Genomic DNA, 144,179 nt, shown 5'->3' with positions numbered 1-144,179 from the left:
AAGGTGAAATACTTTGCATAAAACACAACCAGGTACACACCTGTGGCCTAAAGCTAAAAATAGTAAGACCATGACAAGATAGCCTACTTTGGTTGGCAAAGGTATATACTGTTGGTCCAGAAGGTACACAAGTTTGGTTAAGGGCACAAATCTTTCACACTCTGTCATCCTGCCAGTCTATTCTGCCTTGAGGTGACATAAAGTATAGTGCAAAATTGTCCCTCATTACTGAAACCGTCACAGAACTTCTAGTGGTAATGTCATGGTAATCTTGCAAGGTGGTTTCTTCAGAGGTGTCCTCAATGGAAATGGGTTCCTTGCAGATAACAAAATTGTGGAGTACCACGCAAGCTTTGATCACCTCGTCCACAGTTTCTGTCTTGAGGTTGATCGCAGTCAATAGGACCCGCCATTTGGCTGTCAGAATACCAAAGGTACATTCAACCATTCTTCTTGCTCTTGTGAGGCGGTAATTAAAAATGCGTTTTGTTCTTGTCAATCCTCTGCTAGAGTACGGTTTCAAAAGGTGTTCTGACAGCTGGAAGGCTTCATCCCCTACACAGACAAATGGCATAGGTGGACCAGATGTTTGCGGCAGCGGTCTAGGTGGTGGGAACTGGAAGGTGTTTCCATACAGTTTACGCCCCATGGCAGACAGTTTGAAAACTTGAGAGTCATTGGAGCGGCCATAGGCCCCAATATCAACCGCAATAAATTTGTATTCCGCGTCAGCGATGGCCATGAGGACAATTGAAAAATATTTCTTGTAATTAAAATATTCCGATCCCGATCCGGCTGGCTTTACAATGCGGATATGTTTCCCGTCCACAGCGCCCAAGCAGTTCGGAAACTGACATATCTGTTGAAACTTTTCTGAAATTTCAATCCACCTCTCTGTTGTGGGCTCTGGTAAAAACTCTAAGCTAAGGAGTCCCACAGTGCACGGCATGTGTACTTCACTATTCCAGATATGGTGGAAATCCCGAGTCTGTACTGGAAATGCAGTGACGAAAGGGATTCTCCAGTTGCAAGAAATCTGTGGGGAATTAAAAAACAATAAATTAGTTTTAAATCACAGCATTACATACCAAAACTGACCTATAACACTTGGAGATACAAATTACCACCAACAAGATTGCAGTGAAAGTGTGCTCTGATGTGATCACATCCAATAAATGTGGCTTACCTTAAAGTCACCATCAGACGCTCTGCGGGTGAAACAGAGAAGCGGCAATAGGTGTCCGCTTTTCTTATGAGGTGTGCAATGCGCTCCACCAAGTAATCAAAATTCTCCATTTTCATCCGAACATATCCAAAAAATTTATCCGGGTTTCGTCTAAGGTCCATGCAGAGTGTAGAATAGACCCCACGCGTCATTCTCTTGGCTGTGATGGGGTGGATCCACAAACGTCGTCTACGATGCCTGATGCGCTGCTGTCTCGCTCTCTCCTTCTCCAGAACAATCACCCTCAAACGATTCGCCTCCGCTGTAAAATCCGCCAAATTCTTCAAAATATTTCCAATCACAACATCCATCTTCGCCAGTAACTTGCTCTTCTCTCCAACCTGCACTTTCTCCTCTACAACCTGTCAAAGAAGGGCTGTAGGAACACGCTATATATAGTTTTTCAGTAGCCAATCCCGTTCGGAAGGCCACAAGGGGCGATTTTAAAAACCGGATCCGGCGTAATCCGTCGAAAAACGGAACAAAAACCGGATGAACCGGATGAGACGGATCCGGTTTTGTCTGTCAAGAACAAGACGGATTCGGCAGAAAAACGGATCCATCACATCCGGTTTTACGAAATATTTGCCGGATCCGGCGCTCCGGCACGACGCCGGATCGCGCCTGACGCCGAAAACCTGATGTGTGGAAGTAGCCTAAGGCTGTGTGCACATGATGCAGATTTGCAGCGGATCCGCAGCGGATTTTACCACGCAGAAACGTTGCATATCCGCTTTGTGATGTACAGTAGCCTTAAAACCAATGAAAAAAAATACCGCTGTGCAGACGCTGCAGATTTTTCCGCACGGTTTTCCTGCGGTTCAAAATCCGCAGCATGTTACTTCTTTTGTGCGGTTTTCCACCTCCCCTGTGTCCAAATCCGCAGGGGAGAATCCGCAGTGGAAAACCGCAGGAAAAATGGAAGAAATCCGCAGGAAAAATGCAGGTCATTTGACCTGCGGTTTTCTTCTATTCTGCGCGGAAAAATCTGCAGGGCTAAAAATTCCGTCTGCACTCAGCCTAACTGAAAAGATGGTATCAAATTGCAAGCTTTCAAGACTACACAGGTCTCTTCATCAGGCTAGACTAATACAAAATCTGAAGAAGGAGGAGTCAGGGGTCACATGATGGGAAGTAAAGGGGTTGGAATCAAAGAAGATATATTGCTCTTCCCCATATGACACATAGCTGTTTGCAGTGGATGGGGGGAATGCTGCCCCCATTGCGGTCCCTGGAAGAAGGCCATCATGCCCTAAACCAAGCTGGTATCCCAATTTTAGATGCTTCTCAACAAACTCTCGCCACGACAATCATGGCCAACAAGAGAGTGGAAGGAAGCTCTCAGGACAAGTAGCCAGCACACACGTATTACTTGACTTACCACTAGTTTAGCAGTCACCAATTGCTGTTCCAACCCAGAACCTACGTCCTTATGTTATAAGAACTATTAAGGTCTGACTATGGTGTGAGGGGATCGGACCTAGTGGTTATAAACTATCTTAGTAACACCCTCATCTCTGCTAGATGTGACAAGTCACACACTCATCTCTGCTACATGTGAGGAGCGACAGCCTCATCATTGCTAAAATTGTTAAATATTTAATACTATGAGATTCTCTCCCCTGACTTAGTATCCATCTTGACCAGTTTCTTTAACGAAGCTTTTCTTCAAGAAGCTTCTATCGACCAATTTACAGACTCACGTACAATAGTTCTCCCCAAATCTAATAGAGACCCATTACTGCCACAATCTTACCGCCCAATCTCACTCCTCAACCATGACTATAAACTCCTAGCGGAGATCTTGATGAACCATCTGCAGATGTTGCTGCCTGACCTCCTATGTGAGGCTCACACAGGATTTACTCAAGGTCGTAGTAGCGCAGCAAACATACTCATGGGGGTGACGGCCACAGTCCTGGCTCGAGACACATGGGGACCACCTGCAATGCTGATGAGTCTCGATGCTGAAAAGGCCTTTGACAAAGTGGCATGACCTTTCCTGTACAAGGTCTTGAGTAGGGGGAATCTTGGTCCAAAATTTCTGCAATCTGTCCAATGCCTTCACACAAACGCAAATACTCGGGTGTCGGTTAACGGATACGATGCGCCACCAATTGACCTTTTTCGGGGAGTTAAACAAGGATGCCCTCTGTCACCCCTCTTATTTAACCTCTCTATAGACCCTTTACTGCGTCATCTCTTGCAGACCCCTATTTTTGGGGGGCTTATGGCAGGTTCTAGAGAGCTGAGGGTCACGGCGTTTGCAGATGATATTCCCTAAAACGGTCTTACACCCTCTTATACAGGAGTTGGGGGATGTGGGAGGCTTCTTGGGATACGATATCAACAGGGATAAGACGGAGGTGATGAGGTTACATGGCTCCTTCAAACCTTTATGGGCATCAGGGTTCCCGTGTCAATTTACTAATGGCTCATTGAAATACTTGGGAGTGCTGGTAACAAAACACCCAGCCAAATTATACAAAACCAATATTAAATTATTCCTCAAAGACTTAGAATCTACTTTAGCCAAATGGAAAGATTTTAGCTTGTCATACCTGGGCAGAACCAACTTAATTAAAGTGGCGGAGTTTCCACGTCTCCTCTACCCCTTCCACAGTCTACCAATTTATTTAGCTCCTAAAGAGGAGAAGCCGATCAATAATTATCTATATCGCTCATTTATTTGGGAGGGTAAAAAACCTCGCATAGCTTGTAAACTTCTCCAGCAGCTGACGGGGAATGGAGGGATAATATTTCCCGATATTAGGCAGTATAACCTAGCATCCTTGTTCCGGGTGGTGGTGGATTGGCTGGAGGGAAGGCCGTATTATTATATCCAACATAATTTGGAGTGCTGTCTTGCCCCGGAGCTGGCGCTCCCTGTCCTCCTACATCTCCCTCATACTGAACTGCCGGTTGAGGTAAGAGCCAACCCACTGTTAATGTCTACATGGAGGGCATGGCAAAAGTTATGCCGACAGTCCCGGCTCTCTCCTCAGGTGTCTCTCCTCCTCCCACTAATTGGTAACCCCCACTTTCAGGATGGACACTCTCACCCTGTCTTCTACTAAGGCACTCTATTAAATAGTCCATATGGAGGAGCGGCTGATGTACTCAATGGAGGCGCTGCAATGTAAATATCCCAAAGCCATATTCCCTCCCTTCCAATACTCGCAAGGTAAAAGTTAAATAACAAAAGTTATAGCACGTCTCTCTGAACACGAATGGAGACCATCTCTGTTCAGATGGTTAAGTAAACCCAACTCTACGTCTGGCCAAATAGCCAGTAACTATAAATTCATTCACGTATCCCAGGATTATGAACAATTCCAATTTCCGTTAACAAAATGGCAGAATGAAAACTGTAACCTAACTGGCAGCACCATCTTAGGGTATGTGCACACATTGCAGATTTGCCTGCAGAATTTTCTGCGCAGAATCTGCACCTCTTGGCAGAAAACACAGGTAAAAATCTGCCCGTTTTTCATGCGTTTTTTCATGCAGATTGTATGCGTTTTTGTAAGTTAAATAAAGATATGTTATTTAACAAAAAAAAAGATTTGTGATGTCATTTCTGTCCAACCTCCTCTTTTTTTTACATTTGTCCAACCCACACTCCATTACACACACAGATAGATAGATAGAATGATAGATAGATAGATAGATAGATAGATAGATAGATAGATAGATAGATAGATAGATAGATATGGGATAGATAGATATGGGATAGATAGATATGGGATAGATAGATGGATCTATAGATAATATCTATTGATTTGTCTATAGATGTATCTATAGATAGATCTATCCATGTATAGATACTGTATATCGATAGATATATCTATCGATAGATATATCCATCAATAGACAGTGTGATGCAGTGACCCCTGTGACAGCTAGGGGGCGCTGTATGGGCTTCCCCGGACATGCATGCAGGCGTTTCCTTTATTGTGATGGGGAAATGGTGAACAACAGCATTGTAAATTGCCGATATGTATCACAGGGGTGGGTGCCGTGTGATGGAAGCCGGAACGTGTTTTGATCAGCAGATTTACTGCTGTTGTTTTTTGCTTTACATTGGGAGGCTTCCAGGTGACTTGGAGAGATGGGTGGGTCGAGTCACCTACACACCCACCCAAGGGCGTGTCTGAACACAAGATAAATCCTGTGTGTGCGTGTCTGTATGTAAAAGGACCTGCAGTGAGGTCATGACCATGTGATCCATACCTCACTTTTGGGTGTGGTCACTTACCATATAGTGTGACTGAGGTCTGGTCACAGGGGGAGAGTGCATGGACCTGATTGGTTCATGTGGAAGGTCCTGGAAGGCCTGTGTGTTGGAAGCTGCTACTTTCCTGAAGAGCACATGGTGGGGCCTTGGACCTGGAGGCCAGTGTGTTGGAAGATCCTGGGAGTAGGATCGGATCCCTGAATAGCACCTGGTGAGGCCTGTGTGATGGGAGATCCTGGGAGTAGGATCGGATCCCTGGGTGGCACCCGGTGAGGCCTGTGTGTTGGATGGTCCCAGGAGGGGACGGACGTCCTGAATAGCACCCGGTGTGACCTGTGTGTTGGACGGTACCAGGAGGGGACGGATATCTTGAATAGCACCCAGAGTGGCCATGTGTGAGCAGGGTCTGTGATGGCCTGCGTTGGGGAAGCTGCCAACCTTTTGTGGGTCTGGACTATCTGGAGTGCCCTGGTCACAAGGACAGTGATCCCAGTAAGGCAGCTTCCCCGGGAGAGAGGACTAACAAGGAGTCGGCATCTGGAGCAGGAGCTTCTGTAAGGTACCTCCACAGACTGTTGGTGCTTGTATTGTTCTATCAAAATTAATGAACTGTTTGGCGTGCGGTTGCCCACTGTCACTGGACAGAGAGGTCCAGCGTGTTTACGGATTGCAAGGAAAAGCCATACCCTGTAAGTTACTCTGGACTATGTATTAAGCATCTGAAGTGTAACATGGCCTACAGTTCGGTTTATGACTGCACAATAAACCGCATAGACTGTTTAAGTGGAAAGTGTTCCTGTGTGCCTCAATATCGCAGTCAAGTCCCCAAGTCCCCCAACACAAACAGTAAGCGCTATCTTACATATGGTAGAGAATGCGGGCGACAGTCCAGAAGGCACATGTGAAGTGTTTGCTGTGGCTCAGCGGGGTCACAAAGTTTTTTTTTCTCAAGTCAGCTTGTGGTTGCTCGGTGGGGTCACGAAGGTGACAAGCGTCTGGCTGTAACTTGTTGGGGTTACGAAGGTTGCTATGGATCGGCGGGTCCACGAAGATGGCACAGTGGAAGCGTGCACGGACTTGGGGCAGCGGGAGCTGCAGTTGCAAAAAAAGTTTCTGCAGCAGCAGGAGCTGAAATGACACCAGCACCTGCTTGTGAGCAGCAGCTGGAGCTGCAGGTGATTTGTGGCTACAGCAGGAGCTGTGGCAGTGCCAGTAGAAGCTGGTGAGGTGCCCTAAGGACATCAGAGATTCAGAGTGTGCAACCTCTTACAGTGCCAGTACCAGCCCCAGAAAGACATAAGGGGATGTGAGAACTCGGACCTGAGACTGCCGTGGGGAAGTCGACGTAGTGTACCCCAGAGAGGGGTGGTGTCCCAAAACGGGGTGGTGTTCCAAAAAGGGGGGTGGTAACCCAAACAGGGATGATTGCCCAAAAGGGGGTGGAGTCCCAAAAAGGGGTGGTAACCTATACAGGGATGATTGTCAAAAAAGGGGTGGTATTCCACAATTGAGTAGTTGCCCAAAAGGGGGCAGAGTCCCAAAAGGGGCGGCAACCCAAATTGGAGTGGTGGCAAAAAAAGATTCGGCAGCGAATGCGCCATTGGACTGTAGCCGAGAGCAGTGAAGTTCCTGCTATGCAGGCCCATGCTATACTGTGGATGGTTCGCTCAGTGAACTGACACTACAGTGCCCCTTCTGGCTGGATGGAGAATGGGTGATGGGATTGTTAGACCCGGGGAGTCAGGTGTCTGTGCTGAGGACCCCTCCTGGATGTTCTGTGTCGCCTGGGATGGGGACGAGAGTGAATGGCTTTGGTGGAGATGATAAGAGACCTTTGACAGCATACCTCTACATTGACATGACTGAGGGTTCCACGTACCATGAAATGATGGTAGTCCCGGACTTACTGTGTACTATGGTAATAGGGCGAGACTTGGAAGCCCTGTGGGACTGGTGGACAAAAGGAAAAGTGTCTGTAGAAATAATGTGTATGGGAGGTAATGGTGTGGAGAGTGTGCCCCCTAGAGTTGACAGTCCTAAGTTAGGCATGACCAAAGAGAAGGGTGCGTCTGCCCAACTTACGGACATGACTTCACCAGACATGTACCACAGGGTGACTGATAGTGGTGTGGTAATTAAAAATAGTGGAGCTGACACCAGAACAGAGAGCAACTTGAGGGTTTACCGTACTGTGGGGTGTGACACAGGCACCGGGGGTGACTGTGACATGTTATTGCCATTAGCAACCACTAGGGCTGAAGACAATGCTTGGCAGACAGAATCTCGGACGCAGTGGAATGACAGTACCCCACAAGATGAAATCAGGATGACGCTGGTAGCCATACCAGAACTTGTGACAGGAGGGAAGTGTGGGTCTGACAAACTCTAGGACCTGTCAGAGGGGGCCAAAGGTGTGACCGTTAAAGATGGGGAAGCTCCAGGAGTGGGGTCCGACACTGTTAGAAATGGGGACTGCTGGTTACAGGATGACCGATCGGGTGGTGGTGACTCCCATTCAGACGGTGACTACAGTGGAAAACAGTGCAGTAAGACTGACTCAGGTCTAAATGGCAAGTCTACCTCCCGTCACCAGAGACGTAAAGGGCGAAAAAGGGCTGAACAAATGGCACCCTCTGAGAAGATAGATAAGGAGGAGGCGGAGAAGATGTCCAATTTGACCGCTATCACCCGACAACTAGATGGTCAAACTGACAAACTGACCAAGGAAATGGACACATGGAAAGAGCAAGTTGACAGTTTTCACCAGGTAGAAGCGAACGTACGAAACTTGGAGAGAGAGCGCGAAGAGATCCGCCAACAGCTGGCGAAGGAATGTTTGAAGGTGGCGAGTGTGGAAGTCACCAACTTTGCGCAGTTGGAGCGGGTGCGCCACCTGGAGTCCAAGTTTGTGGCTGTCAAGGCCTAGTTTGGAGAGAAGGAAGCACAGAAGTTCCAGGGCCTCACTAAAAAGTGGTCTTGTGAGAAGCAAAAGTTGTCAGGTTTACAGGCCGAACTAAAGACAATTAAAGAGCATATCGTGCAAGAAAAGGCCCTGAGACAAACAACTGAGCACAGAGTGGATTAGTTGGAGAAGGAAGTCTCTGAGCTCAGAGGTCACCTGTCAATGTGGCAAAGTGTGAATAAGACCCTAAGGGAAGATGTGGAAGTGCTCAAAGAAGCAATAAGAGGTGTTTTGCATGAGGAGAAGTTGGTGGTCGAAGACTTACAGCGGCCGTGCCCGAGTGATAACAAGGCGGAGCTGCCAATGCCCATCTTGGCAAGGGGTCTTGAAGCGTGTAAATCTCAGGAAGATTTTGAGCTAAGAGCTGAACAGGACAGTCACCCGGTCGTGGCAGATGTCTTGAGGGAAGTGTCCGAGGTAAACCGGGAGCCATCTGTCCATGAAAAGAGTGAGGCTTCGCACTTTAAGTGCGTGATGAAGGTACCCGAAGACGTGCGAGAAGCATGTGCCAGTGAGGGAATGCATAAGGCCTTTAAAAAGGCAGTAAAAGTCTATGGTGTGAACTGGACACCAGAGACGAACCAGTTGGTGATACTGGCAGAAACAGAAGTCACAGAGAAGCGGGTGTCTATCCTGAACGAGATGCATCTGCAATGTCTCTGCATGAAACAGATGATCATGTTGCGTAATATGAAAGCCGCTCGATGCCTGGAGCTGGCGAGGGAAGCTCAAAGTCGGCTGGGCTTTGTGGAAGACATAATTCCGGTACCCAGAAATCTGGTGGGGAAAGTCATTGGAAGACTTGGAAAGGTGATGCAGGAGATGGTGAACAGATCCGGTGTGAAGAGAGAGAGGATCCCACCTGATGGTGAAGTCCACGTAGCTGGTGAAGATGGCATGATTCCATTAGTTGTTGGCTCAGTGGAAAGCCTTAGGAAGATCCAAATGCTCCTGGAATATCGAGTGACGTACCTTCGAGAGGTAGAGCAGCTGACCTGGGAAAAAATGCAGATTAAAGTACAGCTACAAGTTTTGGAAAGAAGAGGGCGACCGCTTCCAGCCTGAGAGATGGAGAAACGAGGGGCTTCTCTGGAGACTGGAGAGAGGACTAACAAGGAGTTGGCATCTGGAGCAGGAGTTCCTGTAAGGTACCTCCACAGACTGTTGGTGCTTGTATTGTTCTATGAACATTAATGAACTGTTTGGCGTGTGGCCGCCCACGGTCACTGGACAGAGAGGTCCAGCGTGTTTAGGGACTGCAAGGAAAAGCCATACTCTGTAAGTGACTCTGGACTATGTATTAAGCATGCGAAGTGTAACATGGCCTACGGCAGGGCCGGCGTCAGCACCCGGCATTCCTGGGCAACTGCCAGGGCCTTGAGCATCCTAGGGGGCCCACTCACCATCAGGGACACAGGCACGCTATGGGGGCCCAGTGCCTGTGCCAGCGGAGTGAGTGAGCACCCCCGCTTGCTCGGGGCCCCTGTACTTGCAATGCTTACCTGACTCCATTCTACCTCTGCGGCGTCTTCTGCATCTTCTGACTGTGACGTTTCAGGTCAGAGGGCATGATGACATGATTAGTGCGGGCTCTCTGCAGAGAGCTAGAAGACGACGACGCTGAGGAGTCCGAAGCAGAGCAGCGGCCAGCAAGGAGAGGTGAGTATTTCATTTTTTGTTTGGAGCAATATATGAGGACCATTATATATGGAGCATCATATAGGGCCCATCTTATACAGGAGCATCATATGGGACCCATCATATATGCAGCATTATATGGGTCCATCATTTACTGGAGTATCATATGGGGTCCATTATATATGGAGCATCTTATGGAGCCTATTCTGTATGGAGCATTATATGGTGCCAATTCTGTATGGTGCATTATATGGGGCCCATCATATACTGTATGGAGCATTATATGGGGCCTATTCTGTATGGAACATTATATGGGGCTCATTATACTGTGTGGAGCTTAATATGGGGTTCATTATACTGTATTGAGCAATATATGAGGCTCATTTTACTGTATGGGGCCCATAGTACACTGCATGGCGCATTATATGGGACACATTATATATGGAGCAATATATGGGGCCCAACATATACTGGAGCATTATATGAAGCCCATCATATAGTGTATGGAGCATTATATGGGGCCTATTCTGTATGGCGCAATATATAGGGTTCATTATTCTTTATGGAACTCTATGTGGTGCCAATAATACTGTATGGAGAAATATATGGGGCACATTATTCTGTATGGAGCAATATGTGTGCCCATAATACTGTATATAGGACTATACTGTCCAGTTTCTGGGCTATCGATATCACTCATGTAATGTAAGAAAATCTTTGTCATTGTACAATACCTATATTTCTCTGCCGTATCATGAATTGTGATAAGTGTTATCAGGGGCCCACTGAGACTCTTTCGCCCGGGGCTCACGAAATTCTCATTTGCACAAGGAAAGACTAGAAGCAATGGGATGAAACTGAATGGGAGGAGACACAGATTAGATATTAGAAAAAACTTTTTGACAGTTAGAGTGATCAATGAGTGGAACAAGCTGCCACGAGAAGTGGTGAGTTCTCCTTCTATGGAAGTCTTCAAACAGAGGCTGGACAGACATCTGACTGGGATGATTTAGCGAATCCTGCTTTGAGCAGGGGGTTGGACCAGATGGCCCAGGAGGTCCCTTCCAACTCTACGATTCTATGATTCTTCCACACTGGGAGGAACTAAGACTCTGTCATTTGCATACCATGGATTAAGTCTCCTGAGAGACCAACAAAAATTGCCAAAGCTGACTGTATTTAAAGTCATCATGGCGTGGTATTGTGATAAGTTTTCAATTAGCAATAATTACGCCTCGGTTAAACCTCATGGGCTACGGTTTTGCCACTGCGCAAAGTTGAAGGAACTGAGGTGACCAAGGCCTTCACGCTTCCAAGGCAAAGCTTGTTTAAGCCATGTTAAGTTCCAAATCACCACTAGCCCTCCCATGCTGCTTCAAAGCATCCTGGGCTTTCACATTCTAAGGGCTCAGGAAAGATGTAATTTTTGACAATTACAGGCTGATCGCCACACTCTCTCCTTCTGCTCCAGGAAACAAACATCAATCCATTGCTGTGGGAAGCAAAGGCTTCTCTTCCACACTGGAAGGAGCTAAGACTCTGTCATTTGCATACCATGGATTAAGTCTCCTGAGAGACCAACAAAAATTGTCAAAGCTGACTGTATTTCAAGTCATCATGGCGGGGTATTGGGAAAAGTTTTCAACTAGCAATAATCACACCTCGGTTAAACCTCATGGGCTACGATATTGCCACTGCGCAAAGTTGAAGGAACTGAGGTGACCAAGGCCTTCCAGCTTCCAAGGCAGAGCTTGTTTAAGCCATGTTAAGTTCCAAATCACCACTAGCCCTCCCACGCTGCTTCAAGGAATCCTGGGCTTCCACATTCTAAGGGCTCAGGAAAGACATAATTTTTGGCAATTACAGGCAGGTCTCCTCACTCTCTCCTTCTGCTCTAGGCAACAAACATCAATCCATTGTTGTGGGAAGCAAGGCTTCTCTTCCACAATGGAAAGAGCTAAGACTCTGTCATTTGCATACCACGGATTAAGTCTCCTGAAAGAATGGGAGGAATAGGGCTAAGCAACAGCACATGTGAAAAAGACTTGAGTATACTAATAGATCACAGACTGAATATGAGTCAACAGTGTGATGCAGCAGCAAAAAAGGCAAATGCAATTCTAGGATGTATTAACAGAAGCATACAGTCTAGATCACGTGAAGTCATTATTTCCCTCTACTCCTCTTTGGTCAGACCTCATCTGGAATATTGTGTCCAGTTTTGGGCACCACATTTTAAAAAAGACATCAACAAACTGGAGCAAGTTCAGAAAAGAGCGACCAGAATGGTGACCGGTCTGCAAACCCTGTCTTATTAGGAATGGTTGCAGGATTTGGGAATGTTTAGCTTGCAGAAGAGAAGACTGAGAGGAGACTTAATAGCTGTCTACAAATATCTAAAGGGCTGTCACATTGTTGAAGGATCAACTTTATTCTCATTTGCACAAGGAAAGACTAGAAGCAATGGGATGAAACTGAATGGGAGAGACACAGATTAGATATTAGAAAAAACTTTTTGACAGTTAGAGTGATCAATGAGTGGAACAGGCTGCCACGAGAAGTGGTGAGTTCTCCTTCAATGGAAGTCTTCAAACAGAGGCTGGACAGACATCTGACTGGGATGATTTAGCGAATCCTGCTTTGAGCAGGGGTTGGACCAGATGACCTCCCTTCCAACTCGACGATTCTATGATTCTATGAAAACCTGGAGCCGACCTTGGCCTATGGTACGGTTTATGACTTCCCAGTAAGCCGCATAGATTGTTTAAGTGGAAAGTGTTCCTGTGTGCCTCAATATCGCAGTCAAGTGTCCCCCAACACAGACAGTAAGCGCTATTTTACAACAGATATATCTATTGATAGAAAAAATATGTCTTAGGCCGGGGTCACACTTTAAGAGAAACTTGCACGAGTCTCGCACCTCAATACTCGGCCCTGTATTTTTGTCCATCCAGTGTTTTGCTGTTTTCCAGTTTCTGTATGGTCTACCTTATCTCCATATATTTATTTTTACTTTTTAATGAATAAAGTTCACTTCTTTGTACTGAGTCTTTGGAGGACCTTTCTTTTGTGACTTTTTGCATAGTAATACATGCAGCAGCAACACACTCCGTTCCCGAGTGCCAGCGGCAGTGCCGGGTAATGAGGTGCGAGACTTGTGTGACCCTGGCCTTAAATGCAATATGTTTAATTTTTAAAATAAAGGAAAAAAAAATTTTGTGGGCTCCTGCGCAATTTTCAAGTCTAGAGTAGGAAAGCCGGGGACTGGGGGGGGCGGTGTTTATAGCCTGGGAAGCGGGTAATACCCATGGATCTTCCCAGGCTATGAATATCAGCCCGCAGCTGTCTGTCTAGCCTTTACTGGCTATTAAAATTGGGGGGCCCTCCAAAAAAAATGACATGGGGTTCCCCTATAACTATTAGCCAGAAAGGCTACTCAGACAGTTGTGGGCTAATATTCATAGTTTAGGAAGGGGCCATGGATACTGACCCCCCCCAACCAGCCCGCAACCGCCCCAGAATTCTGGAACTTTGCCTCTCTTCCCACTGCCATGTAGGGGTGGCATATGGGGTAATAAGGGGTTAATGTCACCTTTGTATTGTAAGGTGACATTAAGCCCGGTTAATAATGGAGAGGCGTCAATAAGACGCCTATCCATTATTAATCTTATAGTATCAAAGGGTTAAAAAACCACACACATAAGAATAAAGTATTTTAATTAAACAAAACACAACACGGTTTGCCATCTTTATTGTACGCCTAAAATCCAAGCGACGCCCTCGTTCTCTTGTAATAAAAAGAAAAATATTAAACCAACCGTCTACTCCCTGGTGCAACATAGTCCAATTAATGAGTGTCCCATGACGATTTCCCTTATAGAACAGTAACATCAGGTGATGTCACTGCTCTAAAGGACTTCCCAGTGATGCACTGGGTTACCTGAGTTCTGACTCTCACTTTCCGGCAATGTTGCGTGGGAATTTTTTCACCCAGCATTGCCGGTGAGAGAATGAACTCAGGTGACCTCTGTCCTGGCGGCGGAGGATTACCTCCACTGTCAGTGCATCGCGGGGCCCCTGTAGAGCACTGACATGATCCGATGTCAGTGTTCTACACCGGAGATCGCCGTGGGACAATCGTTAATAACTGGACTGCATTGGAAAGGTAAGTATAGGTTGTTTTATTATTTTATTTTTATTAAAGGAGACGAGGGCGTTGAGAACGTGATTGGTAAATATGTACTCTATGTTATGTGTATATTCTGTATGTGTTTTTTTTTTACTACTGGTCACAGCCATTGTCTGATGGGACCATTGTCCCATCAGTGGCAATGCTGTCATTGTGAGCATTCATTGCCGGATGGGAACACTAGTCCTATCAGACAATGGATGCCCTACACAGCAGCACACACAGGAACACACACTCACTTGCACACACACACCCCCGCACACACACACCCCCGCACACAAAGTTACCGCCCACACTCCACTCACACTCTTCTTTCCTCCCGATCTGCAGCGTTTCTCACACCCACATCTGCAGAAAAACCGCAGATCTCTTTTACATCTGCGGTTTTGCTGCGGATGTGCCTGACTCAATGGAAGTCAATGGGTGCAGAAACGCTGCAGATCCGCAAAACAAATTGACATGCTGCAGAAAACAAATTTTTGTTTCCATAGTTTAACATTGTTTTGATACACACTTGCGGATTTATTGCGGATCCACAGTAGCAAATCCGCTGCGGACCCGCAAGAAATCCGCAACGTGTGCACACAGCCTTAATAGCTATGGACCAAGCCTATAAATTTCTACCTGACTAATGTACATGTCGCGGGAGCCAGTGCAGCCGAGAGAGCTTGGATGAGAGCCACAATGAAGGGAGAGGGATGGCAGACAGAAAATGTTGCTACAGGGACCCCCCAGATAGGAGAAATCATGGATTCAGGTATATTCAATACAAATGGCTCTAGAAGGAATAGAGAGAATGGTATTAATAATCAAATATACTTGGCTCAAATCCAGAATGGAATGGATGGTATTAATCATCATAACACAACAATGGTAAAAGTCATAAAGGTAACCAGATTAAGTGAGGCAAACACATGGAAGAGAGGTTATAATAAAGCTGATTAATAACATAATTGGAATAATAACAATCATGTAAAACCTGAGGCAAAAATATGTATTGCAGACAGGAGTATACTCAAAACATATGTCACACAATGTCGCCGACGTTTCGGCCAGTATGGCCTTTATCAAGGCAATTATCTGTGTGACTTTTGAAACGCTGCGTTTCACACAGCGGCTTTGTCCCCGACACTTCCATATGCGTATCAGCATCTAGTTCTCCTCATCAAAAGTCACACAGATAATTGCCTTGATATAAGCCATACTGGCCGAAACGATGTATCGCACGTAAAAAAAAAGTCATGGATTTTGTAGCTTTTCCCTGAATGTGGGTGGAAAACTTTGTTGCCCTTTAAAACTTTACTACATTGTGTACAGTGTAGACACGGAAATGTCCCCATTTTGGGTTTCTGTAAGAACCGTTGGCATGTCTTGGACTGCTGGCCCCAATATCTGCCTTAACTAAGGTAGATCCAGGGCCCATCTGAAGCAAGGTAGAAATGGCTGACCAAATTTTGGGATGTCTGGATGTGCAGTGGCTAGTAGATGCCAGTGTTTACGGATCGCTGTATATATGATGTATGAAAAAGGGTGAAAGGAATGCATGAAAGCAAATCGGTTGGCCGATCTCACACATGCAACGGTCTGTGATGCTCTAGATTCATTAAGTATGGTGGTTGGATATCCTCTTTCATTGAACTTCAAGGACATTTCATCAAGACGTGCACGGAGGTTATCATCAGAAACGATACGGGTGACTCTATGGAACTGAGATTTTGGAATGGAACGTTTCATGAAAGTAGGATGGAGACTCTGATAGTGTAAGAGGCTATTGCGATCTGTGGACTTTATGTGTAGGTCCGTAGATAAGGTACCATCGTGATCCTTAATTGCTACTGTATCCAGAAAGCTAATTCTGGAGGGGTCATAAGTCATGGTGAAGCTGAGCCCGGGCCAAGATATGTTAAGAAAGGTAAAGAAATTCTCCAAGGACTCAAGTGTGCCATCCCATATACAGAATATATCATGGATATATCTTCTCCAAAGGAGAATGTTGTTCAAATATAAGTGACTGTTGTAAATAACACTTTTTTGGCAGCCATGTAGCAGTTGATGTTGTGAGCTAATTTTCGGGTTTGCCTCTGGCTTCTGGTGAGGGTTATGGAGCTGGCTGTGCTGACAGAGGAGTAGTGAGTTCTCTATCTGGACTCCCTCTGTTGAAGAGAGGTAATGAAGCTGATCTAAATGGCAGAGACCGGCCACCTGAGGAAGAGGACTGCGATTGGACATCAGGAGTTTCTGATTGGATTTAAGGCAGTCAACTCCCTAGTTTATTACTGGTGATTTTTCCTGACTGTGGCTTCTGGTTTCCAGTTTGGTTCCTGCCTTCTTAAAGCTAAGTTTTCTCTGCTATTGTTCATATGAGTTTTTGTCTGGTTTACTTAGTTTTTGTGTTCAGCCAGCCCTGGCTGGGACTGGGCTGAATCCCCATTTTGTCTCTGATCAGTTGATCTCTTTTGCTCTGTCTTCAGAATATACCTGAGTGCTGATATAGTGATTTGAAGTCTAGCGACTTCAGGGCCTTTTTCTGTCAGACGTGTTGGACATTCTTTTTGGCAGGGTTTTTTGCGTGATTGCAGACTGCAGCTTTTCTTTCCTGTCCTTTCTAGTTAGCGAGGGCCCCATCGTTTGCTCAGCCTATCTTTCTACCTGTGTCTGTTTTCATCTTGTTTCACCGACAATACATGTTGGGGGCTGTCTATTGCTTTGGGGTCTGCTCTGGGGCAGTTTAGATTTTCCCTTTCTTTCTTTAGGCTTATTTAGTTCTCCAGCCGTGATGAGGCGTCTAGGACCACCGTAGGCACGCTCCACGGCTACTGCTAGTTGTGTGGATAGGATCAGGGGTCTGCAATCCGCTAGTTACCAACCTCTCCGGTTTTCTGGGCTTAGCTTGCTTTTTGTTTTTTCCTCCTCGGTGACTCATTCATAACAAGTTGGCATATGGAGGTGCTACATTTGAGCACATTGCTGTGCCACAAGTTGTAAATAGAAATTGTCCTGGAACATGAAATAATTAGAAGCAAGCACTAGTGTGAGTTCTGTGCAAAGACCAACTTGATCCGTGTCCATACCTGATGTAATAAGGAGTCGATGTACCAATATTATGCCCTCTGTGTGCGGAATCGAGGTTTATAGATCCTTGACGTCGAAGGATACTAGTAGTGCATCCTTAGGGATTGTGTTCAAGTCACTAATGATTTCCAGGAAAGACCCCATTGTAAAAAAGGAAAGACCTTGTGGAATTGATAATGGGATTGAGAAACTTTTCCAAATATATAGAGATAGGGGACAGTATAGACTCCATGGAGGCGACTTTGGGTCTGCCTGGTGGATACTCAATGTTTTTGTGAATTTTTGGTAATGTGTAGAATACAGGGATTACCGAATTATTCTTAGTAAGAAATTCACATATCTTTACATCCAGCACTCCCAGCTCAGTAAATCTATGAAGTATATCCGCAATTTCTCTATGTATGTTATCTGTGGGATCCCTCTTTAATTTAGAATAGATGGTAGCATCATTTAGTTGCCTGTAAATTTCAGACAAATAATCGGATTTATCCATGACCACTATAGCCCCTCCCTTATTTGCTCTTTTATAATTATGTTGGAATATCCTTGTAGCGTTTTTAGGGCCTGACGGTTTGGTGGATAAAGAAATTTACCTCTATCAATATCCCTACGTAAGTCTTGGAATGAATTTTGTATGAATCCAATGAAGGTCTCTAGGGCGTGATAGCCATGTGGCAGTCTAAAATTGCTTTTAGTCCGCAAACCGAGACTAGATGGTGACAACAATTTAATGCTGTCACCATCATTCGTCTCAGTTCTCTCAGTCACAGGTGATTGAGAGAAATGTGCTTTAAGTCTCAACAGGCGATAGAATCATTGTAGGTCCATCTCCATGTCAAAAGTTCTGCACCTACAGGTGGGGCAGAAATAGAGTCCCTTCTGCAGAACATTATATTCTGCTATGCCTAGAGTCCTGGAAGAGATATTGATTACCATGGGGCAGGTACCTAAGATCGAGTGATAGACCCTCTTTCTTGTTCCGAGCCCGATGTTGATAAATCTGTAGACAATCTGTAGCCAGATGTGTACACCTGATCCACATGACAGCAGTGCCCATATGCCTTTACAAGCATACTCACAGTAGTCTGGTATGTGAGACCTTAATACTATTATACCATACTCTCTGCCTAAAACCACTAGAGCGGTTAGAACAAAACGAACATTAAAATCTATATATTATACACCTGCATCCATACCTATACTGTACATTCTATTATTCTCCTGATTTCTTGTCCCACCTACCTACATGTCTATATGCGACTCTACAATGTATGTCGAGGTTTTTTGCTTATGATTGATACATAATCTATATTTGACCAATCTGTCAATCTATTTATTTGTATGTACTTTGTTTATCCTGGTTTTATTTGTTTCACTTTAATTTTTTTGAGTGACGGGTTTAAATTTATATTGCCTTATGGTGTGGGAACCTACCTTGGCACCGTCTACAGTAGTGCACACGGTGTTTGTTCTATGGACAGTACATGTGTCACGAGGCTTTGTTCTCGGACGAACCTAGCGTCAACCAAATTGAACCCCGCCCCCACTGTCCAAAAAGGCAGAAACGTCCACCTTTTTTCCATCCACTTGTATTATAGCTGGTAAGAAAAACTCTGTCCTACCCACCAAGGTGATAAGTACACCCGGGTTGCCAACCTCCCCGCAACCTGAGCCCTCTAGTTTTCCGGTGGTTGTTTATATAGAGATCAGGAAGGACATGTGTCCACAAAAATGGCCCTTTTTACCACAAAGGAAACACACATCCCCCTTACACAGGACTACAGACAATTTGCCCGAATGTGTCGCCGCACCCACCTGCATGGGTTTCTCAGCAGCTTCAGCATACCTCCCAACTTTTTAAAGGGAAAGAGGGACAAAGGCTGAGGTGCGCGCAGTGCGCCACGGCAAATTGTAGGCCATGCCCCGACCTCACCCATTTCACAACTAGCCACACCCATGTCCACACCCCAACCACACCCATTTAGCACTGCTGATCACACTGACTGGTACAGAGGGCACAGTGGCTGTCATTATGTGCACACTGACTGGTACTGAGGAAAAGAAAGAACAGAGAGAGAGAAAAGAAAACAGAAAAAGAAAGGAAGAACAGAGAGAAAGAGGGGAAATAAAGAAAGAAGAGAAAGAGGGGAAGAAAGAACAGAGAGAAAGAAGAAAGAAATGTAGAGAAAGAAAGAACAGAGAGAGATAGGACAGAAAAAAAGAACAGAGAGAGAGAGAGACAAAAAAAAAGAGAGTGGAAAGGGGAAAAAACAGAGAGGGAGAGAGAAAGAAAGATAGAAACAGAGAGAAAGAAAGATGGGAAAGAATGAACAGAGCAAAAGAAAAGAGAGAAAGAGAGAAGCAGAAAGATAGAAACAGAGAGAAAGAAAGAGGGGAAAGATAGAAAGAAGGGAAAGAAAGAACAGAGATAGAAAAAAAGAAAGATAGAACAGAAAGAACAAAGAAAGAAAGAGGGGAAAGAAAGAACAGAGAGATAGAGAGAAAGAAACATGGGAAAGAAAGAACAGAGAGAGAGAGAGAACAGAGAGAGAAAAAAAAGAATAGAGAGAAAGAAGGGAAAAAAGAAAACAGAGAGAAAGAACAGAGAAAGAACAGAGAGAGAAAGATTTGAGAAAGAAAGAGAGGAAAGAAAAAAAGAACAGAGTGAAAGAAAGCACAGAGAGAAAGAGGGGAAAGAAAGAACAGAGAGAAAGAAGGAGGGGAAAGAAAGAACAGAGAGGGAGTGGGAGGTGCGGATTAGTGCAGAAGTCAGTTGAAAGTCGTTTGCAGAACGCAGCCGTTGGTTAGGCCGATAGACAGAAATGAGGGAGGAGATGTGGGGGGTGCTGCACTGTGGAGGGCTTTGTGGGTGAGAACAAGTACTTTGAACTGGTTCCTCTAATTAATGAGCAGCAAGTGTAACGACTGGCGAAGAGCCGACGCATCTGAGTACTGATTAACCAGATGGACGACCCTGGCTGCTGCATTAAGGATGGACTGGAGAGGGGAAAGCCGAGTGAGGGGGAGGCTAATTAATAGAGCATTACAGTAGTCCAGGCGGGAATGGATCAGGGCGACAGTGAGGGTTTTTGATGCCTCCATAGTGAGAAAAGGGTGGATTCTAGAGATGTTCTTTATGTGTAAGCGGCAAGAGTGGGCAAGAGATTGTATATGGGAGGTGAAGGAGAGATTGGTGTCAAACACAACACCCAGACAGCTTGCCTTCTCCGAAAATCTCCATGTAGCCAGGTGAAAGGTGTGTGCCAATCCTGGCTTTCCCAAATGTAACCATGGGGCTCTGGTGACTGGTTGGTCCAAAATCCTGACTACCCCAAACATATCCATGGTTCAGTGATGGTCAATGGAGCAGATCTGTATTCTTTCAACTGGGGCTGTGGTCCCCTAAGGTTGCATCCTGTAAAATGTCAAATGTGTTTCCCTCATGATGGAGCCACAATCTGGCAGCTATGCTGTAGAGTGTTCCTGGTTGTGGTTTTGTAAAGAGTCTCTGGTTCTTTGGCTCTCTGGATGTCTTGGGTGTCTGGATGTATATTGTTAGAGGCATTGTTAAATAGTTCTTTGTTTGATGGCTTGCGAGTATCCATCTTCCTCTTGATTACATTCCAGAAGTTTTCAATGGGGTTCAGGTCTGGAGATCGGGCTGCCCTTGACAGGGGTTTGATGTGGTGGTCTCTTAATTTTTGCCAGAGCTGTATATGGTTAGAGGCATATTCCACTTACATAGCTCACAACTGTTGTCATTCAAGCCAGCATCCAGAGATCAAGAGGAAGATGTGATGAGGTTAACTCCCATTGTTGGACTACTTAATTAATTTGCATAGTTTTCAATCAAAGGACTCACACAATGGTCATTCAACACATTAAGTAAAAATCCATTGTTCAATTACCCTACATCACTGTCTTCTACAGATAGCAGACAATAATTTGTAGGAGATGATGTAAGAGGCAAACATTAGCTATTCAAAATAATCAAAAATCAACGTTTAAGACTAATATGACAACAGTGTATGGTTCTTGACCAACTGAAGAACAAACGCATAAATGCAAAACTCAACATATAGATAACAGTCTATTCCTCCTGGCTTACAGGAAATAGACGTGTGCATAATAAATGAAAAATGCTGTGTCGTCACACCAGATTTATATTTTTTTCATGTTTTACTGCTGTCACACACAGACGCTTTTTATTGCAAAACTGCATCGCCATATTTTGAGAGCTATAATTTTTCCATAGTTTTGCTGACAGACATGTGAGGGCTTGTTTTTTGCAGGATGAATTGATGTTTATTGGTATAATTTTCAGACACATGACATTATTTGATCGCTTTTTATTCCAATATTTGGAAGGCAGAACGAAGAAAAAAGCAGTAATTCATAAATTATTTTTTATGCCTTTCCGCATGTAGTAAAATTGATAAGGCAGTTTGATTCTTCGGGTCAGTACTATTACAGCAATACCTCATTTATATTTTATGTGTCAGTGCTTTTACACAATAAAAACTATTTTGTAGAAAAAAAGAATCGCTTTATTATGAGAGCTATAACTTTATTTTTCTGCTGACGGACCCGTATGGCGACTTGTTTTTTTGCAGGACAAGATGACATTTTCAGCTGTACAATTTTTATGTAGATTGTGTTTTTATCGTGTTGTTTTCCACTTTTTGCTCAGCAATATGATGATAAGACATAGTTTTGTGCCTTGTTTTTTTGTTTTTAAGGTGTTGACTGAAGGAGTTAACTAGTGGGACAGTTTTATAAGTCACGTCATTCCAGAAGGAGCAATATCAAATATTTGCACTTTTTTATTTTATTTTTTACATAAATATATTTATTGGATTAACTTTTTTTGTGTTCTTTATTTTGTGATTTTATTTTAAATTTTTTTTTTACATTTTATTGACTTTAATTTTACTCTTTTACATTGTCCCATTAACTGTATGACAGATCGCTGATCTACCTGATCACAGCGCCATATTTATAAGGCAGTTTACAGGAACACAGCTAACATCCCTCTAAAGCTGGAGTCACACATAGCAATCTCGCTAGCGATATTGCTGCTGAGTCACAACTTTTGTGACGTAACAGCGATCTCACCAGCGAGATCGCTGTGTGTGACAGCGATCAGAGAGTGGCCCCCCTGCCGGTATCGCTGATCGCTGGAAGAAACCTCTGGACATTTTTTTGGTCTCCCGCTGGCCAGCACGCATCGCTGCGTGTGACAGGCGGGAGACCAGTGATCAGCTGTAAAAAATAGAATTAAAATAAAAAATATTGTTATTCTCACCTTCCGACGTCCCGCGCAGCCTTCCTCTCTCCACGCTCCCGGTCCCAGTAATCCTTTGCGAGAATGACCGCAAGACTTCGCGCTCCCACGAGACTGTGACATCTCGCGGTCATTCTCGCAAAGGATTACTGGGATCGGAGCGTGGAGAGAGGCGGGATGGCTGAACGGGGCGTCGGAAGGTGAGAATAACAATATTTTTTATTTTAATTCTATTTTTTACAGGGATGGCCAGCGATGCGGGGAGCTCGGCATCGCTTTGCTGATCGCTGGTGAAGCTGTCTGCGTGACAGCTCACCAGCGATCACATAGCGACTTAACAGCGATCCTGACACCTTGATATCGGTGTCGGTATCGCTGGTAAGTCGCTATGTTTGACTCCAGCTTAAGCTGAGAATCCAGGAACTATAAGGTGCCAGGATTGACACCTACCTCCAGCAAATGCCCCTTTGTGCTTACAATACTGGTATATCCAGTTTCACCCTTTTGTCAACTAAATGGAACTCTACTGCCTGATTGGTTTCAATTATTGATTATTGATTTCCTTCACGCTTTACATGAGTTTTTAGATGATGAAGAAGATATGATTCCGAGGAATAACATTTCCCACATAAAAAATAGTTTCTACCCTGTATGAGTTCTCTGATGTGCAACAAGTATTGAACTTGTCCTATAACATTTCCCACATTCTGGACATGAATATGGCCTCTCTCCTGTGTGGATTCTTTGATGGTTAAGAACATCTGATCTCTGGATAAAACGCTTCTCACATTCTGGACATGAATACGGCTTCTCTCCTGTGTGAATTCTTTGATGGATACGAAGATACGATCTGTGGTTAAAATGTTTCCCACATTCTGGACATGAATACGGCTTCTCCCCTGTGTGAATTCTTTGATGGTCAAGAAGATAAGATCTCTGGCTAAAACGTTTCCTACATACTGGACATGAATATGGCTTCTCCCCTGTGTGAATTCTTTGATGGTTAAGAAGTTTATCTTTCTTGATAAAACATTTCCCACATTCTGGACATGAAAATGGCTTTTCTCCTGTGTGAATTCTCTCATGTGCAAGCAATCTAGATTTATACTGAAAATATTTCCCACATTCTGAACAGGAAAATGGTTTCTTCTCTGTGGGAATTATTTGACGTTCAACATCACTTTTGCGGCTTTCATTTTGCTTAACAGTCTGTGATGAATCCAAATAGGTGACTGATTGAAAAGGCTCCGATGACTGATTTTTGCTCTGAAAGGCTGGAGGTATAGCTGGAATAATGGCGTGCTTTTCATAGGTATCTGGTTTGACACCACAGTCACCTGCCAAGAATGAAACGGATTTTATTATTTTTCATTATCAATGCCTTATATTTTATATCATTTCTATATACATAATTCTATACAACTCAAAGTATAATGAAACTATGACTAAGACAGTGGTGAGCCACCTGTTCACAAATCCCATGGTACTGAACCTCTAAAGTACAATCGACAAACAAAATACACAAAAGCAGAAAGTTTGAAGCAATAAAGGGAGGAATAAAAATAAGCTTTATTACATTACAATCTATAGTAACAGATAAAAATATACACTATAAAAATATGTAAGATTCTTAAAGGGTATTCCCATCTCTGATCATCTATCCCAGTATGTAGTAGGTGTAATAATATTAGGAAATATGTAGTATAGTTCTTCTGACTCGCTATGTTGCTCACCCCACGTGCACAGCATTGCATTAGCTTAGGTATCCATTGTGACTGTTAGTTACCAATGGTCATAACAATGGATACCTAAGCTACTGCAAAGCCCTGGCCATGGGGTAAGCGACAGAGAATCAGGAAAACTATACCACTTTTCTAATTGGAGGTATTTACTATTATTATTATTACAACAACTATTTTTTGGGATTGGATACAGGAAATGGGAGCACCTCTTAAGGCCTCCTTCACACGTCAGTGTCTCCGGTATGTGATGTCAGTTGCCATCACATAAATGTCGGAGACACTTAAACACTTAGACCCATTCAAGTGAATGGATCTGCACACATGTCAGTGGGTTTCCAGGGATCGTGTGACTGTGGGCAAGACACGTTGACATGATGTTTTTAGCAGCAGCACGGGCCACAAAACGTCTCGAACACGTGCACACTGATGACACACGGATGACATCCGTGTGTCATCAGTGTGTCATGTACCGGCGCCTGGGAATCAGCGGTACTGTTCGCGATGATCCATGATGTCAGGTGTTGAAGACAGCTCACATCATTGTACCCTGATCTGCCTGTGATCAGCACAAACAGGGGACAATGCTGAGAGTTGTTTTCATCCCCTGTTGTCTGCATAGAGTAAAATTAAATTATAAAATTAAAAAAAAAAATCAGATTATATTCACTTTAACACCTAATTCCCTGAAGCCATTGTCCTCTGTAAAGAAACAAAAATGAAAAAACAACAAAATCACCTCACCTGTCCAATGTTGAAAGAATCCAAAGTGTCTCATGCCGTAGTCCATCTGTGTGACATTTGCTTATCAGCATAAGTGGAGACCTGAGGTAACCACTCATGTTGAAAAGCTGGGTAGAATGACTCATTGCAACATGATTTCTCACGGTGAACTGCGATGCTGTCACCGAGGTCAGCACAGTTCATGGGCCCGCTCTCGCTGCAGGTAGTCATTTTCCTCAGCTCTTCAGCGGGAGCGGTTACCTCATAACCCTCCACCAAAGTCCATTGCAACTAAAAACTCTACAAATATTGGCTGCTGACTAACTCATCCAACCTTTAACTACCTCCAATTCCTCAAGATGACTGGACCATCATTGTTAACAAGCCCCTGTTGTTTGTGTCACCCTCACCACATTGTAGATTGTAAGCTCTTACGGGCAGGGTCATCAATATCTTTGCATTATCCATTTATTTTGTTATGACTGTTGTACATGAACTGTTGAATTGTAAAGTGCTGCGGAATATGTTGTCGCTATATAAATAAAGATTATTATATTATTGTTATGAGCAAATGTCACACAAATATATAACAGCGGTGGAAACTCTGGTATAATGAACACTGTTGCAGACTTTAAACAGAAGTCTGCACACATGTTCCAGGGAAACCAGAAGGTCCTAAAGTGTGTGGGGAGAGAGGCAGTGAGCGTACCTGTCGGTGTGAAGGACCTGAAGCACGTGACCACTGGGGGAGTGGCCGGGGCCAGACGCCGAGTAGCGACGGTGACCAGCGAAGCCAGAGAGTAGTCAGGGTGTGCCGAAGTCAAACCAGGAGGTCGTAGTAGTGAAAAAGGATGAGACACAAAGAGTTGTCAGGAGGTAGCCAGAAGTCCAGAAAAGTAGGACTTGTGTCATGCAACTGTTATGCGATTTTCATGCGAGTACAATATGATTTTTCACACTTAGCAACGGATTGACATCTGAATGCCATGTGATTGCTATCCGATTGCAATGCGATTTTAATATGAGCCTTGACACAGAGTAATTCTGTCATTTACATATATTTTCCAAGGAAATATTCTTCAATACGCATCTATCTATCTATCTATAAATACTTACATACATATATAGATAGATTGATGAAAAGCCGGCAATTCATATACAGTAAAATCACAGCAGGACTCTACAGAATAGAACAGATAGATTACATAAAGTATATAAATATAGGATATAGATAAAGATATCAGTCTCATATATAATTAGTACAATGTGTGTGCAGTTTACTGTACATGTATTTAATTAAATGATTATTTTTCTGAAAAAACTGCGTGTACCTAATTTTCATAACCAGCAGAGGGAAAGCTGACAGCTGTGGGCTGATGTTTATAGCCTGGGAAGGGGGTAACACCAATAGAGCTTCCCAGGCTATTAATATCAGCTCTCAGTTGTATACTTAGCATTTACTGATTATTATAATGGGGACTCCTTTAAAAAAAATGACATAGTGTCACCCTATAATTAATAACCAGCAAAGGCTAGGCAGACAGCTGCTGGCTGATATTAATAGCCTGTGAAGGGGCCATGTATATTAAAGCAACTAAGAGCTGATATTAATAGCCTCGGAAGCTCTATGGCTATTACCCTCTTCCCAGGCTATAAACATCAGTCCACAGCTGTCAGTTTTCCCCCTGCTGGTTATGAAAATTAAGCCCATGCAATTTTTTTTAGAAAAATAATCATATAATTAAATACATGTACATTACACTGCACACGCATTGTACTAATTATATGTGACTGACATCTTTATATCTATCTATTCTATGTATGCATCTGTGAGCATATATTTGTAGGGTTCGAGCAGGCTCACAGGATGCAGTGATGAGACACGAGACTGAATGTGGGGTGAAATAAACTTTTATAAGTTTACAGCCGCAAGGGCTAAACTGCTTCGATCAAACAAAAGGGGAAACACCTATTTGTCCTCGCAGGGACTCGTAAAACAAACATTCAAACAAAAAGGGTCCTTATTCTCTATAATGCACTTAGCCTTCCGGGCATCGCTCGAGTTCACGACCACTCAGGGATTGCAGATGTGGCTGCCTTGTAATCCACGATTTCCCGGAAGGACTTGGGCTCGTCCGGCCCTGAAGAAACCAAAACGGTGGGGCGCAGCGGGCCCTGAAGGAACCGGAACGATGGGGCGCAACAGGCCCTGAAGAAACCGGGACGGTGGGGCGCAGCGGGCCCTGAAGAAACCAGAACGATGGGGCGCAACAGGCCCTGAAGAAACCGGAACGATGGGGCGCAACCGGCCCTGAAGAAACTGTACGGTGGGGCGCAACGGGCCCTGAAGAAACCAGAACGATGGGGCGCAACAGGCCCTGAAGAAACCGGAACGATGGGGCGCAACCGGCCCTGAAGAAACTGAACGGTGGGGCGCAACGGGCCCTGAAGAAACCAGAACGATGGGGCGCAACAGGCCCTGAAGAAACCGGAACGATGGGGCACAACCGGCCCTGAAGAAACTGAACGGTGGGGCGCAACGGGCCCTGAAGAAGCTGGAATGGTGGGGCGCAATAGGCCCTGAAGAAATGGGGACGGTGGGGCACAACAGGCCATGAAGAAACTGTTCGGGGGGATAAATCTCCCTGGCGTCCGTTTAAAGGCGCTCATCCCCCAGCCAGGTCATGACGCAGTCCAAAAACTTAAAATCTTAACAAACTCTGCTCAGTGTCCCCTCAGTAAGCGGGACAGGGGCTCTGCGGCCGCCTATAGCGAGGTGGCGTCCCCTGAGGTCGGTAATGACGGGATCGCAGCTGTGGGAGAAGACAGGGGGGCAGTGTCCTGGCCACTATACCGGATTGCTGTCTCGTCGCAGCGGTCGCCTGAGATCCCGGTCCTGTCACAGCACGGAGGGAATCAGCGGGCGTCAAATTATCTGTATGTATCCGGGGAGGGACTCCCGGGGAGAGTCTCTTATGCGTCGCTGTTCGGACAGTCTCAAATTTTCCTTTGACAGTCTCCTGCCTGTCTCTCTTCCCCACACCGTCAGTTGCCACAGTCCTCCCCCTGCCACACGGCTCTCTCTCTCCTGTCAGGCTCTCTTCCAACTGCCACCTCAGCGCGTCCCCTGCTCCTTTTACCCTCGCCCCGCCCCCTGTTGCCCTGACAACTTCAATCGCATGTCTCCCTTTGTAATCCCCCTGATGTGGTTTCTTCAATAACCGTGATGGCGGTCCCCCTGGTTCCAGCCCAATCACTGTATGGGGGTCCTCCTCCCCACATATTAATATCCTGGGAAGCTCTATAGGTATTACCCCCTTCCCATGTTATAAACATCTGCCTCCACCTGTCTGCTTTCCCTCTGCTGGTAATAAATTGTTGGGGGCCCCCACACCATTTTTTTTTTCAGAAAATAATTTAGTAAGCAATAAAATACATGTAGAGTAATCTGCACACACACTGTACAAAATCTATATGTGACTGACATCTTTATATCCATCTATTCTATTCTGCTGGGTCAGGCTGTGATTTTTACTGTACGCGGCAGATAAATTGCCGGTTTTTCAAAAGACATGGGTGTGTAAAAATAGGAAGACAGTCACATGGTCCGAGAGACATGTGATTTTTTTCCTCACACCCACTGACTTGCATTTACGAGTGTCGTCCGAGTTACAATGACAGTCGCAGCATGCTCATAGAATAACACTGATCAGAGTGCGGTCTGATTTTTTATCGGATTGCACTTGTCCATTTTCCTCACAGATGAGTATGAGCCCTTAATGTGACTATAATGTGATTTATTATTTTATTCTTAATTTTACACTTTATGTAGATAGTGGGGGTTGAATACAATGTCAATATTGTCCCCTGCTCCTGCTAATCACAGGCAGACCAGAGGACAATGATGTGAGCTGTCCTCAACAACCGGCGTTGGGGATCAGCCCAAACAGTATCTGTCAGGATTCGAACCTAGCAGCTCTTGTGAACCAGTTGGCAGCTCTTCCTTCTGAGGTATTCAGCTCTCCGGACAGTTCCGTGCTTATCCAAATACTAGAATCTATTTGTTGCTGATGTCTCCTCCCTGAGTTTCCTGTTTAGTACCACCCTGAGTTCCTGATGTGTGCAATCAGAATGAACCACTTATTTAAACCTGGCCTTGCTTGCAGTTCCTTGCGTGATTATTGAGCTACCTGACTTTAGTCAAGCTTCATTCCACCTGCTATTCCTTCACAGGTCACTTCTGCTCCTGGTAAACAACCTCTGGCTTATTTGACTACGATTCCTGCTTATTCCTTCAAACAACACTGCTGCTCCTGGTAAAGGACCCCTGGCTTCCTTGTCTACGACTCCTGCTTATTCCTTCAAACAACACTGCTGCTCCTGGTAAAGGACCCCTGGCTTCCTTGTCTACTATTCCTGCTTATTCCTTCATCTACATTGCTGTTTCTGTGTATCGACTCCTTGGCTATTCCAGACTATGCTATCTGCCCCTAGTGGTTGCAATATCACTACTCCAACCAGGTCAGTAACTTACAGTATCGCTGATTCCCAGGAGCCGATACGTGTGATACTGATGCGGCACATAGTTGCCACATAAAAGAAAAACATAGACACGGATATCTCCGAGCCAGACAAATTTTTTGCCACTTTGCCAAAATTTGCTTTCAGCCATGACTGTATCTATAATGCAGCGTTGAAAGCGTCCTTCTGTTCGAAGCCGGTATAGACTGCGCCTGCACAATGTGGCCGGAGTCAGAAGGACACATCCAGCATTAATAGAGGTGACAAGGAGGACGACGAGGATGGAGGAGGAGTGTGGCGCTGGAGATTGCGGTATGTGTAGGTGCTGACTGAATATGTGAGGACATACCGCGAGCTCCGGTGTGGCAGGAAAAGGATTGTCGAGCCGGAGTCAGCACCTCCACATGGCGGGATCTCTGGGGCTATTTTATTGAAGACAAATTCACACACAGTGTCGTCAACAAAAGTGAAATATTTAACGCAGACAGCGTGTACCAGGGAGCAGGGAAAGGTTTATTGTTTGTTTTTTTTGTTTGTTTGTGTGTATGTATGTATACAACAACAGCAATGTATGCAGGAACATATACCAGGTTGGGCGAGCATTTACAATGATGGGGGAGCATATACCAGGCTGGAGGGACATATACAAGGATAGGGGAGCATATACCAAACTGGAGGAGCATATACCAGGCTGGAGGAGCGTATACCAGGCTGGGGGGAGCATATACCAGGATGGGGGAGCATATACCAGGCTGGAGGAGCATACACCAGGATGGGGGGAGTATATACCAGGATGGGGGAGCATATACCAGGATGGGGGAGCATATACCAGGATGGGGGAGCATATACCAGGCTGGAGGAACATATACCAGGCTGGGGGGAGCATATACCAGGATGGGGGAGCATATACCAGGATGGGGGAGCATATACCAGGCTGGGGGAGCATAAACCAGGATGGGAAAGCATATACCAGGCTGGAGGAGCGTATACCAGGCTGGGGGGAGCATATACCAGGATGGGGGAGCATATACCAGGCTGGAGGAGCGTATACCAGGCTGGGGGGAGCATATACCAGGATGGGGGAGCATATACCAGGCTGGAGGAGCATACACCAGGATGGGGGGAGTATATACCAGGATGGGGGAGCATATACCAGGATGGGGGAGCATATACCAGGATGGGGGAGCATATACCAGGCTGGGGGAGCATATACCAGGCTGGGGGAGCATATACAAGGCTGGAGGAACATATACCAGGCTGGGGGGAGCATATACCAGGATGGGGGAGCATATACCAGGATGGGGGAGCATATACCAGGCTGGGGGAGCATATACCAGGCTGGGGGAGCATATACCAGGATGGGAAAGCATATACCAGGATGGGGGGAGCATATACCAGGATGGGGAGAGCATATACCAGGATGGGGGGAGCATATACCAGGATGGGGAGAGCATATACCAGGATGGGGAGAGCATATATCAGGATGGGGAGAGCATATACCAGGATGGGGAGAGCATATACCAGGATGGGGAAAGCATATAACAGGATGGAGGAGCATATACCAGGATGGGGAGAGCATATACCAGGCTGGGGGAGCATATACCAAACTGGAGGAGCATATACCAGGCTGGAGGAGCATACACCAGGCTGGGGGGAACATATACCAGGCTGGGGGGAACATATACCAGGCTGGGGGAGCATATACCAGGCTGGGGGAGCATATACCAGGCTGGGGGAGCATATACCAGGCTGGGGGAGCATATACCAGGATGCGGGAGCATATACCAGGATGGGGAGAGCATATACCAGGATGAGGGAGCATATACCAGGATGGGGGAGCATATACCAGGCTGGGGGAGCATATACCAGGCTGGGGCAGCATATACCAGGCTGGAAGAGCATATACCAGGCTGAAGGAGCATATACCAGGCTGGGGGAGCATATACCAGGATGGGGGAGCATATACCAGGCTGGGAGAGCATATACCAGGCTGAGAGAGCATATACCAGGCTGGGAGAGCATATACCAAGCTGGGGGAGCATATACCAAGCTGGAAAAGCATATACCAGGCTGCAGAAGCATATACCAGGCTGGGGGAAACATTTACCAGGCTGGGGGAGCATATAATAGGCTGGAGGACAAGGATGGGGGACAATTTACCAGGCTAGGGGAGCATATACCAGGCTGGGGGAGAATATAGCAGACTGGGGGAGCATATAATAGGATGGGGGATATATACAAGGCTGGAGGAGTGTATACAAGGATGTGGGACCATATATCAGGACTAGCTATTGAACCCATTCTACACCCGGGTGGTGAGCATTTTTATTGGTACATTTTTGTGCTATGTTAAAGGGAACCGGTCACCAAAAATAACGTTGTTAACCTGCAGATATGCAGTCAATCTGCATGTTAACGGTGTTATTATGCTGCCTGGTGCCCGCACGCAGCCAAATGCAGAGGGGGGAAATGATCTTTGTTCTTAGCAGTATGGTCATTTCAAAAAAGTTTGCTCATTTCTGCATCAAGATGTTTATTCTTCCCAAGTGAGCTCATCCAACAAACACATCACATAAAGTAGGGTATCAATAATCAATTGTGCACAGAAGGTATAGAGAAACACCTTTGTACATAGAAGAACTTCATATGCTGCCATGTCACGTCTCACCATGACTACTCTGTAATGTTCTTGTACTGGCATGCTCCTGCACTGTCACTTTTCTAACCAGCCTTCCCAATATAGTCCATGGCTGCGCTGGTGGAGATGCTGCACTAAATTCACAGGGTCACTTAGTTCATTGTGTAAGAGTCAAATTAGCCAATCTGTTATTACCAGAGCTAAGTTGTTACCGGGTTTTGAGCAGATTATTACCGGACCCTAATTCTATATCCTTTCCTGATCTGTCTACATATTTCTTGTTGACGTCAAAACGGTTTGGCTTCTCACTTGACTGTCCTTCCAGGACCGGTACGGCTGCTAGAGATTCAACATATAATTACAGTAGAATCTGTGACTTCTCTGCATTTAGTGGTCACTACTCACCTGGGTAGTCATATGTAGGAATCTCCTCTTTACACCGCTCATCACCTCTCACATATGTCTCTGTAGTATTAATATGGGTCAGATCTTCACCCTGAAACAAATATTGTAAAAGTCACAGACAGATGGAGAAGTCCCATCTATGATCAGCTCTAATCCTGCCATCTCCACCGCTCTCATTACACAAGTATAAAACATATAATACTGGTGGATAAAACAAGACTGAGCACAAGACCTTCACAGCCGTCTACACATCATAGGGGAGATCTCATGACACCTTCTCTCCATCTACCTGATGATCCTGAGGATCATGGGGATCTTCTTGTTTACAGTCCTGTGCAAGAAGAGGCCGGTGACATCTCTCTGGTGTTGTCTTCTTACTGAATAAATCTGGAGGAAACACATACAGGGACTGAATTCATTCTTTACATACAGATAATTATAGGCCGTGTGTATTTAGTCCTGACTATTACCTGGTGATGTGAGGGGCTGGGGAACCTCCATCATGACGTCCTTATAAAGATCTTTGTGTCCTTCTAAATACTCCCACTCCTCCATGGAGAAATAGACAGCGACATCCTGACACCTTATAGGAACCTGACACATACAAAGATACTGTCATACCCCAATCCCTTCATAGCGTTACTGTATAATGTCCCAGCATTCCCAGCAGTGTCACCTCTCCAGTCAGCAGCTCAGTCATCTTGTAGAGAAGTTCTAGGATCTTCTGCTCATTGAAGTCCTCATGTTTCAGGTAGTGAGATGTAGGCCCTGTGATTGGACTTAGGGGTCTTCCCCATCTTTCAGACACAGGGTCCTGACAGCGATCACTAGAGGTCTTCTTCACAACTGTGTAATCCTGGTTATGGAGAAACACATTAATAAATCTCTCTACAGACATTTCGAGAGTCCTCACCTCTCCAGCCATGAAATATCTGGAGAATTCTTGCATGAGGTGCCGTTGATGAGGAGAAACTGCCATCTGCGGCCCAGCCAAAATGAAGTGGAACCAAAGTATGCTGGAAGGTTTGCAAGGGGAGTGACCTTGTGTGCTTGAGTGGATCAGGTGACCCCAGAGGAAAGACTTCCCTGGTATAAAAGCTCTGCTTGCCCATCCACGAGGATATTTGGCACCAGGGAAGGGAGTGGGGCAGACAAGCTCCAGAGACACCGCTGAGACCAGCGTGGCAGGCCTCAGCGGGGAGTCTATGCCACCCAGATGTTGTTCACCATCTGGCAAGGTCTGAATTCCCCAGAAGATATCCCCAAAAACATCTTACACTTGTCAGAGAAAGAAGCTGCGTACTGTACTGGTCAAGTCTCCGAGGCCCGACTATGCGTGTCAAGAGCTGACACCCAGTCCTCTCCGCCTTGAACCTGAGAGACTTCCGCCCATGGTCAAGCCGAGAAGACCCATGCGGAGACTGCAAGAGGAGAGGCACGCCTGTGATTGAGGAGGAACGGTGCGAGTGAGCAGGTCCGTCACTTCTAGCTATCATCATTGGTACCGGGATGAGTTGGGATTAGGAGTACAGGTTGGGAGGGGGCCAGTTGGTGCATTAGAGGCTCAACAGGCTTTAATAACACTATTTTCAGGACTATTTCAGGAAGAGACTTGAGGGCCAAGCGGGAAAACCCGGTGAGCCCTGCTAGAACCAGAGGTTTGGGTGAAAACGCACTTGGTGACTCCCAAGACTTTTCACCTTTGTGAAAAGGACACTAACATTAAATAGTGAAAGGCTTTCTTGTTTATTCTAATACTGTTGTTATTCCCTCTACTGTTAAATTGCATAGCTACTAACACTAATTGTTTAAAAATTACTGTTGTATATAAATAGCATTATATCAACCCTTGGCTGTTTCCACCTCGTGATCTCTGCTCGTTGCATCCAGACACCAGCTTTACTTTTGGCGTATTCGGCAGGATGCAACATCAGACATAGAGATGGCGGACCAGTCTGTGAACTAAGCCAGGAAAGGGAAATATACACCTGGAGGCTATGCTCAGCAACCTTCCCAAGTTCACATGGAGCAGTGTGTCGCTGTGGGACTGGGCAGAGATGCTGAAAAGCATACTACGCATGTATCCCCTGACCCCTTCCATTCAGGCTGAGTTACCCTCCTGACCCTTAATGGGGAGGCCAGATGTACGGTTATGTACCACCCACCTAGGGATCATGACACTGTGGAAAAGGTGATAAAAATCTTGGTGGATATGCATGGTGACACCATGGACCTAAGGCACCTCAGCATGCGGTTTTCTAGCAGGTCCAAGGGAAAAGTGAGACCATAGCTCAATATGTTAATGCATAGCATGAAGTGATGGCCCATAGCGCCAAGAAAACCCAAGACAGGCATCGAGGACTGGGTCCCTTGGACGAAATGATACAAGACCAAATCGATGCTGGACTGAAGGATCCCTCTCTGAAGCATGCCTGAATCCCGGTCTGGGATTTCTTGAGGTCTGGGCCAAAGCTAGAGGCCCCTGTTTTCTCCGCCGCGGTCTGGAGTCATGAAGTGGTCACCTCTGAGTCAACACTTACTGAGTCCGACTGGGTGCAGGAGATACGTCAAGAGATTTGGGACAATTGAGGTGAGCTGTGCAGCATCAAGGGGATCCTTGCTGCCAATCCTCTAGCTGATCACCTGACCTCACGTGAGGGAGGGTCAGAGCGGGAAAGTCGCTCCTTCAAGACCACATCATGCCATGTACATAACCCATCAGCAGAACGCGAGCAAGAGTGCTGAACCCGTGGTGGAAGGGGACACATTTCAAGACACTGTCAGAATCGAGAAAGGAGAAGATGGGGAGCGCATTAAACTAATGCACCCCATGGTCGTGGAGTATACCGTGGGGTTTCCAGAGGGAGAAGAGAGAATTCTGAGAATATTGTTTCTGAGAGACCCATTACCTGGGCTGAATTCAATTGGCAACGCATTCACTGCTTGATGGACACGGGGTCTCAGGTGACAATAATGCCTGCTGCATGTTTCCAGAGTCATTTTCCCGAAGTTGCTTGCTCCAGAAAAGAACACACCATCCGACTGGTGGCGGCTAATCAACTGCCTAACCCAGGAGCAGGAGTAGTGTGAATGTTTGTCTCGATGTGCGGGAAGGATCTAGGCTGAAAAGGAAAAGTGCTGACAAAGGGGTCCTGAGGCGGATGACCCATTGTAACCCTGGGCATGAATGTGCTAAAAGAAGTGGGACTATTCTTAGCTGAGGGCCCCGATAAAAATAATTGGACCAGTGCAAGTAACAAGGTGTTCCAGCAACTAGTGCGGGTCAGCTAAATTCAGAAGTCACCCGCTGCCTCCCAGTATTTCAGCAAAGTATTGATGTCACCAGAAGCCACAGTGACACTGCCAGTGGGACAGACTGTACTCACTATGCCTACACTAGCCCATGTATCTTTAGAGGATGTGGACGTCCATATTGAGCCTATAGAGGGAGAAGAAGCTATCTCCGGATTATTGGTTGCCCTCACCCTGGCCAACGTGCGACAAGGACGAGTACCTGTGCGCTGTAAAAATGCAAGTGGAACAATTCTACAGTTGATGCCATGACAATAAGTGGCTCGGGTTTGTATAATGCTGGAAGATCTCCACAGTGCTGATGCTATAGGACTGACACCTGTGGGAAGAGACCCATGAACCTTAGTGGTTTCACTTGATAGTCAGGAAAACCGAAGCGAACCACTGGCTGGACTTCACCTGTTGCAACAGATGGAGGCCAACCTCATAGAGTTTTCCTCGAGGTAAGTTGTGCAGGTTGAACAGTTATTACAGCGATACTAAGAGGTGTTTGCACAGCATCAAGATGACTTTGGATGCATCCATACTATTCCTCATGAGATCCCTACAGTAACCACTGCTCCCATTAGAGAGAGGTATCGGCAGGTCCCACCTCAGATGTACCAGGAATTGAAAGAACTGTTGGGTCACATGCTGCGCAATGGTGTGGTCCGCGACCCCCATTGTGTTAGTTTAGAAAAAGGATGGTAGACTGTGTGAGTTTCTGTGTGGACTACTGGAGGCTGAAAGCGTGTCCTGTACGGGACTACTATCCCTTGCCCAGAATTGAGGAGTCCTGTCTGTGTTAGGAAAAGCCAAATATTTTTCCTCACTTGATTTAGCCAGTGGCTACTGGCAAGTCCCGGTGGCTGAGAAGGACAGCCAGAAACCAGCCTTTGTCCTCTGTATGGGCCTGTTTGAGTTCAACCTGATGACTTTCAGACTGACAAATGCACCATGAACCGGGACTGCGACCGGAGAGGCACGCCTGCGAATGCGGAGGAACGGTGCAACTAAGCAGGTCAGTCACTTCCAGTTATCATCAATGGTATTGGGATTAGGGTACAGGTTGGGAGAGGGCCGGTTGGTGCGTGGGAGGCTCAATGGGCTTTTATAGGCCATTTCAGGAAGAGACTGCGGCCTAGTGGGAAAACTGTTGTGAGTTCATTTTTCCCTTCACCAGTGAGGTCTGATGAACTCCCTCTTCTGGCGAAGGAAGGTAGTGAGGCTGATTACCAAACAGCTGAGCAGGTAGATGATGACTGGGTCACAGGAACTGATGACTGGATATAAGGCAGCCGACGCCCTGCTGCCTTGCCGGGGATTTTCCTGCTGGATTCTTGGAGACCAGTCTGATTTCTGCTTCTCAAAGCTAAGTTTTGCTCTGCCTTTTGTACACTTGAGTTCTGGTTTTGTTTGCCTTGTTTTTTGGAGTTCAGCCATCCCCGGCCGGGGGTGAGCTGAATTCCATTTTTGTCTCTGATCTGTTGATCTCTGGCTCTGTCTTCAGAATATACCTGAGTGCTGATATAGTCTTTTTGAAGCCTAGCGACTTCAGGGCCTGTTTTTCCTATCAGTCTGTTGGTTCATTTTTGGATAGGGTTTTTGCGGATTGCAGACAGCAGCTTTTCTATCCTATCCTATTTAGTTAGCTTGGGCCCCATCATTTGCTCAACCTATCTTTCTATCTGTGTTAGTGTTTTTTCATCTTGCTTCACAGTCATTATATGTTGGGGGCTGCCTATTGCTTTGGAGTCTGTTCTGGGGCAGTTTAGATTTCCCCTTTCTGTCTTTAGGCTAATTTAGTTCTCCGGCTGTGATCGAGGGGTCTAGGGCACCGTAGGAACCCCCCATGGCTACTGCTAGTTGTTGTGGATAGGTTCAGGGGTCTGCAATCCGATAGCTTCCAACTTCTCTGGTTTTCTGGACTTAGCTATTATTTTTGTTTTTTCCTCCTTCGGTGACTCATCCATAACAGAAAACCCGGTAACCACCACTAGGGCCAGAGCCTTGAGTGAGAACTCACGTGGTGACTCCCAAGACTGGGTTCACCACCTTTGTGAAAAGGACACCTACGTTAAATAGTGAATAACTTTCTTGTTTATTCTAATCCTGTTGCTATTCCCTCTACTGTAAGACTGCATAGCTACTAACACTAATTGATTAAAAGTTACTGTTGTATATAAATAGCATTATATCACCCCCTGACTGTTTCCACCTAGTGATCTCTGCTCGTTGCATCCAGACTCCTGCATTACAATGTAATGTGATGTCATCAGAATCTCTTACCTCTCCAGTAAGCCGGAAGAGGATCTCTAGGGTGAGCTGTAACATCCTCTCCGCCATCTTGTCTCTGTCCATATCCATCCTTGAGGGGTCAAGGCAGATTGTGTTGTAGATGTCAATGTGAAAGATAAAATTTATCAGGAACCTGAATGGAAAGAAGGTGAGATTATGTACAATCATACAAAATACTATGGAAAAATTACTGCGTTGGTGCTGCTAGCTGAGAGCAATAACCTGATATGTAAAGTTCAGACAGTAACACCATTACAGGCGCCTCTTCATGCTCTTCCCTCTCCCTCCATGCAGGGATGCCACCCAGGGCCAGCGTTAGCAGCAGGCAGACCAGGCAGCTGCCTAGGGCCCCCGCTCCCCCAAGGACCCACAGCCAGTGGCATGCCCCTAATCATTGCACATCACGCAGCCGCTATGGAGCCTGCGGGTCAGAGGGACCCGCCTGCAGCCAGCGCCGAGGACCTCCCCCCACCCCATAGAACTATACCGGCGTCATTGACTCCGGTACAGTTCAAAGCAATGATGGAGGAGAAAGTGTCACATGACGCTCCCTCTCCCATCATTCCCCTCTGCCTCTGAAACTGCGGGTGCGCATTGATGTCACTTCATTGCACACCCGCTGTGTGTGGAGCCCGGGCAGTGCAGCATCTGAGACCGGAGCCAAACCAGGAGCAGCGCGGGGCACGAGGAGAGGTGAGGATTGTGGGTTTTTTTTAATAATATATCAGTAAGTACTGGACTGTGGGGCAATTCTCGGGAATGGATGCCGTGTTCACACAGGTCCTGCTGCCACCCACCAACAAGACATTTGAAACTACAGCCAGCTGCTGTTCTTACAGCGTGAAATTGGGGTTTTCTATGAGTCACAGGATTTAACAATCCCACAAGTAATCCCCTTTGGGACAATTCCCTTCAGGCATAGCCATAGGATGTTTATGCCAACTTTTGGTGGGTGCAACCTTTGGAGCTTTTCAAAGTCACAGATCTAATAATCCTGTATATGATCTCGTTTGGAATATTTCTCTACTACCCCTTCTCATTGAAATCTACAGGTTTATATACCAGTTCTTACATGGTGGATGGTATCACCTCCAATAGCACCTAATTTACTATTGGTCATACAATATAATGTCCAGAAAATTATAGAGATAGGAGCAGTCTTGGTAGGTTTGATGTCTTTTCTTTTACTTTTAAGTGTATTTCTGTATCTTTTCCTTCCATGAGCCACATTTCCTATATACCTTGTTCCGTCCTCCCTACCACTTGTGCACATACCAATACTTGTTTCTTCTGTTATTGATATCTTCATGGATTGATTATCTGTAGTATCTGATTGTATATTGTATATACTTTTGTCGACTTTGCAGTTTACTGATGAAGGCTAGTCGATACAGCCGAAACGTCTATATTTGTGACTGCAAATAAAAATTCTTCATCTTTGCAACGAGTTGAGTGCCAAAAATTTTTTGATTATTCTCGGGAAAGGGGGGGCTCCATTATATTCTATGGGGGGTACATTATGCTCTAAGGGGAGATGGGCTGTATTATATTATATGGGGGGGCTACATTATATTCTATGGGGGGTTGTATTATATTCTATGAGGGAGGATTGCATCATACTCTTTGATGGGGCTACATTATATTCTCTGATGAGGTGGGCTGTATTATATTCTATGGGGAGGTGGGCTGTATTATATTCTATGGGGGATATATTATATTCTATGGGGAGGTGGGCTGTATTATATTCTATGGGGGCTACATTATTTTCTATGGGGGGCTGTATTATATTTACTATATTCTATAATGGGTGATTGCATCATACTCTATGAGGGGGCTACATTGTAATCTATGGGGGGCTGCATTATATTCTATGAGGGGGGCTAGATTATATTGTATGGGGGGCTTCATTATATTCTATGAGGGGGCAACATTATATTCTATGGAGGGGCTACATTATACTATATAAGGAGGCTGCATTATATTCTATGGAGGGGCTGCACTATATTCTATGGGGAGCTACCATATATTCTATGGAGGGGCTGCATTATACTATGAGGGGGCTGCATTATATTCTATGGGGGTAACGTTATACTTTATGGCAGGGCTGCATTATACTGTGAAGGGGCTACATTATATTCTGTGGGGTGGCTGCATTATACTGTATCGAGGACTATGGGGAATACATTATACTATATGAAAAACTGTGGGGTGCATTATACTATGGGAAGTGAATTTTACTACATGGATTACTATGGTGGTGCATTCTACTATATGGAGTACTATGAGGAGTGTATTATAAAATGTAAAGTGCTGCGGAATATGTCGGCGCTATATAAATAAAATTATTATTATTATACTATATGGAGGACTGAGCAGTGTATTTTATTATATGGAGGACTATGAGGAGTGTATTACACTATATGGTGGACTATGAGGAGTGTATTATACTATATGGAGGACTATGGGGTGTGCATTTTACAATATCGAGGACTGTGGGGCACATTATAATATATGGAGGACTATGGGGTGTATTATACTAAACAGGCAAAATGCTGCATATTCATCGAGTGATTAGATTGTTTATGCCGGAACAAAAATCATATTTCTCAGCAGCACATCACCGGTGTAACCTGCAGATATGCTGCTGATAACATGATACTGTATGGGGACAGATTGACCTAATAGGGATTGTTCTTTTCCCATCATTCTTTCTCAGTTGGTGTAAAGAGGCCGGGAAACAAGCATCGAAAGACTTCAATATTGTCGATTACACTCATTTAGCGGCCTGAGCTCAGCGCATGTAACTACAACCGTAATGGTTCTGTGTAATGTGCAATATGTTAGCATTTGGGGCCTCATTTTAAACTTTGCCTAGGGCCCCACTTTGCCTAAAAGTGGCCCTGACGCCGGCATATTCACCGCCCCAGCCATGCAGAGTGGTCCCCGGAATGTTCCCTGCTTCATGGCCTGTGTGTGCGCACCGCACCTCCCAGTGCGCGCTCCCGTGTGCTTAAGGGGGCAGCTTTTCCACATAGTAAAATGCCTCCAGACAAGAGCTGGGAGGCATTTATTTAGGAGTACACCTGCAAGATGGATCCCAGCCAATAGCTGTGAGTCATCTTGTTTAAAAGGCACCTTCCCCAATAGGGTGATGTCAAGCACTACAGTGAATTATTAGTAAGTGAGGCAGTCTCTGAATGAAATTGTGAGGTCACCTGGTACTGATATGGCCAATGTCCCGAACCCATAGTCTCTGGTCATTGTGCAGACAGTCCTGAATACGAAGTCCTTGGGCCTAGTGAGGCCAGTGTCTGAACCTTGTCCCCCAATCTGTAAGCGGCCAGTCCCTGAATCAGTGTCCGAGATCTGTGTGTCTGAATATCCGAGTACCCCGTATATCTGGACTGCTATAACCAGGCTCCGAATTAGTCTGTGTCAGTAACCGTTCTATAGCGGATCCAGAATTTAGTAATCTGAATGGAGACCAGTCCTATCTGTGTCTGCATACATGACGCCATCATCAGAAGCTCCAGTGAACACCTGGTATACCGCTACGCCCCTTCTAGTTAAGCCCGGCACAGTGGGTCCAGGAACCATGTGCACCACCTGCGTGTGTAACACAGACATCAAGTATCTTTCTTCAGTTGGGATCACAAAAAAAGTTAAAAATGAATATAGAGTAAGGAGATATTGAATAATATAATTCAATACACGGCCTATTGGTTTCCGCTATGAATCCAAAGAGAAAGAGGGACAAACTATGTATAGCCACCACGGCAAAATACCTGACATGCCCATAACTGCACCCATAGCTAGACCCATTTACCATTTATTCCTACCCTGCCAGGAGGAGATGTCAGAAGGGGGCATGACGACAGTCAGAGACATTCAGCAGACTGCCCGGGATGACAGGACATAGACCCAAATCTGGGACTGTTCTGCTGTACTCGGGATGGTTGGGACCTATGGATTTATTGCTCATTCCTTCACAGTTGGAGCAGCCAGAACTTTTTCATTTTTACATAAGGTTCACTATATGAGGTCTAGCTTTTGAGTGAGACGAGCTGTAGTTTATTTATGTAAAGGCCATTGTGCCAAACCCGTCTGTTAGGCTGTGTTCACACATAACCTGCAATGTTCAGGCTTTCACGCACTTCTTCTATACGGACGTGGGAAGGATGCCTAAGGGAAATGTTATTTTTTTTTACTATTTTGTGCTGCATGACTACCTGGATTAAAGGAATAATTATTCAAAGTTTGAAAATTGTCAGTTTTTTAAAAGTTGTCAAAACGTCTGATTTTTTTTAGAAATAAAAGCAAAACATATAAACCTAAATTTACCACTAACAAAATACAATGATTCATGAAAAAACAATCTTAAAATCACTGAAATTTGTGGAAACGTTTCAGCATCTTTGTCACATTCTGTAAATTCACATGGTAGATTTGAAAATTTTGGCTTGGACACTAAAGTGATTAAAAAACTGCAATAAATCATTATTCTAATTGTTTTTTATTATTTTATAGGAAGAAAAATCTCTGACTTGAATTTCAGCTCTAGAATGCAGGGACATAGGAATACACTGGTATATAGAAATGTATCTCTATGTACCAGTACAAGACGTGTTTGAATCACCAGGGCCCAGACTTTAAGAAAAGTGAAGAATGAGTTAATTACAGCACAGAGATGGAGGTATCCCCCAGAGTAAGAGAAGGAACAACTGAGCACTAACCACAGAGAGCTGGGAGGAGAGGAGGCGACTTACAGACACAAAGTGAGGCGGGATGTTACCATAAACGCCCGGGAAAGCTCCCCCAAATTGGGGCTGTCCTGCTAGATGGTTGGAAGCAACGAATAAAGGGGAATCTCCAGCACTGACCTCCACATAGAGAATAATGGAGCCTCCAGCACCGACCTCCACCCGCAGAGCCGCACTCCACATAGAGAATAATGGAGCCTCCAGCACCGACCTCCACCCGCAGAGCCGCACTCCACATAGAGAATAATGGAGCCTCCGGCACCGACCTCCGCCCGCAGAGCCGCACTCCACATAGAGAATAATGGAGTCTCCGGCACCGACCTCCACCCGCAGAGCCGCACTCCACATAGAGAATAATGGAGCCTCCGGCACCGACCTCCACCCGCAGAGCCGCACTCCACATAGAGAATAATGGAGTCTCCGGCACCGACCTCCACCCGGAGAACCGCACTCCACATAGAGAATAATGGGGCCTCCAGCACCGACCTCCACCCGCAGAGCCACACTCCACATAGAGAATAATGGAGCCTCCAGCACCGACCTCCACCCGCAGAGCCGCACTCCACATAGAGAATAATGGAGCCTCCAGCACCTACCTCCACCCGCAGAGCCGCACTCCACATAGAGAATAATGGAGCCTCCAGCACCGACCTCCACCCACAGAGCCGCACTCCACATAGAGAATAATGGAGCCTCCAGCACCGACCTCCACCCACAGAGCCGCACTCCACATAGAGAATAATGGAGCCTCCAGCACCTACCTCAACCCGCAGAGCCACACTCCACATAGAGAATAATGGGGCCTACGGCACCGACCTCCACCCGAAGAGCCGCACTCCACATAGAGAATAATGGAGCCTCCTGCACCTACCTCAACCCGCAGAGCCACACTCCACATAGAGAATAATGGGGCCTCCAGCACCGACCTCCACCCGCAGAGCCGCACTCCACATAGAGAATAATGGAGCCTCCAGCACCGACCTCCACCCGCAGAGCCGCACTCCACATAGAGAATAATGGAGCCTCCAGCACCGACCTCCACCCGCAGAGCCGCACTCCACATAGAGAATAATGGAGCCTCCGGCACCGACCTCCACCCGCAGAGCCGCACTCCACATAGAGAATAATGGAGCCTCCAGCACCGACCTCCACCCGCAGAGCCGCACTCCACATAGAGAATAATGGAGCCTCCGGCACCGACCTCCACCCGCAGAGCCGCACTCCACATAGAGAATAATGGAGCCTCCGGCAACGACCTCCACCCGCAGAGCCGCACTCCACATAGAGAATAATGGAGCCTCCAGCACCGACCTCCACCCGCAGAGCCGCACTCCACTTAGAGAATAATGGAGCCTCCGGCACCGACCTCCACCCGCAGAGCCGCACTCCACATAGAGAATAGTGGAGCCTCCAGCACCGACCTCCACCCGCAGAGCCGCACTCCACATAGAGAATAATGGAGCCTCCAGCACCGACCTCCACCCGCAGAGCCACACTCCACATAGAGAATAATGGAGCCTCCAGCACTGACCTCCACCCGCAGAGCCGCACTCCACATAGAGAATAATGGAGTCTCCGGCACCGACCTCCACCCACAGAGCCGCACTCCACATAGAGAATAATGGAGCCTCCAGCACCGACCTCCACCCACAGAGCCGCACTCCACATAGAGAATAATGGAGCCTCCAGCACCTACCTCAACCCGCAGAGCCACACTCCACATAGAGAATAATGGGGCCTACGGCACCGACCTCCACCCGAAGAGCCGCACTCCACATAGAGAATAATGGAGCCTCCAGCACCTACCTCAACCCGCAGAGCCACACTCCACAGAGAATAATGGGGCCTCCAGCACCGACCTCCACCCGCAGAGCCGCACTCCACATAGAGAATAATGGAGCCTCCAGCACCGACCTCCACCCGCAGAGCCGCACTCCACATAGAGAATAATGGAGCCTCCAGCACCGACCTCCACCCGCAGAGCCGCACTCCACATAGAGAATAATGGAGCCTCCGGCACCGACCTCCACCCGCAGAGCCGCACTCCACATAGAGAATAATGGAGCCTCTAGCACCGACCTCCACCCGCAGAGCTGCACTCCACATAGAGAATAATGGAGCCTCCAGCACCGACCTCCACCCGCAGAGCCGCACTCCACATAGAGAATAATGGAGCCTCCGGCACCGACCTCCACCCGCAGAGCCGCACTCCACATAGAGAATAATGGAGCCTCCGGCAACGACCTCCACCCGCAGAGTCGCACTCCACATAGAGAATAATGGAGCCTCCAGCACCGACCTCCACCCGCAGAGCCGCACTCCACATAGAGAATAATGGAGCCTCCGGCACCGACCTCCACCCGCAGAGCCGCACTCCACATAGAGAATAGTGGAGCCTCCAGCACCGACCTCCACCCGCAGAGCCGCACTCCACATAGAGAATAATGGAGCCTCCAGCACCGACCTCCACCCGCAGAGCCACACTCCACATAGAGAATAATGGAGCCTCCAGCAAAGACCTCCACCCGCAGAGCCGCACTCCACATAGAGAATAATGGAGTCTCCGGCACCGACCTCCACTCGCAGAGCCGCACTCCACATAGAGAATAATGGAGCCTCCAGCACCGACCTCCACCCGCAGAGCCGCTCTCCACATAGAGAATAATGGAGTCTCCGGCACCGACCTCCACTCGCAGAGCCACACTCCACATAGAGAATAATGGAGCCTCCAGCACCGACCTCCACCCGCAGAGCCGCACTCCACATAGAGAATAATGGAGCCTCCAGCACCGACCTCCACATAGAGAATAATGGAGCCTCCGGCACCGACCTCCACCCGCAGAGCCGCACTCCACATAGAGAATAGTGGAGCCTCCAGCACCGACCTCCACCCGCAGAGCCGCACTCCACATAGAGAATAATGGAGCCTCCAGCACCGACCTCCACCCGCAGAGCCACACTCCACATAGAGAATAATGGAGCCTCCAGCAAAGACCTCCACCCGCAGAGCCGCACTCCACATAGAGAATAATGGAGTCTCCGGCACCGACCTCCACTCGCAGAGCCGCACTCCACATAGAGAATAATGGAGCCTCCAGCACCGACCTCCACCCGCAGAGCCGCTCTCCACATAGAGAATAATGGAGTCTCCGGCACCGACCTCCACTCGCAGAGCCACACTCCACATAGAGAATAATGGAGCCTCCAGCACCGACCTCCACCCGCAGAGCCGCACTCCACATAGAGAATAATGGAGCCTCCAGCACCGACCTCCACATAGAGAATAATGGGGCCTCCGGCACCGACCTCCACATAGAGAATAATGGAGCCTCCAGCACCGACCTCCACATAGAGAATAATGGAGCCTCCGGCACCGACCTCCACCTGCAGAGCCGCACTCCACATAGAGAATAATGGAGCCTCCAGCACCGACCTCCACCCGCAGAGCCGCACTCCACATAGAGAATAATGGAGCCTCCAGCACTGACCTCCACCCGCAGAGCCGCACTCCACATAGAGAATAATGGAGGCTCCAGCACCGACCTCCACCCGCAGAGCCGCACTCCACATAGAGAATAGTGGAGCCTCCAGCACCGACCTCCACCCGCAGAGCTACACTCCACATAGAGAATAATGGGGCCTCCAGCACTGACCTCCACCCGCAGAGCCGCACTCCACATAGAGAATAATGGAGTCTCCGGCACCGACCTCCACTCGCAGAGCCGCACTCCACATAGAGAATAATGGAGCCTCCAGCACCGACCTCCACCAGCAGAGCCGCTCTCCACATAGAGAATAATGGAGCCTCCAGCACCGACCTCCACCCGCTGAGCCACACTCCACATAGAGAATAATGGAGTCTCCGGCACCGACCTCCACCCGCAGAGCCGCACTCCACATAGAGAATAATGGAGCCTCCAGCACCGACCTCCACCCGCAGAGCCTCACTCCACATAGAGAATAGTGGAGCCTCCAGCACCGACCTCCACCCGCAGAGCCGCACTCCACATAGAGAATAATGGAGCCTCCGGCACCGACCTCCACCCGCAGAGCCGCACTCCACATAGAGAATAGTGGAGCCTCCAGCACCGACCTCCACCCGCAGAGCCGCACTCCACATAGAGAATAATGGAGCCTCCAGCACCGACCTCCACCCGCAGAGCCGCACTCCACATAGAGAATAATGGAGCCTCCAGCACTTACCTCCACCCACAGAGCCACACTCCACATAGAGAATAATGGAGCCTCCGGCACCGACCTCCACCCGCAGAGCCGCACTCCACATAGAGAATAATGGAGCCTCCAGCACCGACCTCCACCCGCACAGCCGCACTCCACATAGAGAATAATGGAACCTCCGGCACCGACCTCCACCCGCAGAGCCACACTCCACATAGAGAATAATGGAGTCTCCGGCACCGACCTCCACCCGCAGAGCCACACTCCACATAGAGAATAATGGAGTCTCCGGCACCGACCTCCACCCGCAGAGCCGCACTCCACATAGAGAATAATGGGGCCTCCAGCACTTACCTCCACCCACAGAGCCGCACTCCACATAGAGAATAATGGAGCCTCCAGCACCGACCTCCACCCGCATAGCTGCACTCCACATAGAGAATAATGGAGCCTCCAACACTGACCTCCACCCGCAGAGCCGCACTCCACATAACTGTCCTCCCATCTCTCTTCTTGCTCCCTCTTCGACCTCTTACAATCTGGCTTCCGGTCACACCACTCCACTGAAACAGCCCTTACTAAGGTCACCAATGACCTCTTAACTGCCAAGAGCAAGCGACACTACTCTGTCCTCCTCCTCCTGGACCTGTCGGCTGCCTTTGACACAGTGGACCATTCCCTATTATTACAGACCCTCTCATCCCTCGGCATCACAGACTTGGCCCTCTCCTGGATCTCATCATACCTAACAGACCGGACATTCAGCGTCTCCCACTCACACACCACCTCCTCACCTCGCCCCCTATCTGTCGGAGTCCCACAAGGTTCAGTCCTTGGGCCCCTGCTGTTCTCTATTTACACCTTTGGCCTGGGACAGCTCATAGAATCTCATGGCTTTCAGTATCATCTTTATGCTGATGACACACAGATCTACATCTCTGGACCAGATATCACCTCCCTACTAACCAGAATCCCTCAATGTCTGTCCACTATTTCATCCTTCTTCTCCACTAGATATCTGAAACTCAACATGGACAAAACAGAATTCATCATCTTTCCCCCATCTCACGCGACCCCCCCTACGAACCTATCAATTACAGTAAATGACTGCCCACTCTCCCCAGTCCCACAAGCTCGCTGCCTCGGAGTAATCCTTGACGCTGATCTCTCCTTCAAACCACATATCCAAACCCTTTCCACTTCATGCCGACTTCAACTCAAAAATATTTCACGCATCCGTTCATTCCTCACCCAAGAATCTGCAAAAACCCTAGTCCATGCCCTCATCATCTCTCGCCTTGACTACTGCAACCTCATGCTCTGTGGCCTCCCCTCAAACACTCTCGCACCCCTCCAATCTATTCTAAACTCTGCTGCCCGACTAATCCACCTGTCCCCCCGCTATTCCCCAGCTTCTCCCCTCTGTCAATCCCTTCACTGGCTCCCAATTGCCCAGAGACTCCATTACAAAACCCTAACCATGACGTACAAAGCCATCCACAACTTGTCTCCTCCATACATCTGTGACCTCGTCTCCTGGTACTTTCCTGCACGCAACCTCCGATCCTCACAAGATCTCCTTCTCTACTCCCCTCTTATCTCCTCTTCCCACAATCGCATACAAGATTTCTCTCGCGCATCACCCCTACTCTGGAACTCTCTACCACATCATATCAGACTCTCACCTACCATCGAAACCTTCAAAAAGAGCCTGAAGACCCACCTCTTCCGACAAGCCTATAACCTGCAGTAACCACCGATCGACCAAACAGCTGCACGACCAGCTCTACCCTCGCCTACTGTATTACCACCCATCCCTTGAAGATTGTGAGCCCTCGCGGGCAGGGTCCTCTCTCCTCCTGTACCAGTTATGACTTGTATTGTTTAAGATTATTGTACTTGTTTTTATGTATACCCCTCCTCACATGTAAAGCGCCATGGAATAAATGGCGCTATAACAATAAATAATAATAATAATAATAATAATAGAGAATAATGGAGCCTCCGGCACCGACCTCCACCCGCAGAGCCGCACTCCACATAGAGAATAATGGAGCCTCCGGCACCGACCTCCACCCGCAGAGCCGCACTCCACATAGAGAATAATGGACCCTCCAGCACCTACCTCCACCCGCAGAGCCGCACTCCACATATATTGTTGTTCTGTGCGCACAGGACCTGTGATGAGGTCACAGGAGGGGAGGAGTCAGGGGTCACATGATTGGAGGAAAAGGGGTTGGAATAAGCGAAGATATATATAGATGTTCGCAGTGGATGGGGTGAATGCTGCCCCCATTGTGGTGCCCTGTTTTTGTAGATAATAGGAGCCATTAAAAGAAAAATAATTATTTTGGAGCAGGATATTAATGGCTATAACTAAAAATGTCTGCATTTCTGCTGAATAAGTGCGGTTGACCTGCAAGTGATACCTCAATAATGATGGTGGGGTAAAGACTAACTACATCGCAACAAAGTGTGTGGAGGAATAAGCGAATCTTTGCCGTTTGCTGTCTCACGTAGGGCAACTCCTTTACATGTGTCCCATTTTTCCACAAGTCCAGCACCCACTTCTGAGCCTGTTTGGTGGCCACTTAACATAGTAGCATAGTAACTAAGGCCAAAAAAAGCCATTAGTCCATCCAGTTCAGCATATATTCCATCAGAATAAATCCCCAGATCTCCGTCCTTCTAATAAACCTAACAATAACTGTAAGATACAATATTGTTACTCTCCAGGAAGACATCCAGGCCTCTCTTAAACCCTTCAACTGAGTTCGCCATCACCACCTCTTCAGGCAGGGAATTCCAGATTCTCAATGCCCTAACAGTAAAGAATCCTCTTCTATGTTGGTGGAAAAACCTTCACTCCTCCAGCCACAGAGAATGCCCCTTTGTGACCGTCACCTTCCTTGGTATAAACAGATCCTCAGAGAGATATTTGTATTGTCTCCTTATATACTTACACATGGTTATTAGATCGACCCTCAGTCATCTTTTTTCTAGACTAAATAATCCTAATTTTGCTAATCTCTGGGTATTGCAGTTCACCCATCCCCTTTATTGATTTTGTTGCTCTCCTTTGTACTTGCTCTAGTTCCATTATATCCTCCCTGAGCACTGGTGCACAAAACTGTACACAGTACTCCATGTGCAGACTAACCAGTGATTTGTACAGAGGCAGGATAATGCTCTCATTGTGTGTTTCCAGACTTCTTTTATTGCACATGGTCTGGATCACCACCCTCCGGGCAGGGCCGGTTTTAGGGGCCCTAGGCAAAGTTTAAAATGGGGCCCCAAATGCTAACATATTGCACATCACAAAGAAGCATTTCGGTTGTAGTTACATGCGCTGAGTTCAGGCCGCTAAATGAGTGTGATCTACAATATTGAAATCGTTCAACACTTGTTTCCCGGCCTCTTTCCACCATCTGAGAAAGAATGATGGAGACAGAGCAATCATTAATAGATCACTAACAGATCACCATACAGTATCATGTTATCAGCAGCACATCTACAGTTTACACCCAATAGTCCTCCATATAATATAATGTGCCCCATAGTCCTCCATATAGTATAATACACTACTCATAGTGCTCCATATAGTATAGTGCACCACCATAGTCATCCATGTAGTACAATTCACTTCCCATAGTATAATGCACCCCATAGTTCTTCATATAGTATAATGTATTCCCCATAGTCCTCGATACAGTATAATGCAGCCCACATATAGTATAATGCAGCCACCCCATACAGCATAATGCAGCCACCCCACAGAGTATAACGCAGCCTTGCCATACAATATAATGTAACCCCCATAGAATATAATGCAGCCCCCCTCTTATAGTATAATGCAGCCACCCCATAGAGCATAATGCAGCTATCCCACAGAGTATAATGCAGCCACTCCACAGAATATAATGTAACCCCCCATAGAATATAATGCAGCCCCTCTAATATAGTATAATGCAGCCCCTCCATAGAATATATGGCAGCCCCCTCAGAGTATATTGCAGCCCCCATAGAATATAATGCAGCCCCTTATATAGTATAATGTAGCCCCTCCATAGAATACAATGTAGCCCTCCTCATATAGTATAATGCAGCCCCATAAAATATAATGTAGCCCCTCATAAAGTATAATGAAGCCCCCATACAATATAATGCAGCCCCCCATAGAATACAATGTATCCCCTTCCTATAGTATAATGTAGCCCCCTCAGAGTATGATGCAATCACCCCCCCACAGAATATAATAAATATAATACAGCCCCCCATAGAATACAATGTAGCCCCAAATGGAATATAAGACAGCTCACCTCCCCACAGAATATAATGCAGCCCCCCATATTATATAACAGCAACAGCCTCCCCCATAGAATATAATGTAAAATGTACCCCCCATAGTATATAACACAGTCGCATAGTATATAGCCCAGCACCACATGGTATGTAGCCCAGCCCCACCATGGTATATAGCCCAGCCCCACATGGTGTACAGTCCAGCACCATGGTATATAGCCCAGCACCACATGGTATACAGCCCAGCCACACATGGTGTACAGCCCAGCACCATAGTATATAGCACCCAGCCACACATGGTATATATAGCCCAGCCCCACATGGTATATACAGCCCGTGCGGTATATGCAGCCCAGTCCCACATGGTATATATAGCTCAGCACCACATGGTATATACAGCCCAGCCCCACATGGTATATACAGCCCAGTCACACATGGTATATAAAGCCCAGCACCACATGGTATATACAGCCCAGCCGCACATGGTATATACAGCCCAGCCGCACATGGTATATACAGCCCAGCCACACATGGTATATACAGCCCAGCTCCACATGGTATATACAGACCAGCCCCACATGGTATATACAGCCCAGCCGCACATAGCATCCCCCCCCCCGAGAGTGGCCCCACAGTCCAGCACACACAGCGATGTATTAAGAAAAAAAAAAACACTCTCCTCACCTGTCCTTGGGCCCGCGCTGCTCCCGCCTGTCTCGTGCTCTGCCTTGCACAGTGCACACAGTGAGAGCACCCGCTGTGTCAGAGACAGAGCGGGGAATGATGGGAGAGGGAGCGTCAGCTGATGCTCTCTCCTCCATCATTGCTGCGGAGGTGGGGAAGTCGGCGCTGGGGGGGCAAACGGCGGCGGGGGAGTCGGCACCAGGGGCAGGCGGGCCCCCCTGCCTCACAGGGGTCCCATAGCGGTGGCACGATGTGCCGCTAGCTGGGGGCCCCTGGGGGAGCAGGGTCCCTAGGCAGATGCCTGGTCTGCCTGCCCCTAACGCCAGCCCTGCCTCCGGGAGATGCATGCCCCCTCTGTAATCATTCTTCATCCCAGGATATAGGATTAGATTCTGGGATTGCTACTGGAGTTTCTTTTACGCTCCGTATCTCTCCTCTAATTTCTCTTATCTCTTACTGTAAAAAACAAGCAGCAGTGGATGTTGCTTACTGAAAATTGCAAACTACCATTGTGGTGACAGTGCGTTGTAGTTCTCAGTACGCTGCAGTCACCAGAATGTGGTAGTGCCCAGCTCATGCTTCTGGAGACACACAACTGTAAATTAGGCGGGCTACAGAAATGCCAAACATGTAGACGCTATATGTGGTTTAGACACACTGTGGTGATCAGAAAGGAGGAGGCATTTGGATTTGGGAGTGCAGAATTTGCTGACTTTCTTTTGGGGGGCAAGGAGCCATAGCGCTTTTCCATAACCTTTGTGCTACCAGTAACATGGAAGCCACCATATTTCCATTGACAGCTGATGGACCTTAGTGGAGACTTGCTTTTTTTTGTGGATTGATTTGACACTTTTGTAGGGAACATTTTACATAACATTTGAGAACACATGTATCCTGCACACTATACTGAGCACTTACATTGGGATTTACATCTAAATCTCGGAGTGACAGGATTCAGATGAGACCCCAGTTATTCATTATAATGCAGCAGCAGAGTTACTCTGGACCGTTTATCCTCTGTTCAGCAATGTCCTTCTTTTCAGAGGTGCACAAAACTGTGGTTGACTGTACATTTATGCACGCCTATGGCTGTGTGCCCACGATGCCATTTTTAAGCGTTTTTGCCGCGATTTTCGGCGAGAAAACATTTAAAAAACTCGTACAGAACGCACCCCATGCATTCCAATGGCATTCCGCACATGCTGTGCTAATGCTGCAATTTTTTCCGCAGTGGAATCGCATGATTGGAATACAAGGCTAGAAGGATAAAACTTGATAAACGAGGCTAGACGGAAACAGACTTGATAAACGAGGAGGTGTCACACTATGTTAGAAGCGCGTATATCTGCACAGAGATTGAAGCTTCAGAGACTGGGAGTTCTGTGATAATGGCTTGGGTAAGAATACAAGGACAGAACAATGGAAAGGACACCACTGTAGGCATTTACTACTGGCCGCCTGTGTAAGCTGAAGATATGGATGAACTCTTTATACAAATGGCAAAGTTCTCCCAAAAATATGACAACGTGGTCATGGGAGAATTCAACTATCCAGACATTTGTTGGGAATCTCTCTCAGGCAAAACTACCAGGTCAAGGAAATTCTTATTCTCTCTTGCTGACAACTTTATCTTCCAAAAGGTAGGGGAGAAAACAAGGGGAACTGCTACCTTTGACCTAATCCTTATAAACAGGGAGGAAATGGTTGAGGAGGGAAGAGTGGATGGGACCCTAGGAGGTAGCGACCATGCTATTTTAGAATTTTGGATACCTAGAGGAGGAAGACCTGTGAAGACTCAGACATCAAGGTTAGATTTCAGAAAGGCAGATTTTAAGAGACTCAGAAACAGAATTGGAGGGATCCATTGGCTGGATATCCTAAAGAACAAAAATGTCCAGAAAGGATGGCAAATCTTGAAAAATGAGATTCTCAAAGCACAATCGTTAACAATTCTGAAAAGAGGGAAGAATAGGAAGCATTTAACGAAACCAGGATGGTTGAAAACAGAACATAAACACATGCTAAAAAGGAAGCAATGTTTATCAAATGAAAAGAGGGAGGCAAAGCTAAAGAAGAATATAATGCTACCTGCAGGGAACGAATCAGATTACTAAAGCTGACAATGAATTAAGGCTTGCAAGAGACATCATAAGCAATAAAAAAAAAAAGGATTTTGGGGATATGTCAAAAGTAAAAGACAAGTCAAAGATTCTATAGGATTTTTACAGGATGACAATGATCAAATGGTAAGACAGGATGTTGAGAAGGCCGAACTTTTAAATTTCTATTTTGCATCTGTTTTCTCTCAGAAAGGAAATGTAACATCAACTAATCTTCACTGTCCTATTAATGGAATAGAAGAATCCAGGATATCTATAAACAAAAAGGTAGTGAGGAAACACTTAGCTAACCTAAATGAATTCAATTCTCCAGGTCCAGATTAATTACTCCACAGATTACTGAAGGAGGTAGCAGGAGAAATTTTTGAACCACTCTCCATAATCTTTGAAAATTCTTGGAGAACAGAAGTCCCAGATGACTGGAGAAGAGCAAATGTTTTTCATATCTTCATAAAGCGAAAGAAGGTGGACCCAGGGAACTATAGGCCGGTGAGTCTGACTTCTATACAGGAAAGATCTTTGAACAAATTATTAAACAACATGTAAGTACCTAGATAAGAATGAAGTGATTAAACAGAGTCAGCATGGGTTTGTAACTACCGGTAATAAATCATGTCAGACTAACTTAATTTCCTTCTATGACGGAATCACTGATTGGGTGGATCAGGAAAATGCTGTAGATATAGTATATCTTGACTTCAGCAAAGCATTTGACATAGTCATTTTTTCAATAAGGATTGTGTGAGATACTAAGTATGGAATGGACAAGGCAACTGTTAGGTGGATATATAACTGGCTTAGTGATCGGACCCAAAGATTGGTCGTAAATGGCTGCACATCCAGTTGGAAGAATATCTCAAGTGGGGTACCACAGGGGTATGTCCTGGGCCCTGTATTGTTCAACATCTTTATCAATGATTTAGATGAAGGAATTGAGGGTAAACTGATTAAATTTCCTGATGATACAAAAGATAGGAGGGATAGCTAATACTAGAGAAGAGAGAGAGAGAGGATTCAAAAAGATATAAATACACTGGAGCAGTGGGCAGCAACTAACAGAATGGTTTTTAACAGGGAAAAATGCCAAGTACTACATTGGGCAATAAAAAAGAAAAAATCATATACAGAATGGGAGGAATAAGCCTAAGCAACAGCACATGTGAAAAAGACTTGGGTATACTAATAGATCACAGACTGAATATGAGTCAACAGTGTGATGCTGCAGAAAAAAAGGCAAATGCAATTCTAGGATGTATTAACAGAAGCATACAGTCTAGATCATGTGAAATCATTATTTCCCTCTACTCCTCTATGGTCAGACCTCATCTGGAATATTGTGTCCAGTTTTGGGCACATTTTAAAAAAGACATCAACAAACTGGAGCAAGTTCAGAGAAGAGCGACCAGAATGGTGGCCGGTCTGCAAACCATGTCCTATGAGGAACGGTTGCAGGATTTGGGAATGTTTAGCTTGCAAAAGAGAAGACTGAGAGGAGACTTAATAGCTGTCTACAAATATCTCAAGGGCTGTCACATTGTAGAAGGATCAACTTTATTCTCATTTGCACAAGGAAAGACTAGAAGCAATGGGATGAAACTGAATGGGAGGAGACACAGATTAGATATTAGAAATCTTTTTGATAGTTAGGGTGATCAATGAGTGGAACAGGCTGCCTTGAGAGGTGGCGAGTTCTCCTTCAATAGAAGTCTTCAAACAGAGGCTGGACAGACATCTGTCTTGGATGATTTAGTGAATCCTGCTTTGAGCAGGTGGTTGGACCAGATGACCCAGGAGGTCCTTTCCAACTCAACCATTCTATGATTCTATGAATGAACAAATCAACAGCAGATGAATTAGTTTTATTTATTTTTACATTGTTCCTCATGTGGTATAAGTGATTTGGCGACTTTATTCTTCGGGTAAGTGTGATTACAGCGATACCAGATGTGGAGATACAGGGGTTAGTAGGTGCTCTAGTTCGCTAGCCAAAATTGCATGGATCAGGGATCATCCCACCAAATGCCCGCTCTCCTTTTACCATTGGCATAATACTACTCAGACAACAAAGAGTAATGGTAAAACAGTGTAGTAATACTTTATTGAACCACAAAACAGGCAAATAACATATTGAACAGTCCCAACAAAATACTCAAGATGGTGTAAAACTACAGAGTCTCACTTATGCTGACTTGCCGGGATAAGGGCAGCTGTGACTTCTGAGCTTCCAGGCCCAACTACCCCATCTGTGGAACGCACAGGAGGAAGTAGCAAGTCTAGGAAGCCGACAGTCTATTGAGGTCAGGTGACCAGAGGGTCACATCCTGGCTTCTCTGAATATCTCCATGGAGCCAGGTGACCGGTGGATTCCAATCCTGGCTTTCCCAAACATATCCATGGGGCTCTGGTGACCGGTGGGTCCAATATCCATGGTTCAGTGATTGTCAATGGAGCAGATCTGTATTCTTTCAGCCAGGGCCGTGGCTCCCTAACCTGGCATCCTATAAAATGTCAAATCTATTTCCCTTGTGATGAAGCCATGATCTGGCAGCTATTCTGTAGAGTGTTCCTGGCTGTGGTTTTGTAAACAGTCTCGGGTTCTTTGGACCTCTTGGCTCTCTGGATGTCTTGGCTGTTTGGATGTACAGCTCTGGCAAAAAAATAAAGAGACCACTGCAAAATTGTCTGATTTTTCTCTTTATAGACTAAGAGTACAGTTTACATTTTACTCAAAAATTTAACTATAAAGTACTAACAACATGTCTCTGAATTTTCAAGCAATACATTTTATATTTTTTTTTCTGAAAATGAGTAGTCAAAATAAAAAAAAAAAAAAAAAAAAAAGAAATGCAGTGCTTTCAGACCTCAAATAATGCAAAGAAAGCAAGTTCATAATCATTTAGAAACAACAATACTAATGTTTTAACTCAGGAAAAGTTCAGAAATCAATATTTTGTGGAATAACCATGATTTTTAATCACAGTTTTCATGCGTCTTGGCATGCTTTCCACCAGTCTTTCACACTGCTTTTGGGTGACCTTATGTCACTCCTGGCGCAAAAAATTAAATAGTTCTTTGTTTCATGGCTTGCGAGTATCCATCTTCCTCTTGATTACATTCCAGAAGTTTTCAATGGGGTTCAGGTCTGGAGATCGGGCTGCCCATGACAGGGGTTTGATGTGGTGGTCTCTTAATTTTTGCCAGAGCTGTATATGGTTAGAGGCATATTCCACTTACATAGCTCACAACTGTTGTCATTCAAGCCAGAATCCAGAGATCAAGAGGAAGATGTGATGAGGTTAACTCCCATTGTTGGAGTACTTAATGTGCATCATTTTAATCTTCTGTTTTGCAAGTCAACAAAAAGTCACAGGACAAACACAATGGTCATTCAACACATTAAAAAAAATCCATTGTTCAATTACCCTACATCACTGTCTTCTAAAGATAGCAGACAATAAGTTGTAGGAGCCGATATAAGTGGCAAACATCAGCTATTCAAAATGATCAAAAATCAACATTTAAGACTAATATGACAACAGTGTATGGTTCTTGACCAACTGAAGAACAAACGCATAAATGTAAAACTCAACATATAGGTAACAGTCTATTCCTCCTGGCTTACAGAAAATAGACGTGTGGATAATAAATGTAAAATGTTGTGTCGTCACATCAGATTTATATTTTTTTTATGTTTGGCTGCTGTCACACACACTAAGAGATGCTTTTTATTTCAAAAACTGCATCACTATATTTTGAGAGCTATAATATTTCCATAGTTTTGCTGACATGTGAGGGCTTGTTTTTTTGCAGGACGAGTTGACGTTTATTGGTGTAATTTTCGGACACATGACACTACTTGATCGCTTTTTATTCCGATTTTTGGGAGGCAGAATGAACAAAAAGCAGTAATTCATATATTTTTTGTTATGCCTTTCCGCATGTAGTAAAATTGATAAGGCAGTTCTATTCTTCGGGTCAGTACTATGACAGCAATACCTCATTTATATTTTTTATGTTTCTGTGCTTTTACACAAAAACTTTTGTAGAAAAAAATAATCGCTTTATTATGAGAGCTATAACTTTATTTTTCTGATGATGAACCCGTATGATGGCTTATTTTTCACAGGACAAGCTGTTTTCAGCTGTACAATTTTTATGTAGTTTTTTTTATTGTGTTGTTTTCCTCTTTTTGATCAGCAATATGATAATGCATAATTTTTACCCTTGTTTTTTTTATTTTTAAAGGTGGTCACTGAAGGGGTTAACTATTGGGACAATTTTATAGGTAGGGTCGTTCCAGAAGGGGCAATACCAAAAATGTGTACTTTTTTTATTTTATACATAAATATATTTATTGGATTAATTTTTTTGTGTTCTTTATTTTGTGATTTTTAATTCTTTTTTTTTTTTAACTTTTTTTACGTCGTCCCCAGATGGGGCATCAACTGTATAAATGACAAATCGCTGATCTAGCTGATCACAGAGCCATATCTATATGGCAGTTTACAGGAGCACAGCTCCTGCAGTGCCGTGTATATACAGCGCAAGTCGGAAAGGGGTTTAAAGATGCTGTTTATGAATGGATGGATGAGCCAAGTTGTGCCCTTTCAAATACCTGTGCCTTCCTATACAGACAATAGGAGATATTCCTTCTACTACAGACCATTTGCTGACATCCTTCTAACCTGAGAATCCAGGAGCTAAGGTGCCATGATCGACACCTACCTCCAGCAAAAGCCCCTTTGTGCTTACAATCTATAATATAATGGGCTAAGCGTCACTCCAGACAGTGACGCATCCCCCCACAGAGTGACGCAGACCCCCAAGAGATCGCGGTATGCGTAAGCACTAAACGCATACCGCGATCTCTGCAACACCTTACCGTGCCGGTGTTGCTGAAGGGGCTTGCGCCTTCACATGACGTCAGGAGAGGGCGGGTTATGGCGCCTCTGCGCCTGCGCAGTCCGCGCATACCGCCGCCATTTTGTAGAAGACACTGCAGTGTATCTTCAAGAAAATGGCGGCGGAAAGCGAGGACTGCACAGGCGCCGAGTCCGGCACCACAAGCAGCCCACTGCAGACATGAATCGGCGTCTGCGCAGTCCGCGCCTACCGCCGCCATTTTCTTGAAGACACACTGCAGTGTGTCTTCAAGAACATGGCAGCAGAAAGCGAGGACTGCGCAGGCGCCCAGTCCGACACCACAACACGCCCAGAACAGGACAGCGCTGGACACGGGGAAGAAAGGCGAGTATAAAATGTTTTTTTTTTTTAATGTGTGTGTAGTTTAATAGGGTTGAGTGGGACCATTCATATCAGGATTGGGGGGTGAGGGGACCATGCATACCAGGATTGGGGGGAGGGGCCATGCATACCAGGATGGGGGGGTGAGGGGACCATGCATACCAGGATTGGGGGGGTTAAGGGATCATGCATACCAGGATGGGGGGTGAGGGGACCATGCATACCAGGATTGGGGGGTGAGGGGCCATGCATACCAGGATGGGTGGTGAGGGGACCATGCATACCAGGATTGGGGGGGGTTAAGGGACCATGCATACCAGGATGGGGGGGGTGAGGGGGACCATGCATACCAGGATTGGGGGGGTGAGGGGGACCATGCATACCAGGATTGGGGGGGTGAGAGGACCATGCATGCCAGGATTGGATGGTGAGAGGACCATGCATACCAGGATTTGGGGGTGAGGGCACCATGCATACCAGGATTTGGGGGTGAGGGCACCATGCATACCAGGATTGGGGGGTGAGGGCACCATGCATACCAGGATTGGGGGGTGAGGGCACCATGCATACCAGGATTGGGGGAGGTGAGAGGACCGTGCATACCAGGATTGGGGGGTGAGGGGACCATGCATACCAGGATTGGGGGGTGAGGGCACCATGCAAACCAGGATTGGGGGGTGAGGGCACCATGCAAACCAGGATTGGGGGAGGTGAGAGGACCATGCATACCAGGATAGGGGGGTGAGGGGACCATGCATACCAGGATAGGGGGGTGAGGGGACCATGCATACCAGGATTGGGGGGTGATAGGACCATGCATACCAGGATTGGGGGGTGATAGGACCATGCATACCAGGATTGTGGGGTGAGGGCACCATGTATACCACGATAGGGATGAGGGGGGTGCCATGTATACCACGATAGGGATGAGGGGGGTGCCATGCATACCAGGATTGGGGGTGAGGGAACCATGAATATCAGTATATGGATAAGGGGGTACCATGCATACCAGGATTGGGGGGTGAGGGTACCATACATAACAGGACAGGGATGAGGGGTGCAGCACATACCAGGATGGGAGACCATATACCAATAAAAATGCCCGCCACCCGGGCGTAGAACGGGTTCATAGCTAGTACTGGTATATCCAGTTTCACCCTTTTGTCAACTAAATGTACCTCTACTGCCTGATAGATTTCCCTAATTATTTTTTTTCCTTCACACTCTACATGAGTTTTTAGATGATGAAGAAGATATGATTCCCAGGAATAACATTACCAAATAAAAAATAGTTTCTACCCTGTATGAGTTCTCTGATGTGCTACAAGTTTTGAACTCGTAATATAACATTTCCCACATTCTGGACATGAATATGGCTTCTCTCCTGTGTGAATTCTTTTATGGATAAGAAGATACGATTTCTGGATAAAATGTTTCCCACATTCTGGACATGAATATGGCTTCTCCCCTGTGTGAATTCTTTGATGGTTAAGAAGATCTGATCTCTGGATAAAACTTTTCCCACATTCTGGACATGAATATGGCTTCTCCCCTGTGTGAATTCTTTGATGGATAAGAAGAGTATCTTTCTTGGTAAAACATTTCCCACATTCTGAACATGAAAATGGCTTCTCTCCTGTGTGAATTCTCTCATGTGTAATCAATTTAGATTTATATTTAAAATATTTCCCACATTCTGAACAGGAAAATGGTTTCTTCTCTGTGGGAATTATTTGATGTTCAACATCACTTTTGCGGCTTTCATTTTGCTTAACAGTCTGTGATGAATCCAAATAGGTGACTGATTGAAAAGGCTCCGATGACTGATTTTTGCTCTGAAGGGCTGGAGGTATAGCTGGAATAATGGCATGCTTTTCATAGGTATCTGGTTTGACACCACAGTCATCTGCCAAAAATAAAACTGATTTTATTATTTTTCAAAATCAATGCCTTATATTTTATATAATTTCTATATACAAAATTCTATACAACTCAAAGTATAGTGAAACTATGACCTCAGACAGTGGTGAGCCACCTGTTCACAAATCCCATGGTACTGAACCTCTAAAGTACAATCGACAAACATACTACTGAAACGCAGAAAAGTTTGAAGCAATAAAGGGAGGAATAAAAATAAGCTTTATTACATTACAATCTATAGCAACAGATACAAATATACACCATGACAACATGTAAGATTCTTAAAGGGGTTTAATGATATGTCATATCTTACAGTCATGGCCAAAAGTTTAGAGAATGACAAATATTAATTTTTACAAAGTCTACTGCTTCATTTTTTCTAATGGCAATTTGCATATACTCCAGAAAGTTATAAAGAGTGATCAGCTTAACAGCAATTACTTGCAAAGTCAATATTTGCCTAGAAAATTAACTTTATCCCCCAAAACACATTTCAACATCATTGCAGCCCTGCCTTAAAAGGACCAGCTAACATCGTTTCAGTGATTGCTTCATTAACACAGGTGTGGGTGTTGATGAGGACAGGGCTGGAGATCAATCTGTCATGATTAAGTAAGAATGACACCACTGGACACTTTAAAAGGAGGCTGGTGCTTGGCATCATTGTTTCTCTTCTGTTAACCATGGTTATCTCGAAAGAAACACGTGCAGTCATCATTGCACTGCACAAAAAAGGCCTAACAGGGAAGAGTATCGCGGCTAGAAAGATTGCACCTCAGTCAACAATCTATCGCATCATCAAGAACTTCAAGGAGAGAGATTCCCTTGTTGCCAAAAAGGCTCCAGGGCGCACAAGAAAGACCAGCAAGTGCCAGGACCGTCTCTTAAAAGTGCTTCAGCTGTGGGATCAGGCTACCAGCAGTGCAGAGCTTGCTCAGGAATGGCAGCAGGCAGGTGTGAGTGCATCTGCACACACTGTGAGGCGGAGACTCTTGGAGCAAGGCCTGGTCTCAAGGAGGGAAGCAAAGAAGCCACTTCTCTCCAGAAAAAACATCATGGACAGACTGATATTCTGCAAGAGGTACAGGGAGTGGACTGCTGAGGCCTGGGGTAAAGTCATTTTCTCTGATGAATCCCCTTTTCGATTGTTTGGGACATCTGGAAACCGGCTTATTTGGAGAAGACCAGGTGAGCTCTACCACCAGTCTTGTCTCATGCCAACTGTCAAGCATCCTGAAACCATTCATGTGTGGGGTTGCTTCTCAGCCAAGGGAATGGGCTCTCTCTCAGTCTTGCCTAAAAGCACAGCCATGAATAAAGAATGGTACCAGAATGTCCTCCAAGAGCAACTTCTCCCAACCGTCCAAGAGCAGTTTGGCGATCAACAATGCCTTTTTCAACATGATGGAGCACCTTGCCATAAAGCAAAGGTGATAACTAAATGGCTCAGGGAACAAAACAGAGATTTTGGGACCATGGCCTGGAAACTCCCCAGATCTTAATCCCATTGAGAACTTGTGGTCAATCATAAAGAGACGGGTGGACAAACAAAAACCTTCAAATTCAGACAAAATAAAAGCATTGATTTTGCAAGAATGGACTGCTATCAGTCAGGATTTGATCCAGAAGTTGATTGAGAGCATGCCAGGGAGAATTGCTGAGGTCCTGAAGAAGAAGGGTCAACACTGCAAATATTGACTTGCTGCATTAACTCATTCTAACTGTCAATATAACCTTTTGTTACTCATAATATGATTGCAATTATATTTCTGTATGTGATAAAAATATCTGACAAACACACAAAAACCAGAGGGCAGCAGATCTTGTTAAAATATATTTGTGTCATTCTCTAAACTTTTGGCCATGACTGTACATTAAGATTCCCCTAATTATCACATTGCAGAATCTTCCATTCACCACACTGACTAGAACGATTCATGGCTGTCACACGCTGCAGATGTGACCCCCCCTTCCTCTTTAGCTTGTCACACAGCTGCAGCTGTATGTAATCGGAGATCTCAGTGACGAATTTTCCCTCCTCACCACAGGGGGTTTCTCTGTTCCAAATCGTGCAACTACTCTCATAGACAATAATGGGAATCTGGTCATTTAGCCATAGAGCGCCTCGAGATTAAGATATAAAGACGAAAGTTACATTTCTGCAATGTGCTCTGATCAGGCTTTACTACCGTGGTTCTTGCTAAGTTGCAGCCTCAACAGAATCTGAGAAATGGATTTCTCTTAAATGGAGTAAAATAACTACTCCATGTTTGGTTTTGGATGAATGCCAGCGACACGCTGGATAAGAGGATACCTTGTGCGTCTTTATACGAGGTACCCTCTGTGAAATATGAGTAATATAAGTTTTCAGAACCAAGTCTGTGCTCGAAGGGGAGAGCGGCCATAACTCAGCCCCTTTAGTGATATCACAAGCCCAGATGTATAAGTCTGCAACTGAGCCCCCCTAGTAATTCTAGCCTGGGATGCCATGCCAGTATGATCTCAAATGAACTATGACATGTGGCTCCGCCCACCAGCCTGGTTGCCTGGAATGATCTAAGTGCCATGTGTTTTCTTCTTTAACCCTGTTTTATTTTAAATTGCTTGTACATATTTGAATTATCTCAGGTTACATTTTTTACCTCGTAAACACTGCCCGTCTTTTGAGAATTAACTATAAAATTTATTAGCTCTGTCTCTATGCTCTAAGAACGAATGTAATTACTTCAGGCACATGTACGCTACTAATTTGGGTTTGCTACGGACCCTCTTAATAATTTAATTAAGAGAATCATTAGCTGGTGGCAACGAAGTGTGTTCTGCGTACCGCTGACAGTGACGGAAGGGGTTTTATAAGCCAATTGTGTGGCTGCGGCCAGAGCATTTATAATTCCCTCACTGCAGAGGCCTAAGAGGCAGTCCACAGTGAGCAGCCGTCCGGCGACCAATTATCCTAGGTGTAGTTCACCTTACCCTTAGGTCAGTCAGGGGGCGCTGGAGAGCTGCGAGTTCCAAAGTGCAAGTGGGATGTACATAAAACCCGGCAGTTCGTGAAGTGTTGTTGGCAGCGGTGGGATAACCAAAATAAACACCCCTGCGATAAATTGTTAGGGCAAGGCTAGCGTGCTGTTTTTCATCACATTGTGGCAGCGGTGGGATAACTAAGATAAGCCCTCCTGTACATTTGATAGCCGTGTGCGGCCGTAGGTCACGCACCCCCGTCGGTGACTTATCAGTGTCAGCGGTAGGATCGTGACAAGGGGTATTCCCATCTCTGATCAACTATCCCAATATGTAGTAGGGGTGTAATAATTATATTAGGAAATATGTAGTATAGTTCTTCTGACGCGCTATGTTGCTCACCCCATGTGCAGGGCATTGCATTAGCTTAGGTATCTATGGTCACTACCACTCAGAGTGACTGTTAGTTGCTAGTGGAAAAAGCTACTGCAAAGCCCTGGACATGGGGTAAGAGACTGAGAATCAGGAAAAATATACCATTGTTCTAATTGGAGGTATTTGCTATTATTACTACTACATCTACTATTTATTGGGCTAGGATACTGGAAATGGGAGCACCTCCTTAAGGCCTCCTTCACTCGTCAGTGTCTCCGGTATGTGATGTCAGTTTTCATACGTGCCAGAGACACTTAAACACGTAGACCCATTCAAGTGAATGGATCTGCACACGTCAGTGTGTTTCCACGGATCGTGTGACTGTGGGCAAGACATGCTGACTTTTTTTTTTTTTTTTTTTTTTTTTTTAACTGCAGCACGGGCCACAAAACGTCTCGAACACGTGCACACTGATGACACACGGATGACATCCGTGTGTCATCCGTGTGACACGTACTGGTGCCTGGGAATCTGCGGTACTGTTCGCAATGATCCGTGGTGTCGGGTGTTTAAAACAGCTCGCATCGTCCTCTGCTCTGCCTGTGATCAGCACAAGCAGGGGACAATGCTGAGAGTTGTATTCAGCCCCTGTTGTCAACATAGAGTAAAATTAATAAGATTAAAAAAAAAAAAAAAAAAAATCCGATTATACTATCCTTAACACCTAATCCCCTGAAGCCATTGTCCTCTACATAGAAACAAAAAATGAAAAAACAACAATATAACTCACCTGTCCAATGTTGAAAGAACCCAAAGTGTCTCACACCGTAATTCATCTGTGTGACATTTGCTTATCAGCATAAGCGGTGACCTGAGGTGACCACTCACGTTGAAAAGTTGGATAGAATGACTCGTTGCACCCTGATTTCTCATGGTGAACTGCAATGCTCTCACCGAGGTCAGCACAGTTCATGGTCTCGCTCTTGCTGTAGGTAGTCATTTTCCCCAGCTCTCCAGCGGGAGCGGTTTCCTCATAACCCTCCATCAAAGTCTATTGCAACTAAAAGCTCTACATATATTGGCTGCTGACTAGCTCATCCAACTTTTATCTACCTCCAACTCCTCAAGATGGCTGGACCATCATTGTAAACAAGCCCCTGTTCTTTGTGTCACTCCCACCATATTGCACATTGTAAGCTCTTATGGGAAGGGTCGTCAATATCTTTGCATTATCCATTTACTTTGTTATGACTGTTGTACATGAACTGTTGAACTGTAAAGTGCTGCGGAATGTTGGCACTATATAAAGATTATTGTATTATTATGATGAGCAAATGTCACACAAATATATTACAGTGGTGGAAACTCTAGATTCTTTCAACTTTATACAGGTGAGAGATATTGTTGTGTCTTTTATTTTTGTTTACAGGGGACAATGGCTTCAGGGGATTAGGTGTTAAGGGCTTGTACACATTACAGTGAAAAAAAAAAAAGTTCAGATTTCAGTCCAGAAAAGTAGGACTAGTGTCATGCAACTGTTATGCAATTTTCATGCGAGTACAATAAGATTTTTCACACTTAGAATCTGATTGACATCTGAATGCCATGTGATTGCTATCCGAATGCAATACGATTTTAATATGAGCCTTGACAGTAATTCTGTCATTTAAAAAGGAAATATTCTTCAATATACACACACATATATATATATATATATATATATATATATATATACACACACACACACATACACACACATATACATACACACACATACACATATAGATAGCTAGATGAAAAGTCGGCAATTCATCTGCCGCGTACAGTAAAATCACAGCAGGACCCTACAGAATAGAACAGATAGATTACATAAAGAATATAAATATAGGATTAATTGGCCTCCCACTACTCGACTATCCCCTCTCCAGTTCATACTTAATGCAGCAGCCAGGGTCATCTATCTGGCTCATCGGTACTCGGACGCGTCCGCTCTTCGCCAGTCCTTACACTGGCTGCCCATTCATTATAGGATCCAATTCAAAGTACTTGTTCTCACCCACAAAGCTCTCCACAGTGCAGCACCCCCCTATATCTCCTCCCTCATTTCTGTGTATCGGCCTAACCGACCGCTGCGTTCTGCAAACGACTTTCGACTAACCTCTGCACTAATCCGTACCTCCCACTCCCGACTCCAAGACTTCTCCCGCGCTGCGCCAATCTTCTGGAATGCTCTACCTCAAGAAATTAGGACTATCCCCATTTCACATAGTTTTAGGCGCTCCCTCAAAACACATTTGTTCAGAGCGGCCTATCACGTTCACTAATTAAAATCATTCTAAGTGTAAGTGTGCATGGTAGCCCATTCACTATCTCTATCCATTCCTCACTCCCTCAAGATGGCTGGACCATCATTGTAAATACACACCTGTACTCTATCTCCCCCACCTCATTGTAGATTGTAAGCCTTCACAAGCAGGGGCGGCTTATTTTGCTTTAATTATTGTATTGTTAAAGTTGCTACTTATGACTTGTGTTTTGAAACTGTTAAACTGTAAAGCGCTGCAGAATATGTTGGCAATATATAAAGATTATTATTATAGGATAGATATAAAAATATCTGTCACATATATAATTAGTACAATGTGTGTGCAGTTTACTGTACATGTATTTAATTAAATGATTACTTTTCTGAAAAAAAAATTGCATGAACTTATTTTTCATAACCAGCAGAGGGAAAGCTGACAGCAATGGGCTGATGTTTATAGCCTGGGAAGGGGGTAATACCAATAGAGCTTCCAAGGCTATTAAAATAAGCTCTAAGTTGTATACTTAGCCTTTAATGGATATTATAATGGAGACCCCTCCAAAAAATGACGTAGGGTCGCCCTATTCTTAATAACTAGAAAAGGCTAGGACGACAGCTGCAGGCTGATATTAATAACCTGGGAAGGGGCCATGTATAATGCAGCAACTAAGAGTTGATATTAATAGCCTCAGAAGCTCTATGGGTATTACCCTCTTCCCAGGCTATAAACATCAGCCCACAGCTGTTAGCTTTCCCCCTGCTGGTTATGAAAATTAAGCCCATGCAATTTTTTTCAGAAACATTTTCATATAATTAAATACATGTACAGTAAACTGCACACGCATTGTACTAATTATATATGTGATTGACATCTTTATATCTATTCTATTCTGCTTGGTCACATTGTGATTTTTACTGTATGCGGCAGATGAATTGCCGGTTTTTCAAAGGACATGGGTGTGTAAAAATCAGAAGACAGTTGTCAGGAACACCGCACTGAACTTGCTCACTGAGCCAGTGTGCATGTCCTGAGTAAAGCGAACTGTGCTCAAAGATACCTGTGGAGCGGGCAGCAGGCGAGTAGATGCGTACTTCAGAACAGCAAGACCTGAAGCACGTGACTGCTAGGGGCGTGGCCTAACCTCCAGAGAGCTAGGAGCTGCAAGAGAACTCCTAGCAGGGTAACTGCGAGACAAAGTTACCAAGGGGCATAGACAGGGAGGATGGTCAGGACGTAGCCAATGAGTCATACACAGAGATAGCTGCAAGGTACAAGAGGGGTGAGCAGAGAGTAGTCAGATCACAGGCAATGAGTCATACACAGAGAGGGCAGCGCAGTACAGAATCAACAGGCAAACTCACAACGGAAACAGAACCGGGTCAGAACCATATAAACAAGCTATAACAACAAACAGGCACACAGAGGTCAGCACACTCGGCCAAAGGCAAAAATATAACTGGCAGGGATTGGAGCTTCCCAAGGGTTTAAGAAGCTCTCCCAGAACCAAAAAGAGGCCACAATCATTAACCCCAGGTGTGCAGGTCAAAACCTGCACTGAGCTCCAGACATTAACCCCTGACGTGCAGCTCAAAAACCTGCACTGGGATCATGACAACAGTCACATGGTCCGAGTGACATGTGATTTCTTTCTTCACACCCATTGACTTGCATTGACGAGTGTCATCTGAGTTTCTAGGACAGTCGCAGTATGCTCATAGAATAACACTGATCAGAGTGCGGTCTGATTTTTTAGCCAATTGCACTCGTCCATTTTCCTCGCAGATGAGTATGAGCCCTTAATGTGACTATAATGTGATTTTTTTTATTTTATTCTTAATTTTACACTCTATGTAGGTAGTGGGGGTTGAATACAATCTCAATATTGTCCCCAGCTCCCACTGATTGCAGGCACAGCAGAGGACAATGATATTGTCTTAAACCCCCGGCGTCTGGGATCAGCGCAAACAGTACCTTTTAGGATTCTAACCTAGCCGCTCTTGTGAACCAGTTGGCTTTTCTTTCTTCTGAGCTATTCAGCTCACTGGACAGTTCCGTGCTTATCCAAATATTTGAACCTATGTTGTTGCTGATGTCTCCTCCCTGAGTTTCCTGTTGGTTCATTCTGATTGCATACCCTATTTAAACCGGCCTAACTCTCAGTTTCTAGCGTGATTATTGAGCTACCTGACTTTAGTCAAGCTTCCTTCCACCTGCTATTCCTTCACAGGTCACTTCTGTTCCTGGTCAACGACCTCTGGCTTAATTGACAATTCCTGCTTATTCCTTCAAACGTCACTGCTGCTCCTGGTAAATGACCCCTGGCTTCCTTGACTAGGATTCCTGCTTATTCCTTCAAACTACATTGCTGTTTCTGTGTATCGACTCCTTGGCTATTCCAGACTCTATCTGCCCGATGCTGCCCCTAGTGGTTGCAATATCACTACTCCAATCAGGTCAGTCCATTACAGTATTGCTGATTCCCAAGTGCCACGGTACATGTGATGCTGATGTGGCACATGGTTGCCACACGGATGAAAAACATGGACACGGATATCTCCGAGCCAGAAACAATTGTTGGCACTTTGCCAAAATTAGCTTTGGCCATGACTGTATCTATAATGTAGCGTTGAAAGCGTCCTTCTGTCCGAAGTTGGTATAGACTTCACCTGCACAGTGTGGCCGGAGTCAGAAGGATGCATCCAGCGTTAATAGAGGTGACAGGGAGGATGACGAAGATGGAGGAGGAGTGTGGTGCTGGAGATTGCGGTATATGTAGGTGCTGACTGAATATGTGAGGACATACCACGAGCTCCGGTGTGGCAGGAAGAGGAGTGTTGGGCCGGAGTCAGCACCTACACATGGCGTGATCGCTGGCGGTATTTTATTGAAGACAAATTCACACACAGTGTTGGCAACAAAATTTAAATATTTAACGCAGACAGCGCGTACTAGGGGAGCGGGGGGAAAGGTTTTTTTTTTTTATTGTTTGTATGCATGTATGGAACAACAGCAATGTATGTAGGAGCATATACCAGGCTGGGGGAGCATATACAAGGACGGGGGAGTATGTACCAGGCTGGAGGGACATATACAAGGATAGGGAATCATACCAAACTGGAGGAGCATATAGTAGGATAGGATAAATGAGCATATACCATGAAGCAGGAGCATATACCACACTGGGGGAGTATATAATAGGCTGGGGGACCAGGATGGGTGAGCATATGAAAGACTGGGGGACAATTTACCAGGCTAGGGGAATATATACCATGATAGGATAGAGGAGCATATACCAGGCTGGGGGAGCACATACAAGGATGTGGGACCATATATCAGGACTAGCTATTGAACCCAGGTTGTGAGCATTTTTATTGGTACATTTTGTGCTATGCTAAAGGGAACCCGTCACCAGAAATAATGTTGTTAACCTGCAGATATGCAGTCAATATGCAGGTTAACAGCGTTATTATGCTGCCTGGTGCCCGTACGCAGCCAAATGCAGAGGGGGGAAATGATCTTTATTCTTAGCAGTATGGTCATTTCAAAAAAGTTTGCTCATTTCTGCATCAAGATGTTTATTCTTCCCAAGTGATCTCATCCAACAAACACATCACGTAAAGTAGGGTATCAATAATCAATTGTGTACAGAAGGTATAGAGAAACACCTTTGTACATAGAAGAACTTCATATGCTGCCATGTCACGTCTCACCATGACTACTCTGTAATGTTCTTGTACTGGCATGCTCCTGCACTGTCACTTTTCTAACCAGCCTTCACAATATAGTCCATGGCTGCGCTGGTGGAGATGCTGCAGTAAATTCACAGGGTCACTTAGTTCATTGTGTAAGAGTCAAATTAGCCAATCTATTACCAGAGCTAAGTTGTTACCCGGTTTTGAGTAGATTATTACCGGACCCTTCTTCTATATCCTTTCCTGATCTGTCTACATATTTCTTGTTGACCTCAAAACGGTTTGGCTTCTCACTTGACTGTCCTTCCAGGACCGGTACGGCTGCTAGAAATTCAACATATAGGGTGTGTGGCTTGAGCTCTGCCCATGTGAGCAGCAAGAGCTTAGGGCTCCTGCATGGACCCAAACAAAAGCGACTAAAAGCTTACTAGAGGAATTTTATTTTTGGCCATAACTCGCTGGATTACCTCCCTGAAACTGGACTGAGCATTTTGACATCTGGATCGCTCATTTTGGGGTGAGGGAAGCCCATTTTATGAATATTTTACACTTTGTGACAGGGAAGGAACAAAGAGGAGGCGGCAGGATCTCTTACTCGCTTTGTTATACCTTAGTCCTGGCCTGGGAGCCTGCTATAGGATCCTATATCTGAAGGACACTATAGAAAAGCCCTGTGATTGATTTGGTGCCAGTACTGCTGTTGGGAGGTGAGGCACGCTGAAGATTTGCTGGAAGAAGCTGATGGTGCAGAGTGGGACATTGTGGAGCTTCTTTGAGGGAGGAGGTCCCGGCTGCTTTCTCTGCCCTGTACTGCTGCACTATTTTATTGGTGCTCCTGGTCTAACCAGGTGCTGTGAAGATGCCTGCACTGTTGATGCTGTCCCTGCTTGCCCTCTGAGAGCTGTGGTGCCTGAGTCAGGACACAGAGGTGAGACACCTTGAAGCTGCTGCCTACTCCAGCAATCTGAAGCATGTCTGGAGGAGCTTCCTTCAACTGCTGGAGGAAAGTGGTTCCGGCCTGCCCTGTGCCTGGCTCACAGCCAGGTTGCAAGTGCTGCCTGGGCAGAAGAGGGGAAACCCCAGTGACATAATGCCATCTCCTGCGCTGCTAGTTGGCTGTGGGAGAGCAACATAAGCTGCCTGAGTGGTTGACACCGCTTCTATTTGCTGTGTTGTGCAGTGCATGAGAATTCTTCTTGTGCTATCCTGCCTGGGAGGAAGGACTGAAAGACTTTCCCTGCATACTGTATCCTGGGAGAAGTGTCTGGAAATAACTTTCCCCTGCTTCACAACTTACCATTGAATTTACATTCCAAGACGTGTGTCAATCTGTCAAATAGATGTTCCTGTTGAGCCTGTTTTTTGAGGCTTGCTTTATAATTCTAGCATACTTTCTTTTACAAAACCTGCTGAATTGATAGGTGGAGATCTGTCTTTCTCCTGTTGCCTTCACAATTAATGCTGCAAGTCCAAAACCTTATTTGCTGGGCTACAACAGACTGATTTATTACTTGCTAAGGCTAGTTTCACACTAGTGTTTATTCGACGCAGCGCACGGCGCCACTAAGCCCCGCCCCCTGCCCGCCCCATCCGGTCATCGCCGCCTACGATCGCACATGGACGCTTGCGATCTGCGCACCCTATCTTTAGCATAGGGTGCGCAGATCGTGCGCTGGCCGTACGCTAGTAGGATTTAGGCTTGCGCTGCGCACTTTTGAAGGTGTGCCGTGTGCGCCGAAATGCAACATGCTGCGTTCGGTGCGCACGGGCGCACCTTCAAAAATGCGCAGCGCACGCCAAAATCCTACTAGCGCACCCTATGCTAAAGATAGGGTGTGCAGATTGCAAGCGTCCATGACCGGATGGGGCGGGCAGGGAGCCGGCAGGGGGCCAGGCTTAGCGGTGCCGTGCGCTGCGTCGAATAAACGCTAGTGTGAAACTAGCCTTAGTGAACAATTCTTTTCACAGGTGTAAGATTGCTGTAACCATAGACAGGTTGTGCAGTTTGCCATTTATATTAATCTATAGATCTTCTCCTTTTCATAGGCGTTGTTACATTTTGCTTACACGTAGATTTTATTCACCTGTATCTATTACATTTTACTAAACATAAGCCATGTCTTCAGAGAGAAAACCAAACTACATATCACAAAGAGATAGGCCCTCATCCCGATATAATTCAAAATCATGGGGGGGGTGTAACTAACTTAGTTAGCCCATTTAAGTCGAGGTCCCCTTTAAAGAAGGACCACCAACTCAAAGGTGACACTGCTAAAAAATCCCTTTCTACAACCTATGGCAACGTTGTGAAAGGGGGAGCCGTCTCCAAAGTTGCTCTGCCCTCCTCTCAGTCAGCTAGCAGTACCAGGAGAGTAACCTCAAGCAGAGTCTCTGGGGAAACCCCCAATGTGACTGAAGAAATGGACACCTCAAAGTCAGCTAAGAAGGGGGGCCCAAATAGTTAAGCTGATAAGACCCATTTGACTGCAGAGGACTCGGACTGTTCATCTGACTATTATTCTCCCAATGATAGTCCGGGAAGGCAAAAGGCTAAGAGAATACACACAGAGTATCCTCTTCCAACTGTAATTCCGCCCCCTAAGATAAATTTTGAGGAGTTTATGGGCTCCTCCAAGCAAACTATGGAGGGTTTTATGGCGAATCTCTTCAAAGCCTTTAATGACTCTCTGAGACTAGGCTTTGAAGCACAGAACAAAACTTTGCAAGAAACATGCAATGCCATGAATAAGAGATTTGAAAAAATAGAGGAAAGGTTGGAGGTAATGGAGAAGGATTCAAATTTTCTCTCCAAGCAAAATTCGTTGCTTCAGGCAGAAATTATTACTTTAAAATCAAAGCTGGCAGATTTGGAGGACCGCAGTAGGCGGAACAACTTGAAGATTAGGGGAATTCCAGAAAGTATATCTCAGAGTGACCTTTCAGGATATGCAAAAAATATGTTCAAGAAGGCCATTCCATCACTTTCAGATCTAGATCTTACCATTGATCGGATACATCGTCTTCCTCGCCCTAAGGGTTTACCTCAGGATAAACCAAGAGACGCTATCATGCGCATCCACTTTTTTGAAACCAAAGAGAAAATAGTGCAAACCATTAGAGAGGAGGGTTCCTTCCCAGAACCTTACAAAGAAATCAAGATCTTCTCTGACTTTTCAAGGGAGACGATGGAAGCTAGGAGATCCTTTATGGATATCACTGCTAAATTAAGAGATCTTGGAGTGCCTTATCGGTGGGGTTTCCCAACAAAATTGTTAATATGGTACAATAACAAAAACCATGTAATTAATACAGTTCAGGATGGTTCCAGGTTTTTAAAATTCCTTTTAAATGAACCAGAGTTCAGAGACAGAGACTAAATATCTATTCTCTATCAAGGTATGTTTGCTTACATACACAACTAGTGGGATCCATGGAGGACCTCTGCCACAGCTTATACCTTTTACCCCCACAAGTAGGTGAGACCCCAACTGTTGGGAGTCCGCCAGGAGGGCTCTTATAGTCCATTTTGATAGGTTTTGGGCCTTGTGAGGCCAACTATTCTTTTTTTTGGGGGTTTACATTTTCTACCGGTTATTTTTTCATTACTGTATTTAATGAAGATTTTATCATACAACGTTAGGGGCCTTAATAGCCCCAATAAAAGATATACCTTATTGAGAGAAATTACCCGTACACATGCTGATTTAGTTTGTTTGCAGGAGGTCAGGCTGGCGAAGGACAACCACCCGATTTTTAAACATAAAACCTTTCCTCACATGTTTAAAGCGCTCTCTCCATCAAAGAAAGCAGGAGTGATTACAATGATCAGTAGCGCTGTCCCATTTCATTTTGTTGACGAGGTAGTGGACCCGTTGGGAAGATTCCAAGTTCTCATCTGCACTTTAAATAACACGTCTTGCACAGTGGTGAACATCTACGCTCCAAACAAAAATCAGGTCTCCTTTTTGAATAAGCTACTCAAAATAGTTGACAGGGTTAAGTCGGGAGACGTGATTTTTTGGGGGGACTTTAACATTGTTCCCGACAGTGAATTAGATTCATCTTCCAAGGTTCGCCACAGAGCTCCTGTGCTGAATAATTGGTTAAAACAGAACGAACTGTTTGACATTTTCAGATGTTTAAACACTTCCTCCAGAGAATACTCTCACTACTCAGACGTTCACGGCACAGCCTTTCGTATTGACCCAATTCTTACGAATGTTTTCTCATTGAGTAAATTCAAAAGTTTTACATTTCTAAGAAAGACACTGTCAGACCACTCACGGGTTCTGGCAGAGTTTTTATTAGGCCCTGTCTCTGAAAATAAATATCTTTGGAAAAGAAACCCAACTTTGTTTAAAATACCGGAATATAGACAGGAGATTGAGAATTTGATAAATATGGTAATTATTTTAGGGAAAACACTTCTCCTGAGATAGACGCATTTACACTGTGGAATGCGCATAAAGCAGTTGTTAGGGGTGGCCTTATCCAGATTGCTTCCAGGCACAAGAAAAAGAATAGAGAAAATATCTTGAATCTACAGGCTCAAATTTATAATAAGGAGGAACAACAGTGCAGACTACCAACTCCATCTTCTGCGATTCAGGTGGAAATTATGAGACTCAGACAAAAGACTGAGATCAGAAATTTTTCTTGAATACGATTCTATCACTAGGGCTTCCAAATTTAAGTCTTATACGTCTATTAATAAACCAACAAGATATATGATGACGAGACTTAAAAAGGATTGAATCAACAGGAGAATCAATAAAATTATTACACCTGCAGGCAAATCTCTTGTTCACCCTAAGGACATAGTTGGTTCCTCTGCAGATTTTTTCCGGAATCTATATAACTTTAAAGAAGACCCTAACATTGATTCAGGCTCCATCAATGCAGTTTTATCTAGCATTAATCTCCCTAAAATTACCCCCGCAGATTTAGATTTTATTAATGGCTCTTTTGGCGAGAAGGAGATAGTCGACACCACACAAACTCAAAAATCCCAAGGTCCTGATGGTTTTTCCAATGAATACTTCAGGTCATTTGCGGAAATTCTCTCTACCCACTTGGTTTCGGTCTTTGGTGCTGTTTCCTCTCGGGGCTCGTTCCCGAAAGAAATGTTGAAGGCGACAATAATTATGATCCAAAAAGGGGGGGGGGGGGACCCCCGAGAGGATTCAGAGCTATAGGCCAATATCGTTGATTAACAGTGACATAAAAATTTATTCCAAAATTTTAGCAGATCGACTAAAAGGTATTTTGCCATCATTGCTTTTGGACGATCAGATCGGTTTTATGGAGGGGCGTCAGGCATCGGACGGAACAAGGAGAGTAATAAATCTAATGAACAAGATTGAGCTTTCTGGTTCACAAGCGGTTTTTCTGACACTGGACGCCGAAAAAGCTTTTTTGATAGGTTGAACTGGGCCTATCTCAAGGCTGCTCTTGAGAAATTTGGTTTCGATCAGAGATTCCTGTCTAAAATATTTGCATTATATTCGGCACCCAGTGCAAGAATATACGCTAACAACTCCCCATCAGAGAAATTCTCCATCTCTAATGGAACAAGCCAGGGATGCCCCCTGTCACCTCTCTTGTTTGTCCCTGCTATTGAGCCTTTGGCCGAGAGAATAAGATCTAACTCTGATATAAAAGGGATTTGCCACCTCACTTCGAGAATATAAACTTGGACTGTTTGCAGATGACCTGTTTCAGACGCTACTCGATCCTAATAAATCTATGGCTGCATTGTCCTTGGAACTGGAGCTCTTTACTAAGGCCTCCTACTTCAAAATTAACAATCACAAATCTAAATATCTGACTTTTAATATTAGCAGCATGGAGATTGAGGAACTAAAGAAACAGTAAGAGTTTACCTGGGAAGAAAGGGGGATAACCATCTCAAACAATACATCGCATACTGTCAAAACCAACTTGAAAGATATTTTTGAGTCTCTCTCTCTCTCTCTCGCCGTTTCCTTCTACACTAAAATAGACCTCTCCTTGGAAGAATATTAACGGTGAAAACTACTATTTCGCCGAAGGTTCTTTACGTTTATAGGGCTCTTCCTTTGATTATCCCTTATAAATTCATTGGCAAGATTCAGAACCTGATTAATTCATTTATCTGGGGTGGAAAAAAAGCTAGAATCTCACTAGATTTGCTGTACAAAAATAAGAGCGATGGAGGTGCCGGCCTTCCAAATCTATTTGCATATTACCAAGCATTGGTGAAGCAAAGCTGGTTTTGGTTCAGCGGAAATATTTGGCCTGCCTGGCTTAACTTGGAAAACGAAGTGGGTAAACAGGTTACAGCAAGAGAACATTTTTTCAAGTTTATGTTCCACAATCCAAGAATGATTCCCTCCCATCCAATCTTCCACTCTATTGTACATGCCTGGAGAGCACTTTCAAAACCCACAAAATCCTTTAATTAGAAAACGCAGTTCGGGAAATTCCCCTTCCATCTCCTAGCGTTAGTTAACAATATTCCTTTGTCTGAGTCCTGGTTAAATTCAAACATCAAAAGAATTGGAAATCTCTTTGAGGGAGATGAATGTTTCAGTAGGATTAGGTCTCACTACAACTTGCCATAGTTTGAGTTCATACCCTTTATTATCTTAAAGGAGAGTGTGCAGAAATTCATGCGCAATAAAACTATGAACCTGGAGATGTTGATCTCATTGCTAGGCAACACAAACAACAAAACTGCCTGGAGTCTGAGAAATATATACAACTATTTTAATGGAGATGTGGTCAGCCCGAAAAACGTGTACATGAGGAGATGGGAGTCTGACTTGAATATAGTTATGGCGGATGAACAGTGGGACAACGCTATTAGGTCAACTTACCGATCTGGTATCTCAATGGCGCTTCACGAGTCATATTTTAAGATCTTAACCAGGTGGTATCTCACTCCTATTAGATTGGCCCATATAAATAAGGAACATTCCCCTCTTTGTTGGAGAAAATGTGGACAACAAGGAAACTTGTTTCACTTATTTTGGGGTTGTACAAAGACCAAAGACCTCTGGAAGAAAGTGTCACTCCATATAAATTCTTTTTCCCAAAACTTTAGAATCATAGAATCGTAGAGTTGGAAGGGACCTCCTGGGCCAACCCCCTGCTCAAAGCAGGATTCGCTAAATCATCCCAGTCAGATGTCTGTCCAGCCTCTGTTTGAAGACTTCCATTGAAGGAGAACTCACCACTTCTCGTGGCAGCTTGTTCCACTCATTGATCACTCTGTCAAAAAGTTTTTTCTAATATCTAATCTGTGTCTCCTCCCATTCAGTTTCATCCCATTGCTTCTAGTCTTTCCTTGTGCGAATGAGAATAAAGTTGATCCTTCTACAATGTGACAGCCCTTTAGATATTTGTAGACTGCTATTGAGTCTCCTCTCAGTCTTCTCTTTTGCAAACTAAACATTCCCAAATCCTGCAACCTTTCCTCATAAGACAGGGTTTGCAGACCGGTCACCATTCTGGTCGCTCTTTTCTGAACTTGCTCCAGTTTGTTGATGTCTTTTTTAAAATGTGGTGCCCAAAACTGGACACAATATTCCAGATGAGGTCTGACCAAAGAGTAGAGGGAAATAATGACTTCACGTGATCTAGACTGTATGCTTCTGTTAATACATCCTAGAATTGCATTTGCCTTTTTTGCTGCTGCATCACACTGTTGACTCATATTGAGTCTGTGATCTATTAGTATGCCCAAGTCTTTTTCACATGTGCTGTTGCTTAGCCCTATTCCTCCCATTCTGTATATGCTTTTTTCATTTTTATTGCCCAGATGTAGTACTTTGCATTTTTCCCTGTTAAAAACCATTCTGTTTGTTGCTGCCCACTTCTCCAGTTTATTTATATCTTTTTGAATCCTCTCTCTCTCTCTCTCTTCTCTAGTATTAGCTATCCCTCCTAGCTTTGTGTCATCAGCAAATTTAATCAGTTTACCCTCAATTCCTTCATCTAAATCGTTGATAAAGATGTTGAACAATACAGAGCCCAGGACAGAGCCCTGTGGTACCCCACTTGAGACATTCTTCCAACTGGATGTGCAGCCATTTACGACCACTCTTTGGGTCCGATCACTAAGCCAATTATGAATCCACCTAACAGTTGCCTTGTCCATTCCATACTTAGACATTTTTTCAATAAGGATTGTATGAGATACTTTGTCAAATGCTTTGCTGAAGTCAAGATATACTATATCTACAGCATTTCCTTGATCCACCCAATCAGTGATTCCATCATAGAAGGAAATTAAGTTAGTCTGACATGACTTATTAGTTACAAACCCATGCTGACTCTGTTTAATCACTTCATTCTTATCCAGGTACTGACATACATGTTGTTTAATAATTTGTTCAAAGATCTTTCCTGGTATAGAAGTCAGACTCACCGGCCTATAGTTGCCTGGGTCCACCTTCTTCCCCTTTTTGAAGATTGGAGAAGAGCAAATGTTGTTCCTGTCTTCTGGGACTTCTCCTGTTCTACAAGAATTTTTAAAGATTATGGAGAGGGGTTCAGAAATTTCTTCTGCTATCTCCTTCAGTACTCTGGGGTGTAATTCATCTGGACCTGGTGACTTGAATTCATTTAGGTTAGTTAAGTGTTTCCTCACTATCTTTCTGTTTATAGATATCCTGGATTCTTCTATTCCCTTAATAGGACAGTGAATAACAGTTGATGTTACATTTCCTTTCTGAGAGAAAACAGATGCAAAATAGGAATTTAAAAGTTCGGCCTTCTCAACATCCTGTCTTACCATTTCATCATTTTCATCCTGTAAAAATCCTATAGCATCTTTGACTTTTCTTTTACTTTTGACATATCCCCAAAATCCTTTATTATTGCTTTTGACATCTCTTGCAAGCCTCAATTCATTGTCAGCTTTAGGTAATCTGATTTGTTCCCTGCAGGTTCTGCAGACAGCATTATATTCTTCTTTAGATATGCCTCCCTCTTTCCATTTTATAAACATTTTTTTCTTCCTTTTTAGCATGTGCTTAAGGTCTGTGTTCATCCATCCTGGCCTCCTTAAATGCTTCCTATTCTTCCCTCTTTTTGGAATTGTTAACAATTGTGCTTTGAGAATTTCATTTTTCAAGATTTCCCATCCTTCCTGGACATTTTTGTCTTTAAGGATATCCAGCCATTGGATCCCTCCAATTCTCTTTCTGAATCCCTTAAAATCTGCCTTTCTGAAATCTAACCTTGACGTCTGAGTCTTCACATGTCTTCCTCCTCTAGTTATCCAAAATTCTAAAATAGCATGGTCGCTACCTCCTAGGGTCCCAGCCACTTTTACCTCCTCAACCATTTCCTCCCTGTTTATAAGGATTAGATCCAAGGTAGCAGTTCCCCTTGTTTTCTCCCCTACCTTTTGGAAGATAAAGTTGTCAGCAAGAGAGGATAAGAATTTCCTTGACCTGTTAGTTTTGCCTGAGAGAGATTCCCAACAAATGTCTGGATAGTTGAAATCTCCCATGACAACTATGTCATATTTTTTGGAGAACTTGGCCATTTGATGCATAAAGAGTTCATCCATATCTTCAGCTTGCACAGGCGGCCTGTAGTAAATGCCTACAATGGTGTCCTTTCCATTGTTCTGTCCTTGTATTCTTACCCAAACAGTTTCCACAGTACTCCCAGTCTCTGAAGCTTCAATCTCTGTGCAGATATACGCGTTTCTAACATACAATGCGACACCTCCTCCTCGTTTATCAAGTCTGTTTCTTGCAAATAAGTTGTATCCTTCTAGTCTTGTATTCCAATCATGTGTATTGTCCCACCAAGTTTCAGTGATTCCAATGACATCATATTTCTTTTCCTGTGTTAGTAGTTCCAATTCTCCTTGTTTGTTGCCCATGCTTTGTGCATTAGTATAGAAACATTTTAGTTTGTGATTGGTTTCTCTTTCTCCAATATTTTTATTAATTAGATTCTTTTGTCTTTGTTCTTCCTTTCCACTTCTAATAGCAGAGTTCTCAATAGCATTTTTCAGATGTATGGCTTTTTCTGGTCTTTTGCTTCCCTTCCCATGTTGTTCTAGTTTAAAGCTCTCCTTACAAGTGTAGCAAGGCGACTTCCAAATACATGTTTTCCAGTCTTCGTAAGGTGCACCCCATCTCTAGCAAGTAGTCCATCGTAAAAGTAATTCACTCAGTGATCCATAAATCCAAATCGTTGCTGACGGCACCATCGACGTAGCCAGTTGTTCACCTGCAGAATCTTATTCCACCTCCTTGTTCCATGGCCATCCACTGGGTGGATGGAAGAGAAGACCACCTGCGCTCCCAGTTCTTTCACTTTCTTGCCTAAGTCTTCAAAGTCTCTGCAGATGGTTTCCAGGTCGTTTCTTGCAGTGTCATTTGTCCCCACATGTAGTAGCAGGAATGGGTAGTCATGTGTAGGTCTGAGGAGTCCTGATATCCTGTCAGTCACATCTTTAATTTTTGCACCTGGAAGACAGCACACCCCAAAGAGCCTTACTATCTCTGGATTTGAAACTTGTTGACCCTTCAGTTAAATTTATCATTATTCATATCTTTTTAATGGTCAAAAACGCAAGAGCATACTGGTGGAAGAAAACAGATCCCCCCCTCTTTTCTCAGAAATTCTAGATAAGGTTCACCAGCATAGTTCCCTACAAAAGAGGTTTGCTCTGATTAATGATGGTATGACTAGATACACTGTGAAATGGAAAGTGTGGAATGCTAAATTTTGTAATACTTAGCTATTTTTTTTTATATTGGTTTGAGTTTACTAGCTTGGCTTCGTCTGCACGAACATTGCATGATGTCTTGTTATTCTATTTAATTGATTAGCTGTGTATTTGTAAGGTATTTCAACATGGACTTGAGTTCTCCAGTTTTTATTCCCTTCTCTTTCCTTTCCCATCCCTTTCCCTTAATGTTAATTCCCTTCCTCTCCCCTATATTATTACTATAATTCAATAAAAATGTTTGAAAGAAATTCAACATATAATTACAATAGAATCTGTGACTTCTCTGCATTTAGTGGTCACTACTCACCTGGGTAGTCATATGTGGGAATCTCCTCTTTGCACAGCTCATCACCCCTCACATATGTCTCTGTAGTATTAATATGGGTCAGCTCTTCACCCTGAAACAAATATTATAAAAGTCACAGACAGATGGAGAAGTCCCATCTATGATCAGCTCTAATCCTGCCATCTCCACATGTCTAAAACATACACTCACTGGCCACTTTATTAGGTACACCTGTCCAACTGTGTGTTAAGACTTAATTTCTAATCAGCCAATCACATGGCGGCAACTCAGTGCATTTAGGCATGTAGACATGGTCAAGACAATCTCCTGCAGTTCAAACCGAGCATCAGTATGGGGAAGAAAGGTGATTTGAGTGCCTTTGAACGTGGCATGATTGTTGGTGCCAGAAGGGCTGGTCTGAGTATTTCAGAAACTGCTGATCTACTGGGATTTTCACGCACAACCATCTCTAGGGTTTACAGAGAATGGTCCGAAAAAGAAAAAAAATCCAGTGAGCGGCAGTTCTGTGGCCGGAAATGCCTTGTTGATGCCAGAGGTCAGAGGAGAATGGGCATACTGGTTCGAGCTGATAGAAAGGCAACAGTGACTCAAATTGCCACCCGTTACAACCAAGGTAGGCAGAAGAGCATCTCTGAACGCACAGTGCGTCGAACTTTGAGGCAGATGGGCTACAGCAGCAGAAGACCACACTGGGTACCACTCCTCTCAGCTAAGAACAGGCATCTGATGGCTACTTTCAGCAGGATAATGCGCCATGTCATAAAGCTCGATTCATCTCAGATTGGTTTCTTGAACATGACAATGAGTTCACTGTACTCAAATGGCCTCCTCAGTCACCAGATCTCAATCCAATAGAGCATCTTTGGGATGTGGTGGAACGGGAGATTCGCATCAGGGATGTGCAGCCGACAAATCTGCGCCAACTTTGTGATGCCATCATGTCAATATGGTCCAAAATCTCTGAGGAATGCTTCCAGCACCTTGTTGAATCTCTGCCACGAAGAATTGAGGCAGTTCTGAAGGCAAAAGGGGGTCCAACCCGTTACTAGCATGGTGTACCTAATAAAGTGGCCAGTGAGTGTATAATACTGGTGGATAAAACAAGACTGAGCACAAGACCTTCACAGCCATCTACACATCATAGGGGAGATCTCATGACACCTTCTCTCCATCTACCTGATGATCCTGAGGAACATTGGGATCTCGTTTACAGTCCTGTGGAAGAAGAGGATGGGGACATCTCTCTGGTGTTGTCCTCTTACTGGATAGATCTGGAGGAAACACATACAGGGACTGAATTCATTCCTTACATACAGATAATTATAGGCCGTGTGTATTTAGTCATGACTATTACCTGGTGATGTGAGGGACTGGGGAACCTCCATCATGACGTCCTTGTACAGATCTTTGTGTCCTTCTAAATACTCCCACTCCTCCATGGAGAAATAGACGGAGACATCCTGACACCGTATAGGAACCTGACACATACAACGAACCCGTCATCCCCCCATCCCTTCATAGCGTTACTGTATAATGTCCCAGCAGTGTCACCTCTCCAGTCAGCAGCTCAATCATCTTGTAGGTCAGTTCTAGGATCTTCTGGTCATAGATGTCCTCATGTTTCAGGGGGTGAGGTGGTAGCCCCATGATTGGGCTCAGCGGTCTTCCCCATCCCTCAGACAAATCCTCACATCGTTCACTAGAGGTCTTCTTCACTACTGTGTAATCCTGGTTATGGAGAGACATTAATAAATCTCACTACAGACATTTCCAGAGTCCTCACCTCTCTAGCCATGACATATCTGGAGAACTCTTGCAGGAGGTGCTATTGAGGAGAGGTTGCCATCTGCTGCCCAAGCAAAATCAAGTGGAACCAAAGTATGCTGGAAGGTTTGCAGGGGGAGTGACCTTGTGTGCTTGACTGGATCAGGTGAACCACAGGAAAGACTTCCCTGATATAAAAGCCCTGCGCACCCATCCATGAACATATTTGGCACCAGGGAAGGGAGCGGGGCCGACATGCTCCAGAGACACCGCTCAAACCAGCATGGCAGGCATCAGCGGGGAGTCTACACCACCCAGATGCTGGTCACCATCTGGCAAGATGTAGATCCCCCCCAGAAGATATCCCCAAGAATGGCTTACACTCATCAGAGCCAGAAGCTGTGCACTGCGCTGGTCAAGTCTATGAGGCCCGACAATGTGGTCTCAGTCGCCACAGGGGACTGCACTTCATTCAGAGGTGTGGTACTCTGCTCTCAGGTATGGAAGGGGCATTGCCAGGACTCACATACTTACATCCAACACCAGACCTCTCAGGGCCCGGGAGGGATTAGGTAGAGGGTGTGGGAGGAGGAAGTTAGAGGTGGAGGAGTCAGTGTGGTAAGCAGGGAGCTATTTGACTAGAGGGACAGTTCTCTGCCCAGGCACTTTATTGTATAGCTGGCAGGGTACATTGGGGATTTTTTCCTTCAGTCCATCCTTTTTGTATCTTTTATCATCTTTATATGCACTTTATTGTTATTGCTATAGTCTTTTGATATGATACGAATAGAAATTTGCATTTTATATACATGTACTCCTTTTCCTCCTTTGTTCACATTTTGTATGCAGTGTTTTTTCCAGTTTCTGGATTGTTTTGCACTATTTAGTGCTTTAGCCTCTGTAACATGCTACCTGGTACTAGAGGGACAGTGAAGAAGGACAAAAGAGAAAGACTTCAGAGGAGGAGAGGAAGAAGAGGTCCTAGGGGCACGGATAGTGAGGAATCCATCCATGGGGCACGTATCCACCGGCGTAGTCGGTGGAGGGACCAGGTCGCAGTTAGGGGGCCAGCCCCAAAACTAGTAGATAAACTAAGGACTCAGCTAGGAAACCTAGAGGTGGTAGGCATTGCAGGTGCTACATCCACATCCATACATATTCACTGAAAAGGCAGACATAGGATCCAGGGGCCTGACCAACGTCGTCCGACAAGATCAGAGTCTGTTGGCTTGGGACACTGTGTGAAGACGCAGGGCAGGAGAGGCGGTAGCCAGCGTAGTGAAAAGTTCAGGAAAAGAACATCTAAGGGAGCCCTGGCAACGTGCACCCCAAGCTACCTGAGATTGGTCTGGACCACTGACCCTGAGGACACAGCACCCCCAGATGGGGATTGTACATCAGAACTGCGAGTAAAACTTGTGAAGACTGCACTTTGCTGTGTCCTCTATTTATTGCTGAGTCATCTGCCCTGCACTACAACCTGTACCACCTTCACTATCTATCATATTACCATTGCTGGGGATTGCTCTGCCTGTGGAGAACTGAACCAACTCTGCTGCATTAACAACTGCCCCAGCGGACTGAATCTGCAGCATCAGCTAACACCTCAGTTGCCAAATACCACAGGTGCCATCACGAACTCTCTCTTATAAACTTTAATTCCCATTTTCATTGGATGCCCAGGGCCACGGACCGGGTCACTGCTGCTGTGACACATCCCTTTAAGAACTGACCGACCCACTACCGAGTAATCCCCCAGCCTTGGCGGGTACTCCAAATGCTTGTCAAGAGCTGATGCCCAGTCCTCTCCACCTTGAGCCTGAGATACTTCTGCCGATGATCAAGCCGAGAAGACCCATGCGGACACTGACAGGAGATGTACGCCTGCGATTGAGAAGGAACGGTGCGAGTGAGCACAGCCGTCACTTCCAGCTATCATCAATGGTACTGGGATTAGCTGGGATTAGAAGTACAGGTTGGGATGGGCCGGTTGGTGTGTTAGAGGCTCAACAGGCTTTAATACACTATTTCAGGAAGAGACTTGTGGCCTAGCGGGAAAACCCGGTGACCCCTGCTAGAACGAGAGCCTTGGGTGAGAACTCAAGTGGTGACTCCCAAGACTGGATGCACCACTTTTGTGAAAAGGACACTAACATTAAATGGTGAAAGACTTGCTTGTTTATTCTAATACTGTTGTTATTCCCTCTACTGTAAAATTGCATAGCTACTAGCACTAATTGTTTAAAAGTTACTGTTGTATATAAATAGCATTATATCAACCCTTGGCTGTTTCCACCTCATGATCTCTGCTCGTTGCATCCAGACACCTGCATTACTTTTGGCATATTCGGCAGGATGCAACATCAGACAGAGATGGTGGACCAGTCTGTGAACCAAGCCCGGCAAGGGAAATACACACTTGGTGGCTATGCTCAGCAACCTTCCCAAGTTTACATGGAGCAGTGTGTCGCTGTGTGACTGGGCAGCGATGTTGAAAAGCATGCTACGCATGTATCCCCTAACCCCTTCCATGCAGGCCAAATTAACCCTCCTGACCCTTGATCGGGATGCCCGGCAGGCGGTTATGTACCACCCACCTAGGGATCATAACCCTGTGGAAAATGTGATACAGATCTTGGAAAATATGCCTGGTGATACCACAGACCTAAAGCACCTCAGCATGTGGTTGTTCTAGTGGGTCCAAGGGGAAGTGAGACCATAGCTCAGTATGTTAGGCACTGCAGGAAGTGATGGCCCATATCACCAAGAAGACCCAAGATGGAAACCGAGGGCTGGGTCCCTTGGACGAAGGGATGCGGGACCAACTCGTTGCTGGACTGAAGGATCTCTTTCTGAAGTATATCTTATTGGAGCGGCCATGCCTGAATCCCAGACTGGGCTTCTTTGAAGTCTGGGCCGAAGTTAGAAAATGAGGATGAGTGACCTCATGGAGATCAACATCCAACACTGCGGAGACACCATCACATGTTTCTCAACGCAGTGATTCTAGAGCAATGCCCCCATCCCTTATGGGAAATATGCAAAAACACGTAATCAATCAGCCGCGGAGACACCATCACATGTTTCTCAACGCAAGCAATGACTAGCCAGGTCTTTCATCCTCATTTTCATAGTCTTTTACTAGGCATTGCTCCTACTAGCCAGTTTCCTACTCCACACTGATGAGGGGCAATACCCCGAAACAGCTGTCTGTGGATGGATACCATGTTTTGGCATAGGTGGTTTCCTTCATTGGAGACTGCCCTTCCCGTGGTTGTTCCTTCCCGGTGAAAGACCTGGCTAGTCATTGCTTGCGTTGAGAAACATGTGATGGTGTCTCCGCGGCTGATTGATTTACATGGGCCGAAGTTAGAGTCTCGGAGAGAGAGCCCCCTGTTCTCACCACCGCGTTCCGGAATCATGAAGTGGTCACCCCTGAGTCAACACTTACTCATTCCAACTGGGTGCAGGAGATACGTCAAGAGATTTGGGACATTTAAGGTGAGCTGTGCAGCATCAAGGGGACCCTTGCCGCCAATCCTCTAGCTGATCACCCGACCTCAGGTGAGAGGAGAAAGTCGGTCCTTTCAAACCACATCATGCTGCGTACGTAGCCCATCAGCGGAACACGAGTGAGCGTTGAACCTGCGGTGGAAGGGGGCACATTTCAAGAGACTGAATCGAGAAAGGAGGAGACGGGATGCCCTTTAAACTCATGCGCCCCACGGTCGTGGAGTATACCAAGGGGTTTCGAGCCTCAGAGAGAAAAGAGAGAATTATGAGGATATTGTCTCCAAGAGACCCATTACCTGTCCTGAATTCAATCGGCAACACATTCACTGCTTGATGGACACGGGTTCTCACAGTGCCTGAAGCATATTTCCAGAGTCATTTTCCCAAAGTTGCTTGCTCCAGAAAAGAACACAGCACCCGACTTGTGGTGGCTAATCAACTGCCTATTCCAGTAGCCGGAGTAGAGTGGATGTCTGTCTGGGTGTGCGGAAAGGATCTGAGCCAAAAAGAAATCGTGCTGACAAAGGGGTCCAGAGGCGGAGGACCCACTGTAACCCTGGGCATGAATGTGCTAAAAGAAGTGGGACAATTCTTAGCTGAGGACCCCAATAAAAACAACTGGACCAGTGCCGCCCGTGATCGGGCAAGTAAGAAGGTGTTCTTAACGCGAGTGAGCGAAATTTAGTTACCCGCTGCCTCACAATATCTCAGCAGAGTATTGATACCACCCAAAGCCACAATGACACTGCCTGTGGGACAGACTGTACTGACTAGGCTTGTTCTGGCCCATGTATCCTTAGAGGGTGTGGACGTCCATACTAAGCCTATAGAGGGACAAGAAGTGATCTCCTGATTATTAGTTGCCTGCACCCTGGCCACTTTGCAACAGGAACAAGTACCTGTGCACTGTAAAAACATAAGTGGAACAATTCTACAGTTGATGCCTGGACAAAAAGTGATTCAAATTTGTATAATGTCGGACAGCTGATGCTATAGGACTGACACCTGTGGGAAGAGACCTATGGACCTTAGCAGTGTCGCTTGATAGTCAGGAAAAATGAAGCGAACCAATAGCTGGACTTCACCTCTTGGAACAGATGGAGCTCAGCCTCAGTTTTTCTTGAGGTAAGATGGGCAGGTTTAACAGTTATAACAGAGATATTGAGAGGTGTTTGCATAGAATGAAGATGACTTTGGTTGCAACCATGCTATTCCTCACGAGATCCCTACAGTAACCACTGCTGCCATTCGTGAGAGGTATCGACAGGTCCCACTTCAGATGTCCCAGGAAGTAAAAGAACTGTTGCCCATATGCTGCACAATGGCGTGATCCATGAGAGCCAGAATCCCTGAGCAGCCCCCATCATATTAGTTGGGAAACACCAAGGTTACTTACCGGTAGCCGGTTTTTCCGGAGCCCATTACGGCACACATGAGAGAGGGGATCCGCCCAGTCAGCACAGGAACCCTACTGAAGATAAATGGGGCAGTACCTCTCCCTCGCTTCAGTTGATTTACAGAGCATGATAGGCCCCCCGGGTTAGTACACATGGTAAAACTATCACCACATTATATCTAACTGAAAAAAAAAAAAAAAAGCACCCAAACTATAGTGCACACCAAAGGAGTGAAAGGGGGGGGGGGGGGGGGGGAGATATACAGGTGCCGTCATGGGCACCGGTAAAACCGGCTACCGGTAAGTGACCTTGGTGTTTTCCCGTCTCCCATGACGGCACACATGAGGGACTTTTGTAGAACAAGACACCTTAGGGAGGGACCACCGCTTGAAGCACACTTCTACCAAAGGTTAGGTCAGTAGAGGAAGATAGATCAAGTCGGTAGTGCTTAAAAAAGGTTGAAGGTGAGGACCGAGTAGCGGCTTTACAAATCTGCTCAATCGATACCTCAGCCTTCTCTGCCCAGGAGGTAGCCACGGCTCTGGTGGAGTGAGCCTTGATGCCTTCTGGAACCGGAGCGCCACTTGCGGAGTAGGATAACATAATGGCCTCCCTGATCCATCTGGCAATGGTACTCTTAGCTACCCCGTGCCCTTTTCTACTACCCTGAAAGGCTACAAAAAGGGACTGATCTTTCCTCCACTGAGTAGTTACTGACATATATTGTACTATGGCTCTTCTTACATCTAATGTATGGAACTTTTGCTCCCCAGGGTTTCTAGAATTGTTACAGAAAGATGGCAAGGAGATCTCCTGAGTCCTACGAAACTTTTGGACTACCTTGGGGAGATAGGCCGGGTTTGGTCTTAGAACCACTCGGTCATCCAAGATCTGTGTATATGGAGGACATATAGATAGAGCTTGTAGGTCGCTCACTCTTCGGGCTGATGTTAATGCTACCAGTAAGACAGTTTTAAGTGTAAGTAGCTTTGGTGACAGCTCTAGTAGTGGTTCAAAGGGATCTTTGGTTAAGGCCTCTAAGACTAAGTTGAGGTCCCAGGGTGGTATCTTTGGGATAATGACCGGCCTTGACCTGCCACAGCACTTTATGAATCGGGACACCCACCTATTGGCTGCTAAGTTGCAGTTACAGTGGGGCAAAAAAGTATTTAGTCAGTCAGCAATAGTGCAAGTTCCACCACTTAAAAAGATGAGAGGCGTCTGTAATTTACATCATAGGTAGACCTCAACTATGGGAGACAAACTGAGAAAAAAAAAAATCCAGAAAATCACATTGTCTGTTTTTTTTTCATTTTATTTGCATATTATGGTGGAAAATAAGTATTTGGTCAGAAACAAAATTTCATCTCAATACTTTGTGATATATCCTTTGTTGGCAATGACAGAGGTCAAACGTTTTCTGTAAGTCTTCAAAAGGTTGCCACACACTGTTGTTGGTATGTTGGCCCATTCCTCCATGCAGATCTCCTCTAGAGCAGTGATGTTTTTGGCTTTTCGCTTGGCAACACGGACTTTCAACTCCCTCCAAAGGTTTTCTATAGGGTTGAGATCTGGAGACTGGCTAGGCCACTCCAGGACCTTGAAATGCTTCTTACGAAGCCACTCCTTCGTTGCCCTGGCGGTGTGCTTTGGATCATTGTCATGTTGAAAGACCCAGCCACGTTTCATCATCAATGCCCTTGCTGATGGAAGGAGGTTTGCACTCAAAATCTCACGATACATGGCCCCATTCATTCTTTCATGTACCCGGATCAGTCGTCCTGGCCCCTTTGCAGAGAAACAGCCCCAAAGCATGATGTTTCCACCACCATGCTTTACAGTAGGTATGGTGTTTGATGGATGCAACTCAGTATTCTTTTTCCTCCAAACACGACAAGTTGTGTTTCTACCAAACAGTTCCAGTTTGGTTTCATCAGACCATAGGACATTCTCCCAAAACTCCTCTGGATCATCCAAATGCTCTCTAGCAAACTTCAGACGGGCCCGGACATGTACAGGCTTAAGCAGTGGGACACGTCTGGCACTGCAGGATCTGAGTCCATGGTGGCGTAGTGTGTTACTTATGGTAGGCCTTGTTACATTGGTCCCAGCTCTCTGCAGTTCATTCACTAGGTCCCCCCGCGTGGTTCTGGGATTTTTGCTCACCGTTCTTGTGATCATTCTGACCCCACGGGGTGGGATTTTGCGTGGAGCACCAGATCGAGGGAGATTATCAGTGGTCTTGTATGTCTTCCATTTTCTAATTATTGCTCCCACAGTTGATTTCTTCACTCCAAGCTGGTTGGCTATTGCAGATTCAGTCTTCCCAGCCTGGTGCAGGGCTACAATTTTGTTTCTGGTGTCCTTTGACAGCTCTTTGGTCTTCACCATAGTGGAGTTTGGAGTCAGACTGTTTGAGGGTGTGCACAGGTGTCTTTTTATACTGATAACAAGTTTAAACAGGTGCCATTACTACAGGTAATGAGTGGAGGAAAGAGGAGACTCTTAAAGAAGAAGTTACAGGTCTGTGAGAGCCAGAAATCTTGATTGCTTGTTTCTGACCAAATACTTATTTTCCACCATAATATGCAAATAAAATGAAAAAAAAAAACAGACAATGTGATTTTCTGGATTTTTTTTTCTCAGCTTGTCTCCCATAGTTGAGGTCTACCTATGATGTAAATTACAGACGCTTCTCATCTTTTTAAGTGGTGGAACTTGCACTATTGCTGACTGACTAAATACTTTTTTGCCCCACTGTATATAGGGCCCCCAAAGCTGAGACTTGGACTTTGAGTGTTAGTGGCCAACCCCAGTTGCAGTCTCGACTGTAAGAATTCTAGGATAGGTCCCACTGGCGCTACATCCCCCAAGGGTTCCCCCAGGAAGTCTAGGAACTTTTTCCACGTTCTACCGTAGATTTGGGATGTTATAGGTTTCCTACTTTTCAACAGGGTGGAGACTAACCCTGGAGAGAATCCCTGGCGACTCAGTAGCACCCTCTCAAATTCCAGGCTGCTTGATGGAAGCCTTTCACCTGAGAGTGGACCACTGGTCCCTGGGAAAGCAGGTCTGGAATCTCCGGTAATATCCATGGATCTGTCACCGACATGAGTCTCAGAAGGGAGAACCAAGGCCTCCTCGGCCAAAACGGAGCTATAAGAATTATTCTCGCTCGATCCTCCCTGACTTTCCTGACCACTACTGGGATCATTGTTATCGGGGGAAATGCATAGGCCAGGATGAACTTCCAGGGTATTTGTAGGGCATCTACTGCGAAGGGGTTTTCCCTTGGATTTAGTGAGCAGAACTTCCTGACCTTCCGGTTGTGTGCGGTAGCGAACAGGTCTATTTCTGGTTTTCCCCAGGCCTGAACTATTTGTTGGAAGACTTGGGGGTTTAGGGACCATTCCCTTTGTCTTAGGTGCCTGCGACTCAGGAAGTCTGCCTGTATATTTTCTACTCCCTTTATGTGCAGTGCTGTGATGGATAACAGATGTTGTTCTGTTAGCTGGAAGAGTAGATCCGATATTTGCATGAGGCCCCGAGATCTCGTTCCCCCCTGGTGATTGATGTAGGCTACTACTGCCTGATTGTCCGTCATGACTCGGGTGTGGCGGCCCCAAAGTAAAGGAAGGAAAGGTTTCACGTTTTTTTCCACTGCCCATAGTTCTTTTACATTTGAACCGTGATCCTTTTCTAGCGAGGACCAGGTCCCCTGTATTGAGTGGGATCTCAGGTGTGCTCCCCATCCTGTGGCACTCGCGTCTGTTGTAATGATGTCCTCGACTGGTTTTTGCCATGGGACACCAGCTGTTAGATTCTTTTCTACAGTCCACAAGAGCAGGGAATCTCTTACAGCCACTGAGAGACATAGTTTGCCTTCTAAATGTCCTTTTAATTGTTTCTGTGCTGACAGAACTTCCCACTGTAGTTGCCTTAAGTGGTACTGCGCCCATGCTACTGCGGGTATGCATGATGCCAACGAGCCTAAAAGGGACATTGCGTTCCTCAGTGTCATATTTGGCCTTTGTATTGCTGTGCGAGCTAGGCCTCTTATCTTGGTCACTTTGCTCTCTGGTAGGAGGCAGCATTGTTGCTCGGAGTCCAATATCAACCCTAGGAAGGATTGCTCTTTTACTGGGGTTATCCTTGATTTGGGCATATTTACTATCCATCCTAGTCCTACTAGAATTGCTATCACTTCCTTCACTTGATGTGCGCAGTGGGACTCCGACCGCCCTATTACCAGAAAGTCGTCTAGGTATGGGACGATCACTATGTCCCTGGAACGAAGAAAAGACATCACTTCAGCCATCACTTTGGTGAATACTCTGGGGGCTGTAGACAGGCCTAACGGAAGGGCTGCGTATTGGTAGTGTTTCACCTGCCCCTGGACAGAGCGCTACTCTCAAATATTTTTGATACTCCCGATGAATTGGGATGTGATAGTAGGCATCTTTTAAGTCTATCACTGCCATGAGGCAATGCTGGAACAGGATCTTTGTGGCCGTGTTGATTGACTCCATTTTGAAGGAGCAATTGTCTACCCACTGAGTCTCCTCAGGTTGACAATGGTTCTCCAAGAGCCATCTGGTTTTTGTATTAAGAAGAGGGGGGAGTAGAACCCCCTTCTTTCTTCCTGCAAGTGGGACTGTAACAACCCTGCTGGCATCACTGAATGGCCTCCCATCCCCCGCGCACCAACTTACTTTCTCCTTCAAACCATGCTGTGAAATCTGTCTGTTGCCAGCCCTGAGCTCCATGTGCTATGCCTCTTGTTTTCCTGCTTGCTCTCCATGTTTCCTGACTGTGTGTATAGGGGGGCGGCGCCTGAACTCTCTGGTTCTTATGCAGTCTGGGTGCACCTGGGTAATCTGTCCCTGACCAACCACCTGGAGCCCTTGACTATTTAGTTTCGCCACTCCCACTGAAACATTGCCTGAGCAATGTCTATACTCAGTTAGTATCTCGCTGCTGAGGAAGCCAGGCCCTGTTTTGTGTGTCTCCTTCTCTGGAGGATTACTCTAGTCTTGCTTTGTACCCTGTCTGCCTGCCAGGAGGCTGAATATCCTGGCCCTTGAGTCTTGTTCCCTGTACCTTGTCCGTACTCTGTCTGCCTGCCAGGAGGCAGAACATCCTGGTCCTTGTGTCTTTGTCCCTGTGCCTCTGTCTGAACTCAGTCTTACCTCTGTCTGTCAGTCTCCTTGTTTCTGGTTCCTTCCCTGCCGTGTCTTTCCTTGTGTCCTCTTTATCTGTGCATCTGCACGCTCGCAGCTCTGTCTGCACGGCTCCCTAGCCGCTCTGCCTGCTCCGCACTCCTGCGGCTCTGCCTACCTGCACGTCCTGTGAGAACAGGCCCAAACCTGTTCCTTCATATTCCATTCCTTCCTGCCTATATCCATACCTGTACCTCCTGCGTGAACAGGCCCAGATCCTGTTCCAGCATACACCACTCCCTCCTGCCTACACCTCCTGTGAGAACAGGCCCAAACCTGTTCCTTCATACTCCATTCCTTCCTGCCTATATCCATACCTGTACCTCCTGTGTGAACAGGTCCAGATCCTGTTCCAGCATACACCACTCCCTCCTGCCTACACCTGATGTGTGAACAGGTCCCTACCTGCTCCTTCTCATACCACGCCAAGCCGTGCCCGCCTGTCCGGTGTCTCCAAGCCGTGCCCGCCTGTCCGGTGTCTCCAAGCCGTGCCCGCCTGTCCGGTGTCTCCAAGCCGTGCCCACCTGCCCGGTGTCTCCAAGCCGTGCCTGTCGTGTCCACCTGCCTGCCTGTCTATAGCCTCTGTCAAGGTGTCCTGTTCCCGAGTGGGATCAGCAGCCACAGCCAGACACCACCCTGGAGTGGCACCCGGCAGCTACCTGCCGCACAAGCCTGACCTCACCATCAGAGGCTCCAGTGAAGACCAAGGAAGCTGCCGTAGTTACGCCCCTTCCAGGGTAGTCTGGTTTGTGGCACAGTGGGGCCACAACCCCCCAGCTCGCGCCATTCAGCCAAGGCGCGAGCGTGACAGGGACTTCCTGTAGGACTTGTTTTTCACTAGTCCCAAGACTTCCCTCTCCAGGGTCAGCTGTTGCTCCTGGGCTTTCCTTTTGGGTGTCATTATGAAGGTATGTCTGGGCGGACGGATGAATTTTATTTTTAAACCGTCCTTAATTTTGTTTAGGACCCATGTACTGGGGGAGATATTTGCCCAGGCGGAAAGGAAGAGAGAAAGCCTTCCCCCTACCTCCGGCCAGATATCATTGGGGAGATTTTTTGGAGGAAGTGGAGGGCCCTTTAAACATATAGCCTGAACCTCTTCTTTCTTTAAAGTCCCAGCTTTTTCTATCTCCCGGGGGACGACCCCTGTTAAATCTCCTCCTCCGAAAGGGCTGCTTTTTAGGTTCTCCCGGAAAAATCGGGGAAAGCTTTTCTTCCTATCCCCCGCATGTTCCAAAATTTCTTCTAGTTTTTTTCCGAAGAGGAATTAGCCATCGCATGGAATGGAACATAACCTATGGTTTTGATGGTAAATCTCCGGGACACCCTTTAAGCCACATGGCTCGTCTTGCTGCATTTAACAGGCTTACTGCTTTAGCTGTCAATCTTGCGGAATTTGCAGAGGAATCCGCTTGGGAAGCCGCTGCTCCGTGTACCAGTGTCAGATTAGACAGAATTTCGTCCCTAGGAACTCTATCCCTGATCTGGTCTTCTATTTGCTTTTTTATCAAGCGGGTTTTTCAACATGCCCGAGTCCGCTAATGGTAGAGATACCTTTTTTGAGGATTTGGCTACGGCCCCATCAATTTTTGGGACTTTCCCAGGTCTCTGAATCCTTTTGTTCAAAAGGGTACCTTCTTTTTCATGTAGAAGGCAAGCCCCCTGACCTCTCAGGTTTTTTCCATTCCCTGTCAATTAGGGCCTTTATTTTATCATTTACAGGGAAGGTGCGTTTTTTCCATTCCTCCAAACATCATATCCTCCAATGATTTAGGAGTCTTTTCCTCCTTAAGGCCCATTGTAGCCCTAATAGCATTGACCAGCTTTTCCACATCCTCTGTTGGGAAACATGGACGGCCGCCTATATCACTGTCCGAGGAGTATTCTGAGGACTGAATAGAGGAAGAGGAGGGGGACAAGGATCTTTGCCGCCCCTTCCGCCCTGGCAAGGCCTCTGAATCAGAATCCCTTCTATGACCTCTTTTATTCTTTTTAAGGGCTGCCTTTAGGGAACCTTTCACCTCATGCTGTATTAACGCCTTAAGGGTGGTTACCAAATCAGGGGTTTCCTCCTGTATTGTTTTATTTATACAGTCAGCGCAGAGGTCTTTCTGCCACTGATCTGCCACCGGGTGTTTGCATAGGGCGCATTCTCTATTTTTGGTTTTGCTGCTGGCCTTCCTTGACCCCTAGTGATCAAACAGAGAAAAAAGGAACCCCATTGCCATAAGGGTGACATTCACGGAGATCACTCCCCACCGCTGTCAATCAGGGGTACGATCTCGGAGGCTCCTCAGATGCACTCATGACGTTTCTTCTGGACGTCTCAGAGTCATGCCAGTCGCGTTTACGACTGCCGCTCCCACCACTCGAGCGGCTGCTCCTGGTATGCTGGTGGCCCAGCCTGGCATCTGGCGAGAGCTCTTGCTGCTGCTGCTCATCTTGCCCCACTTCCATCATGAAGCCTTGGGCATGAGTGAGTCTTCTGTGGTCATCCGTAAGTCATCCCGTAAGGGAGATCCACTGCACTCTCCGCCTCCTCCAGTTACCCCCACAGCCCCCCCCTGCCATGCCGCCAGGATCTTATCTTGCCGGCCGGCGTTTTTCCCTATGGGCGCCGCCATCTTGGATCCTGGCGCCGCCTCCCGACGTCACCCGGGCACGCCCCTTCCCAGCGTGCCCTGCGTGTGACGTCAGAGGGGCGCGACCTGGAAGCGGCCGCTCCTGACGCTGCTTTCTCCGTGCTCCAGGATGCGGCAGAGTGGGGAGAGGGCGGCGCGGCAGCCACGGCAGAGCCCCATGCCATTCTGCTTCTGCGCCCGCTCAGACGCTGAGCCCTCGGGGGACCCGCGGGCGGCGCTTCCCTCTCCTGACGCACGGCGCCCAGGACCCTGCCTGTTCTTCCACACCGGCACGAGAGAGGGGCAGGTACGTGATCTTCAGTACACGGGTCCCTGTCAGGACAGGAAACCCAACTGAAGCGAGGGAGAGGTACCGCCCCTTTTATCTTCAGTAGGGTTCCTGTCCTGACTGGGCGGATCCCCTCTCTCATGTGTGCTGTCATGGGAGACGGGAAAAAAGGATGGTACCCTGCATGAGTTTCTGTGTGGACTACCGAAGGCTGAACGCGTGAATTATACAGGACTTCTATCCCTTGCCGAGAACTGAGGAGTCCCTATCTGCATTGGGAAAAGCCAAATATTTTTCCTCTCTTGATTTAGTCAGTGGCCACTGGCAAGTCCTGGTAGCTGAGGAGGACGGCCAGAACACAGCTTTTGTCCTCCCTGTGGGCCAGTTTGAGTTAAACCAAATGCCTTTTTGGACTGACGAATGCACCAGGAACCTTACAGCGGTTTATGGAAAAATGCTTTGAACTTTGAAGCCTCTTTAATGTATCTGGATGACATAATGATTTATTCTGCCATGTTTGAAGAGCATCTTCATCAGTTGGAGCGGCTTCAAAGACAAGGATTAAAAATAAAAAAAAAGCCCTAGAAGTGTCACCTATTCAAGCGTAAAATTTAATACTTGAGACACACCGTGTCTAGTGAGGGAGTTTACCCCACCGCAGAATAGGTAGCTGCAGTAATAAAGTAGCCCATGTCTACCGACCTGAGAGAACTGTGAGCTTTCCTAGTGCTAGCCGGATACTACCGCACGTTCATAAGGGACTTTGCCAAGATTGCGGTACCACTGAACGAGTTGTTGCGGGGCATGGCTGGGGGAACGAAATGTCAATCCATTTAATGGGGTACATGACAAAATAAAGCATTTCAGGCCTTGACAGATGCCCCAATCTTGGCGTACCCTGACTTCTCACAGCCCTTGGTGCTGTACACCGATGGAAGCCTATAAGGACTTGGGGCAATATTGTCATAGGTATAATAAGGAAGAGAGCGGGTGATTATGCCAGAAGGTCACAGAGAGACAGAAGAATCCGGACAATTACAGTTAGTTCAAACTGAAGTTGCTGGCGCTGGGCTTGGCTATGTAGCTGTGGAGTGAGGATGTGCCTGAGGAGAGCTCCTGGAATCCTGCATTAATCCTGCCATATAAACCCATTTACCAAGGCATACTCACCAGCTTTGGGACCCCCTGGACTCCGAGATGTCTTTGGGCCCCTGCGGGAGGACGCTGAGAGGCTCTCGTGTGCTGGGAGTTGAGGAGGCCTGGGTGGATGGCAGGGAATACATAAGGGGGCGGCCATCTTCTAAGGCTCTCACTCTGTCAGTAAGAGACGCGGCACAAGCCCCCATCACTGCAGCGCTGCTCGGGAGGTGAGCGCATATCCTGGGGATCTGATGGGGACACGCGGCAAGTGCTCTGGAAAAATTGGGTCACGCGCTCCCCCACTGATAGGACACTAAACCTGTCAGTCCCATTACTTTAGGGACCTCTGGACCCCCCCATCTGCTGCTGTCCTTGCTGGTGCTGCGAGTCCCACCCTGGCTACATGAAATCCTGGCAATGACTCAGTACCTGTTACAATTTCTACAATTTTACACAGTCCATCTGCTTTGAGTTGTTTTCGGGACATTTGTACTACATAATAGCCCTGCTGTGTTTATCACTGGGAGTGAGAAATTCCCAGAGCAGAGCATATAATTTCAATCATCTTGCTGTGCCATATTACTATTGATCATGAATCGCCCAAGGGACTCAGGAGCTTCCAAAGAATTAAGAGAATTTGCCAGAACTGATCCCTCTGACAGTGCACGATCCTTCAGAAATAATTCCTCACAGGCTCAGCGTAAAAACCGTACCTTTGAGGGTGAGGAGGGGAGTGAGCAGGAAGAATTGACCCTTAAACAGGCGTCCGAATAGTTAATGCATGCTATATCCTTAACCAAAACAACCCTGACCGGGAAAATAGAGGATGTGTACACTGAGGTGGTGTGTCTTCGGCAAGACATGCAGTCCATGAGGGGGCGCATTACAGAAGTGGAGGCAAGGGTGTCCCAGAAAGAGGATACCATTACACCTATGGAGGCAAAGCTAACAAAGGTGGCAGGCTCTATAAACGCCTGGAAGCAAAAAGCGGACGTCCTAGAGAATAGACTGCATCGGAATAATATCCGGATCATTGGTCTGCCAGAACGCTTGGAAGGTCAACAGCCTGAGCAATTTTTGGAAGACTGGCTTAAAGCTTCTCTGGGAGATGAATTCTCTCCAACGTTCTCCGTAGAAAGGGCTCACAGGGTCCCTACAAAACCCCTTCCTCCGGGAGCCCCACCTAGACCTTTCCTGGCACGTCTCCTCAACTGTAAGGACAGAGATGCTATTCTACATTTGGCATGGCAAAAAAGCCCCATTAAGTTCAACAATGCCACGATCTCGATCTTTCCGGATTTCTCTATGGAACTCCAGAAACAGCGGGCACAGTTCATGGAAATTAAGAAACAACTTAGAGGAAAGAATGTTATGTATTCAATGATTTATCCAGCTTGGCTCTGAGTTGTCCACAAAGGTTCTTCCATGTTTTTTACGGATCCAGCGGACGCTGCTGAATGGCTGCAGTCCCATAAGGGGTCTAATACAAAGGAATCCTGAAGTTGCTGGCGCTGGTATGGACCATGACTGAGAAATTCCCTGAGTATTTGTCAGGGTTAGAAATACACGTGGACGGACAAAAAAAAAAAAACCCTGGCCCGCCTAGAAAATATGAAGCTGGGAGCGCTATTACTGCCGTCAGCCACCTCTGTAAGGTTCTTAGTCTTTTTTTACATGTTTTTGAAATTCAGTTTTTTCCGTCGGCCATTTTGCTTTCTGCCCTGCTGCAGCTATCTTGCCCTCAGTTAGTATGGACTTTCCAGCTTTCATGTTCCCGCCCTGATTCTCTCCCTCTTGCCTCTTAAGCAGTCTCAGCTGAGCAATCAGTGCTTCAGAATCAAGTCTGCAGTTAGCCTGTGACCTGCTCCTGGAAGTCTTGGACTTGGTACTCCAGCCATCTCCTGCTGATGAACTTTTGAACACTTGTGGACACTGGAAACCTGCTGCCTGCTAAATCCACAGTTGCAAGGGAAGTAACAGAGAGAGACCATGAACCTGTTGTGGAAGTTCTGCTGTGTTTAAAGTTTACTCTTGCCTGCTGTGTCTCCTGCCTTTGTATCTGCAAACTGTGAACCCCTTTTGCTTACTTGTATGAAGTAATACAAGTCCTTTCTAATCACACCTGTGTGTCCTGTGTTTTTCCTCACACCCAAGCACAAGACGCCATATGAATCGTACACAGTACATGACAGCCTCACCACCACCAGAGCTGCTGCACCCCCGGACCTTCTGTCTCTTCCCCACTATCCCGTAGAATGCAAGTCCGCAAGGACAGGGTCCTCTCCCCTCTGTAACAGTCAGTCATTGTAAATTTGTTTACTGTAAACGATATCTATAACTTTGTGTTTAATTGCTTCTCATGTACAGCACCATGGAATTAATGGCGCTATATAAATAAATAATAAAAGAACAGCAGAGGGTCACAAGTATGTCTAAATTCCAGTACAAGATTTCCTATCAGCCCCAGGTTACACACACAGATCACTTATCCCGAGTCACCCAAGCAGGACCGAACACAGACATAGATGAAGAGCTTGTGGGTGATAAGATCTCGTATTTTAGGCAGTTCGCTGCGACTGTAGTAACCGCTCAGGAGTCTAGAGCAGAGCCCAGACCCACCCAAATTCTTGGCCATTCAAGGGACGAGTGGATAAACCTGCAACAGTCCAATCCGGCAAGGCTGAGGAAGTGGGTCGCTCTGATGCAAAGGCCTGATCAGGAAGCTAGGACTGCTTCACCCCAAGTACCCTGCAGATCTTGGGCCAGTGGAGAAGGCTCTTCCTGAAAGATGGCCTGCTGTGCCGAAAGATTCAACTACCTTGAGATTTCGATGTTACCTGGCAAGTAGTGGCTCCAGAAGCGCTAATAGAACAGCTGTCTAAAGAAGCTCATGAGAGGGGTGCCCGCTTCAGTGTAGAGAAAACCTTTAGGGCCCTGCAACGACTGGTGCACTGGCCTCAACTACAGCAGAAGGTCAAAGGAGTTTGACAAATATGTCACGGTTGTAAGCTGAACAAACTCTGAAACAGAGGGCTCCTATTCAGGCTATTCGAACCACTATGCCTTTAGAGGTCCTGATGATCGACTATCTGATGATCGGAACATCATACAATGGTATTGCTTGGTGATGACAGATCACTTCACCAAGTTCATGGTGGTGACTCCCACCCTGGATCAGACAGCCAAAGCTGCAGCCATAGCCATCTGTCAGGACTTAATTTGCATATATGGATACCTGAAGCAAGTTTATTCCGACCAAGGAGCCCGCTTCCAGGGACGAGTGATGGCTGAACTGTATTGTATCTAAGGAAACGACAAATCCATAACCTGGTTGAGCAGAAGTTTTGGGAAGTGGAATATTCAAATCCATTCCCACTGTCAGGACAAATTCAGCCAGGGAACCGTGTATTGGTGCAGGCCAATCGACCTGGGAACAAGTTGGATCATCGTTGGGAGGCTGTACCCTACCAAATGGTGAGGAAGATTCAACCGGAATAACTCAGTCTACAAGGTTGTTCCTGAGGGAGATGACATCGTAACATCTCAGTTGTTGCACAGGAATATGCTGCGACCCTGCTCTTTTGAAGCAGAAGACCGTAACGAGGCATGGCTCCCAACAGAAGTGGCTGAGGTGATGTAAAGCAGAGTCTTAGAGGAAGAGAAAGAATGGCTTGCAGGGCCGATTGTTATGAATGAGTCACTGAGGAGGAAAAAACAAAAAGCAAGCTAAGCCCAGAAAACCGGAGAGGTTGGTAACTAACGGATTGCAGACCCCTGATCCTATCCACAACAACTAGCAGTAGCCGTGGAGCGTGCCTTCGGTGGTCCTAGACGCCTCGTCACGGCCGGAGAACTAAATAAGCCTAAAGAAAGAAAGGGAAAAATCTAAACTGCCCCAGAGCAGACCCCAAAGCAACAGACAGCCCCCAACATGTATTGACGGTGAAACAAGATGAAAACACAGACACAGGTAGAAAGATAGGCTGAGCAAACGATGGGGCCCTCGCTAACTAGAAAGGACAGGAAAGAAAAGCTGCTGTCTGCAATCACGCAAAAAAACCCTGCCAAAAAGAATGTCCAACACGTCTGACAGAAAAAGGCCCTGAAGTCGCTAGACTTCAAATCACTATATCAGCACTCAGATATATTCTGAAGACAGAGCAAAAGAGATCAACTGATCAGAGACAAAATGGGGATTCAGCCCAGTCCCAGCCAGGGCTGGCTGAACACAAAAACTAAGTAAACCAGACAAAAACTCATATGAACAATAGCAGAGAAAACTTAGCTTTAGGAAGGCAGGAACCAAACTGGAAACCAGGAGCCAGGGTCAGGAAAAATCACCAGCAAGAAACTAGGGAGTCGGCTGCCTTAAATCCAATCAGAAACTCCTGATGTCCAATCGAAGTCCTCTTCCTCAGGTGGCCGGTCTCTGCCATTTAGATCAGCTTCATTACCTCCCTTCACCAACAGAGGGAGTCCAGATAGAGAACTCACCACTCCTCTGTCAGCACAGCCAGCTCCCTAACCCTCACCAGAAGCAAACCCGAAAATGAGCTCACAACAGCGGATGAGTTCACCAGAGATGCCGTTGCCGATCTCGAGTGGGAAAATAAACTATCTTGAAGTCAATTTACCACCTCCAGTGGCTGAGTCTCCAAGTACTCCAGACGCGCCTCTACAGGAAGAGCTCAGCAGGACTGAGCTGGCCAATGCCGGAATTCCCTCTTTCTGGTCCCACATACATCAGAGGACAAAGGAGTGTGTTCAACTGTTGACCGAACTCGGCCTACCTGTGGGGAAACTTCGAACTCAAAAGAATTACACTCACCCGAGAACTGGCGAACAAAAAGGTGGGAGAAATGTAACAAGAAGCCATGACATATCTGGAGGACTCCTGCAGGAGGTGCCATTGATGAGGAGAGGCTGCTATCTGCTGGTCATCTGAAATCAATTGGAACCAAAGTATGCTGGAAGATTTGCAAGGGGAGTGACCTCGTGTGGTGGACTGGATCAAGTGACCTACAGGAAAAACTTCCCTGCTACAAAAGCTCTGCGCACCCACACATAAGGAGATTTGACACCAGGGAAGGGAGCGGGGCAGACATGCTCCAGTGACACAGCTGAGACCAGCGTTGCTGGCCTCAAAGGGGAGTCTATGCCAGCCAGGTGTTGTTCACCACTTGGCAAGGTCTGGTTCCAGAAGCTGCGCCCTGTCCTGGTCAAGTCTCCGAGGCCCGATTATGCCTGTCAAGAGCTGAAGCCCAATTCTCTCCGCCTTGAGCCTGAGAGACTTCCGCTGATGGTCAAGCCGAGAAGACCCATACAGAGACTGTGACAGGAGAGGCACGCCTGCGATTGCGGAGGAACGGTGCAAGTAAGCAGATCTGTCACTTCCAGTTATCATCAATGGTACTGGCATCAACTGGAATTAGGAGTATAGGTTAGGAGTGGGCCAGCTGGTGCGTGGGAGGCTAAATGGGCTTTAATAGACTATTTCAGGAAGAGACTGCGGCCTAGTGGGAAAACCCGGGTACCACCGCTAGGGCCAGAGCTTTTAGTGAGAACTCACGTAGTGACTCACAAAACTGGGCGCACCACCTTTGTGAAAAGGACACTAACATTAAATAGTAAAAGACTATCTTGTTTATTCTAAAACTGTTGTTATTCCCTCTACTGTAGAATTGCATAGCTACTAACACTAAATGATTAAAAGTTACTGCTGTATATAAATAGCATTATATCAACCCCTGGCTGTTTCCACCTCATGATCTCTGCTCGTTGCATTCAGACACCTGCATTACAGTGTAATTTGATGTCATCAGAATCTCTCACCTCTCCAGTAATCCGGAAGAGGATCTCTAGGGTGAGCTGTAATATCCTCTCCGCCATCTTGTCTCTGTCCATATCCATCCTTGAAGGGTCAAGGCAGATTGTGTTGTAGATGTCAATGTGAAAGATAATATTTATCAGGGACCTGAATGGAAAAAAGGTGAGATTATGTAAAATCATACAAAATACTATGGAAAAAAACCCAACAAATTACTGGGTTGGTGCTGCTAGCTTTGAGCAATAACCTAAAATGTAAAGTTCAGACTGTAACACCATTGCAGGCGCCTTTTCATGGTCTTCCCTCTCCCTCCATGCAGGGATGCCGGCCAGGGCCGGCGTTAGCGGCAGGCAGCTGCCTAGGGCCCCCGCTCCACCAGGGGCCCAAAGCCAGTGGTGTGCCCCTAATAGCTGCACATCACGCAGCCGCTATGGGGGCCGTGGGTCAGGGGGACCCGCCTGCAGCCAGCGCCGACGACCCCCCCCCACCGCATAGAATTATACTGGCGTCATTGATGCCAGTACAGTTCAAAGCAATGATGGAAGAGAGAGCATCAGATGACGCTCCCTCTCCCATCATTCCCCTCTGCCTCTAACACCGCGCGTGCGCATTGATGTCACTTCATCGCACACCCGCTGTGTGCGGAGCCCGGGCAGTGCAGTATCTGAGACCGGAGCCAAGCAAGGAGTAGCGCGGGGCACGAGAAGAGGTGAGGATTGTGGGGTTTTTTAATAATATATCAGTAAGTACTGGACTGTGGGGCTCCATTATATTCTACGGGGAGATGGGCTGTATTATTGTTAAGGGCTGGCGGAACACACCAAATAATAAGATGGTGTTTAGGTGTGTTCGCAGCCCGGGGTCCACCGTGCAGAGGTGTTAACTGCTGCTCGGTAATGGCGGACGCGATATGGCGGTGAAATAACGGCACACACGGGGTTAACCTCACCCAAGGTGTACCGAGGCGAACTCTTATGACTTAGAGCCGCACTACCGCAAATAATAGATGCCGTAGCCTGTTTTCGCTCACAGAGCTCGGCAGAGTAAGCGCTAGCGTAATGTCACAGAACTCAGCCCTTAGACAGCAGGACTGAAGTTCCTCTAGACCGCTAGCGCCCGGCACCGCGACTGCGATACCAACAGGGATCAAATAAATGGCGTGTGCAAGTGTGCAGACGGCCGGTATGCACTGTGGCCTACAGGCTAGCCACTAGCAGGCGCTGACTCAGTCTCTAAACCCTAACAACAGACGTATCAAAGGGTAGGGGTTTCATAATGAGTCAGACACAAGATACATGCATCCATCATCATACACACCAAACTATTTGAGTCTATCTTAGCGCATGGCCGAGCGGCCATGCAAACCTTTTATAGCCGCAGGCGTCCGTGATCCTCCTTGCTTCTCGGATGGGCCAATCCGAACACGAGCAGGACCTGAGCACATGACCTTTGATCTCCAATGGGAGATCACTCCACAGGCATGCTCAGTGGCCCGACATGAGGACTTAGTCCCTGGAGGATCTTGCTGCTGGGCAGCATGCATTGCCAAAGCTGAACCAGGGGTGGCAGCAGCAAGCAAACCCACGGAGCTGGTCTGGACAGAGCGCCGGGACCGATGAGTTTGCTGAGCAAGCTCCTCTGCGGCTGGGGGAGGAATGGGAGACCGCCGGAGGCAAGGCTCGGGATTCCCGCTGTGCAGCGCCGGAAATCCGACGCCTAACATTACCCCCCGCCTCACTCCGCTCAAACTCTGCAATGAGAAGAGGAGCGTGGATATTCTCCACCGGCTCCCAGGTCCGGGCCTCTGGACCATGACCCTTCCAATCCACCAAGTAAAACTTTTTGCCCCGCATCACCTTGCATCCCACGATGGCATTGACCTCAAACTCGTCAGACGACAGATCTGATGTTCTGGCAGCTGGCTCAGAAAACCGGGACATGTGAACTGGCTTGAGGAGAGACACATGAAACGTGTCCGAGATAGCCAAGTGTGGTGGAAGGGCTAGACGGTAGACCACAGGATTAATCTGCTCGAGGACCTTGAAAGGACCGATGTAGCGTGGTGCGAACTTAGCGGATTCCACCCGCAGCCTGATGTTACGGGCAGAGAGTCACACTAAGTCGCCAGGGGCAAAGGTCAGAGCAGGTCGCCGGCGGGTATCAGCGGAGGACCTCATTCTCTCTTTGGAGGCCCGGATAGCATCCTGCGTGCGGTCCCAAATGTCACGTGCTTCCACCGCCCAGTCTGCCACCATAGAGTCGGTGGATGACACGGGCATGGGCACGGGGACGCGCGGATGCTGACCGTAATTTAAGAGAAATGGGGTCTGACCGGTGGAATCAGCTACCGCGTTGTTCAGGGCGAACTCCACCCACGGCAGTAAGGATGCCCAATCATACTGCCTAGCCGAGACAAAATGTCGCAGATATGTCACCAGGGTCTGGTTGGCTCTCTCCACCAACCCATTCGTCTCGGGATGATAGGCCGAAGAGATTTAGCGCAATGCAGAGCAGAGAAAGCTCTCTCCAGAACCGAGAAGCAAACTGGGGACCCCGGTCGCTGACAATCTTATCCGGCATGCCGTGTAGGCGGAAAACATGTTTAATGAACAATGCCGCTAGGCCTCGTGCCGACGGTAGCCGAGAGAGTGGTACTAGGTGCACCATCTTGGAGAAATGATCGGTGATCACCCAGATGACGGTGCTGCCACTGGACTTGGGCAGACCCACCACAAAGTCCATACCAACCATCTCCCAGGGCCTGTCCGCAACCGGCAGAGGATAGAGTAACCCAGCGGGCCGCTGCCGAGAGGGCCGATTCTGGGCGCAAGAGACGCATGCCTGAATATAGTCCTTGACGTCACGGGCCATATGCGGCCACCAGTACGTCCTCGCCAGTAGTTCAGTGGTCCGTTTGATCCCGAAATGACCTCCCACTCTGGACGAATGAGCCCACGAGAGGACCTCCGGTCGCAGATGAACAGCAACAAAAGTCTTGCCCGGAGGTACAGACTCAAGAGCAACCGGAGCCACGGTCCTCAGGCTCTCCGATGGGACTATCAGTCGAGGCTCCTCCTCCTCCTCCTCTGATGACACCACAGAGCGAGAAAGAGCATCGGCTCGGACGTTCTTCTCCCCGGAGAGAAAATGTTGTGTGAAATGGAACCGGGAGAAGAACAAGGACCATCTGGCCTGACGAGAATTCAGCCGCTGAGCCGTCTGCAAATAGACCAAATTTTTGTGATCGGTGAACACCTGGAAAGGATGGCGAGCCCCCTCCAGGAGATGTCTCCATTCTGAGAAGGCCAGCTTCATTGCTAGCAACTCCCTGTCCCCGATGGAATAATTCCTCTCCGCCGGTGTGAAGGTCTTGGAGAAGAATCATGGGTGCTTCCGACCTTGCGAGTCCTTCTGGAAAAGGACCGCCCCAGCACCGACGGAGGAGGCATCCACTTCTAGAATGAATGGCTTATCTACATCAGGGCGATGTAGAATGGGAGCGCTAGCAAAATGGGACTTAATGGAGGCAAAAGCCTTGGAGACAGTCTACGACCACAGTTTGGGGTTCGCACCCTTCTTGGTGAGGGCTACCACGGGTGCAACCAAAGTTGAGAAATGGGGAATGAATTGGCGATAGTAATTTATGAACCCCATAAAGCGCTGCACCGCTTTGAGAGAATGGGGTTCCTGCCAATTCATCACCGCCTGTAGCTTGGCAGGATCCATGGCCAAACCCTAGGCTGAGATGATGTAACCCAGGAAAGGCAAGGACTCCTGCTCAAACACACATTTCTCCAATTTGGCATAGAGGGAGTTGGCCCGCAGGAGATCGAAAACTTTGCGAACATCTCTCCGGTGGGAGTCAATATCTGGAGAAAAAATAAGAATATCATCCAGATAGACTACTACCGAGGTGGCAAGCATATCCCGGAAGATATCGTTCACAAAATCTTGGAAGACGGCTGGGGCGTTACATAGCCCGAAGGGCATCACCAGATATTCATAGTGCCCATCTCTGGTGTTAAATGCCGTCTTCCATTCGTCCCCATCACGGATGAAAATCAGGTTATAGGCTCCCCGCAGATCAAGCTTAGTAAACACTCTCACTCCCTGTAGCCTATCAAATAGTTCCGATATCAGGGGCAGAGGATACTTGTTCTTAACGGTTATGGCGTTAAGTCCCCTGTAATTGATGCACGGACGTAATTCCCCCATTCTTCTTTTGGACAAAGAAGAATCCCTCTCCCGCCGGGGACACCGACTTCCTAATGAATCCCCTTGCCAGATTCTCCCTGATATACTGCGACATGGCCTCTGTCTCTGGGAGAGATAGGGGGTATACTCGACCCCGGGGAGGATCAGCGCCGGGCAAGAATCATAGAATGGTAGAGTTGGAAGGGACCTCCTGGGCCATCTGGTACAACCCCCTGCTCAAAGCAGGATTCGCTAAATCATCCCAGTCAGATGTCTGTCCAGCCTCTGTTTGAAGACTTCCATTGAAGGAGAACTCACCACTTCTCGTGGCAGCCTGTTCCACTCATTGATCACTCTGTCAAAAAGTTTTTTCCAATATCTAATCTGTGTCTCCTCCCATTCAGTTTCATCCCATTGCTTCTAGTCTTTCCTTGTGCAAATGAGAATAAAGTTGATCCTTCTACAATGTGACAGCCCTTTAGATATTTGTAGACAGCTATCAAGTCTCCTCTCCTCTTCTCTTTTGCAAACTAAACATTCCCAAATCCTGCAACCTTTCCTCATAAGACAGGGTTTGCAGACCGGTCACCATTCTGGTCGCTCTTTTCTGAACTTGCTCCAGTTTGTTGATGTCTTTTTTAAAATGTGGTGCCCAAAACTGGACACAATATTCCAGATGAGGTCTGACCAAAGAGGAGTAGAGGGAAATAATGACTTCACGTGATCTAGACTGTATGCTTCTGTTAATACATCCTAGAATTGCATTTGCCTTTTTTGCTGCTGCATCACACTGTTGACTCATATTCAGTCTGTGATCTATTAATATACCCAAGTCTTTTTCACATGTGCTGTCACTTAGCCCTATTCCTCCCATTCTGTATATGCTTTTTTCATTTTTATTGCCCAGATGTAGTACTTTGCATTTCTCCCTGTTAAAAACCATTCTGTTAGTTGCTGCCCACTTCTCCAGTTTATTTAAATCTTTTTGAATCCTCTCTCTTCTCTAGTATTAGCTATCCCTCCTAGCTTTGTGTCATCAGCAAATTTAATCAGTTTACCCTCAATTCCTTCATCTAAATCGTTGATAAAGATGTTGAACAATACAGGGCCCAGGACAGAGCCCTGTGGTACCCCACTTGAGACATTCTTCCAACTGGATGTGCAGCCATTTACGACCACTCTGTGTCCGATCACTAATCCAGTTATGAATCCACCTAACAGTTGCCTTGTCCATTCCATACTTAGTCATTTTTTCAATAAGGATTGTATGAGAGACTTTGTCAAATGCTTTGCTGAAGTCAAGATATACTATATCTACAGCATTTCCTTGATCCACCCAATCAGTGATTCCATCATAGAAGGAAATTAAGTTAGTCTGACATGACTTATTAGTTACAAACCCATGCTGACTCTGTTTAATCACTTCATTCTTATCCAGGTATTGACATACATGTTGTTTAATAATTTGTTCAAAGATCTTTCCTTTTTCTTCCCCTTTTTCAAGATAGGAACAACATTTGCTCTTCTCCAGTCTTCTGGCACTTCTCCTGTTCTCCAAGAATTTTCAAAGATTATGGAGAGGGGTTCAAAAATTTCTTCTGCTATCTCCTTCAGTACTCTGGGGTGTAAATCATCTGGACCTGGAGACTTGAATTCATTTAGGTTAGCTAAGTGTTTCCTCACTATCTTTCTGTTTATAGATATCCTGGATTCTTCTATTCACTTAATAGGACAGTGAATAACAGTTGATGTTACATTTCCTTTCTGAGAGAAAACAAGATGCAAAATAGGAATTTAAAAGTTCAGCCTTCTCAACATCCTGTCTTACCATTTCATCATTTTCATCCTGTAAAAATCCTATAGCATCTTTGACTTTTCTTTTACTTTTGACATATCCCCAAAATCCTTTATTATTCCTTTTGACATCTCTTGCAAGCCTCAATTCATTTTCAGCTTTAGCTAATCTGATATGTGCCCTGCAAGTTCTGCAGACAGCATTATATTCTTCTTTAGATATGCCTCCCTCTTTCCATTTTATAAACATTTTTTTCTTCCTTTTTAGCATGTGCTTAAGTTCTGTGTTCATCCATCCTGGTTTCCTTAAATGCTTCCTATTCTTCCCTCTTTTCTGAATTGTTAACAACTGTGCTTTGAGAATTTCATTTTTCAAAATTTCCCATCCTTCCTGGACATTTTTGTCTTTAAGGATATCCAGCCATTGGATCCCTCCAATTCTCTTTCTGAATCCCTTAAAATCTGCCTTTCTGAAATCTAACCTTGACGTCTGAGTCTTCACAGGTCTTCCGCCTCTAGTTATCCAAAATTCTAAAATAGCATGGTCGCTACCTCCTAGGGTCCCAGCCACTTTTACCTCCTCAACCATTTCCTCCCTGTTTATAAGGATTAGATCCAAGGTAGCAGTTCCCCTTGTTTTCTCCCTTACCTTTTGGAAGATAAAGTTGTCAGCAAGAGAGGATAAGAATTTCCTTGACCTGTTAGTTTTGCCCGAGAGAGATTCCCAACAAATGCCTGGATAGTTGAAATCTCCCATGACAACTATGTCATATTTTTTGGAGAACTTGGCCATTTGATGCATAAAGAGTTCATCCATATCTTCAGCTTGCACAGGCGGCCTGTAGTAAATGCCTACAATGGTGTCCTTTCCATTGTTCTGTCCTTGTATTCTTACCCAAACAGTTTCCACAGAACTCCCAGTCTCTGAAGCTTCAATCTCTGTGCAGATATACGCATTTCTAACATACAATGCGACACCCCCTCCTCGTTTATCAAGTCTGTTTCTTGCAAATAAGTTGTATCCTTCTAGTCTTGTATTCCAATCATGTGTATCGTCCCACCAAGTTTCAGTGATTCCAATGACATCATATTTCTTTTCCTGTGTTAGTAGTTCCAATTCTCCTTGTTTGTTGCCCATGCTTTGTGCATTAGTATAGAAACATTTTAGTTTGTGATTGGTTTCTCTTTCTCCAATATTTTTATTAATTAGATTCTTTCGTCTTTGTTCTTCCTTTCCACTTCTAATAGCAGAGTTCTCAATAGCATTTGTCAGGTGTATGGCTTTTTCTGGTCTTTTGCTTCCCTTCCCATGTTGTTCTAGTTTAAAGCTCTCCTTACAAGTGTAGCAAGGCGACTTCCAAATACATGCTTTCCAGTCTTCGTAAGGTGCACCCCATCTCTAGCAAGTAGTCCATCGTATAAGTAGTTCACTCCGTGATCCAGAAATCCAAATCGTTGCTGACGGCACCATCGACGTAGCCAGTTGTTCACCTGCAGAATCTTATTCCACCTCCTTGTTCCATGGCCGTCCACTGGGAGGATGGAAGAGAAGACCACCTGCACTCCCAGTTCTTTCACTTTCTTGCCTAAGTCTTCAAAGTCTCTGCAGATGGTTTCCAGGTCGTTTCTTGCAGTGTCATTTGTCCCCACATGTAGTAGCAGGAATGGGTAGTCATCTGTAGGTCTGAAGAGTCCTGATATCCTGTCAGACACATCTTTAATTTTTGCACCTGGAAGACAGCACATTTCTCTTGAAGTTATATCCGGTCTGCAGATAGCGGCCTCTGTTCCTCTCAACAGGGAATCCCCCATGACCACCACTCTCCGTTTCTTCTTCACAACATTTTTCTTTCTCCATCCAGGAGGACTCTGAAGGCGTACAAGGTTGCTGTTTGTTGGCAAAGTCTTATCCTGATGTATTTCTTCATCATTTTCCTGCGTGAGAGCCTGATACTGGTTTCTGAGCAGTATGGGTGCTGACTGCCTCCTGATCCTCCTGCTTCTCTGGGTCACATGTCTCCATTCCTCTGTTTCTTCAGGTGCACTTCGAATTTCTTCTCTTTCTGTAACATGAAGAGATAATTCTGCTCTGTCCAAGAACTCTTCACCTTCCTTAATGATCTTCAATGTAGCTAACCTTTCTTCGAGATTTTGCAACTTTTCCTCCAACAGGGACACAAGCTTGCATTTGTGGCATGTGAAGTTTGGCTTTTCCACTGGTAAGTCTGTGAACATGTAGCAAGAATTGCAGCTCACCAAATGGCTCCCGGCCTCTTGCATCTTGAGATTTCTTAAAAACGATGAAAGATGAGCCAAAATTCGTGCGCCGACAGGCGCGCGGTTTTTCCGATTTCCTCTTTTCAGCTGCAACGGCCAAAACCCAGTGATCGTTGAGCTCGCGGAGACTCTTCACTTATCCCAGAAGGCACTGGGAATATGCAAATGATCTCCTCAAGACTCTTCCCCTGGTTTTCTGATTTCCTCTTTTCAGCTGCAACGGCCAAAACCCAGTGATCGTTGAGCTCGCGGAAACTCTTCACTTATCCCAGAAGGCACTGGGAATATGCAAATGATCTCCTCAAGACTCTTCCCCTCCTCTTGATCTCCTCAAGACCCCTCAAGAGGTCAATAGGACAGTCGTAAGGGCGGCGCGGCGGAAGGATCTCTGCCGCCTTCTTGGAGAAAACGTCTGCATACTGCCGATATGGCTTGGGAAGCGAGGAGAGATCTGCAGGAACCTCAGAAGTAGCGACCTGAATCCAGTCCCTCAGACACCTACCCTCGCAGGACTTACTCCAAGCGAGGATTTTCCCCGAGGAACAGTCTATGTGGGGAGAGTGGGCCCGTAACCAGGGAACCCCTAGGAGGACCTGGTCGATACCTTCTGGCATCACAAGGAGAGACAGCATCTCCTAATGAGTCGGAGACAGTGAGAGTCTCAGTGGAGCCGTTTGGTGGCCGATTAGGGATGGGAGTGTCGCCCCATTCACCACCCTAATGGTGACTGGCTGAGGTAGCAAGACCAGAGGGACTGCGTGTTGTTGAGCGAAGGCAGATGACATAAAGTTGCCCTCCACCCCAGAGTCCACGCAAACTTCCACCATCAGAGTGGAAGACTCAAACTCTAACGCCCCTTTAAACAGGAGCTTGGAGGAGAAATTAGCTGTCTAGTAGGCCCCCTCCGATAACCACTAGACGGGGGCGTTTCCCGGCCGCTGTGGGCACTGGTTAGCGTGGTGCCCAGTCTGCCGACAACGGAAGCAGACTGGGGGTACCCGCACGGACCGGGCCCTGGACCCTGTGCGGGACACCTCCATGGCCTCTGGAGGCTCAGGCGGTGGGCCGAGGGGTTCCAGCGGTCTGGCAAAATTTGGAGCCAACTTATAGCGTTGGCGGGACCTGGAGCGCTCCAACCCTCGCTCAGTGAAGCGAACGTCAATCCGGGTGGAGACTGTAATGAGCTCCTCTAGGGTGGTGGGCACCTCCCTGGTGGCCAGGGCGTCCTTGACATGATCAGCCAGGCCTCTCCAGAATATGGGTATGAGCACCTTATCTGGCCACTCCAGCTCAGAGGCCAGAGTTCTGAAGAGGATGGCATACTGGCTGCCCAAAGACGAACCCTGGGTTAGCGCCAGCAACTGGAGTGCCGTATCATGTGTGACCTGAGGTCCCAGGAACACCTGTTTCAGAGCGACCAAGAAATGGGTGGCACTCTGTACCAGGGGATCCCCACGCTCCCACAGTGGAGTAGCCCATTCCAAGGCCCTGCCCGACAGGAGAGAGATGATAAATCCCACCTTGGCCCGCTCAGAGGGAAATCGTGTAGCCAGCAGCTCTAGGTGAATGGAGCACTGACTCACGAAACCCCTACACGAAGCACTATCCCGAGAACTTCTCGGGCAGCGGGAGGCAGGACAAGGTCGGGGCAGGACTGGCCGTGGAGACACGAGCGACAGCCTCTGTAGCTGCCTGAACGGCGACCGAGGTAACATCCGCAGCTGAGGTGGAACGCTCTAGCGCTGCCAACCTACCCTCCAGCTGCTGGATGTACCTATGCAGTCGTTGTTCATCCGCCATTATCGGCCAGACCCTGGCGCTAAGATAATGTTAAGGGCTGGCGGAACACACCAAATAATAAGATGGTGTTTAGGTGCGTTCGCAGCCCGGGGTCCACCGTGCAGAGGTGTTAACTGCTGCTCGGTAATGGCGGACGCGATATGGCGGTGAAATAACGGCACACACGGGGTTAACCTCACCCAAGGTGTACCGAGGCGAACTCTTATGACTTAGAGCCGCACTACCGCAAATAATAGATGCCGTAGCCTGTTTTCGCTCACAGAGCTCGGCAGAGTAAGCGCTAGCGTAATGTCACAGAACTCAGCCCTTAGACAGCAGGACTGAAGTCCCTCTAGACCGCTAGCGCCCGGCACCGCGACTGCGATACCAACAGGGATCAAATAAATGGCGTGTGCAAGTGTGCAGACGGCCGGTATGCACTGTGGCCTACAGACTAGCCACTAGCAGGCGCTAACTCAGTCTCTAAACCCTAACAGACGTATCAAAGGGTAGGGGTTTCATAATGAGTCAGACACAAGATACATGCATCCATCATCATACACACCAAACTATTTGAGTCTATCTTAGCGCATGGCCGAGCGGCCATGCAAACCTTTTATAGCCGCAGGCGTCCATGATCCTCCTTGCTTCTCGGATGGGCCAATCCGAACACGAGCAGGACCTGAGCACATGACCTTTGATCTCCAATGGGAGATCACTCCACAGGCATGCTCAGTGGCCCGACATGAGGACTTAGTCCCTGGAGGATCTTGCTGCTGGGCAGCATGCATTGCCAAAGCTGAACCAGGGGTGGCAGCAGCAAGCAAACCCACGGAGCTGGTCTGGACAGAGCGCCGGGACCGACGAGTTTGCTGAGCAAGCTCCTCTGCGGCTGGGGAGGAATGGGAGACCGTCGGAGGCAAGGCTCGGGATTCCCGCTGTGCAGCGCCGGAAATCCGACGCCTAACAATTATATTCTATGGGGGGCTACATTATATTCTATGAGGGAGGATTGCATCATACTCTGATGGGCTACATTATATTCTCTGAGGAGGTGGGCTGTATTATATTCTATGGGGAGGTGGGCTGTATTATATTCTATGGGGGGATACATTATATTCTATGGGGAGGTGGGCTGTATTACATTCTATGGGGGCTACATTGTATTCTATGGGGGACTGTATTATATTTATTATATTCTATAATGGGTGATTGCATCATACTCTATTAGGGGGCTACATTGTATTCTATGGGGGCTAGATTATATTGTATGGGGGGCTTCATTATATTCTATGAGGAGGGCTACAATATATTCTATGGAGGGGCTACATTATACTAAATAAGGAAGCTGCATTATATTCTATGGAGGGGCTGCATTATATTCTGTGGGGAGCTACCATATATTCTATGGAGGGGCAACATTATAGTTATGGCAGGGCTGCATTATATTATGTGGAGTGGCTGCATTATGCTCTATGGGGTGGCTGCATTATACTGTATCGAGGACTATGGGGGAATACATTATACTATATGAAAAACTGTGGGGTGCATTATACTATGGGAAGTGAATTTTACTACATGGATTGCTATGGTGATGCATTCTACTAAATGGCTTACTATAATGAGTGTATTATACTATATGGAGGACTCAGCAGTGTATTTTATTATATGGAGGACTATGAGGAGTGTAATACACTATATGGAGGACTATGGGGTGTGCATTTTACAATACGGAGGACTGTGGTGCACATTATAATATATGGAGGACTATTGCTGCATATTCACCGAGTTAATGGATTGTTTATGCCGGAACAAAAATCATTGTTCTCAGCAGCACATCTCCGGTGTAAACTGTAGATGTGCTGCTGATAACATGATACTGTATGGGGACAGATTGATCTAATAGTGATTGCTCTTTTCCCATCATTCTTTCTCAGTTGGTGTAAAGAGGCCGGGAAACAAGCGTTGAAAGACTTCAATATTGTCGATTACACTCATTTAGCGGCCTGAGCTCAGCGCATGCAACTTCAACCAAAATGCTTCTGTGATGTGCAATATGTTAGCATTTGGGGCCTCATTTTAAACTTTGCCTAGGGCCCCACTTTGCCTAAAACCGTTCCTGATGCCGGCATATTCACCTCCCCAGCCACGCAGAGTGGTCCCCGGCGTGTTCCCTACTTCGTGGCCTGGGTGTGCGCACCGCACCTCCCAGTGCACGCTCCCGTGTGCTTAAGAGGGCAGCTTTTGCACATAGCAAAATGTCTCCAGACAAGAGCTGGGAGGCATTTATTTAAGAGAACACCTGCAAGATGGATCTCAGCCAATAGCTGGGAAGCATCTTATTTAAAAGGCACCTTCCCCAATAGGGTGATGTCAAGCACTACAGTGAATAATTAGTAAGTGAGGCAGTCTCTGAATGAAATTGTGAGGTCACCTGGTACTGATATAGCCAATGTCCCAAACCCATAGTCTCTGGTCATTGTGCAGACAGTCCTGAATATGAAGTCCTTGGTCCTAGTGCGGCCAGTGTCTGAACCTTGTCCCCCAATCTGTAAGTGGCCAGTCCCTGAATCAGTGTCCGAGACCTGTGTGTCTGAATGTGTGAATATCCGAGTACCCCGTATATCTTGACTGCTATAACCAGGCTCCGAATTAGTCTGTGTCAGTAACCGTTCTATAGCAGATCCAGAATTTAGTAGTCTGAATGGAGACCAGTCCTATCTGTGTCTGCATACCTGACACCATCATCAGACGCTCCAGTGAACACCTGGTATACCGCTACGCCCCTTCTAGTTAAGCCCGGCACAGTGGGCCCAGGAACCATGTGCACCACCTGCGTGCGTAACAAAGATATCAAGTTTCTTTCTTCAGTTGGGATCACAAAAAAAGTTAAAAATGAATATAGAGTAAGGAGATATTGAATAATATAATTCAATACACGGCCTATTGGTTTCCGCTATAAATCCAAAGAGAAAGAGGGACAAACTATGTATAGCCACCACGGCAAAATTCCTGACATGCCCCATAGCCAGACCCATTTACCATTTATTCCTACCCTGGCCGGAGGAGATATCAGAAGGAGGCATGACGGCAGTCAGGGACATTCAGCAGACTGCCCGGGATGACAGGACATAGACCCAAATCTGGGACTGTTCTGCTGTATTCGGGATGGTTGGGACCTATGGATTTATTGCTCATTCCTTCATAGTTGGAGCAGCCAGAACTTTTTCATTTTTACATAAGGTTCACTATATGAGGTCTCGCTTTTTGAGTGAGACGAGCTTTTTTTTTTTTTTAAAAATAAAAAAAAAAAGCCATTGCTCAAAACGTCTGTTAGGCTGTGTTCACACAGCCTGCAACGTTTAGGATTTCACACACTTTTATACGGACGTGGCAAGGATGCCTAAGGTAAAGGTTATTTTTTTTCTATTTTGTGCTGCATGACTGCCTGGATAAAAGGAATAAATATTCAAAGTTTGAAAATTGTTAATTTTTTTAAAATTTGTCAAAATGTCTGATATTTTTGATAAAACCAAAACATATAAACCTAAATTTACCACTAACAAAATGCAAAGATTCAAGAAAAGACAATCTTAAAATCACTAAAATAAGTGGAAAATTTTCAGCATTTTTTCCACATACTGTAAATTGACATGTTAGGTTTGAAAATTTTGACTTGGTCACAAAGTAGATAAAGAAAAACTGCAATAAAAGTCATTCTAATTGTTTTTCATTATTTTATAGGAAGAAAAATCTTTGACTTTCATTTCAGCTCTAGAATGCAGGGACATAGAGATACACCGGTATATAGAAATGTATCTCTATGTGCCAGTGCAAGAAGTTGTGTGTTTGAATCACCAGGACCCAGAACAGTGAAGAAGGAGTGAGAAGGAGTTAATTATAGCACAGAGATGCCGGTGTCCCCCAGAGTCAGAGAAAGAACTACTGAGCACCAACCACAGAGGGCTGGGAGGAGAGGAGGTGACTTACAGACACAGACTGAGAGGTGGGACGTTACCCTGAACGTCCGGGACAGCTCCCCCAAATTGGGACTGTGCTGCTAGATGGTTGGAAGCAACGAATAATGGGGGGTCTCCAGCACCGACCTCCACCCGCAGAGCCGCACTCCACATAGAGAATAATGGAGCCTCCAGCACCGACCTCCACCCGCAGAGCCGCACTCCACATAGAGAATAATGGAGCCTCCAGCACCGACCTCCACCCGCAGAGCCGCACTCCACATAGAGAATAATGGAGTCTCCAGCACCGACCTCCACCCGCAGAGCCGCACTCCACATAGAGAATAATGGAGTCTCCAGCACCGACCTCCACCCGCAGAGCCGCACTCCACATTGAGAATAATGGAGCCTCCAGCACCGACCTCCACCCGCAAAGCCACACTCCACATGGAGAATAATGGAGCCTCAAGCACCGACCTCCACCCGCAGAGCCGCACTCCACATAGAGAATAATGGAGTCTCCAGCACCGACCTCCACCCGCAGAGCCGCACTCCACATAGAGAATAATGGAGCCTCCAGCACCGACCTCCACCCGCAGAGCCACACTCCACATAAGCCCCCGTTACACACTGCGATATCGCTAGCAATATCGCTGTAAAGTCATCGATTTTGTGACGTTGCAGCGATATTACTAGCGATATCGCTGCATGTGATACTTACCTCCGACCGGCTTCCCCGCTGGTTATCGCTGATCGCGCGAGAAGATCCTGGATCATTCCTCGTCGGTCACTTCCTGCGGCGCTTCCTGCTGTGACGACGAGCGACACGTGGAGCCGGGCGAGAGGATGCAGGATCGCCTTGTCTGACAGGTAAGTAGCGATCCCCGTCCCCAGCGATGTTGCTGGTGAGATCTGCCTGTGTGGCACCTCACTAGCGACCACCTAGCGATGCACCAGTGATCCTGACCGTGTCATATCGCTGGTTGGGATCGCTGGTGAGTCGCTAGGTGTAATGGTACACATAGAGAATAATGAAGCCTCCAGCTCCGACCTCAACCCGCAGAGCCGCACTCCACATAGAGAATAATGGAGCCTCCAGCACCGACCTCCACCCGCAGAGCCGCACTCCACACAGAGAATAATGGAGCCTCCAGCACCGACCTCCACCCGCAGAGCCGCACTCCACATAGAGAATAATGGAGCCTCCAGCACCGACCTCCACCCGCAGAGCCGCACTCCACACAGAGAATAATGGAGCCTCCAGCACCGACCTCCACCCGCAGAGCCGCACTCCACATAGAGAATAATGGAGCCTCCGGCACCGACCTCCACCCGCAGAGCTGCACTCCACATAGAGAATAATGGAGCCTCCGGCACCGACCTCCACCCGCAGAGCTGCACTCCACATAGAGAATAATGGAGCCTCCAGCACCGACCTCCAACCCGCAGAGCTTAACTCCACATAGAGAATAATGGAGCCTCCAGCACCGACCTCCAACCCGCAGAGCCGCACTCCACATAGAGAATAATGGAGCCTCCGGCACCGACCTCCACCCGCAGAGCCGCACGCCACATAGAGAATAATGGAGCCTCCGGCACCGACCTCCACCCACAGAGCCGCACTCCACATAGAGAATAATGGAGCCTCCGACACCGACCTCCACCCGCAGAGCCACACTCCACATAGAGAATAATGGAGCCTCCGGCACCGACCTCCACACGCAGAGCCACACTCCACATAGAGAATAATGGAGCCTCCTGCACCGACCTCCAACCCGCAGAGCCGCACTCCACATAGAGAATAATGGAGCCTCCGGCACCGACCTCCACCCGCAGAGCCGCACGCCACATAGAGAATAATGGAGCCTCCGGCACCGACCTCCACCCACAGAGCCGCACTCCACATAGAGAATAATGGAGCCTCCGACACCGACCTCCACCCGCAGAGCCACACTCCACATAGAGAATAATGGAGCCTCCGGCACCGACCTCCACACGCAGAGCCACACTCCACATAGAGAATAATGGAGCCTCCTGCACCGACCTCCACCCGCAGAGCCGCACTCCACAGAGAGAATAATGGAGCCTCCGGCACCGACCTCCACCCACAGAGCCGCACTCCACATAGAGAATAATGGAGCCTCCGACACCGACCTCCACCCGCAGAGCCACACTCCACATAGAGAATAATGGAGCCTCCGGCACCGACCTCCACCCGCAGAGCCGCACTCCACATAGAGAATAATGGAGCCTCCTGCACCGACCTCCACCAGCAGAGCCGCACTCCACAGAGAGAATAATGGAGCCTCCAGCACCGACCTCCACCCACAGAGCCACACTCCACATAGAGAATAATAGAGCCTCCGGCACCGACCTCCACCCACAGAGCCGCACTCCACATAGAGAATAATGGAGCCTCCGACACCGACCTCCACCCGCAGAGCCGCACTCCACATAGAGAATAATGGAGGCTCCAGCACCGACCTCCACCCACAGAGCCACACTCCACATAGAGAATAATGGAGGCTCCAGCACCGACCTCCACCCACAGAGCCACACTCCACATAGAGAATAATGGAGGCTCCAGCACCGACCTCCACCCGCAGAGCCGCTCTCCACATAGAGAATAATGGAGGCTCCAGCACCGACCTCCACCCACAGAGCCGCACTCCACATAGAGAATAATGGAGGCTCCAGCACCGACCTCCACCCGCAGAGCCGCTCTCCACATAGAGAATAATGGAGGCTCCAGCACCGACCTCCACCCACAGAGCCACACTCCACATAGAGAATAATGGAGGCTCCAGCACCGACCTCCACTCGCAGAGCCACACTCCACATAGAGAATAATGGAGCCTCCGGCACCGACCTCCACTCGCAGAGCCGCACTCCACATAGAGAATAATGGAGGCTCCAGCACCGACCTCCACCCACAGAGCCGCACTCCACATAGAGAATAACGGAGCCTCCAGCACCTACCTCCACCCGCAGAGCCGCACTCCACATAGAGAATAACGGAGCCTCCGGCACCGACCTCCACCCGCAGAGCCGCACTCCACATAGAGAATAATGGAGCCTCCAGCACCGACCTCCACCCGCAGAGCCGCACTCCACATAGAGAATAATGGAGCCTCCGGCACCGACCTCCACTCGCAGAGCCGCACTCCAAATAGAGAATAATGGAGCCTCCAGCACCTACCTCCACCCGCAGAGCCGCACTCCACATAGAGAATAACGGAGCCTCCGGCACCGACCTCCACCCGCAGAGCCGCACTCCACATAGAGAATAATGGAGCCTCCAGCACCGACCTCCACCCGCAGAGCCGCACTCCACATAGAGAATAATGGAGCCTCCAGCACCTACCTCCACCCGCAGAGCCGCACTCCACATAGAGAATAACGGAGTCTCCGGCACCGACCTCCACCCGCAGAGCCGCACTCCACATAGAGAATAATGGAGCCTCCAGTACCGACCTCCACCCGCAGAGCCGCACTCCACATAGAGAATAATGGAGCCTCCAGTACCGACCTCCACCCGCAGAGCCGCACTCCACATAGAGAATAATGGAGCCTCCAGTACCGACCTCCACCCGCAGAGCCGCACTCCACATAGAGAATAATGGAGCCTCCGGCACCGACCTCCACCCGCAGAGCCGCACTCCACATAGAGAATAATGGAGCCTCCAGCACCGACCTCCACCCGCAGAGCCGCACTCCACATAGAGAATAATGGAGCCTCCAGCACCTACCTCCACCCGCAGAGCCGCACTCCACATAGAGAATAATGGAGCCTCCAGTACCGACCTCCACCCGCAGAGCCGCACTCCACATAGAGAATAATGGAGCCTCCAGCACCGACCTCCACCCGCAGAGCCGCACTCCACATAGAGAATAATGGAGCCTCCAGCACCTACCTCCACCCGCAGAGCCGCACTCCACATAGAGAATAATGGAGCCTCCAGTACCGACCTCCACCCGCAGAGCCGCACTCCACATAGAGAATAATGGAGCCTCCGGCACCGACCTCCACCCGCAGAGCCGCACTCCACATAGAGAATAATGGAGCCTCCAGCACCGACCTCCACCCGCAGAGCCGCACTCCACATAGAGAATAATGGAGCCTCCAGCACCGACCTCCACCCGCAGAGCCGCACTCCACATAGAGAATAATGGAGCCTCCAGCACCTACCTCCACCCGCAGAGCCGCACTCCACATAGAGAATAACGGAGCCTCCGGCACCGACCTCCACCCGCAGAGCCGCACTCCACATAGAGAATAACGGAGCCTCCGGCACCGACCTCCACCCGCAGAGCCACACTCCACATAGAGAATAATGGAGCCTCCAGCACCGACCTCCACCCGCAGAGCCGCACTCCACATAGAGAATAATGGAGCCTCCAGCACCGACCTCCACCCGCAGAGCCGCACTCCACATAGAGAATAATGGAGCCTCCGGCACCGACCTCCACCCGCAGAGCCGCACTCCACATAGAGAATAATGGAGCCTCCAGCACTGACCTCCACCCGCAGAGCCGCACTCCACATATATGGCTGCTCTGTGCGCACAGGACCTGTGATGACGTCACAGGAGGGGAGGAGTCAGGGGTCACATGATCAGGGGCCTCAGTGTATGCAGCTGGCTGTTTCCGTTCTCCACAGTCCTGGTTCCTGCTCTCTCCTGTACAGTGAGGCCTCATTATACCCCTGTATAAGGATCTAGTGACGCAGTGTAGACTGTTATTCAGCATTGCTGTTTCCTCAGATTGTCAGCTCTTGTGATCAGGCCTCTGCTCCTCGCTCCGGTCTCTCCTGTACAGTGAGGCCTCATTATACCCCTGTATAAGGATCTAGTGACACAGTGTAGACTGTTATTCAGCATTGCTGTTTCCTCAGATTGTCAGCTCTTGTGATCAGGCCCCGGCTCCTCGCTCCGGTCTCTCCTGTACAGTGAGGCCTCATTATACCCCTGTATAAGGATCTAGTGACGCAGTGTAGACTGTTATTCAGCATTGCTGTTTCCTCAGATTGTCAGCTCTTGTGATCAGGCCCCCGCTCCTCGCTCCGGTCTCCCCTGTACAGTGAGGCCTCATTATACCCCTGTATAAGGATCTAGTGACACAGTGTAGACTGTTATTCAGCATTGCTGTTTCCTCAGATTGTCAGCTCTTGTGATCAGGCCCCGGCTCCTCGCTCCGGTCTCTCCTGTACAGTGAGGCCTCATTATACCCCTGTATAAGGATCTAGTGACGCAGTGTAGACTGTTATTCAGCATTGCTGTTTCCTCAGATTGTCAGCTCTTGTGATCAGGCCCCTGCTCCTCGCTCCGGTCTCCCCTGTACAGTGAGGCCTCATTATACCCCTGTATAAGGATCTAGTGACACAGTGTAGACTGTTATTCAGCGTTGCTGTTTCCTCAGATTGTCAGCTCTTGTGATCAGTCCCCGGCTCCTCGCTCCAGTCTCTCCTGTACAGTGAGACCTCATTATACCCCTGTATAAGGATCTAGTGACGCAGTGTAGACTGTTATTCAGCATTGCTGTGTCCTCAGATTGTCAGCTCTTGTGATCAGGCCCCGGCTCCTCGCTCCGGTCTCTCCTGTACAGTGAGGCCTCATTATACCCCTGTATAAGGATCTAGTGACGCAGTGTAGACTGTTATTCAGCATTGCTGTTTCCTCAGATTGTCAGCTCTTGTGATCAGGCCCCGGCTCCTCGCTCCGGTCTCTCCTGTACAGTGAGGCCTCATTATACCCCTGTATAAGGATCTAGTGACGCAGTGTAGACTGTTATTCAGCATTGCTGTTTCCTCAGATTGTCAGCTCTTGTGATCAGGCCTCTGCTCCTCGCTCCGGTCTCTCCTGTACAGTGAGGCCTCATTATACCCCTGTATAAGGATCTAGTGACGCAGAGTAGACTGTTATTCAGCATTGCTGTTTCCTCAGATTGTCAGCTCTTGTGATCAGGCCTCTGCTCCTCGCTCCGGTCTCTCCTGTACAGTGAGGCCTCATTATACCCCTGTATAAGGATCTAGTGACACAGTGTAGACTGTTATTCAGCATTGCTGTTTCCTCAGATTGTCAGCTCTTGTGATCAGGCCCCGGCTCCTCGCTCCGGTCTCTCCTGTACAGTGAGGCCTCATTATACCCCTGTATAAGGATCTAGTGACGCAGTGTAGACTGTTATTCAGCATTGCTGTTTCCTCAGATTGTCAGCTCTTGTGATCAGGCCCCGGCTCCTCGCTCCGGTCTCTCCTGTACAGTGAGGCCTCATTATACCCCTGTATAAGGATCTAGTGACGCAGTGTAGACTGTTATTCAGCATTGCTGTTTCCTCAGATTGTCAGCTCTTGTGATCAGGCCCCTGCTCCTCGCTCCGGTCTCGCCTGTACAGTGAGGCCTCATTATACCCCTGTATAAGGATCTAGTGACGCAGTGTAGACTGTTATTCAGCATTGCTGTTTCCTCAGATTGTCAGCTCTTGTGATCAGGCCCCGGCTCCTCGCTCCGGTCTCTCCTGTACAGTGAGGCCTCATTATACCCCTGTATAAGGATCTAGTGACGCAGTGTAGACTGTTATTCAGCATTGCTGTTTCCTCAGATTGTCAGCTCTTGTGATCAGGCCCCTGCTCCTCGCTCCGGTCTCGCCTGTACAGTGAGGCCTCATTATACCCCTGTATAAGGATCTAGTGACGCAGTGTAGACTGTTATTCAGCATTGCTGTTTCCTCAGATTGTCAGCTCTTGTGATCAGGCCCCGGCTCCTCGCTCCGGTCTCTCCTGTACAGTGAGGCCTCATTATACCCCTGTATAAGGATCTAGTGACGCAGTGTAGACTGTTATTCAGCATTGCTGTTTCCTCAGATTGTCAGCTCTTGTGATCAGGCCTCTGCTCCTCGCTCCGGTCTCTCCTGTACAGTGAGGTCTCATTATACCCCTGTATAAGGATCTAGTGACGCAGTGTAGACTGTTATTCAGCATTGCTGTGTCCTCAGATTGTCAGCTCTTGTGATCAGGCCCCGGCTCCTCGCTCCGGTCTCTCCTGTACAGTGAGGCCTCATTATACCCCTGTATAAGGATCTAGTGGCACAGTCTAGACTGTTATTCAGCATTGCTGTCTCCTCAGATTGTCAGCTCTTGTGATCAGGCCCCTGCTCCTCGCTCCAGTCTCTCCTGTACAGTGAGGCCTCATTATACCCCTGTATAAGGATCTAATGACGCAGTGTAGACTGTTATTCAGCATTGCTGTGTCCTCAGATTGTCAGCTCTTGTGATCAGGCCCCTGCTCCTCGCTCCAGTCTCTCCTGTACAGTGAGGCCTCATTATACCCCTGTATAAGGATCTAGTGACGCAGTGTAGACTGTTATTCAGCATTGCTGTTTCCTCAGATTGTCAGCTCTTGTGATCAGGCCTCTGCTCCTCGCTCCGGTCTCTCCTGTACAGTGAGGTCTCATTATACCCCTGTATAAGGATCTAGTGACGCAGTGTAGACTGTTATTCAGCATTGCTGTGTCGTCAGATTGTCAGCTCTTGTGATCAGGCCCCGGCTCCTCGCTCCGGTCTCTCCTGTACAGTGAGGCCTCATTATACCCCTGTATAAGGATCTAGTGACGCAGTGTAGACTGTTATTCAGCATTGCTGTTTCCTCAGATTGTCAGCTCTTGTGATCAGGCCTCTGCTCCTCGCTCCGGTCTCTCCTGTACAGTGAGGTCTCATTATACCCCTGTATAAGGATCTAGTGACGCAGTGTAGACTGTTATTCAGCATTGCTGTGTCCTCAGATTGTCAGCTCTTGTGATCAGGCCCCGGCTCCTCGCTCCGGTCTCTCCTGTACAGTGAGGCCTCATTATACCCCTGTATAAGGATATAGTGACGCAGTGTAGACTGTTATTCAGCATTGCTGTTTCCTCAGATTGTCAGCTCTTGTGATCAGGCCCCGGCTCCTCGCTCCGGTCTCTCCTGTACAGTGAGGCCTCATTATACCCCTGTATAAGGATCTAGTGACGCAGTGTAGACTGTTATTCAGCATTGCTGTTTCCTCAGATTGTCAGCTCTTGTGATCAGGCCCCTGCTCCTCGCTCCTGTCTCTCCTGTACAGTGAGGTCTCATTATACCCCTGTATAAGGATCTAGTGACGCAGTGCAGACTGTTATTCAGCATTGCTGTTTCCTCAGATTGTCAGCTCTTGTGATCAGGCCCCCGCTCCTCGCTCCGGTCTCTCCTGTACAGTGAGGCCTCATTATACCCCTGTATAAGGATCTAGTGATGCAGTGTAGACTGTTATTCAGCATTGCTGTGTCCTCAGATTGTCAGCTCTTGTGATCAGGCCCCCGCTCCTCGCTCCGGTCTCTCCTGTACAGTGAGGCCTCATTATACCCCTGTATAAGGATCTAGTGACACATTGTAGACTGTTATTCAGCATTGCTGTTTCCTCAGATTGTCAGCTCTTGTGATCAGGCCCCTGCTCCTCACTCCGGTCTCTCCTGTACAGTGAGGCCTCATTATACCCCTGTATAAGGATCTAGTGATGCAGTGTAGACTGTTATTCAGCATTGCTGTGTCCTCAGATTGTCAGCTCTTGTGATCAGGCCCCTGCTCCTCGCTCCGGTCTCTACTGTACAGTGAGGTCTCATTATACCCCTGTATAAGGATCTAGTGACGCAGTGTAGACTGTTATTCAGCATTGCTGTCTCCTCAGATTGTCAGCTCTTGTGATCAGGCCCCGGCTCCTCGCTCCGGTCTCTCCTGTACAGTGAGGCCTCATTATACCCCTGTATAAGGATCTAGTGACGCAGTCTAGACTGTTATTCAGCATTGCTGTCTCCTCAGATTGTCAGCTCTTGTGATCAGGCCCCTGCTCCTCACTCCGGTCTCTCCTGTACAGTGAGGCCTCATTATACCCCTGTATAAGGATCTAGTGACGCAGTGTAGACTGTTGTTCAGCATTACTGTTTCCTCAGATTGTCAGCTCTTGTGATCTGGCCCCGACTCCTCGCTCCGGTCTCTCCTGTACCGTGAGGCCTCATTATACCCCTGTATAAGGATCTAGTGACGCAGTGTAGACTGTTATTCAGCATTGCTGTCTCCTCAGATTGTCAGCTCTTGTGATCTGGCCCCGGCTCCTCGCTCCGGTGTCTCCTGTACAGTGAGGCCTCATTATACCCCTGTATAAGGATCTAGTGACGCAGTGTAGACTGTTATTCAGCATTGCTGTGTCCTCAGATTGTCAGCTCTTGTGATCAGTCCCCCGCTCCTCGCTCCGGTCTCTCCTGTACAGTGAGGCCTCATTATACCCCTGTATAAGGATCTAGTGACGCAGTGTAGACTGTTATTCAGCATTGCTGTTTCCTCAGATTGTCAGCTTTTGTGATCAGGCCCCGGCTCCTCGCTCCGGTCTCTCCTGTACAGTGAGGCCTCATTATACCCCTGTATAAGGATCTAGTGACGCAGTGTAGACTGTTATTCAGCATTGCTGTTTCCTCAGATTGTCAGCTCTTGTGATCTGGCCCCGGCTCCTCGCTCCGGTCTCTCCTGTACAGTGAGGCCTCATTATACTCCTGTATAAGGATCTAGTGACGCAGTGTAGACTGTTATTCAGCATTGCTGTTTCCTCAGATTGTCAGCTCTTGTGATCTGGCCCCGGCTCCTCTCTCCGGTCTCTCCTGTACAGTGAGGCCTCATTATACTCCTGTATAAGGATCTAGTGACACAGTGTAGACTGTTATTCAGCATTGCTGTCTCCTCAGATTGTCAGCTCTTGTGATCAGGCCCCTGCTCCTCGCTCCGGTCTCTCCTGTACAGTGAGGCCTCATTATACCCCTGTATAAGGATCTAGTGACGCAGTGTAGACTGTTATTCAGCATTGCTGTTTCCTCAGATTGTCAGCTCTTGTGATCAGGCCCCGGCTCCTCGCTCCGGTCTCTCCTGTACAGTGAGGCCTCATTATACCCCTGTATAAGGATCTAGTGACGCAGTGTAGACTGTTATTCAGCATTGCTGTTTCCTCAGATTGTCAGCTCTTGTGATCTGGCCCCGGCTCCTCGCTCCGGTCTCTCCTGTACAGTGAGGCCTCATTATACCCCTGTATAAGGATCTAGTGACGCAGTGTAGACTGTTATTCAGCATTGCTGTTTCCTCAGATTGTCAGCTCTTGTGATCAGGCCCCCGCTCCTCGCTCCGGTCTCTCCTGTACAGTCAGGTCTCATTATACCCCTGTATAAGGATCTAGTGACGCAGTGTAGACTGTTATTCAGCATTGCTGTTTCCTCAGATTGTCAGCTCTTGTGATCAGGCCCCGGCTCCTCGCTCCGGTCTCTCCTGTACCATGAGGCCTCATTATACCCCTGTATAAGGGTCTAGTGACGCAGTGTAGACTGTTATTCAGCATTGCTGTCTCCTCAGATTGTCAGCTCTTGTGATCTGGCCCCGGCTCCTCGCTACGGTCTCTCCTGTACAGTGAGGCCTCATTATACCCCTTTATAAGGATCTAGTGACGCAGTGTAGACTGTTATTCAGCATTGCTGTGTCCTCAGATTGTCAGCTCTTGTGATCAGGCCCCTGCTCCTCGCTCCGGTCTCTCCTGTACAGTGAGGCCTCATTATACCCCTGTATAAGGATCTAGTGACGCAGTGTAGACTGTTATTCAGCATTGCTGTGTCCTCAGATTGTCAGCTCTTGTGATCAGGCCCCCGCTCCTCGCTCCGGTGTCTACTGTACAGTGAGGCCTCATTATACCCCTGTATAAGGATCTAGTGACGCAGTGTAGACTGTTATTCAGCATTGCTGTCTCCTCAGATTGTCAGCTCTTGTGATCAGGCTCCTGCTCATCGCTCCGGTCTTTCCTGTACAGTAAGGCCTCACTATACCCCTGTATAATGATCTAGTGACACAGTGTAGACTGTTATTCAGCATTGCTGTGTCCTCAGATTGTCAGCTCTTGTGATCAGGCCCCCGCTCCTCGCTCCGGTCTCTCCTGTACAGTGAGGCCTCATTATACCCCTGTATAAGGATCTAGTGACGCAGTGTAGACTGTTATTCAGCATTGCTGTTTCCTCAGATTGTCAGCTCTTGTGATCAGGCCCCTGCTCCTCGCTCCGGTCTCTCCTGTACAGTGAGGTCTCATTATACCCCTGTATAAGGATCTAGTGACGCAGTGTAGACTGTTATTCAGCATTGCTGTTTCCTCAGATTGTCAGCTCTTGTGATCAGGCCCCGGCTCCTCGCTCCGGTCTCTCCTGTACCATGAGGCCTCATTATACCCCTGTATAAGGATCTAGTGACGCAGTGTAGACTGTTATTCAGCATTGCTGTTTCCTCAGATTGTCAGCTCTTGTGATCAGGCCTCTGCTCCTCGCTCCGGTCTCTCCTGTACAGTGAGGTCTCATTATACCCCTGTATAAGGATCTAGTGACGCAGTGTAGACTGTTATTCAGCATTGCTGTGTCGTCAGATTGTCAGCTCTTGTGATCAGGCCCCGGCTCCTCGCTCCGGTCTCTCCTGTACAGTGAGGCCTCATTATACCCCTGTATAAGGATCTAGTGACGCAGTGTAGACTGTTATTCAGCATTGCTGTTTCCTCAGATTGTCAGCTCTTGTGATCAGGCCTCTGCTCCTCGCTCCGGTCTCTCCTGTACAGTGAGGTCTCATTATACCCCTGTATAAGGATCTAGTGACGCAGTGTAGACTGTTATTCAGCATTGCTGTGTCCTCAGATTGTCAGCTCTTGTGATCAGGCCCCGGCTCCTCGCTCCGGTCTCTCCTGTACAGTGAGGCCTCATTATACCCCTGTATAAGGATCTAGTGACGCAGTGTAGACTGTTATTCAGCATTGCTGTTTCCTCAGATTGTCAGCTCTTGTGATCAGGCCCCGGCTCCTCGCTCCGGTCTCTCCTGTACAGTGAGGCCTCATTATACCCCTGTATAAGGATCTAGTGACGCAGTGTAGACTGTTATTCAGCATTGCTGTTTCCTCAGATTGTCAGCTCTTGTGATCAGGCCCCTGCTCCTCGCTCCTGTCTCTCCTGTACAGTGAGGTCTCATTATACCCCTGTATAAGGATCTAGTGACGCAGTGCAGACTGTTATTCAGCATTGCTGTTTCCTCAGATTGTCAGCTCTTGTGATCAGGCCCCCGCTCCTCGCTCCGGTCTCTCCTGTACAGTGAGGCCTCATTATACCCCTGTATAAGGATCTAGTGATGCAGTGTAGACTGTTATTCAGCATTGCTGTGTCCTCAGATTGTCAGCTCTTGTGATCAGGCCCCCGCTCCTCGCTCCGGTCTCTCCTGTACAGTCAGGTCTCATTATACCCCTGTTTAAGGATCTAGTGACGCAGTGTAGACTGTTATTCAGCATTGCTGTTTCCTCAGATTGTCAGCTCTTGTGATCAGGCCCCGGCTCCTCGCTCCGGTCTCTCCTGTACCATGAGGCCTCATTATACCCCTGTATAAGGGTCTAGTGACGCAGTGTAGACTGTTATTCAGCATTGCTGTCTCCTCAGATTGTCAGCTCTTGTGATCTGGCCCCGGCTCCTCGCTACGGTCTCTCCTGTACAGTGAGGCCTCATTATACCCCTTTATAAGGATCTAGTGACGCAGTGTAGACTGTTATTCAGCATTGCTGTGTCCTCAGATTGTCAGCTCTTGTGATCAGGCCCCTGCTCCTCGCTCCGGTCTCTCCTGTACAGTGAGGCCTCATTATACCCCTGTATAAGGATCTAGTGACGCAGTGTAGACTGTTATTCAGCATTGCTGTGTCCTCAGATTGTCAGCTCTTGTGATCAGGCCCCCGCTCCTCGCTCCGGTGTCTCCTGTACAGTGAGGCCTCATTATACCCCTGTATAAGGATCTAGTGACGCAGTGTAGACTGTTATTCAGCATTGCTGTCTCCTCAGATTGTCAGCTCTTGTGATCAGGCTCCTGCTCATCGCTCCGGTCTTTCCTGTACAGTAAGGCCTCACTATACCCCTGTATAATGATCTAGTGACACAGTGTAGACTGTTATTCAGCATTGCTGTGTCCTCAGATTGTCAGCTCTTGTGATCAGGCCCCCGCTCCTCGCTCCGGTCTCTCCTGTACAGTGAGGCCTCATTATACCCCTGTATAAGGATCTAGTGACGCAGTGTAGACTGTTATTCAGCATTGCTGTTTCCTCAGATTGTCAGCTCTTGTGATCAGGCCCCTGCTCCTCGCTCCGGTCTCTCCTGTACAGTGAGGTCTCATTATACCCCTGTATAAGGATCTAGTGACGCAGTGTAGACTGTTATTCAGCATTGCTGTTTCCTCAGATTGTCAGCTCTTGTGATCAGGCCCCGGCTCCTCGCTCCGGTCTCTCCTGTACCATGAGGCCTCATTATACCCCTGTATAAGGATCTAGTGACGCAGTGTAGACTGTTATTCAGCATTGCTGTTTCCTCAGATTGTCAGCTCTTGTGATCAGGCCTCTGCTCCTCGCTCCGGTCTCTCCTGTACAGTGAGGTCTCATTATACCCCTGTATAAGGATCTAGTGACGCAGTGTAGACTGTTATTCAGCATTGCTGTGTCGTCAGATTGTCAGCTCTTGTGATCAGGCCCCGGCTCCTCGCTCCGGTCTCTCCTGTACAGTGAGGCCTCATTATACCCCTGTATAAGGATCTAGTGACGCAGTGTAGACTGTTATTCAGCATTGCTGTTTCCTCAGATTGTCAGCTCTTGTGATCAGGCCTCTGCTCCTCGCTCCGGTCTCTCCTGTACAGTGAGGTCTCATTATACCCCTGTATAAGGATCTAGTGACGCAGTGTAGACTGTTATTCAGCATTGCTGTGTCCTCAGATTGTCAGCTCTTGTGATCAGGCCCCGGCTCCTCGCTCCGGTCTCTCCTGTACAGTGAGGCCTCATTATACCCCTGTATAAGGATCTAGTGACGCAGTGTAGACTGTTATTCAGCATTGCTGTTTCCTCAGATTGTCAGCTCTTGTGATCAGGCCCCGGCTCCTCGCTCCGGTCTCTCCTGTACAGTGAGGCCTCATTATACCCCTGTATAAGGATCTAGTGACGCAGTGTAGACTGTTATTCAGCATTGCTGTTTCCTCAGATTGTCAGCTCTTGTGATCAGGCCCCTGCTCCTCGCTCCTGTCTCTCCTGTACAGTGAGGTCTCATTATACCCCTGTATAAGGATCTAGTGACGCAGTGCAGACTGTTATTCAGCATTGCTGTTTCCTCAGATTGTCAGCTCTTGTGATCAGGCCCCCGCTCCTCGCTCCGGTCTCTCCTGTACAGTGAGGCCTCATTATACCCCTGTATAAGGATCTAGTGATGCAGTGTAGACTGTTATTCAGCATTGCTGTGTCCTCAGATTGTCAGCTCTTGTGATCAGGCCCCCGCTCCTCGCTCCGGTCTCTCCTGTACAGTGAGGCCTCATTATACCCCTGTATAAGGATCTAGTGACACATTGTAGACTGTTATTCAGCATTGCTGTTTCCTCAGATTGTCAGCTCTTGTGATCAGGCCCCTGCTCCTCACTCCGGTCTCTCCTGTACAGTGAGGCCTCATTATACCCCTGTATAAGGATCTAGTGATGCAGTGTAGACTGTTATTCAGCATTGCTGTGTCCTCAGATTGTCAGCTCTTGTGATCATGCCCCTGCTCCTCGCTCCGGTCTCTACTGTACAGTGAGGTCTCATTATACCCCTGTATAAGGATCTAGTGACGCAGTGTAGACTGTTATTCAGCATTGCTGTCTCCTCAGATTGTCAGCTCTTGTGATCAGGCCCCGGCTCCTCGCTCCGGTCTCTCCTGTACAGTGAGGCCTCATTATACCCCTGTATAAGGATCTAGTGACGCAGTCTAGACTGTTATTCAGCATTGCTGTCTCCTCAGATTGTCAGCTCTTGTGATCAGGCCCCTGCTCCTCACTCCGGTCTCTCCTGTACAGTGAGGCCTCATTATACCCCTGTATAAGGATCTAGTGACGCAGTGTAGACTGTTGTTCAGCATTACTGTTTCCTCAGATTGTCAGCTCTTGTGATCTGGCCCCGACTCCTCGCTCCGGTCTCTCCTGTACCGTGAGGCCTCATTATACCCCTGTATAAGGATCTAGTGACGCAGTGTAGACTGTTATTCAGCATTGCTGTCTCCTCAGATTGTCAGCTCTTGTGATCTGGCCCCGGCTCCTCGCTCCGGTGTCTCCTGTACAGTGAGGCCTCATTATACCCCTGTATAAGGATCTAGTGACGCAGTGTAGACTGTTATTCAGCATTGCTGTGTCCTCAGATTGTCAGCTCTTGTGATCAGTCCCCCGCTCCTCGCTCCGGTCTCTCCTGTACAGTGAGGCCTCATTATACCCCTGTATAAGGATCTAGTGACGCAGTGTAGACTGTTATTCAGCATTGCTGTTTCCTCAGATTGTCAGCTTTTGTGATCAGGCCCCGGCTCCTCGCTCCGGTCTCTCCTGTACAGTGAGGCCTCATTATACCCCTGTATAAGGATCTAGTGACGCAGTGTAGACTGTTATTCAGCATTGCTGTTTCCTCAGATTGTCAGCTCTTGTGATCTGGCCCCGGCTCCTCGCTCCGGTCTCTCCTGTACAGTGAGGCCTCATTATACTCCTGTATAAGGATCTAGTGACGCAGTGTAGACTGTTATTCAGCATTGCTGTTTCCTCAGATTGTCAGCTCTTGTGATCTGGCCCCGGCTCCTCTCTCCGGTCTCTCCTGTACAGTGAGGCCTCATTATACTCCTGTATAAGGATCTAGTGACACAGTGTAGACTGTTATTCAGCATTGCTGTCTCCTCAGATTGTCAGCTCTTGTGATCAGGCCCCTGCTCCTCGCTCCGGTCTCTCCTGTACAGTGAGGCCTCATTATACCCCTGTATAAGGATCTAGTGACGCAGTGTAGACTGTTATTCAGCATTGCTGTTTCCTCAGATTGTCAGCTCTTGTGATCAGGCCCCGGCTCCTCGCTCCGGTCTCTCCTGTACAGTGAGGCCTCATTATACCCCTGTATAAGGATCTAGTGACGCAGTGTAGACTGTTATTCAGCATTGCTGTTTCCTCAGATTGTCAGCTCTTGTGATCTGGCCCCGGCTCCTCGCTCCGGTCTCTCCTGTACAGTGAGGCCTCATTATACCCCTGTATAAGGATCTAGTGACGCAGTGTAGACTGTTATTCAGCATTGCTGTTTCCTCAGATTGTCAGCTCTTGTGATCAGGCCCCCGCTCCTCGCTCCGGTCTCTCCTGTACAGTCAGGTCTCATTATACCCCTGTATAAGGATCTAGTGACGCAGTGTAGACTGTTATTCAGCATTGCTGTTTCCTCAGATTGTCAGCTCTTGTGATCAGGCCCCGGCTCCTCGCTCCGGTCTCTCCTGTACCATGAGGCCTCATTATACCCCTGTATAAGGGTCTAGTGACGCAGTGTAGACTGTTATTCAGCATTGCTGTCTCCTCAGATTGTCAGCTCTTGTGATCTGGCCCCGGCTCCTCGCTACGGTCTCTCCTGTACAGTGAGGCCTCATTATACCCCTTTATAAGGATCTAGTGACGCAGTGTAGACTGTTATTCAGCATTGCTGTGTCCTCAGATTGTCAGCTCTTGTGATCAGGCCCCTGCTCCTCGCTCCGGTCTCTCCTGTACAGTGAGGCCTCATTATACCCCTGTATAAGGATCTAGTGACGCAGTGTAGACTGTTATTCAGCATTGCTGTGTCCTCAGATTGTCAGCTCTTGTGATCAGGCCCCCGCTCCTCGCTCCGGTGTCTCCTGTACAGTGAGGCCTCATTATACCCCTGTATAAGGATCTAGTGACGCAGTGTAGACTGTTATTCAGCATTGCTGTCTCTTCAGATTGTCAGCTCTTGTGATCAGGCTCCTGCTCATCGCTCCGGTCTTTCCTGTACAGTAAGGCCTCACTATACCCCTGTATAATGATCTAGTGACACAGTGTAGACTGTTATTCAGCATTGCTGTGTCCTCAGATTGTCAGCTCTTGTGATCAGGCCCCCGCTCCTCGCTCCGGTCTCTCCTGTACAGTGAGGCCTCATTATACCCCTGTATAAGGATCTAGTGACGCAGTGTAGACTGTTATTCAGCATTGCTGTTTCCTCAGATTGTCAGCTCTTGTGATCAGGCCCCTGCTCCTCGCTCCGGTCTCTCCTGTACAGTGAGGTCTCATTATACCCCTGTATAAGGATCTAGTGACGCAGTGTAGACTGTTATTCAGCATTGCTGTTTCCTCAGATTGTCAGCTCTTGTGATCAGGCCCCGGCTCCTCGCTCCGGTCTCTCCTGTACCATGAGGCCTCATTATACCCCTGTATAAGGATCTAGTGACGCAGTGTAGACTGTTATTCAGCATTGCTGTCTCCTCAGATTGTCAGCTCTTGTGATCTGGCCCCGGCTCCTCGCTACGGTCTCTCCTGTACAGTGAGGCCTCATTATACCCCTGTATAAGGATCTAGTGACGCAGTGTAGACTGTTATTCAGCATTGCTGTGTCCTCAGATTGTCAGCTCTTGTGATCAGGCCCCTGCTCCTCGCTCCGGTCTCTCCTGTACAGTGAGGCCTCATTATACCCCTGTATAAGGATCTAGTGACGCAGTGTAGACTGTTATTCAGCATTGCTGTGTCCTCAGATTGTCAGCTCTTGTGATCAGGCCCCCGCTCCTCGCTCCGGTGTCTCCTGTACAGTGAGGCCTCATTATACCCCTGTATAAGGATCTAGTGACGCAGTGTAGACTGTTATTCAGCATTGCTGTTTCCTCAGATTGTCAGCTCTTGTGATCAGGCCCCTGCTCCTCGCTCCGGTCTCTCCTGTACAGTGAGGCCTCATTATACCCCTGTATAAGGATCTAGTGACGCAGTGTAGACTGTTATTCAGCATTGCTGTTTCCTCAGATTGTCAGCTCTTGTGATCAGTCCCCGGCTCCTCGCTCCAGTCTCTCCTGTACAGTGAGACCTCATTATACCCCTGTATAAGGATCTAGTGACGCAGTGTAGACTGTTATTCAGCATTGCTGTTTCCTCAGATTGTCAGCTCTTGTGATCAGGCCCCGGCTCCTCGCTCCGGTCTCTCCTGTACAGTGAGGCCTCATTATACCCCTGTATAAGGATCTAGTGACGCAGTGTAGACTGTTATTCAGCATTGCTGTTTCCTCAGATTGTCAGCTCTTGTGATCAGGCCCCGGCTCCTCGCTCCGGTCTCTCCTGTACAGTGAGGCCTCATTATACCCCTGTATAAGGATCTAGTGACGCAGTGTAGACTGTTATTCAGCATTGCTGTTTCCTCAGATTGTCAGCTCTTGTGATCAGGCCTCTGCTTCTCGCTCCGGTCTCTCCTGTACAGTGAGGCCTCATTATACCCCTGTATAAGGATCTAGTGACGCAGAGTAGACTGTTATTCAGCATTGCTGTTTCCTCAGATTGTCAGCTCTTGTGATCAGGCCTCTGCTCCTCGCTCCGGTCTCTCCTGTACAGTGAGGCCTCATTATACCCCTGTATAAGGATCTAGTGACACAGAGTAGACTGTTATTCAGCATTGCTGTTTCCTCAGATTGTCAGCTCTTGTGATCAGGCCCCGGCTCCTCGCTCCGGTCTCCCCTGTACAGTGAGGCCTCATTATACCCCTGTATAAGGATCTAGTGACACAGTGTAGACTGTTATTCAGCATTGCTGTTTCCTCAGATTGTCAGCTCTTGTGATCAGTCCCCGGCTCCTCGCTCCAGTCTCTCCTGTACAGTGAGACCTCATTATACCCCTGTATAAGGATCTAGTGACGCAGTGTAGACTGTTATTCAGCATTGCTGTGTCCTCAGATTGTCAGCTCTTGTGATCAGGCCCCGGCTCCTCGCTCCGGTCTCTCCTGTACAGTGAGGCCTCATTATACCCCTGTATAAGGATCTAGTGACGCAGTGTAGACTGTTATTCAGCATTGCTGTTTCCTCAGATTGTCAGCTCTTGTGATCAGGCCCCGGCTCCTCGCTCCGGTCTCTCCTGTACAGTGAGGCCTCATTATACCCCTGTATAAGGATCTAGTGACGCAGTGTAGACTGTTATTCAGCATTGCTGTTTCCTCAGATTGTCAGCTCTTGTGATCAGGCCTCTGCTCCTCGCTCCGGTCTCTCCTGTACAGTGAGGCCTCATTATACCCCTGTATAAGGATCTAGTGACGCAGAGTAGACTGTTATTCAGCATTGCTGTTTCCTCAGATTGTCAGCTCTTGTGATCAGGCCTCTGCTCCTCGCTCCGGTCTCTCCTGTACAGTGAGGCCTCATTATACCCCTGTATAAGGATCTAGTGACACAGTGTAGACTGTTATTCAGCATTGCTGTTTCCTCAGATTGTCAGCTCTTGTGATCAGGCCCCGGCTCCTCGCTCCGGTCTCTCCTGTACAGTGAGGCCTCATTATACCCCTGTATAAGGATCTAGTGACGCAGTGTAGACTGTTATTCAGCATTGCTGTTTCCTCAGATTGTCAGCTCTTGTGATCAGGCCCCGGCTCCTCGCTCCGGTCTCTCCTGTACAGTGAGGCCTCATTATACCCCTGTATAAGGATCTAGTGACGCAGTGTAGACTGTTATTCAGCATTGCTGTTTCCTCAGATTGTCAGCTCTTGTGATCAGGCCCCTGCTCCTCGCTCCGGTCTCGCCTGTACAGTGAGGCCTCATTATACCCCTGTATAAGGATCTAGTGACGCAGTGTAGACTGTTATTCAGCATTGCTGTTTCCTCAGATTGTCAGCTCTTGTGATCAGGCCCCGGCTCCTCGCTCCGGTCTCTCCTGTACAGTGAGGCCTCATTATACCCCTGTATAAGGATCTAGTGACGCAGTGTAGACTGTTATTCAGCATTGCTGTTTCCTCAGATTGTCAGCTCTTGTGATCAGGCCCCTGCTCCTCGCTCCGGTCTCGCCTGTACAGTGAGGCCTCATTATACCCCTGTATAAGGATCTAGTGACGCAGTGTAGACTGTTATTCAGCATTGCTGTTTCCTCAGATTGTCAGCTCTTGTGATCAGGCCCCGGCTCCTCGCTCCGGTCTCTCCTGTACAGTGAGGCCTCATTATACCCCTGTATAAGGATCTAGTGACGCAGTGTAGACTGTTATTCAGCATTGCTGTTTCCTCAGATTGTCAGCTCTTGTGATCAGGCCTCTGCTCCTCGCTCCGGTCTCTCCTGTACAGTGAGGTCTCATTATACCCCTGTATAAGGATCTAGTGACGCAGTGTAGACTGTTATTCAGCATTGCTGTGTCCTCAGATTGTCAGCTCTTGTGATCAGGCCCCGGCTCCTCGCTCCGGTCTCTCCTGTACAGTGAGGCCTCATTATACCCCTGTATAAGGATCTAGTGGCACAGTCTAGACTGTTATTCAGCATTGCTGTCTCCTCAGATTGTCAGCTCTTGTGATCAGGCCCCTGCTCCTCGCTCCAGTCTCTCCTGTACAGTGAGGCCTCATTATACCCCTGTATAAGGATCTAGTGACGCAGTGTAGACTGTTATTCAGCATTGCTGTGTCCTCAGATTGTCAGCTCTTGTGATCAGGCCCCTGCTCCTCGCTCCAGTCTCTCCTGTACAGTGAGGCCTCATTATACCCCTGTATAAGGATCTAGTGACGCAGTGTAGACTGTTATTCAGCATTGCTGTTTCCTCAGATTGTCAGCTCTTGTGATCAGGCCTCTGCTTCTCGCTCCGGTCTCTCCTGTACAGTGAGGTCTCATTATACCCCTGTATAAGGATCTAGTGACGCAGTGTAGACTGTTATTCAGCATTGCTGTGTCGTCAGATTGTCAGCTCTTGTGATCAGGCCCCGGCTCCTCGCTCCGGTCTCTCCTGTACAGTGAGGCCTCATTATACCCCTGTATAAGGATCTAGTGACGCAGTGTAGACTGTTATTCAGCATTGCTGTTTCCTCAGATTGTCAGCTCTTGTGATCAGGCCTCTGCTCCTCGCTCCGGTCTCTCCTGTACAGTGAGGTCTCATTATACCCCTGTATAAGGATCTAGTGACGCAGTGTAGACTGTTATTCAGCATTGCTGTGTCCTCAGATTGTCAGCTCTTGTGATCAGGCCCCGGCTCCTCGCTCCGGTCTCTCCTGTACAGTGAGGCCTCATTATACCCCTGTATAAGGATATAGTGACGCAGTGTAGACTGTTATTCAGCATTGCTGTTTCCTCAGATTGTCAGCTCTTGTGATCAGGCCCCGGCTCCTCGCTCCGGTCTCTCCTGTACAGTGAGGCCTCATTATACCCCTGTATAAGGATCTAGTGACGCAGTGTAGACTGTTATTCAGCATTGCTGTTTCCTCAGATTGTCAGCTCTTGTGATCAGGCCCCTGCTCCTCGCTCCTGTCTCTCCTGTACAGTGAGGTCTCATTATACCCCTGTATAAGGATCTAGTGACGCAGTGCAGACTGTTATTCAGCATTGCTGTTTCCTCAGATTGTCAGCTCTTGTGATCAGGCCCCCGCTCCTCGCTCCGGTCTCTCCTGTACAGTGAGGCCTCATTATACCCCTGTATAAGGATCTAGTGATGCAGTGTAGACTGTTATTCAGCATTGCTGTGTCCTCAGATTGTCAGCTCTTGTGATCAGGCCCCCGCTCCTCGCTCCGGTCTCTCCTGTACAGTGAGGCCTCATTATACCCCTGTATAAGGATCTAGTGACACATTGTAGACTGTTATTCAGCATTGCTGTTTCCTCAGATTGTCAGCTCTTGTGATCAGGCCCCTGCTCCTCACTCCGGTCTCTCCTGTACAGTGAGGCCTCATTATACCCCTGTATAAGGATCTAGTGATGCAGTGTAGACTGTTATTCAGCATTGCTGTGTCCTCAGATTGTCAGCTCTTGTGATCAGGCCCCTGCTCCTCGCTCCGGTCTCTACTGTACAGTGAGGTCTCATTATACCCCTGTATAAGGATCTAGTGACGCAGTGTAGACTGTTATTCAGCATTGCTGTCTCCTCAGATTGTCAGCTCTTGTGATCAGGCCCCGGCTCCTCGCTCCGGTCTCTCCTGTACAGTGAGGCCTCATTATACCCCTGTATAAGGATCTAGTGACGCAGTCTAGACTGTTATTCAGCATTGCTGTCTCCTCAGATTGTCAGCTCTTGTGATCAGGCCCCTGCTCCTCACTCCGGTCTCTCCTGTACAGTGAGGCCTCATTATACCCCTGTATAAGGATCTAGTGACGCAGTGTAGACTGTTGTTCAGCATTACTGTTTCCTCAGATTGTCAGCTCTTGTGATCTGGCCCCGACTCCTCGCTCCGGTCTCTCCTGTACCGTGAGGCCTCATTATACCCCTGTATAAGGATCTAGTGACGCAGTGTAGACTGTTATTCAGCATTGCTGTCTCCTCAGATTGTCAGCTCTTGTGATCTGGCCCCGGCTCCTCGCTCCGGTGTCTCCTGTACAGTGAGGCCTCATTATACCCCTGTATAAGGATCTAGTGACGCAGTGTAGACTGTTATTCAGCATTGCTGTTTCCTCAGATTGTCAGCTCTTGTGATCAGGCCCCGGCTCCTCGCTCCGGTCTCTCCTGTACAGTGAGGCCTCATTATACCCCTGTATAAGGATCTAGTGACGCAGTGTAGACTGTTATTCAGCATTGCTGTTTCCTCAGATTGTCAGCTCTTGTGATCTGGCCCCGGCTCCTCGCTCCGGTCTCTCCTGTACAGTGAGGCCTCATTATACCCCTGTATAAGGATCTAGTGACGCAGTGTAGACTGTTATTCAGCATTGCTGTTTCCTCAGATTGTCAGCTCTTGTGATCAGGCCCCCGCTCCTTGATCCGGTCTCTCCTGTACAGTCAGGTCTCATTATACCCCTGTATAAGGATCTAGTGACGCAGTGTAGACTGTTATTCAGCATTGCTGTTTCCTCAGATTGTCAGCTCTTGTGATCAGGCCCCGGCTCCTCGCTCCGGTCTCTCCTGTACCATGAGGCCTCATTATACCCCTGTATAAGGGTCTAGTGACGCAGTGTAGACTGTTATTCAGCATTGCTGTCTCCTCAGATTGTCAGCTCTTGTGATCTGGCCCCGGCTCCTCGCTACGGTCTCTCCTGTACAGTGAGGCCTCATTATACCCCTTTATAAGGATCTAGTGACGCAGTGTAGACTGTTATTCAGCATTGCTGTGTCCTCAGATTGTCAGCTCTTGTGATCAGGCCCCTGCTCCTCGCTCCGGTCTCTCCTGTACAGTGAGGCCTCATTATACCCCTGTATAAGGATCTAGTGACGCAGTGTAGACTGTTATTCAGCATTGCTGTGTCCTCAGATTGTCAGCTCTTGTGATCAGGCCCCCGCTCCTCGCTCCGGTGTCTCCTGTACAGTGAGGCCTCATTATACCCCTGTATAAGGATCTAGTGACGCAGTGTAGACTGTTATTCAGCATTGCTGTCTCCTCAGATTGTCAGCTCTTGTGATCAGGCTCCTGCTCATCGCTCCGGTCTTTCCTGTACAGTAAGGCCTCACTATACCCCTGTATAATGATCTAGTGACACAGTGTAGACTGTTATTCAGCATTGCTGTGTCCTCAGATTGTCAGCTCTTGTGATCAGGCCCCCGCTCCTCGCTCCGGTCTCTCCTGTACAGTGAGGCCTCATTATACCCCTGTATAAGGATCTAGTGACGCAGTGTAGACTGTTATTCAGCATTGCTGTTTCCTCAGATTGTCAGCTCTTGTGATCAGGCCCCTGCTCCTCGCTCCGGTCTCTCCTGTACAGTGAGGTCTCATTATACCCCTGTATAAGGATCTAGTGACGCAGTGTAGACTGTTATTCAGCATTGCTGTTTCCTCAGATTGTCAGCTCTTGTGATCAGGCCCCGGCTCCTCGCTCCGGTCTCTCCTGTACCATGAGGCCTCATTATACCCCTGTATAAGGATCTAGTGACGCAGTGTAGACTGTTATTCAGCATTGCTGTTTCCTCAGATTGTCAGCTCTTGTGATCAGGCCTCTGCTCCTCGCTCCGGTCTCTCCTGTACAGTGAGGTCTCATTATACCCCTGTATAAGGATCTAGTGACGCAGTGTAGACTGTTATTCAGCATTGCTGTGTCGTCAGATTGTCAGCTCTTGTGATCAGGCCCCGGCTCCTCGCTCCGGTCTCTCCTGTACAGTGAGGCCTCATTATACCCCTGTATAAGGATCTAGTGATGCAGTGTAGACTGTTATTCAGCATTGCTGTTTCCTCAGATTGTCAGCTCTTGTGATCAGGCCTCTGCTCCTCGCTCCGGTCTCTCCTGTACAGTGAGGTCTCATTATACCCCTGTATAAGGATCTAGTGACGCAGTGTAGACTGTTATTCAGCATTGCTGTGTCCTCAGATTGTCAGCTCTTGTGATCAGGCCCCGGCTCCTCGCTCCGGTCTCTCCTGTACAGTGAGGCCTCATTATACCCCTGTATAAGGATCTAGTGACGCAGTGTAGACTGTTATTCAGCATTGCTGTTTCCTCAGATTGTCAGCTCTTGTGATCAGGCCCCGGCTCCTCGCTCCGGTCTCTCCTGTACAGTGAGGCCTCATTATACCCCTGTATAAGGATCTAGTGACGCAGTGTAGACTGTTATTCAGCATTGCTGTTTCCTCAGATTGTCAGCTCTTGTGATCAGGCCCCTGCTCCTCGCTCCTGTCTCTCCTGTACAGTGAGGTCTCATTATACCCCTGTATAAGGATCTAGTGACGCAGTGCAGACTGTTATTCAGCATTGCTGTTTCCTCAGATTGTCAGCTCTTGTGATCAGGCCCCCGCTCCTCGCTCCGGTCTCTCCTGTACAGTGAGGCCTCATTATACCCCTGTATAAGGATCTAGTGATGCAGTGTAGACTGTTATTCAGCATTGCTGTGTCCTCAGATTGTCAGCTCTTGTGATCAGGCCCCCGCTCCTCGCTCCGGTCTCTCCTGTACAGTGAGGCCTCATTATACCCCTGTATAAGGATCTAGTGACACATTGTAGACTGTTATTCAGCATTGCTGTTTCCTCAGATTGTCAGCTCTTGTGATCAGGCCCCTGCTCCTCACTCCGGTCTCTCCTGTACAGTGAGGCCTCATTATACCCCTGTATAAGGATCTAGTGATGCAGTGTAGACTGTTATTCAGCATTGCTGTGTCCTCAGATTGTCAGCTCTTGTGATCATGCCCCTGCTCCTCGCTCCGGTCTCTACTGTACAGTGAGGTCTCATTATACCCCTGTATAAGGATCTAGTGACGCAGTGTAGACTGTTATTCAGCATTGCTGTCTCCTCAGATTGTCAGCTCTTGTGATCAGGCCCCGGCTCCTCGCTCCGGTCTCTCCTGTACAGTGAGGCCTCATTATACCCCTGTATAAGGATCTAGTGACGCAGTCTAGACTGTTATTCAGCATTGCTGTCTCCTCAGATTGTCAGCTCTTGTGATCAGGCCCCTGCTCCTCACTCCGGTCTCTCCTGTACAGTGAGGCCTCATTATACCCCTGTATAAGGATCTAGTGACGCAGTGTAGACTGTTGTTCAGCATTACTGTTTCCTCAGATTGTCAGCTCTTGTGATCTGGCCCCGACTCCTCGCTCCGGTCTCTCCTGTACCGTGAGGCCTCATTATACCCCTGTATAAGGATCTAGTGACGCAGTGTAGACTGTTATTCAGCATTGCTGTCTCCTCAGATTGTCAGCTCTTGTGATCTGGCCCCGGCTCCTCGCTCCGGTGTCTCCTGTACAGTGAGGCCTCATTATACCCCTGTATAAGGATCTAGTGACGCAGTGTAGACTGTTATTCAGCATTGCTGTGTCCTCAGATTGTCAGCTCTTGTGATCTGGCCCCGGCTCCTCGCTCCGGTCTCTCCTGTACAGTGAGGCCTCATTATACTCCTGTATAAGGATCTAGTGACGCAGTGTAGACTGTTATTCAGCATTGCTGTTTCCTCAGATTGTCAGCTCTTGTGATCTGGCCCCGGCTCCTCTCTCCGGTCTCTCCTGTACAGTGAGGCCTCATTATACTCCTGTATAAGGATCTAGTGACACAGTGTAGACTGTTATTCAGCATTGCTGTCTCCTCAGATTGTCAGCTCTTGTGATCAGGCCCCTGCTCCTCGCTCCGGTCTCTCCTGTACAGTGAGGCCTCATTATACCCCTGTATAAGGATCTAGTGACGCAGTGTAGACTGTTATTCAGCATTGCTGTTTCCTCAGATTGTCAGCTCTTGTGATCAGGCCCCGGCTCCTCGCTCCGGTCTCTCCTGTACAGTGAGGCCTCATTATACCCCTGTATAAGGATCTAGTGACGCAGTGTAGACTGTTATTCAGCATTGCTGTTTCCTCAGATTGTCAGCTCTTGTGATCTGGCCCCGGCTCCTCGCTCCGGTCTCTCCTGTACAGTGAGGCCTCATTATACCCCTGTATAAGGATCTAGTGACGCAGTGTAGACTGTTATTCAGCATTGCTGTTTCCTCAGATTGTCAGCTCTTGTGATCAGGCCCCCGCTCCTCGCTCCGGTCTCTCCTGTACAGTCAGGTCTCATTATACCCCTGTATAAGGATCTAGTGACGCAGTGTAGACTGTTATTCAGCATTGCTGTTTCCTCAGATTGTCAGCTCTTGTGATCAGGCCCCGGCTCCTCGCTCCGGTCTCTCCTGTACCATGAGGCCTCATTATACCCCTGTATAAGGGTCT

The 144,179-nt window shown here is 47.2% G+C and overlaps 2 protein-coding genes and 2 non-coding genes across 5 annotated transcripts; all 4 read right to left on the bottom strand.

Moving 5' to 3' along the window:
- Nucleotides 1–11,200: 11,200 nt before the first annotated feature.
- LOC141094406 (U4 spliceosomal RNA) lies at nucleotides 11,201–11,341 on the bottom strand. The gene has a single exon (XR_012233065.1). It is a non-coding gene; the product is annotated as a U4 spliceosomal RNA (small nuclear RNA).
- Nucleotides 11,342–11,627: 286 nt separating this feature from the next.
- LOC141094404 (U4 spliceosomal RNA) lies at nucleotides 11,628–11,768 on the bottom strand. The gene has a single exon (XR_012233064.1). It is a non-coding gene; the product is annotated as a U4 spliceosomal RNA (small nuclear RNA).
- Nucleotides 11,769–23,086: 11,318 nt separating this feature from the next.
- Nucleotides 23,087–43,982, bottom strand: LOC141094321 (oocyte zinc finger protein XlCOF8.4-like). 2 transcript variants are annotated; one of them, XM_073580160.1, is made up of 6 exons: nucleotides 43,854–43,982; nucleotides 33,310–33,489; nucleotides 33,104–33,227; nucleotides 32,923–33,020; nucleotides 32,634–32,724; nucleotides 23,087–23,944 (listed from the first exon to the last, which is right to left on the bottom strand). In XM_073580160.1, the coding sequence occupies exons 1-6, from the start codon at nucleotides 43,878–43,880 to the stop codon at nucleotides 23,250–23,252; spliced, it is 1,215 nt and encodes a 404-aa protein (XP_073436261.1). In that variant the 5' UTR covers nucleotides 43,881–43,982; the 3' UTR covers nucleotides 23,087–23,249. The 2 variants fall into 2 exon arrangements, with proteins under 2 accessions (XP_073436261.1, XP_073436260.1); XM_073580159.1 differs by lacking the exon at nucleotides 43,854–43,982 and adding an exon at nucleotides 38,214–38,375.
- Nucleotides 43,983–56,337: 12,355 nt separating this feature from the next.
- LOC141094318 (gastrula zinc finger protein XlCGF66.1-like) lies at nucleotides 56,338–116,901 on the bottom strand. The gene is made up of 7 exons (XM_073580157.1): nucleotides 116,360–116,901; nucleotides 103,586–103,727; nucleotides 83,362–83,538; nucleotides 83,165–83,288; nucleotides 82,987–83,081; nucleotides 81,811–81,901; nucleotides 56,338–61,417 (listed from the first exon to the last, which is right to left on the bottom strand). Exons 1-7 carry the CDS (start codon nucleotides 116,446–116,448, stop codon nucleotides 60,807–60,809), a joined length of 1,329 nt encoding a protein of 442 aa, XP_073436258.1. The 5' UTR covers nucleotides 116,449–116,901; the 3' UTR covers nucleotides 56,338–60,806.
- Between the last annotated feature and the right edge of the window lie 27,278 nt (nucleotides 116,902–144,179).

This window comes from Dendrobates tinctorius, unplaced genomic scaffold (genome assembly GCF_039654945.1).
Source record: "Dendrobates tinctorius isolate UK_male_01 unplaced genomic scaffold, ASM3965494v1 ptg000063l, whole genome shotgun sequence".
Taxonomy (NCBI): Eukaryota; Metazoa; Chordata; class Amphibia; order Anura; family Dendrobatidae; genus Dendrobates; species Dendrobates tinctorius.
Note: the sequence above shows the minus strand (reverse complement) of the source record. Positions and strands in the feature narration are given on the sequence as shown.

Bases quoted from the DNA above. Each gene is read 5' to 3' on its own strand.
- LOC141094321 (XM_073580159.1), bottom strand. From the start codon at position 38,291: ATGGATATGGACAGAGACAAGATGGCGGAGAGGATGTTACAGCTCACC. The intron at 33,021-33,103 runs GTAATAGTCAGG...TGTTTCCTCCAG, and splicing joins CCAGCCCCTCACATCACCAG to ATTTATTCAGTAAGAAGACA. The intron at 23,945-32,633 runs GTGAGTAGTGAC...CATTCTTGGCAG, and splicing joins TCCTACATATGACTACCCAG to GTGACTGTGGTGTCAAACCA.
- LOC141094318 (XM_073580157.1), bottom strand. From the start codon at position 116,448: ATGGTTCCTGGGCCCACTGTGCCGGGCTTAACTAGAAGGGGCGTAGCG. The intron at 83,289-83,361 runs GTGACACTGCTG...TGTATGTGTCAG, and splicing joins TTGAGCTGCTGACTGGAGAG to GTTCCTATACGGTGTCAGGA. The intron at 83,082-83,164 runs GTAATAGTCATG...TGTTTCCTCCAG, and splicing joins CCAGTCCCTCACATCACCAG to ATCTATCCAGTAAGAGGACA.